This window comes from Pleuronectes platessa, chromosome 18, assembly GCF_947347685.1.
Source record: "Pleuronectes platessa chromosome 18, fPlePla1.1, whole genome shotgun sequence".
Classification (NCBI taxonomy): Eukaryota; Metazoa; Chordata; class Actinopteri; order Pleuronectiformes; family Pleuronectidae; genus Pleuronectes; species Pleuronectes platessa.
In genome coordinates this window covers 17,052,062-17,178,979 of record NC_070643.1, presented here as the reverse complement: position 1 = coordinate 17,178,979, position 126,918 = coordinate 17,052,062, and the positions used below count along the sequence as shown (strand labels likewise).

The window sequence follows — 126,918 nt, the reverse complement described above, 5'->3', positions numbered from 1 at the left end:
CCGGGCGCCGTGCATGGCTGCTCACTTCTCTGTGTGTCCTGCTGTGTTCACCAGATGGGTCAAAAGCAGAGGACAAATTTCCCCCCATTTGCATGAGTGTGTGTGGGATTAATAAATGTATCTTATCTTAGCTGTGTGTGGTTTGGCCTGTCACACATGAAGGAAGTAACATGAAAACACAAATCTCTGGAGCATCCAGGTGAGGGGGGGGTACAACAGGTCATAACGTATAGATAACGCAGCAGAGATCATGTGTTTTCCTTTACAGCACATCGACAAAATCTCTCTTCGCATCTTTGTCTGTGTCTTCTGCCTTTTGTTTATCCTGAGATCTTTGTTTTCTTCTCTTCTTCCACGTGTTGGAAACGTCACACTCGCCCCGAGGTGAAGTCTCTGCAGGAACACTTGCTGCTCTCTCACATCAGCTTCTCAGTCGGACATTGCGTTCTCACGTGCAGCCTCGCCGTGTGTCAGGAGATTATCTGGAGTTCAGTACGTGTCATCTGTGTGGTCAAAGTTGATTGATATATATCACTTGTCCAGATAGAATCGAATTAGACACTGCACTTCCTTGGGCTCTAAACAATAACAAACTTGCCAAGTGTGAAGCTGATAGGATGAGAGCTTCTCCAGATATGTGAGCCACATACAGACAGAGATTTCGATGTGTTATATAATTGAACACGGTTCAGGGGCTTTGCAAGAGAGGGTGTGAAAAAATATGCAGTGCAGAGGTCTGGATGTATACGCACACTGAGAGACGGCGTGGTAAATAGATGGCTCGGGGCTTTTTCAGGCTAAAACAAGATAGTGTGTGAAATAAAAAAAGAAAAATCTGCCGCTCCGAAGTCTGGAGGAACACGGAGATAGCGGTAAATCCATCTGACACGAGCGGCGTCTCTGTGTGCATGCTGAAGACGTGTTTACATAAGCCTGTTTATGAATGAGCAGGGAGGATGCATGTGTGGTCCACGGGCTGCGAAAAGGAGGAGCAGCCTCTTTCTCTCCGTGTAGCAAGTGTGCCAGGCTCAGAATCAGCTTAATGGCAATTACTCCTCCCTCCATTCAACCGGGCACATGCTACCACTCTTCCTTATGACTCCAGGCAATAGGAGGAAGAGACTTTTACAGCCGCTGACCTGGGATCCGTCTTTCCATATGAACAGAAGTCCCTCTGCCACGGCACACTCCTCGAGTCAAACCTCTCTTTCTTTTTAAGAAAATATGGAATAAGGGCCGAGGAAATGAATTTTATGGCCCCGTCTTCTGTCCCTCTGCTTATTGACAAAGGCACGACAACCCCCCCTCCTCCTCAATGACTCCTAGTCACCCGTTACCTAGAGAGAGGAAGGGAAAATGTATTTTACGGCCTTTGGTCCTGTCTGTCTCCTCAAACGCCCCCCTGCCTCCCATCTGAAGTGGCACACTCTCCTTCTCATTACTTAACACAAAGATTGGAGATGAATTTTACTGCCCGTGCCCTTTCTTCTCCCCCCGGCACAACCCTATAGTTCCTCATCTGCATCGCTCTTGTTGTTTCTCTCCTTTGCCGCCTTAAAGAAGGGGAAAATCAATTTTACAGCATCTTCTCCTCCGGTAAAGTGGCAGACTGCAGAGTTTACTTGTTTCTTCTCTTTCTAGTTCACAAAACAAGAGGGTCCAGGAATCAATTTCTGCCCTCTGCTTCCATTTTACAGCCCCCCCGGCGTTCCCCCGCTCAAAAGGATCGGCACACTTCATCCTCCTGCTCCTGCCGCACCGTCGCCTCTGAAAGCCTGACCATGCATTAGCATACAGGTGGTGTCCATTGTCCCCTCCTGGGACACACTCCTGCTCCGGGGACGGCCCATGTGTCCACTTTGAACGCCTGCCAGCGGGGGCGTTGTGAAAAGGCCGAGGGTATTAAAAGGTCACTTAAGATAACTGGCCCTTCTGTTGCCCCACCTCCTCCCACACCTCCCGTAGATAAGGTGAAGTCATTAGTCTGTGGCCGAGCCGCCCCTCCCCATGCAGATCTGTGGCCCTATGAGGGTTCACTGAGTTTATCTGACTGATCCTGGCACAGCACAACGTTAGACATTGGAGTTTAAAATGTGAGCACTCACATTCGACCTTTTCTGTTCTTATTTACAAAGACACATTATTATGATTATTGGGCGTTAGTTTCATTTGCTTCACTCAAACAGGGCATTTTCCATCAGTCCGGTCACAGAGAGCACTGGCTTCCAAATATCCTCCCCCCAAGATGTGCACTCTCACCACAACTTCTCTTACATGACTACACACATATCTGCCGCCCAGATGCTACCACCCCCCCCCCCCCCCGCTCTCCCCTGCCTCCTCCCTCCTCCACGCTCCACTTGTGGCTGCTGCTCCTGCACCCTATTCATTAACAGCTTTTTAATGCTCCCAGATGGGATGACTGTAATTTATGGTGGCCTCAGTGTGTTTACGCTTGTGTGTGTTTGTGTGTGCATGTGTGTATGGGTAGGTGTGTTTCTCCATAAAATCTATGCATAGCAAGCAGATTTGTTTATATGTGTAACTGATTAGAACCCCGCTGAAAAGAACAAAGACCGTTATCTTAATTAGACTGCACCTAGGATTATTTGGATCCATTTCCCGCACAGCGTTTGCACTCGCTCATGAGCAAACTGTGAGCATATGCAAATATGTTTGTGCTGATTTCCCCTCTGCGTCCTCAGCTTGACTCAGGCGGGAGCACGTATCGCTGGAGGGCAGAGGGAGGACAGCCATTGAGGCACATTTTTTCCGGTTTTTACTTTGCTCACTCGATGTGGGTTTTGACTGCAGATCTGACCTCAGCTGGAGCCGTACAATCTTTCCATTCCGTTTTTTCCCTCCGCTCTACACCACTGTGCACTCGGTGCTGCAGAATTAAGATGTCATGAGCTTGTGTGGGAAGTCCCCACGTCCACGCAAACATTAACATGTGTGCGCGGTGTGTGCCCTGTGCGTGTGTTTACGTGTAATTGTTTGTGTGCACACGTGCGCGTGCATCCGACTGATGTTTCCCTGCCTCAAACCTCAGCTCACGGATGCTGGCACGCTCACTCCCCCAGATTGTGCAGTATCGATTCCCAGCTTCTCTCCTGGAGGGTGAGGAAGGGTGGAGGTGGTGGAGGATGGTGGTGGTGGTGCTGGTGGCGGCGGCGGTGGTGGTGGTGGGTGGGGGTTACAGAGGTTACAGCAGATTTGTTGGCCGCCTGCTTTGCCAAGGAAAGCCTGTTTCCTAGGAATGGGGAGACAAACACACAACATTCGTACAAACATGACACACGGACGCTTCTCTTTGTCTAAACACACTGCGCAAGCCCACCCACATTTGGTTACAGTGTAACGTCCACACACCCACACACCCACTCAGAGTGATACAGACAGAGACATGACAATCTGCTGCGTTCAGAGGGAACTTTCCCCTCCTCGACTCGTTGACCATGCTGCATTTCCTCTCTCCTCTGCCACTCCGACGGAACTACACACACACACGTTAAAAATAATCCTTGCGAGGGCCAGTCAGCACATGGGCCCCGCTCTGAAAACACAGGGTGCCCACATCGCCTGTTAGCAGCACCGGTTCTATTTGCGGAGACGTGTGTGTGTTGGGCAACAGGCAGGCTCCGGCAGTGGGAATGGGGCGGCCTCACAATGTGGCAAAGCATTGTGGGAAGGCATCTCTGGGAGGTTTTTCGGGGTCCAACGGTTGCACCTTTGAGCACTTATTCCTAATTACTCCGTTTGCGTTCGCCGTCGCTAATGGTTCGCAGACGCGACACACACATGTGCAGACGGGGAGAAGAGGCCGAGATGATGGAGTGCCACATGGGGACACACTGCACACCGATATCCTGCCCGCTCGAAGCTGCCGAGCAAGGAAAACAGATGGAAACGAGCAGCAGCACACTCCAGCAGACGTGTAAATATACGGGTACACACACACGGACAGATGTGCACACAGGTTCAAGGATACGAACACAAAGGCACAAAGGCTGCAGGGAAAACAAACACAGACGGGGGGGAATTTTTGGTAGCGTTCACACTCTCTTCAGCACGCATGGACGGGCTGTCACATCCAAACACTAATTCAAACACACACACATGCGTACAGGCCAAGTATGTCCTCATCGGCAGCCTGCGTAGATAAGTATACGTGTGTGTGCGAGTGTGTCCTCCGCGAGTCGACCACAATGCACAGCTGGCAGGGAGAGAGGGACCCGAGTGTGTCAGTGTGGTCAGGTCAGGGGCCCCGTCTCTCTCTCTCTCCTCTTTCTCCACCGTCCGACGTCTCCCTCCTCTCGTCCTCCTCTCGTCCTCCTCTCGTCCTCCTCTCGTCCTCCCTTGTTTTCGAGCGTCGCCTTCCTCTCTCTCTCTCTCGGTCACATCTTGGCAGGTTGGTCTGTCTGTCCAGACGCCGGCCCTTCCCAGGTTTCTCCCCAACGCAAATACACAAACACAGGCAGAAGGAAGTTTAAGAGAAAAAAACTCTGAGAATTCCAAGAACTGCCGAGACACATGTTTTTAGAAATGAGGAGAAGTATGTTTTTTTGACAATGCTAAACACATATTGCAGATATTTTCATTCAGCATTTTTTGCGATGTGAACAGTTTCTCCCAGCGATGTTAACACGCTCTCACATATCGCACAACCTGCCCTGCGCTTGGACATGACTGTCGTGTGAGTCCTGACCACATTGGAAATGTTAAAACAAAACAGTCGCGGTGTAATACCAAACACAAACGACCACAAAAAGGCAGAAAACCATCGTATTTAAATACAATCATGGGGTCAGGACTGGGCGGCTTGGTTTATCTTCGACAACAAAGACCTGTGGGTGTCTCTAAGAGGCTGAACACAAACTGATTCATCACTGGAGAGTCCGGGTTCAGTTCTCTCAGGGAAAATACTGGAATTCTGGACATATTTTAAGAATGAGGCATCAGCTAAAAGCTTTTTTTGGGAGCAATTGAATCTCTACTTTTTGCCCCGAGGGGGGGGGGGAAACCAGGTTGTTATTTATCCTTTAAAACTTTATTGATGTGACACATTAAAAGTTCTAAACAGGGAGTCGGCCAAAGTGAAATCGATGGAAAACAGTGTCCCGAAAAGCGACTCACTTCATCGGTCAATTCATCAACTTTGATCTGAGTGGTGTGAGGTGACAGTCGCCGGCAGCAGGACACGAATACCCGACAGTTTAGAAATGATGCATCGGGATCTGCTCTGTGGAGGCTTCACTGTTTTGTGTCTAATTTCACGATGGTTTCAAATTTCCACCAGCGAAGCAGATCGTTGCAGAAGTGACATTTGAAAATGAAAAGTAAAACTTATCGGTACGATCAGCAGATAAATCATCTGCTCTCGTGTAATGAATACAAGGAGAGTGTGTGTGTGTGTGTGTGTAGCGCTATGTGTATGTATGATTAAAACGTTCCTCTGATGACGGGTGTGTGTGAACGGCCCGGGGCAGAACAAACACACCTGAGCACATTCAGCTCCACGATAACAATCTCTCCATCAAAACCCTGCTCCCTGTTTCTTAAAAAGAGCACAGAGGAAACGTGTGATGAGGAGCTCCCTGGATCAAATACAATTATCCCGAAGCTCAGAGCTGCACAAAGCCACTGAGAGACACTAACTGTCATGTGTGCACTACAGGAATGATTTATTTGCACCCATGCGTGGATCAGGGGGGCTTGCCAGGAAAGTCTTCATATCTGGACTGAAGAGTTTAAAAGACTTTGGGAACTGAAGGATTTGCTTGTGTATGGGAAAGGGAACGGGGGGGGGGGGGATGGACGGGGGGGGGGGGACTTGTATTAGAGCTGTCGCTGGATTCACAGACAGTAAAACGATGTGGTCAAATCTGCAAGAACACAGAAAAATGTCCCACATGGAAACAAAGTGTCCCCAGTAACAATGAGGCCTGGATGTCAACATCTATTTCCCGCGCTACACTCAAACAACCCCCCCCCCCCCCCCCCCCCCCCCCCCGCCGACGTTGCCATCGCGGCCAACGAGCAAATCTTCGTGGAAACTCAGAAAAACCAAACGGAGGATTAGAATAACCGCGTATTGTTTTTTCTCCCTGCCAACATTTGCGCTGATGATCCCCGATGCAACGAGCACAACAATGCCATCAAACCCATCTCCGTGACTGGTCCTGACAGCCAAAGGTTTCTCCCCCCCCCCCCCCGTCTCCCTCCAGATGTCAAGTGTGCCCTCCAGCTTGTTTACCGCTCATAAGAAATCCAATCGCAAATCAAATCAGACCAAAACAAGTGAAGCCATATCGGGCTCATCTTTGCGGTTGCAGCCCGGGTGCTCCACTTCTGCTTTATTTGCTTTGGCTAATGGAGAATGAAAATCACAGATGTGTCGAATGTCTTTTCAGAAATCTGGAAACACCACGAGGACAGCTGCAGAGCTGCAGAGCTGCGACAGGGAGGTTCGGAGGAATATTTAATGACACATGCCCGGTGGTGATACTGGTTTCCCTCTGATGGGTTGACTCGTCTCTGCAGTGACTTCAGCTCCCGAGGCTGCTTTTACAGAAACCATAGAGAAGAACACTGCGGTAATAACACACACACGGAGCCAATAAAATCACGACTGCGTTTCAGAGAGTGAGCTCCATCCCACAGGAAGGAAGGTTTTCCTCTGTGGCTGAATTAATGAAGTAGGACGTCTGAACAACGACCTGCACCGCGGAGAACATATTGAGCTGTTAGAGTCCGGATTCTTCACACGCATTCTTTCAGCGTTGGGGGGTTAAGAGTTAAGCGTTTTATGAAACATGTGTATTCACTGGGGAATTCTGAGGCCGTTACACACAGTGACACCTCAACAGCACATGACCTCACTCAGTCAACGGACTGCTACAGGTCAGTGAGGTGCAACAGGCCACGCTCAGGCAAACGCCCAGTAACCACAGCAGCCGTTCATCCATCATTCATCATCCAACCAACCATCCATCCATTGGTAAATATAAAGCTGTTGACTTCAGCTTATTAGCTAAATTAAGCTAACTGAAGAAAATGAGGACATTAGCTGTAGCTAATAAGGCAGGAAACAGATAAAATACGTTTTTGTGCTTTGTCCAAGATAAAATATAATTTGTTCAATTTGTACAACAATGTTTTTTAACAGCTTGTGGTGACGCTGGGAAGGAACCAGGCTAGATGTTTCCTGGCTAAGTTTAGCTTGAGTTTTAGCTGTAGCTCCATATTAACGCACAGACATGAAAATAGTAAATTAACTGAAGTTGTCTTTTAAACTATATTTCCTGAGCTTATTTTCAGTACCAAAGAAAAGATATTTGTATTTCAGCAGAATCCTTTTGTCAGACCAGAGATAATTTCAATGGATTTCAACAAATTTGGCAGAGCTGTAAGTGGAGTTAAAGGAAAATTCACATAATGGGAGATTTGATATAGACATGAATTCATTTTAAAGCAAAAAACAAACGAAACAAAGAAGAAGAAGATGATTCCAGCGATTCTCTCTTCTGAGATCTTCTGTTTAAAATCTAAAAACTCGAAATAAAAACTGAATCTCTCTCTATCCGTGAGCGAGTCACACTCCAAGCGACACTTTAAGTCGTCAAGCAGAATCCGAGGGTGATACTGCAGCAGTGAAAAATTATTGTTAATGTTAATGAGGGCAGTGTACACTTACTACCCACACTGCCTCGGCCTCGAGGGCCATCAGCAATACGCCGCTGTGACCCAGTTTAAATCAACAGCTGACCCACTTCTTCCGCTTGACCTGCTGCAACAGGACGGAGCGCGAGGGGCCGATGGCGTCGCCCCCCCCCCCCCCCGTCCGAACTGGTGATTCCATGTTAATGCACAATAAGGCAGACAAGGTGAAAATAAATATAAAAGGTTGTGTTCCAGTGAAGTGAGAGCACAGCACGGACTGGGTAAATGTTTTCACTGTAGTATGTGAAGCCAACACAAACAGAGGATAGAGATAAGAAGACCTCGGATTTCTCTTAATGAATGTGGGTGATAATATTTATGGTACGAGTGTAGAGATCAAGATAATATCGCGTTTAGGGTTTTACTCAGGAAATGGAATCTTCAGGTTTTGGCATGATAAGTTTTTCACTACAACTAATTCAGACTTTGGTTTGGAAAAATGTATTTAATTATATAATCATAGTCATTGTTTCAAGTTGTAGGTATGTGAACATGTTCCAAATGAAAGTTACAAGAATCATTCTCATTGTCTTGGTTTCGCTGATGGAGAATCAATACTTTAAAGAATAGTGTTAAATTGGATGAATTATTGACAATAATAAGAAATCAAAGAGTGGCCTGATTCATTCATTTAACCAGTGATGACATGTGTGTTGTTCCCTGATTTTATATTTGCTTGCTCTAACCTTTCATTCTCTCAATCTTTTGTATTCGGCCATTAAATAAGTCATTCCACTTTCTTCTCCCTTCAGTATGTAGATGGGATAAAAGATTGGAATAAAGACAAATCTAAAAATCAAACTGTATTCACAATCATAATGGTTTTTGTTTGACCTCTTTATCTGTGTGAGCACTGATAAACCTCGCCACTGTTTTCCTGCCCTACTTTGAGTACACAGCTGCAATTCACCCTCAATACACCACTGTTAAGTGCTAATTAGAGTCAACAATAACGTGCTCAAGGGCACTTCAGCAGCAGTTACTGGAATAACATTGAGCAATTTTGATCGGTGTATGTTTTTGCTTATTAAACTTTCCGAGCAGGGCCACGACTGAAACCAGTTATCTTCCAGTCCGTGCCATCGTAACCTCCGCTCCCCGCACGGTAATCAAACAAAGCTGCTTTTAAAACATACATGGAAAGACTTGATATATTAGAAGTGATTCTGAAATGTTTTTTCAATTCCCTGCGATAAAGGACACTTTGTTTATACTCCTCTGCGATCCATGCTGTCTCAGACAACATGTCAGATCCTGCAGAGATTTTTTGCACAACATCTGGATCCAGTTATGCCGAACGCCTGGATATCTAAAAACTATCTGCACGTGTGATAGACAGCCGCTGCAAGCCACGCATGTCTGTGCATTGTCTGGGCGACTGACGTGCAGCTGAGAGTCGTCTGACGAGGACACAACCTCCACAGAGATGGATATCTAGATCTCACTGTGCGGTGCGTAGAAGTGTTAAATGCAAAGTCATAAATCTGCCGTGACACCTCTGCTGCTGATGAGAATATTGCTTTCAGATGTTTTGGGACGGATCAGAAGAAGTACTTTCGCGCAGGAATGTGCAGATACGGGGACAGATTGGTGTAAGAAAAGAAAACAGGAACAGAAAATAAAGGAAAAAGTGAGGAATTGAAGATTGTATCGAGAGCGCTGTTAGCATTCAAACAACCGTCGGTGGAAACTCTGAGGCTGGGATTAGGGTTCTCTGAAGAAACATGCAGATGTCTCTAGGGTTCTTCGCGGAGAGCAGCGATACGGGTTTAACTGTATCAGGTTGCTGGAGAGAAACTGAAGAAAGAAAAACACATAAGTGTTAAAGGAATTGACATTTAAGAAAAACATGCCTCATCATTGTCTTGACAGAAAATGATGAAGTCGCTCTAATATCTTCCCAGTAACTGAAGCCACTCCAGGAGCTTATTGTAATGAGTGGAAATGGAGTTTTTTTTGTTTATTCTGTAAAAAAACAAACATTGTCCTTGTTTACTTACATGTGAACATTATTTTCAGTTTGGGGGGTTGAGTGCAGGGATATTTTATTGAATGGAAAACTAATATAATTTTATATTTATACTCAAAATCACATCTGAGTTGCATAAAAAATAAAAACAAAAGTCCAACATTTATTTAATAACATGCATTTCGTACTTTAGCTTAGTGGAAAGACTGAAAACATGGAAAAGTTGATCTCGCCCAATCAAAATCTTAAAAACTCACCAATGATACATATATGTTGTATGTTTAATCTGTGCAAAAAGTAAAGTTTCAAGTTGTCGTAATCCTCATTATTTATACTGCAGTTTTTGCACAGATTAAACAAATGCATTAACAGTAATTATAAGTCAGAGTGAGGCTAGGTGTTTCCACTTGTTTCTAGTCTTTATGCTAAGCTAAGCTAACCAACCGATTGCTAATGAGAGTGATGTCTAAATCACAATCGATAGATTTAAAGTTTTCAACCCGTTAGCGATTATGTTCCATTTGGTCTCAGCACATGCTGCCTACATATAACTATGCGATGCTTGTCCATGTGGGTGTGTGTGTGTGTGTGTATACATATAAGTACAGTGTGTGTGCCTGGTGTGTGTTGGTGAGATGTGATGACTGTCCCGTGCAGTCGGTTGTTGTGTGTGTGTTGCGTGCTGCTGCAGAGTTTATGTTATTCTGTCCCTCCTCTCTCCCTCGTTTACTGGCTATTCTGGGAAAATCCAAATTACAGTGTTTCAGTGTGTGGTTGGCTTGTGTGGTTCCAAATTTGTACTTAACCCTCCTGCTCCGTCCCTCCGCCTTCCACAGCCTCCCCCCCATCTCCCTATATACCTCCCTCACACTCCAATGACACTAATCCCTCTGTGTCTTTGCTTTCGTTAATGGAATGTTTGAAATGGTTTAATTCGGTTGAACATCATTTGATTTGAATCCACACGGGACCTTAAATATCAGGATGACATGTTCGAAAGTCACATGAGTTCCTTCAAACTCTTCTTTGTCTTTTTTCCCTCTTTTCACTCTCACTCTGACTTTCTCTCCTCTCCTTCTCCTCCTCCCTCCACATTTCTTGTTTTCTCTCCTTGTTGTTTTGTCCCGCTGCCTGTTGCTGTGCGGATGGAAGTCCTGAAAACATCCATGTCTCCTCTAAAAACATGTCCTCCCTGCGGCTTTGCTCGCCGCTCGGTTTCTTCGCTTCCTGTCTCCCCCACTCGCCCGCCTGTAATTACCGTCTTAACCTATAGGATCTGCCCCCCCCCCCCCCCCCCCCCTCCTCCATTCACAAAACGGGTATTTTTATCCGAGTCTGAGCGACAGACTTTTTCTCCCCCCCCTTTTTTTCTTTATTATACATCATGTCTATTTGTGTAAGGATTTATGCAAATGCTCATTTAGTGGGTCTCTTTGCTTACATAATTGCTCAGCTCTATTCCTGATACCTGTTAAATCTATTCTGTCCCCTCGGAGTGACCCTGCACACGCACGCCAGGCCGTGAGCTATCGGACGTGTAATGGGCACAGTCGCCGGATTAAAATGACAAAATTAAAATTAAAACTCCACAGACACTGCACCTCTGTAATGGCTCATTGCGTCGGCTTAGTAATGTGCCCCCGGCGGCTTTTTGACAGCGGTTATAATCACAGCTGAATATTTCTTCCCTTTTTCGAAAGTTCACTTCTTTTTAATTTGCCCCGAAATGCCACAACGCACCGAGCGTGCTTCCACTTCCCTCTGATGCAGATCTGCAAAGCAATTTGTTATTTCTCTCTCACAGATGTGGGAAACGTTTAAAAATAAAAGCCCGAATGAGAGTGCGAGAGTTGTCAAACTGAGTCGCCACCGCTTCTGATTTATCTTTCACTCGTTCCGCAATCGCGTCTTCATCTCGTGTGTCAGAACCAGACCTGCTCGCTCCCAGCCGACTCCTCCACCGCTCCTGTTTTGCATTTGGCACAGAGGGTGTGTTAATGCAGCCAGACACATGCCTTAATGCGTGAAGCTGCGATTCGAGCCATTGCACTTTGATATGGAGCACTCTGGATGGGCTCAGTACAGATTATGCTATGATGACCACCTCCGCTGAAGTGCATCACGTCAAAAGGCTTTAACCACAAATAGTACGCTGAATGTGTCGGACGTGTTCTCGAGGTCGCGGGCTATTTTGGGATTATTGCTTTTCACTGCAGATTAATGAACTTCTTGATGAGGGAAAGATCTCATTAAATCTTTGGGACAAATCTGGTTTAATATCTCTCTCGGCGCAAATCTGTTATTTCTGCTCCCTTGCTTTTCAGCCGGCGAGCAAACAGCAACCGGGTCATTAACCATCTCCGGTGACCAGCTGCCTCGCTCCATCCCTGTCCTTCCATGGCCTGTGCGGCCTCAGCCCATGTCTTCCTGTGTCGCCTGGCTACTGTTGACCACTTTTGACTGTTTTCTGCTTGTGCGTTCTTCCCCAGTGGAAAGAAAACACATGACCACGATGAGTGCTCCTCTAATCCTGCGGAGGAGAGAGGGGAGAGGCTGCTCCGAGGCCGAGCCCTGTTGGTATGACCGGACGCTGGGTGACATTCTCAGCAGCATCTCCTCCGGCTGTTGCATGACGGCGACGGCGGTTTTCCTTCTCTTCCACCTCATTCCCTCCCTTTCTGGGTAAACAAAAAAGAAGGGAATCCGTCGCATGGTTACACACAATAAATAAACAAATCTGCATAATTACGTCAGCAGTGTTTTGCTGAACCGCAGAGAGAGAGAGAGTTTTGTGAGTCAAGCAGCGATGTGTGCTCTCATCCCGGGTGGCACCCAGCGCTGCTCATAGTTAAGAAAAAAGGTGCTGTCATCATCAAATGCGGGTTTTTGTCCTCTGGGGAGCTTTTTGGGTTTTCATGCAGTGATGGGAAAACATTTGGGGTCACGAATGCTCGCTGGAGGTGTGCTGGTTTAGGCTGTGTGTGATCAAGCAGCCTGGGAACAACCGGAGAGACGAGAGCTTCTGTTTCGACTGATGGCTCATCTCAGATCAGCAGATGAGGAGCCGGTGAGGGAAGCGAGCGAAACCGTCTTTTATCCACCTTGAAACAGCCCAACTTCAATCCTGTTACTCTTTTGTTCTTTTCTTCTTCTAACTTTGATTCTTCTTCTTTTTTTCTCCACCCTCCGAAAATCTCAGCAGTCTCGCTCAGACTCCCTCTTCCATCCCAGGCCTTTCTCTTCTACACCTTTAAACCTATCTGCTTCTTGTTAAAGTTTGTCCACGCCATCTCCTTTGCCTTTCCACACTTCCATCACTGCCTTTCTCTCCCTCTTTCCCACCTTCTTCCCCTGCTTTGGTTTTTGTGAAAGGGGGCTTTATCAGCGGGCCTGAATGGTGCAGGTCCACTGGAAGCAGCGGACAATGGGCCCATCATCAGAGGGAAGCAGAGCCTATGAAAGAGGAACAAAGGCCCTGAGCCCAAGAGGGGCCCCACTCTGCACCTCACACCACCACAGCAACAGCCTCCACTGGCCCTGCTCACTGTGTGTGTGAGCGCTTGGGGGGGGGGGGGGGGGGGGGGGGGGAACGTGTGTGTTCTTGCCTGTATAAGAAGGCAGGTGCTGCCCCTTGGGATTTCTACATTATGGATCTGCCCCACTCAAAAGCTGTGGCTTTCAGCTATCATTCTTAAACAGGCTGCATTCTCCTGATGCACCCTGCATCCAGAATCGTCCAAATCTATCTCCCTGCACGTCCTGCCTGTGCACTCTCCCCACTATGCACCGTGCACTTGTGTCTGTGAGCATCTGGGATGATAGCTATAACATGACAATGTGTGCAGCCGTCATGAATATGCATTCTCACTTACGTGCTGTCTCCTCAGGGGAGCTGGAGACTCTTTAAACGGAAACGTGTTTGCACAGGGAAAGTTGTTTTTCTGAGCCAAGTGCGAGACAAGTCCTGTCTGTCGAGCAGGTTCCTCAGCTCAAAGTGACTGGACAGGACAGAGTTGACAAAATACTGTGTCTGCATGTGTCAGCGCTGTTGACGCGGTGAAGTCTCTTATGTTGTGAAACCTTTCAGGAAACAAACAGCTTCTCCCAAATGTCAGACTGAACTTTGATAGCTGACTTTTAAGCCAACGAGGACAAAGTGCTGCTGGAGAAATCATGTCAACAAATCCATCACCACTAAATTCCAGTAAACTCCTCCTGTTTAGACTGGAACAAGGCTTGTGTGGGCCCATTTCTGTCTAATAAAATGATTAAGAGTTCGTATCAGTAACAGAGAATCAACTCAGGCTGACCTGCAGCTCTGTAGCGTTGTGGGACTATGAATGGTTATGTGATTATTCCTGAAATATGATATTAATAACAGTGATATCTAATTTCTACCGCTACAGCATTCATACTAAAGTTATTTGTCATGCTGCCTTTACTTATGAAAATAGATTTGTCCATTTCTGGACCGTCACTGCCCACACATGTCAAAGCAAAGGATACATGCTGGTTGGTTGTCAAGCAATACATCCACTAGAGGGCAGCGCAGAGCCGAGAGTTTCTGATAACAACAAACATCGCAACAGTTAACGTTAAAGTAAACGTTTGTCTTCATATAGACGCCTGTAGTTTTCTTACCAACAACCACCGGCTTAAACGACAAAGTTCCTTAACAAGTTGTGCGATTGTTCCACGTTTGTCTTAAGGTTATCTCGCTTGCACACTAGGCTACACTGCCCTCCTGCACTTCTCTGTGGTACTGCGAAGTTTTGTCTGTTTCGTCCGTATCCGAAAAACATTCAGAAGACAAGTGAGCCTTAAGATGCTTCTCGTGGATTTGAACTGGGAAAAAAACAATTCGACGTTTTCTGCTAGAACTCATAACGCTGAGATTCCATTAGTAGTTGGGATAGCTTGGTATCCCTTGGTGCAGATTCTGTCTTTAAACTGTGAAGATGTGGTCAAATAACAGTTTATTATTATGTGAACCAAAACCCCAACATGCTGTAAGTTTTTGAATATAGATAATATTATGATATTAGGTTTATCATTCATGCCTTTCTAACATCTGCAGCTCCAAAGGTTCATTATATACTTATATGGATTTCTCGGAGCTCATAACCGATAGAATTTCACTGTGAATTTATCCAATAACCACGGCTCCTGCTGCCACTGCAGTGAGTGATTATTCTTCTGGCTCTGTTAATACACTGCAATCAGATTTAATATTTGAGGCGGGTTAAGGTCATATTCATCAGTTGACCTTAATGGGTTCAGCTGATCGGAGCTCTCATTAATGTCTATTATGCAAGTTGAGACCTCTCGTGACCTTGTGTGAATTGTCGACTTCATCCAGAGGCTCAGAGTCTTCCTGGGGTCACTTGGAGACTCTCTCTCTCTCAGAATAACACAGTGAAATGTGCAAATGATGTGCATATGCAGTTTTGTGTGAGTGCTTGATTGCCTGTGCGTGCAACCTGCACCACACGTATTAGTTTCCCAGCTCCGCATTTCAAAACGTCCAAATGAGCCCGGAAGTTGCGGCGTGACGGCGAAAAGCTCGGAAGCCCAACCCCGACCACAGGTCTTTCTATTCCTGAAAACAGACAGGATACGTGGAGCATATTATTCCGCCCCCAGAACAGGAAACGTGCAATCGACCTCTGACCCCAGACCATTTCGAATCATTATCTCCGAGCTTAAGAGCAGGGGCTAATCCTCGCTGTGTTTACCACACAACTGGCACAACATCTGGATGGTCTGTTTGCAGCCTCCCCTGGACCTCGTGGCGGGCCGATGCATATGGATGCCCACCGGGATGATGTGTCCTCATTTGGATTTCCACCAATAGGCTTCAAGGAGGCATTAGTGCACATACAGTAAGCTACGGTCATCTTAAGAGATATGAGGGGCTCAGCCCAGTCTGGTGCTCTAAATCACCACATAGCCATTGGCAAATTTCACTGTTCCACCGAGAAATCGTATTAATGTGGGATTAGTTGTTGTCCAGTGGGGAAGCGAGTTCCAGTGGTGCTGGTGATCTGCTATTAATGGACTGGTGATCTCTCTGTTCAGCAGAGGCAGTTGACTGGAGCACTGGGTGAAAGGCACGTCAGGAGCAGAGAAACTAACAAGTGAGATTTGAAAAAGTGTCCTGTCGAGAAATAGATTTGCGTGTGCTCATGAAACAGGCAGCGCTGGAAGCTTGGTGAAGTTGTGACGTCTTGTGGGTCAACGGACACAACATGGTGGCTTCTCTTCAACTCGCTGCGTTCCCAGTATGAGCAGTGAGAAGTAAAATGTGGTTGTAGCTGCGCAAAGTCCGCTCACCAGACTTTAAGTGATAGCTGGCCTTTGCTTTCTTGTTGAGAGTTGGATGAGAAGGTCGATACCATACTCGTATCTGAACGTTAAATACAAGGCTACCACTTGCAGTTGGTTTGCTTAGCTTGGCACAGAAGCCATAATGTGAAACTGTGATGGAAGCAGCAGGACCTTTATAAATACTGGTACAACTGAGATCTAAAGCTACGGGGACCAGAGCGCCTGTCCTCCTCTTGATGGGTCATGAATATTGTTTTGTAGTCAAAGCCAATCGTATTGCCTTTGAACGAGATGGAGATGGGAAGTCAAATTAATACGCTTGTGTCCATGTGGTCTCAGTCATGAAAAGCCTCTAGTTGAAGGAGAATTGGTTTTAAAGTTATTTCTTAACATCATGTTTAGGAGCAATAAATAAATAGAATCCAAAAAGAGGATTGAACTCCAACTGGGATGGAAAAACACTGATCATGAAATTGGAGCTATCGGAAATTTTCCGCTGACTAGATTGCAAAATGCCGCGACAGTGAGTCGTCTCAATGTGAAGTGATATCATGTGCGTGATCTTGTAAACACAACAAACCCCACATGACAAACCCTGCTGACCCTATGACACATTCACCTCCAACAGACAAACAATCTATGACAGGGCGCAGGCAAGGAGGGGCAAATGTTATGTAAGGCTTAAACACAGTTGTAGTGACACCCGCTAACTCTAATTAAGATTTAATTACATGAACGCAACAGGGCTAATAATTTGACTGAATATCAGCTGAAAGTCGGGGGGGTTATTTATTTTCTGTTTCTCGGAGGTGTGCCTTGAGCTGAGCAGGGATTGCGTAACAGCGCTGCCAGGACAGGTGAACCATGTAACTATGTTCTGACTTGTTTTCCTTCTGTTGAATAAGTTCTGCCCTGAGCATGTTTCCACACGCACACACACAGACACACACACACAGACACACACACATGCACAACGGCACTCAGCTCCCTCAGACGAGTCCTCGCTGACACAGACCCACCAAACGCGTCATTCTCTTTTTTACTCATCCTGCATCTGCCTCACTTACCATTGCAATCACCTCCCATAGATTTTCATGCATCGCCCAGTGAGTGTTTTACCTCCATTTGAAACCACTCAGTGCAATCAATGCTCTTTCATAACACACCAACGATGGCATAAGAGGGCTTAGCCTTCTGCATGTCTGGTTAGATGTCCCGACTGTTTACTTCCCTCGTACGGGTCATTTGATTATGGATACAAGGCCAGCTAAGGTCTTTTAACTACTCTACACATCTAGGTTTCCATTTGAAACCCTCGTTAATAGGGTGTATCTGAGGACATGAGCATTAGCAGTGCAGGGATAAACTGAGGTTGTGCCTCCGAGTCATTCCCGTGTGTCACTACTGGGACCTCGCGTCCATTCTGGGACCTCGGTGCCACATGGGGAATGAGGTTTGTTCCGGGTCATTTAAAGAGGAAGTGAACAGGGAGGCTCAATGTTTTGTGTGAGCTGCGTCTTTTATTGAAATCGCATTGAAACAGTACGGAGGAGAAAATACTTGGAAATCATTATCATCCTTCATAAAAAACGAAATAAGATGATCCCATTAGAGAATGCCAGCTCTGTAATTAAAAGTGCAAAGTAGCATTTTAACACAAATTCATCATTAAAATTGCTTTTCAAGATGACAGTTTTCCATTGTTCGGGGAAGAGTTGCCTCAATTTGAACCATTTCAATAAGACACACGCTGGCATCACCTCCTCCATGAACTGAGATTCAAGATTCTTATCATCGCACTCTTATAACAATGTATGACAATGTGAAAAACAGTAGTTAGGTAAGTATAAAAGATATAAAAAGTGATAAGATACATCTACAGAATAGAGTAAAATGAATATTTACTAAATAAATATACAGTGATAAAATACTGAGCCATTATGACAACAAATGATATGTAATTAAATGAAGGTGTGGCGATTAATGTTAATTTAAATCAATATTTTGAAAGCACAGTCACAATAAAGCATTATGGGTAACGAGTGGTTAGATATACAGAAAGAGAATCCATTGAGCGTGAAGGAGACAAATATCTGGTGCAGCTGTATCAATGCTCACTGGAGGGGATTGGGAATACGACCCATTTTAACGACTATTAATATGGATCTGACACTAAAACACGCTGGGACCTGCAGCCAAGCACAGGAACCGGGCCAGGAAAGCAGTTTTTTCTAATAAGCTGGTTGATCAGTGTGTGTGTGTGTGTGTGTGTGTGTGTGCATGGAGCGTTCAAAATGACAGTATAACACACTCCAATGAACTTGCACTGTGATATGTTGCATTAATCCACAGCAGCTCATTGTTTTGGGGTCTCTGGCCTGTAACTTCACTGTTTTCATTCTCTCTTACAAATCACAAAGTGCAGGTTGTGGCTGCAGGCAGATGTTTGCATGGAAAAAAGCTCAGATAAACCGGCTGTTTGTTTGTGAGTCCACAAGACTCTGAACTACAGGAGCATGCTTCTCAGGAAAGTGTTTACCTTCAGATCTGGTGAATCAGGATTTTTATTGCTGCACCAAATTGGACATGCTCATAAATCTCAGTCCCCCTAAAGAAGCCGGATCCATGAATTCCCCTGATCTGAATCCGGATCATGCCCCACACAACATCTCATGGAAATTGATCGAGCACTTTTTGTGTCATGTCGCCAACAAACAAATAAACAAACGCAAACAAATACACAACCTCAGGCAGGGGTCAAAGTTCACAGAAGTTAAAATAAGCATGAAGCTAAATTTCCCAATTAAAGAGGAGGTTGAAGAACATCCGTCTTCAGAAAGTGTAGATCAGTAGGATATCAGTTACAGGGTTGGATCATACCATGTGAAAGTTAAATGTCAGGCATGATTTGATAGTTTCTTCTTTTAAATTTACGCTCTCTGCTGCACAGTGGCTGTGTTTGGTTGGATATACAATAAAATCCACATGTGGTAGATATAAAGGCAGATCAGACGCAGGTGAAGCTTCTTAATAGCTGGACCTCTGCTGGTTTCCTACCAACAGTCAAGCTGCGTTCATGTCACGTTGGCAGCTGGGGAAGAATTTTTATTTTTTTTAAGTACGCAACAAGGCCTGTAAACACGGCAAACCCTGCAAACAGTTTACACTCAGTCCAGATGTTGGCAGTCCGACTTTATACTGTGAAGAAAGCATAAGCCCAACCGATGAAAGGACTGTTAATTTTACGGCTGATTAATAAAGAAAAAAGAAAAATCCAGTTTGAGCATTTCCAACACTTCACGAGTTCCTGCGATGAGATGTCCCAGTCTGTGTTAACGTCCCATCTATCATCGGGGGCTGTTAACACTTTGCGGGCCGCTGGTGTCATGTGGCACTCACACAAGTCTCATGTGCTGCCAATGTGGCTTCAGCCCGATGAGATTATTTATGCTCGGGAATGAGAAATAGCTTTGTGTTGAAGTCAACGCACAACTGTCAGGGAAACACAATGAAAACAAGGACAATTCATAAACACTGAAGTCACGACTGTTTTCATGACGTGGGCTCTCGTGTTTCGGTTTCAGTTGGAATGTGTATTTTTAACGTCAAACAACACGTCCGTCTGACTTTGCATCAAAGTCTGTGAAAAGAAAAACCAGAAAAAAAAACTGAAACTGAAAGACATTTGCAAAATTAGTTTGTCAATATGACATTTGGGAAAACATTCCCCGAGGGGACGTGAGTCACGATACCTTGTGACATCCGAGGCAGTCAGCCGGAGTAAGTGGATCTGACACAAGCTCGCACAAGGTACAAAATAGAGTTTGAAGTATATAAGATTGACTTTGAATCAGGGATGAATTAGTTTCACAGAGGAAATGTGTCATGCAGCCGAAGACTTCTCAGGAAACAGACATGTGTGATACGTGATCTGATGGAGGTTCACATCTGAAACTTATCTGTGAACTTATAACACATCATGAGACATCAGACAGATTTTATTTGGTCACACTATTATTGTGGCTCACGGGATGAACCCAACACTTTGAGTCCAGACTGAAATATCTATCTATCTATCTATCTATCTATCTATCTATCTATCTATCTATCTATCTATCTATCCATCTATCTATCTATCTATCTATCTATAAATCTATCTACCTACCTACCTACCTACCTACCTACCTATCTATCTATCTATCTATCTATCTATCTATCTATCTATCTATCTATCTATCTATCTATCTATCTATCTATCTATCTATCTATCTATCTATCTATCTATCTATCTATCTATCTATCTATTTACCTACCTACCTACCTATCTATCTGTCTATCTATCTATCTATCTATTTCTCTCTCTCTCTCTCTCTTTCTCTCTCTCCCTCCATCCATCCCTCCCTCCCTCCCCCCCTCGTTCCCTCTCTCTCTACATCCATCCATCCCTCCCTCCCTCCACCCATCTCTCTCTCCTTCCCTCCCTCCCTCCATTCAACATCCATCTATCCTTCCCTCATTCCCTCCCTCCCTCCCTCCCTCGTTCCCTCCCTCCCTCCCTCGTTCCCTCTCTCTCTACATCCATCCATCCCTCCCTCCATCCATCTCTCTCTCTCCCTCCCTCAATTCAACATCCATCTATCCTTCCCTCCTTCCCTCCTTCCCTCCTTCCCTCCTTCCCTCCCCCCTCCCCCCCTCCCTCCCTCCCTCCATCCCTCCCTCCATCCCTCCCTCCACCCATCATCTATAATGCTTATCCTTTACAGGCTACAGGGGACTGGAACCAATGCATTGAAATATCTCCTCAGCTATTGGATAAAATGTCATAAAATCAGACTCAAACCTCTGTGACGCTCAGAGGATGAATCCTATTGGTTTTGGTGAGAGACTTTCTCTCTGGTATCACCATGACTGGCACCAGCTTAGCATTTGGCTTAGCAACTGGACTGGCATGAAATCCGCACCTGACATCGTTGCCCCATCATCAGGCAGAAATTTTGATTTGTGCAATACTTTGATGACTCGCGATTGGTCGAGCACGTGTATTGGTCTGACTTAGAGACCGCAGCTCCACTTCCTAATGACGTCATCGGTGGAGACGGGTCATTCATCTTTATTACACAGTCTCAGATGCTAATGCACTCATCGTTTTTCATAGAGTGATGCTATCAGACTTTAGCTCATAGCACTGATGCTAATCACACCCTCACAGAGCTGCTAGCACGTCTGCAGACTCTGACTTGATTTGGTAATTTATGGACGTTTATGCTGGATTTAATTTGGTAAAACAAAGTGTGTAATTGACATCAAACCCGTTGGCAACTCCCATCTAATGTACATACTCTCTGGTGTTATCTGTGAGTGGTGAAGCTCCAGAATGTGTTTTTTGATAGCATTAGGAGCCGCTATCAGCTCTTTTCAAATTTAAAAGAGCAATTTATAGACGCAGATCAGAGAGAGAAAAAATCCAAGTTCCGGCTTGTAAAAGTTATTCTCTTCTTTAGGGCCGGGTGTCCTTTTTAAAAATGTGCTTACAGAGTACACAAGATTTCTTTCTTTCCTGTACGTCTTTATGGGATTATTTATTTCCTGTGATAGTTATTTGTGTAAATCTGCAACATACTGAATCCTTCGTCCCCACTAAGACACTTTCTTTTAGGAGACAAGCATTAGCTGTTCCTGGGCTTAAGTTCTGATCCAGTGCCCAAAGTGTGGGCACATGTACATAGATGCACAAACACAAACACACACACACACACACCGCATATGGTCCATGCCTGTTTATGTGAGTAGGTCCCCAGCTGTTGAGTGCTGTGCAGATGTGGCAACCAGAAATGAGGGATTACAGCTAAATCTGGAGGGAAAGAGGAAGAGAAGGAGAGTCGGGGGGGTGGGGGTGGGGAGGATGATTGGGCGAATAGTGCAGAGACCGGAGCGATTGACTAAAATGAAGACAGTGGGTTAAGAGGGGTTAGAGGAAATGCAACCGGATGATAGAAAGATTAGACACCGACGACGAGAGTGCCGGGCGAGACGTCTGAGAAAATTAGAGAATATGAGGAAAAGCGAAAGAAAGCGGGAAGGAATAAGATGGTAGAGAAGAGAGGCGTGTTTTTTTTAACAAGCTAAAGCTGGAGGGAAGAAGAAAAAAAAAAAGAGAAGAGAGACTTCTGTTTGAAAAACCCCAATCCCGTTGTGGGAATTGCTGAGGCTGTCACACAGTCCGTTTCTCTTTCCCACCATTTGATTACAAATTCACTGATTTCTTCGACTCCACACAGAGTCTGAGGAGAAGGCTGCAGAACTGCAGGCGAGAGGAAGCTGCAGCTAAAGCATCCTAAGACTCACATTCATTAAAGCGCTCACACTTGGGAAAAAGGGCCAGGATGTTGTTTTTTGTTGTGCGAACAGCTTTCAGCAGAGCTCACATGTGTTTTTCTATAATTCATAAGAGCGGTTAGCCTCCTTAAATGGAGAGAACAGAATGGTTTACATTAGGAGATTAAGGCGGGTTGCACAAGTGTGAATCCACTTATCTGTTTTTCAATGTAAACATGTGGTGAGCACCTCGATTTGGGGGAATGACATCTTTGTAGTTGTGCAGTGTGACTTGCTCTTCCACCATTTCTTCTTAGCCCGGGGTTACAGTCAAATCGTGCCCTCTTTAATATTCACCATGTTTTCACACACACGCTGTTGCTGCCGGTACTAGAGGCGGCCGCAGATGGCAAATGTGGTCTGCTTGATATTCCGCGATAACTTTCCTCCACTTGTCAACACATTAGCCGACTGATCTGCAGAGGATTGGCAGGAGCCCAAATTAATGTGCGCAAAAGCAAAGCCCTCTAGGAAGCTTAACTCCTTTCTAATTAAAATGCACATTCACATTTTCCTGCCTCTTAACAACATGTCCAAGAAAGTCTGTCTCATCAAACCCCTAAATTAGTGGGCTGACATTTTAAAATCGGAAGTTTTATTCAGGGTCGTTGCAATGTGGATATTCAGTCAGTTAGAATCTGCATTGTTCTCTCTGTCAGATTTCACATCCAGGTCTGATTGAGATCATTTGTTGAAGGGAATAAATATAATGGTGAAATATATGGTACATTTACTCAAGTGCTGCCCTTAAAGGAATAATTTCACATTATTTGGAAGATTTAACACATTTCTTAGATCAGAATATTGATAAAAATCCATTTCTCTGAGCGACATGGTAAACTGATGATTCAGAACTCTGCAGGCCGAGTGCTGACCAGGACCAGAAAAAAAAGAAACAGTCGGCTTACAAATGAAAATGAAGAACACAGATTCACACAGGGAGGGGTACACAAGTATAAGGAGAGAGGATTGGTTAGTGCTTTCAGGGGAAGTTGCAGATAAGAAAAAACCCTAATCCTCAGAAAAGACACAAAGGTCACGACCTCAGTGTCCTCAGTCATGAGTGCTGAACTGAACGATGAATCAGAGAGAGAGAGAGAGAGAGAGAGAGAAACATGGGAAGTGTGAAAACAACCTTATGTTTGTCAGAGGAGCAAAACATCAACAGGACCGGAATGATCTCCGGTTAAGATTAGGATAAAGTTAGATTCTCTGTGCAAAACAAAAAATAGTTGACCTTATAATACGGTCGAGAAATAAATGTCGCTGCCGTCGGTCAGCTCATCCTTTCAACTCTTACATAAGATACAATTTTCTATCAAGCTATTTTTATTTTGTTTCCTTGTGGCCGCCGCAGATGTTCTTATTAAATCCTGATTTATTTTACTTAATTTTTCCCCCACTGGTTCCTCCTGCTGATGTTAATACTGAATGTCCCTGCCCGGCCTCACTGGCACCAATTTTAACCACGATCCAAACCAGGGTTGTCATGATGTCACGCTAAACTTCCCTGAATGAGTTTTGGGGGAGATATTAAATTTCGGTTCCACTGAACTTCAGCAGCTTAACCCATAATTCGGTTCTGCTTAGATGAGCAAATACAGCTAAATCTGTCCAGACTGCACAGACCACATCTATTATATAAATCAACTCTGTGTTGCCGAATTCAATCTTTATCTTATGGGCAGATAGACTTCGTAAATCTCTTGCATAATGTTTTTCACATGTCCCGTCGCTGTTTGTTTCATTCTGCTTCACCAGCACAATCCCGGAGGGGAAGAAAGCTTTGGCGACACCTATGGGAGGAGAGCAGAACATTTGTTTACACATCTCCTAGTGAAATATTCTATCTACTATTTGACAGCATGTAACCTAGTAGAGATGTTTCCCATGCTACCATGTTTTTGTCTTGGAGGGAGAGAGAATATTTAATAAAGTGCAGTTGAGAAATCCATGAAAAAAGTTTGGAAGCAGAGTTCCCACAACAGGTCAGAGATAATGCAAAGAGAAAGACTTAAAATGAGCAAAGGCAAAACAGGGCTTGTCTCTGCAGGCGACTCTGGATTTCAAGCTTTCCAAGAAATATATATATAACACAAATACAATCTGAGTGAGGATTGTGAAGTGAGGAGCATTTAGTGTCAATCGTGACATCTGTTTTCAAGCAATTGTCATAAATTGTATAACTTCTGCCATGAAGGGTTGCACAGGTTGGTCATCAATCAGAGGGTGGGTGGTTCCGCTCCTCCTGCCTCGGAGTATTCGCTATTGAGCAATCCCTGATTTGAGGGCACGTGAAGGCAAAGAAGATGCCTCTGGACAAAAACACCTCACATTTCTTTGGGGATTATTCTTCCAAAAGTAAATCACAAAAGAAAAAGAAACAAACAGGTTTTGATTTTAATATAATTTTCCTGCCAGAGGCATTTTTTAAAATTCCCAACCTGGAATTGGAAGTTCCCGAGGAGCACTCGAAGGCAGCACTCGTCTCTGTGATTGTCTCGTTGATGTCGTGAGCTGTAACAAGTTCTCAGAGGAGAAAGCATCTGTCTCATTGTTTGGGCCAGACGGTGCGGCTTGTCAGGGGAATTCTTCTCAGCGGCGCCGGGCCTGCTCATGCTGCAGATGGCTTATCTCACAGTGAATGATTCAGAAAATGATAATATGTCTCCAAACGTAGAAGAGGTCATCTCCTTTGCCTAATGGAATGTCTTCCTCGGTTAGAGCGTTGGACGAGGCACTTGGATATCTCTCTCCCGGTGGAATCCGTGGTGTCGGCGGCCCGGGGAGCGGTACCGGCAACTCTCCGGTGCCACCATTTGAATAACAAGCAGACCAATTAATGATTCATTTAGGCACAAGCAGAACGTGAACTTCCCCAGACAGGGAGTTTTAGGTATAATGTTGTTTAATCCCTTGCATAACATCCTCACTGCCAAAAGCTCGGCAGGCCCCATTTGCTGCAGGAAAAAAACAAATTTAAAAAGCCTGTTTAAGTTGTCAACTCAGGCCCGGGAGCAGAAGCTAAAACCCTTCCACTGTTTCCCGGTGTCAGAACACTGAAACGTTTAAGTGCAAGTCCAAACCTATAAGTTGGCAGAGGGACTGTAAGCCAAGACCTAATGTAATGCTCAGCAATTATCAGACTGTCGGCTAAATGCACAAATGTCAGAGAGAATCAGGAGCTGCTGCCTCACACAGGAGCCAAACAGCTGTGAAACAGACATTAATGGACGTTATCACTTCACTGGTGAAGTGCGACTCACATTATGTCAAGTTAGTCGTCAATCACGTAAGAATACATTTAATTAACTCCGAAAGTTTCTTGGCGCTAGCCCTCTACATACACACACACACACACACACACACACACACACACACACACACACACACACACACTCACACACACCGGGGTCTGGAAGTGAAAAACCTCCGGCCAACAGCCGAATCACCTCGACCGTTCTTTGAGACTTCAGGCCTGATCATCAAAGACATCAAAGACTTAATCTTATCTGGCCCCTGTGTCCCCTCCTGACGTGGACTCTAGTGCATCTGAGACCCGTGTCCCTCCCTGTTGTCAGCTTCTCTCTGTTCCGCCTTCAGAGATCAGAAGGAAGCTGACAGGGGCCAAGGGAAAGCAGAGCAACGTGGGGAGACAGATTTGTGGAGACATGAATGGCTCGCAGGTGTTTTCTCTTCTCTTTCTTTGGGGGGGAAAAGAGAAGGATAGAATATGTGATGTGGGGCAGCGACTTTACCCCCCGAGCTGTCATTAGGTTTTAAGGCGGAGGAGGTGTTTGTGACTCCGAAGCGAGGGCCTTGAGGATGGGGCCGTGTAAGAAAGGCTGATAGTTTTACTCTGAGAATATGTGCAGCACGATAACTGTCTGTTTGCATGTCTGCTCACAACCGACGTGTCTAAGAGTGGAGTGTGAGAGAAGGAGGGAGAGAGAGAGAGGGCTGCTTTCGAGTAGTGTTCAGGAAAAACAAACAACAGTTGCAGGGCGAGTGAAGGTGAAGGAGTCGGTGTTGAGATAAAGAAAGGGCAGACGGAGGAAGGGAAAAAGAAAAAAACTGTGCAGAGAAACACTTTGTCGTGCAAATAATAAATAAACACACACAATTAAATTTGCAAAAACATTTTATTGGCATCGTTTTTAATCATTCTTGGTTCAATTTACATTTTTTTTTAAATTTTTTTTATTCATTCTTGTTTGAAGGTAAACACATTTTTCTCGTGGTTGTCTCCAACGTCAGTAAATGCTTTTCATCCGCTTCCCCCCCCCACCCCCCCCCTCCCGTGAACTAACATTACAGCAGAGCACATCCTCTCATACACACTTGCATATTCAGATCCTACAGACGACTCCTCGACGGGTCCAAAATGTCTAAATGCCACATACTTGAAAAAGCGCGGAACAAACACATTCTACATACATACGCACACGACTGTGCACACATATGTTTTTTTATTTTTTCTTGCCTGCACTCCTACTCACACACACACACACCCATACACACTTGTGCACACACACACACACACACACACACACGCACATTCCACAACCGGCATGTGTTATAAATGTACATTACAATGCAGACTCCTTCGTTTCACAAGAGCAGCACTCGAGTTAACGCCGCCCCCCCCCGTCACCAATCGTCTGTCTGGTGCGTTCACAGTTGGGTTGTGACATGGACTTCAGCAACATGATGTGGTTTGCAGTATCTGTTACATGAGAGTAGTGTAACTGAGTGTATGTCCCCCACTGATTAGTCCAAACCAATAACCCTCCTCTCTGCGTCAGGCTGAATTACATCCGACTATTTATCTACACAAGCAAAAACTGCTGCAGTAAAAATTCAACCGTTTAAAAAATAAAATAAAATAATAAAAAAATGGCACGAGAGCTTCTTGAGCAAAGGCCTACAAATGCACACTAATAAATTAGGAATATAAATAATATATTTGAATGTTAAAATAAATACATTTGTAAAAGGAAATCAATTTATGAAAGCACAACATTGTAATCTGATTACTGCCAGCCTACATTGTCCTGTATTACAATATAAAAAAGTGAAACTATTTGCACATTCACACGTGTTTGTTTTTTTGTTTTTTTTGCTTTGTTTTTTATTCCCCATTATATTATTATAAAATGGCGGCAGCGTTACTTTGAGACTCAAAGCACTATCTCTCCTCAGGCACCTGCCGCACGCTGGCGACTGTATGGGATCGTTTTCAATGGTGACCGCCACTGCTGTAATGGCCATCAGCACCAACTATGGCCGGTGTGGAAAAGGACTCGATGGGGGGGGGGGGGGGGGGGGGGGGTTATTGATGGTTGTCTGCGGATTGAAAGGGAACTTGCTACCTAGAGAGGTTTTTTAAGGATTGTAAATTAGCGGCGCGTTCTGGCTGCGAGGAGGAAAACGTCTGACATCGGGAGAATCTACGGCGAGTGCTGAGGGTCAAATGCGTCCGAAAACAAAACACACGTCTAACACAGCTACCACGTCGAGGTGCCGTCGAATCACTGGTCCAGGGTCTGCATTTTTCTCGGGGGTTGTGTGAAGGCAGGAAACACAGACCAAGGACTAGTTCTCGGAGGGTACTCGCTATCTTCTAAGAAATGCAGGCTTTGCATCGGCACCTATCACAAAGCCGGGGGTGTTTCTGGCGTCTGGAGAAAATGGATTCTTGAAAGGCCGGTGGAAAGTCTCTCCCTTTCCCCATTCTTATTTTAAGAAACACCTCGGGCTCTTATTACCGACACCTCCCTCGCTCCGGTGTGAAAACATTCCTCTGTGTCCGGGACAGTGGCGGCAGTTCTCATCACTCACTGATTATATGAATATCCTGCAAAGTCCAGGTGAGATCAGCACAGTTCCACCGAGTCCAGCTCGCTCCTCGCCCCACATCAAAGCGGAGTGGTCCCGAGGTCCGAGGCCCAAAAGATCCACCGCAAAGTCAGCTCCAGTTCCATGTGCCACCTTCTGAAACTCCTCAGGTGGTTTGATATCCACGCTACATTAAGAGAGTAGTGTCGTCTACATCCAACTCATTACAAGTCAAATTCCTCTCCCTCGCCTGTCGGGCACAACGGCAGCTCAGAAGTCCTGTTTCTGAATCTCCACTGTTGTGCCACCTGCATGGAAAATGCTGCTGTACTCACATGATAATAACGTCCAACAACACACAGAGAGTAAATATGACAGCAACAAAAAAAAGGCCTCTCCTGTCTCCTCTGAGTTCCGCAAAAAGTTAAATTCAAGGGTTGATTTTTTTCATTTCGATTGTGGTTCTGTTCTAGATTCACGTCTGTGGTTCCGTGGAAAACTCGCGGTGTAGAGGTGGATACAAAGCCCTTCGGACAAGGCTGTGCGTGAGGCGTCACTCCGCGCGACGCTAGGACAAGAGCGCGGACGACAGGAGCAGCATCGCCATCGTGAGGAGAAGGCGGTCACGTGATTGGCTGCTGCCGCTGACGCTTTTCTCCAGCTTGGGAACTTCGGGATTGAATTCATCTGCAGTGAAAGAAAGAGAGAGAGAGAGAGAGAGAGAGAGAGAGAGACACAGATGGAGGGAAAAAAAACAAGAAGAAAGTGAGAAAATGAAGTGAGCATGAAAGTGCCAGACAGAAGGAAACCAACCATTACTCCATTATTAATTCATCAATCTCAGAGGCAGTGTGTGATGCATGCAAATCCTCTTTTAACATATGCAGAGAAAGAGACATGATGCAATTATCAACAAACCACCAATTACCATCAGCACTGCCACATATGGCCATTTCCCCCCCGCGGGAAGGGAAATTATAAATGTTACTCCCCCCCCCCCCCCCCCCACCCCATGTACTCCTCTATTCACACCAGCAATGTTTTTATCCTAGAGGGATTTCAATCAAACCAAATTACTACTGCGGCCGTGCCATTGATTAGACACAACAGAACATTAGCTGTGAGGGGGGGGAAGATGGAGAAAGAGCCGCGAGGACACATTTAGTAACATTGGGTGGATTAAAGCGAGTCATTATGTTCTGTGTGGACGTAATGTTTCCCATTATATCTAGAGGGTTATTACTCGCCAAAATAAAACACAAAAACAACCACTCTTAGCTTTGCTGCTTACAAATACATCAGAGTTTCTAGGACAGGCCGGGCCGACTGCAGCGAGACGTTAAGAGCAAAACCTGTTTTCCTTCCTCCATCAAGTAATCGAACTAAGTGCAGAAGAAAGCTGCAATTTTCCTTCTGATGCCAGACACTCACAAAAGAGGGATGGAAGTGAAAGGCTCGGATGATGGAGGAGGTTTAAGCCTCGAGATGCGACACAGTGATTTAAAAAAAATTGTGTTTTTAGGAAATGGTTTCGTTTTAACATCTTAAAATGACACCGGAGAGAGGAGAAAATACTTGAAAATACTTTTCAAGTACAGGAAAGGATATATATCTCCTGAGAAAAACTTTTACTTCAATGTTTTCATTGGGAATCCTGAATTGAACGGGGTCTTGCATGTTCTCCCAGCTCCTCCTGGCTCTGTCAACCTCCAGTTCTCTTTCTGAAGTGACCCTGGCAACATACTGAAACCCACCGAACAGAAAAAGTGCTGCAGGAATGAATGGGTGAATACAACTTGTACTGTGAAGAGCTTTGAGTGGTCGATGGCGCCAGAAAAGTGCTACATAATTACTGCGCATTTATTTAAATACAGTCCATTTAGAGTCCAAAGACATGCAGATTGTGTTAATTGGAGACTTTAAATTGTCACTCCCTTGGCCGGTGCTTGGTGTACCCCCCCCCCCCCTCCCTCTCGCCCACTGGCAGTTCAGACCCTCACAGGATAAACGTTATATTATATATGAATTAATGGATTTTATTAAAACTCTAGTCAACATTTTGTCAACAACAAAATCACTGGGATGTTTTTATTCTTCGGCCCTTTATTTGTGAGCTGCTGCCGTGGAGGATGCACCACCACCGTTCAGCCACCAGGCTTACACATCAAAATAATGCAGCAGGTTGTTTATAAGATTCTATTTCAATATGAAGTTAAAGCCTTGTTTATGATTTGCTAAGTATAATGAGACTAAGCGGCGACAAGAAGATACAAGGAAATATAAAAATGTAAATTGTTAAAATGCTACTGTTTCATTGTACATTGACACAAAAAGAAATTTAATTGAAATATTGCAACATGTGTGACAGTGTACATCTTGTCTAACAACCAATAAAAAATACATGTAAAAAAAAAAAAAAAGAAGATACAAGGAAGGAGACAAAAGACAACAGACAGAGACAGCAACCACATGACAGCTGATGTTTGGCGAATGTACGGAATTTTGTTTTCCTCCGTCTCGGGAGTGAACCGTCTGGTCCGTCTGGTTGGTGCTGGTCGCGTGAGACTGGAGCGTCACTGTCGCTCTTAAGGAACACGAGGCGTCTGCCTGTCAGCCGTCACACGACACTGACATTCACACCGGCCCGGTGACCTCGAACAGAAAACACTGAGTGAAGGCAGCAGGGATGATACGAAGCAGCACTGACTCACGTGGCACCTACAGGTCAATCGGTGCATTTCTCCAAGATGTTAAATGTACAGACTCTGACCAGACTCTGTCCCTGCAGAGGAAGCTGCCTCTTCTTTATCTTTGCACAAACAACTCCACAGCTCCGTGCACAGACTCTTCCACACTTGTTTTTGTCAGTGCCAACAGCTTTGACAATCACGAAGCTGCACAATATGCACCTCTTCAAAGCCCTTGTTATTTAGGGGAGGCTGCCCTTGCAACATGAATATGGAGGACGTCAGGCGCCTCAGGCCATAACAAGCTATCAAAAGGTCCTCGCTACCACACTTAACATCACAACACAATCGTGGGAGACGGCAATCAATTTCCGAACACACTCTGTATGGCGCACAACAACAGGCGAGCATGCTAGGGCAGCCCTCCTGTCCACGGTGAAACCGCCCAAGGCGTTTACAGTGAGATAAAAAAAAAACACCGGCGCTAGACAGTCGATGAGAGGGGGAAGAGTGTCTGGTCGGATAAACACTTGGGCCAACCCGCGCCGCAATGATGGCCGACTCTGCAGTGAGGTGTAAACAACACGAGGAGAAGGACCCATCATGTACCATTACAGCTCCACAGGTCAGTGGGAGAGATGGGAGGATTTTCAGGCAGCTTACTTTCCGTCCCTTAATGCCGGGGGATCGATAACGTAATGCCAGAGCAAACCTTTTCACCGCCCGTCCATGACCATCGAGCACGAGGCGGGAATGAGACGATGCTCTCAGTTACAGTGGGAGATTTGCACTGGAGTGGTTTAGGAAACATGCAGGGCGAAGTCACAAGTCACTGGTATTTTATTCCATAACAACCTGAGGAGATAAAGCCCAGTGTGTCTAGAAAGGAACATCCACTGGTAAAAATAATCAGTAGAAAGCACTGATGTTAAGTTTAAAATAAGAAAAATCTTGAATAAAATATAGCTTAATATATTTTAAATCATAACTCAAACACAATACTATATACATAACAACTGGGAGAATGCAAGTGTGGGAGCCAGAGTGAGCTTTGTTCTGAATCTAGTGACTGACGAAGCTGGTTTTAACAATACGAGGCTACGAGACTGGTTCAACGCCCACATCTACAATATGTTCAGAAACGTAAATAGATCAATACTCAGTGGTGCTGACTTCCACCAGTAAGAGAAACAGTTCATCAGAACTGGTCAATCGGGTCAAAAATCAAGATCCCATGGATATGTCACCTTCTATTGAGTGGTTCAAACAAAACAGAATGAAATAAACTCCCTCATCTCAAAAAATAACTTAAACATTAACACAATTTATTGAATTGAGTGAAAATGTAGATTAGCAGAGACTAGAAATCTGTTTTATTGTGGAAACTGTTTAGTTTCTCCAAAATATTTAAGTTCTTGACCTTATGTGAAGTGCTGTACTATTAATATTGAATTAGAAATTAAATAATAATCAGCACCCAGTATCTTTTAGATTTTTTGGGGCATTTTGCCTTTATTGCTGGAGCATTGTCTAGATGGGGAAGACATGCAGCAAAGGGCCGAGTCAGAATCGAACCTGTGGCCGCTACAGGACGGCTCCAGCCTCTGTGTGCACTTCAGCTCCTGTGGTCACTGATTATGTCGGCTGCACATATTGAAATAATATTACCTAGTCTTTATGTTTTCTAGTCGAATTATGACGGTTTCTGATAAAATCTTCTCATAACAAGGCACCAATCATGCTAATGTCTGTTTCTGCATCTTAAATCTGCTTCCAGTTGTGTTTGCTGGTCCGATGCCTGATTTATGTTTCAAAGCTTCAACCTGAACACGGCTGCAGCAGACATTCAATATAGGAGGCCGGTGTCTGACGGGCGAATATGTCACAGATGGAAAAACGTGCAGTAGACTAAGCTTTGCTGCAGGAAACAATCAAGCCATGATTAATTCAAGCAGGAAGCAGCAGGACACATTCTGATCCATATTAGTGGATATACGCTGTGAGCAGTTTGCTAGAAGATGCTCAACCGTAACTAATCTCTGCTTCTCGTAATTTATGTTGAACATAGCTAGAAGCACAATAGAGTTGTGTAGTAAAAAGCCAATAAAAAAAACAAAGAGACAAGTCAAGTCACACTTAAACCTTGACTCCAGTTTATTATGACACCCGGTGGCAGCCGACATGTTTTCGAGCCGCCTGTCCCTCCCACTCTTGTGAACTCGATATCTTCAGAACCCCAAAAAGGGAAGTTCTTCCAGTTTGATACAAACCTTCAGTTGGACTCGAGGATGAAGTGGTTAGATTTAAGTGGACAAAAGGTCAAAGGTTAAGGCTGCTGTAGCCTTCCAATTCACAACCATATTCACTTCCCAGGAGCTCTGATGATTTACAATTAAGTGCACATGTTCACATCTTCTGGCCTCTCGAACATGATATCTCAAATCTGCCTTTAGGGAATTTCTCCAAAGTTTGGCTTGAAGATGAACTGATTAGATCTCAAAATGTCAAAGGTCACGTTGAGCTCCAATGCATCTGTATGTAGACTCCAGGAGAAGAATATCTGAGGACATTTAGGCTGAAAACATGTGTTTTGGTGTAAATGATGCTATCTCAAGTCGAATTTGAATTTCGGGGCTTAAGTACACGTGGATGTCAATGTTTCCCAGTTACTTCAATTTTATTGGTTTTGGCCGTCACACCGTTTACCCCTGAAACTCCAAAATAGTTTTGTGGAATCGAACACTTCACCCACCCCTCCATCAGCATAGAGGTGGGTAAATAATGACTGAATTTTCCTTATTGCGTGAGCTATCCATTTAACTCAGTGAGAGAACGTGTAGGAATCATCCTCAACGCTGTGTTAAAGTAAAATGTGACGTAGGTGCAAAGCTAATAATAAAGTTACGAGGATGACAGCGAGTCCAAACATGCACGGAGAGAGAGAGAGAGAGAGAGAGAGAGAGAGAGAGAGAGAGAGAGAGAGAGAGAGAGAGAGAGAGAGAGATGGGAAGCTTTGTTGATGCTCAGCCAGTCTGTGGGCTGGTCTGGTCCTGAGGGTGAGTCAGAGAGTGGGTGTCCAGCGGTCAGTGGGGCCATCAGGTTCTTTGTGTGTGTGTGTGTGTGTGTCTGTGTGAGAGAATGTGTGTGCGTCCTGATTTTGTTATCCCTCCAAATGTATTCAGCAAAATGCATCACAGCGCTAGAGGCTATGCTTCTTTTATGATTCCCTGCCTGTGTGTGTGGTTTTTAAGTTCTACGTAAGCTCCAGCCCGAGTTACTGCTGAGCAACTCGCCCACCACCGAGCTCCTCTTTCTTCCTCTGCCTCCTCTCTCCCCTCTTCTCTGCCCCCACTCTCACTTTTATATCGGTTTTCCGGCCCGTCTCTCCTCTCTCTCTCTCGGCCTTATCTGTCCCTCTTTCTGTCAGACTGTCTCCCGCCGCATTTCTCTTTCACGGCCCCCTTCCTCTCTTTTATCTCTCCGACTCTCTTTATCTCACTTTCTCTATCTCGTCCTGAACTACGTCTGCCCCCCCCCCCCCCCCCATTTCAGTCCCTCTCTTCTATTTTCTCACTTTCCTGCTCTCTCTCTCTCTCTCTCCCTCGCTCCCTCCCCTCTGACTCGGCTGGTCTCAGTTTCCATCTCAGACAGGTCACAGTCTCTTAGCCCTCGTCACACGCTGCCTGCAGCTCCCGCAAACAAGCGTGCTAAATGATTCCCGGCAAGAGGCTTTTGTTTGAGATGAGGACGGAGGAGGAGAAAGAGAAATGGAGGGTTTACATAACCACTCAGCTGCACAATTGACTCTCTGGCTGACATGCTTTCTCCTTAGGTAAACACGGGCCATTCATTCCTGAAAAGACCTCTGCTGACCTTGTGGCGTGTGTGTGGCGGAGCAGGAATGTATGTGTGTGTGTGTGTAAGTGTGCTGCACTTTGGAGAAGATTGCATTTAAAAGGATCATTCTGGTGTGTTATCGGTTATCTACTTAGTTGGACTGTAGTTTTGCATCCTCCTTATCACTAATGAGACCTTACTCACCTCAGGTTAATATCTGAGATCAGGGATGGTAGTTACATCACTAACGTCTGATGGGTAATAAGAGATGTTAGATAAAGGTCTTAAAAAACCCCACAGGATGTTAAAGAGAAAACAAAGGTGAACAACACGCAGCTGATCCTGATAGTTTACAGACCATAGTCTTGGTTTGACTGCCTCACCGTGTGCAGCTCATTAAAAACAGCTAGAAAATGCATTTCCTGCTGAAAGTACAGCGTGAATGCTGAGATGCTGAAATGCTTTTTGCTGAATTAAGCAGAAAACGCATGATGTGACATTGTCAGAGCGCCGGGATGATGATGATGATGTGTTCACCACGTCCTGGTGTGACGTGTGTGTCCCCACTCTACGTCCCCACTTGAATTAAATAATGCAACTCAAAGAGGGAAACACTGAAGTTTATGATGAAACCGACTAAACTGTATAATAATAACGTTGGTATCAGAACCAAAACTGCTTTAGAGTAAATATGAAAATAGGACCCAAGTTGTAATAAACTGAAATTAGACTTTAATGTTGCACAAGGGATGTTTTATCTATTGTGTTTGGTTCATTTGAGGATGTAAGTGTCTGTCTGTGTTGCTGCATCACTACATTTGCAGTGTTCATGATCCTCCTCCTTATTGCACAACTCCCAGAGCAGAAAATAAAGGCTCTGCTCATCAATCAGCTATGGCCCGAGGATTTTCTTTTTTTTCCGGTCATACAAAAAATAGAAACTAACAAATGGTTGGTTCCCTTCCACAATGATTGGTGCACAAATCAAGCTTTGCAGCCGCAGCCAAATATTGACCAGCATCCGGGAATTGGCGGCGGCTCCTTTTCAGCAACACAGAAACAAATGTCCAGTCACTCACCGAGGTTGTGTATTTTGATGTTCGGCCTGACCGTGTAGTCGGGAGAAGTCTGACTGGAGTCGTCATCTGCCTGGGAGACTGAGAGACGCATCACATACACACACAGGAAGACAGAGAGAGAGAGAGAGAGAGAGAGAGAGAGAGAGAGAGAGAGAGAGAGAGATGGAAAAAAAACGATGAGGGGGAAATAAAAGCAAAGGAGATAAAGAAGTCAGCGAAAACCCCCATTTAAATAACAATGTATATTTCAGGCACAGTTAAATAATGTACAGTTATAGCAGAACACAGGAGTGAGTGTGACCCTGCCACAGAGAGTCTGGATTGTGAAACCAGGCCTCCAGCTGGAGATAGAAACCATTGTTTCATTTACTGTTCGTCTAGTCGAGCGCTGCCACATTACACATGAATGAATGACGCGTGGGTTTGCTGATGGGCATGTGTCTCCGCCTTGGGGAACTAGATATGTCTGCCTGTGATTCCGCTGCAGAGTGAGACGACATTCAAAGAGATTTTACATTGTCAGCAATTCATTTTTTTTTACATTGTCAGCAATTCATTTGTTTGTTTTGACTGTTAGGGCCAATTTTAGACATGAATACTAGAGAATATACATCAAATTGAGAATTCCGGAGTTCGTCTTCCTCGAAATTTTGAGATCGAAAAGTTTCTCCACTTTCTTTAACTTTTAAACACTTTGGTTAATTCCTCAGATAATAATTCAGGACATCAGTCATCTTTAGGGGACTGATATTCATGAGTGTGTGCAATTTGATGCACATCCAGATGAAAAAAAGTCTGGATCCAGTGAATGTAAATGTGGTTTCTTGAGGAGCCTCAGGATGCGGACTGAGTGATGAAGAGCATGTGTCATGAATATTCACATCTCTTTCTTATCTTGTGAGGTTCGAGGTGCGAGACGCGCGGAGAGAGAATGAAAAAGTTTTTTCCGGGGGCGGGAAGAAATCAACAGCGCGCCTGACGGCAAGCTGTTAAACTGACCTCGCCGGGCAGAGGCTGGGAACGGGTAAACCGACTGAATGCACACGCAGCCATTCATGCGCGAACACGTGCACGCGTTGAATCTACAGCTGACAAAGTAGCACAGACACATACACACATGGTCAAGCTCGAACACACACACACACACACACACACACACAGATTTGAACACAAACACACACGAAAGCAAAACGTGGCAGACACGTCAATAGATTAGCCGTGACACTGGCATGGGGGGGGGGGGGGGGTTGTTGGTGTTAAGGTGATGTGTACACAGGGGCTGACACTAGCCTAAGTGTGGGATGTATTAGTGCTGACAAGGTCAGAGGAGAGGGGGAGGCTTTCAGCGCCGATCAAAGGGCTGCAGGGGAGAGAGCCGGCTACCAGGGTAAAAATAACACACACTCTATACAGAGCAGCAGGCATCAGGAGAGCCAGAACAAGTGGAGAGGAGATAGACAGCGAGGGAGGAGGAGGAGGGGGGGGGGGGGGGGGGGGGTCAAGAGAGCAGAGGAAGAGGAGGATGGAGAGTGACAGAGGGAGAGATAAAGGGAAGGTGGGCCGAAAGGAGCTGCATCAGTCGAGCTCTACCTGTTGTTTGTCTTTTTTTCTACGTCTTCACGAGAACGTGTCATTCACAGAGAGAGATAGAGCATTACTGTAATAGAGCTGAGACAGAGCAACATTAAGGCCTCACGCTCAAAGCACCGCTGCTAGGGGAGAAGGTGCCAGAGAGAGAGAGAGAGAGAGAGAGAGAGAGAGAGAGAGAGAGAGAGAGAGAGAGAGAGAGAGAGAGAGAGAGAGAGACTGTCAGATCTTGGTTCTTTCTCTCTCTACCTCTTTGTCTTTGTTTCTCTGTGTGTTTTGTGCGTTTGGGAGACACATAGAGAGCTGGGGGGGGGGGGGGGGTGGGGATAAAGTGGCACAGAAAGAAGAGGAAATTGTATTAAATGAGTGGGGGGGGGGGGGGGGGGGGGGAGCAGAGTTATCAGGTCTCACCGGTGGAGCAGCAGACGTAGACCCTCAGTCTCAGGCAGCTGTGGCCATGGTGGTGGGTGGGCGTGGCTGCAACACAACACACACACACACACACACACACACAGAGACACACACAGATTAACCTTGTGACCTCTGCAGGAAACTACGCCATGGACGATCAGCTGTTTAAAGTGCAGCGCTGCAAATCAGCAACAGCCTGTCCTCAGCTGAACTCTCAGAATCCATTAGAAACACTCACACTCTGACAAAGTGGGTGACAGCAGCTGAGGAGACATTCCCCTCCTAATAATCTCAGATATAAAGGCCCAGTGTGCAGGAATCAGCTATTTATGTTCAAAATAATGTTCATAGTCATGTTTTCATTAGTGTATAGTTGCCTGTAATTCAGAATTCACTTGTTTGCTACTTTAGAATGAGGATTATAAAGATTTAAATACAATTAGAAGAGGTTCTTTTTTACAACAACAGGAAAATATCCAGAAGACTCAGCAGAGCAGTGACGTCTGCGGTTTACAGAGCACCGACACTGGCATTAGTATTTATCACCAAAACTTTTTTGAAATTTCATTGTGACTCAGACATTTGTGTTCTCACATACAGCCCTTCTGCAATATTTCAGGAAAATGTCCAAACTTCAGGGCGTCTTCGGACAGGGAGGGGGTGAAAGGAGAGGTATTATATACCAATGAATCCTACACACTGAGCCTTTAAATCATTAAATGTGCAGCACACTCTTCTATGCATCATCCCAACTGGCTGACTCACAGATGTAGTAGTACTCCTGGCCCACGGTGAACTCGTAGCCCAGCGAGAAGGCGCTGTAGCGCTGGAACTTCTCAGAGAACTTGATGGGTGCGTGAGGCGCGTGGGGCCGGTTGCACTCCCAGCGCTTGAAGCCCAGCTGGGGGTCACAGGTGCGGTAGCCGCGGTAGCTGACCATGTAGAGGATGTACTGCTCGGCTGTGACGCGCTCCAGCGTCCCTCGCTGGCTGCTGTTGTAGTGTGGGCAGTAGATGTCCAGGTAGTCGTTGACGCTGACCTGCACCGTGAAGCCCTCCCTTCGTAGCCTGGTTTCAAATACACAGAAAAGAGAGAGAATTAAGTAGGTGGAACAAAATAAATAAGGATAGTAAGGGATGCAAATAATCAAGTGTTTTATTCAAAGGAATATGTTTTTTTCAATCAGTTTCATCATCAGCATGAGATTAGTTCAGCCACCAGAGTAAAGGAAATAACTACGTCTGCAACTTGTCAATTCAACACCTGATAAACAAACAGGGTGTAATATACAAACTAAGCTGAAGAGATGTTCAGATGTAAACCTTCAGCAGCTTTCGAACTGGAATCTATCTCCAGTTTCAGCTCTCTCACAACAGTGTGTTGTGATGATTGGACCAAGAAGAGAATCTCACTTCCAGCAAGTGAGTTCAAATCAGAAATATGAGTTTTAATGCAGACAGACGTCACACACAGGAATCCACAGGCCCAAAAAAAAGTATATTATTTTCACATACAAGGGAGGGCTTCATGAGGAGTGAATGCTGGAAAGTACAGAGATGACTGTGTCTCAATTCAGGGAGGCGCTGGAAGGAGGTGGTCTTCAAATGAGGCCTGCTCCACAGAGAAGGTTTCACTGCCCCTTGGTTTTGTACTATTACTCGTTTAGTTTGGTTGAAACATGGCACTGAAGCATTGGATGTCTCGCCACTTGCCTCCTTTGAAACTCGTCATCAAGTCTCAATAAAAAAGACCCCCCCCATTAGAGCCTTAGCTTCTCTGCGCTGGAAAGACTCCACTACATTTAAAGCCTTTGAAACGGGACGGCACAGTTTCACCGCTGTGACACAGTCGGTCTTCAGCTGCCGCCTCAGAAGGAAGCCGCCCCTGAATGGAGACACGGCTCATCTGGCAGCGAGCGCTGGGTGAGCAGGTGTATTTAAACTGGGTGAGCGATGAAGGGCAGGTGTGGGAGAGAGAAGTGGAGGGAAGCTGAACAATGGGAGGAAGTGAAGCCAGAGAGTGAGTGAAAAACAAAAAATAAAACCGGAAGTAGGAGTCAGTCAGTCCTGATGGATCATCACATGTATATTCAAATTAAAATATATCTTTATGATTGGAAAAACAGTTATTCCATCAGTATAATATCAACATGGACATAAGTTACAAATTAAACTGTATTTACTTTATAATGCTGCTAAAAAAAAGGTGCAAGTCTTCACCTAATCTAGCTGCCTGTGAAAAAGGTCATAAATTACTAAAACACACATATTGACCAGCTGATCGATGACGTGACCTTTTCACCTCGACCGAAATCACAACAGCAACACAACGAGGCCAGAGAGCTGTAATCCTTCTTCTTCAAGAGATAAACTCCTGCACCTTCACCCCCCCCCTCATATAAAAAACACACACAGTCTCACTGGAGCCCGCGGCGCTGAGAGCGATAATCTGCACTCTTGTCCCCCCCCCCCCCCCCCCGAGCCCGGGTCACTGAGGCGGAAGGAGAACCTGTCAGTGGCGATGTATGCCAGGGGCCCGAAGGGGAAGTGGGCCTACACAGGGGCGCACATGATGATGGACCAAGCCAAAACCCCCCCCCCCCACACACACACACTTCCCCCTCCTGGAAAACCACCAGTGATGGACGAGGAGGCCGTGAGTATTAACAGGTACAGGCCAAGTTGAGTGTGTGAGTGTTTTGTGTGTGTGTGTGTGTGTGTGTGTTTGTGTGTGGGTGTGTGTGTGTTTGTGTGTGTGTGTGTGTGAGTGTTTGTGTGTGTGTGTGTGTGTGTGTGTGTGTGTGTGTGTGTGTGTGTGTGTGTGTGTGTGTGTGACGTACATGAGGGCACAGTATAACCCTGAGACGATGATGTGGTATGATTTCCCTTTCCAGCCCCCCCCGCTGTGATCCTCACTGTTTTTAATACTGAGTATACTTATTATGTTCATTACACAATCAGTAATTAGACAAAGTAGAAGTCATTAGAAGGGCTCCTGCAGGTGAGCTGATGAGATGGGAATTGTCCTTGGCCGCAGTGATGCGTAACCTGCACCAACCGGCTGTAATGACTCGTATGCACCAGTAGGTGGAGGTATTGTGCTGTATTAAGTTTAAGGAGCAAATCTCCCTCCTCTTTTCCTCTGCACTCATTTTTGTTCCCCCTCTTCCTGGTTGTCTCTCCTCTCTTACACATTTTTTTCTGTTACACACATACAAAGGGGTACACACACACACTCACAAACACCCCTCACTGTGTACACACTGTGCCAGCACACACACACGTATACACACAGCTCACGCAAACGTATACGTAACAATACGTTACTGGGTCAGGCCTCCAGAGGGATTACTATTCAATTACAAAATGAGGATCATAAATGTCATAACACCTCTCCGGCTTTCTCGCTCTCTCCACCTCTCTCTCTCTCAGTCTCGCCATCTTTATCGCTGCAGCGTTACAACTGCTCCCTTTTCTGGATCCTCTCCTCCGCTCCCCTCCTCCTTTTCATCTGCACCTCTTCCCTTCATTTACACACATGCTGAGGCAGATGAATATCAGTTCTCTTAACCAGGGTCTCTTTTTTTCTGGGCCATCAATCTTATCGGCGCTCTCTATCCCTGCTGCTCAGATGTGAGATGACAGACTTTTGTCTTGCAGTGTTGCGAGAAGAGACAACACAGCCACCGCTTCAAAGGGACTATATTTAGAGGGGGGGGGGGGGGGGTTGGTTGGTGGTAGGGAAGGGGAGGAAGTTTGAGATCGGGGAGGAGAGGTAGGGCTAGATAAAGAGGTACAATGGCTGTGGAATGGTAAATAGATAGGAGATGAAATATGAAAACGTGCGATGAGGAGAAGCCTGGATGTGGAAAGTTGAGAAATGAGAAATGGGTGAGAAGATGTGCTACGCAAGGAAGCAGGGTGTGTGTGTCTGTGTGTGTGTGTGCGTGTTGTATAATTTATGGAAGAAATGCACTGAGACAGTAAAACAAATGCAGCTAATCCACCATCACTGCATTTGTTCCCAAGATTTATTGGCTGCTGAGACAGGAACATGTAACAGTGAACATGTACACGAGGCCTCTGTAATGGGCAATCATGGATTATTTGGTGCATCCACGTGCCTTGAATGTAAAAGCAGGGAATGAGTGCAGGCCTGCAACAATTATATATATATTCTTCAGGTTTATTTATTCATCAGTGAGTCAAAAGGATGTTTTTTCAGACATGACCTGCGGGTAAAGTCCAGAGAACCAGTTACTTTTCACACTTGCCTTTCCCACACAGAGGGTCTCTGCACAGACACGTTCACAACAGCAACAAATCCTCTTCACTATTCAGGCGGGAGGTGGAGCCGCCGGGAGCAGGAGGCGGAGACAGGAAGTGACGTATTAACTCCGCTGCGGAGATCATGTGATTGTTTTTGACAACACACAGACACCAGCGTGGGCTCTTATCAACACAATCTCCCTGGACATCTTCGTCTGAGTGTTACTACGTGTGTGACACTCACTCACTATGATCCCCTGCCCGGTTCTCTTATCGCCTTCTCCTTCATTTCTGCAGAATTATTTTGCTATAGGAGGAGACAGGAGAAAAGTCTGGAGCTTCTCACTCTGACATTTGAGTTCACATCCTCTGGAGAAGAAGAGTATCTGCAGAGGGTCAGTGAATGTCTGAACGCAGCTTGAGATGTGAAGAAAGGTAGCTCACAGCTCACAGCTCACACTTGCTTCTTGTATTGAATCCACTGTCCAAAAATCTACTAAATTCAATTCTACTACATTTTACATTTTAATAAAGAATCACAATTGGACACATGTTCATGTCCGTCATGTTAAATTCCTTGGACTGGTTAATTCAGATTAATAGGAGACTATTGTCAGTAGGTGTGAATGTGAATGGTTGTTTGTCTCTGTGTGTTGACCCTGTGATACACTGTGTGACCTGTCCCGGGTGTACACCTCCTCACGCCCAATGACTGCTTGGGTTGGCTCCAGCTTACTCCCTCTATCCTCTATAGATTATGTATGGGTGGAAATAACCTAAATAATAAGGTAAATGTCAGCGCTAGGGGAAGCAGGAGAGAGAATTTTAGTCTGCAGGAAAAAGAGGAGGTAAGATGGTGCAGGGGGAAAGACGACTAATAGGGTGGAGTGAGAAGAACAGGCTGGCAGGGTGAGAAGAGGCGGGGGGTCCCGCTAGGTGTATACTGTTATATAAGCAGTCCACTTAGTGGGACAAGACAGAAGGGTTGCAGGCCAGAGAGGAACGGAAGGAGAGAGGATGAGAAGAGAAAACAGAGGAAGAGGGTGAGAGGAGATTTAATAAGTGACGGAGGAGGGGAGGAGGGGAGGAGAGGAGAATGCACTGAATGATGACAATGAAGAAAGGGATGGAAGAGGAGGCAGAGGGCGAGACAGAGACATAGTGCTCCCCCAGGGATGAACACATGTGTGGTAAGAGTGCATAAAAAAAAAGACTGATGGCTCTCGTTCTCCTGTTGTCTCTCTATTCCTGCAGCCTCCGACTCGCGCCCCCCCCCCTTTCCGCCGTGCATTGTCTCCGTGGTGGTTTTTTTCGCTGTCTCATCATCATTTTCCCTATGAGTGGGAGTGCACAGCTAGTTAGCAGAGGCTGCACAAGCTGTCGAAGGCTGCCAGGGGAGGCCGAGAGAAAGAGGGGGAGAGAGGGAGAGCGAGTGAGGGAGACGGAGACAAAGATAGCACCGCTGCACCTTTCACATCAGCGCTAAAAAGAGTCTGTGGAGAATACCGCCGGTATCAATAAATAACAATGGCAACGTAGCACTACAGCTAAAAACACTTAGAAACATGCAGCGGACAGAAACAGAGCGTTTTCTACATAATCTATAAAAAGTAAAAACATCATGATGCAGTCGTTTGAAACCAGGAAAATGATAAAGTTTCCCTCACTTTGCTCATGACTAAAATGAAACCGAACCCATATCCTTTGTAGAATAAGAATCCATGTTCTGGATAATAGGTTCTGTTTGCTTTAAAGTGAAATCAGACACATGGGCTGACTTATAAGGAAAAATAAAACCAGTACAACTGTATTTGTTTCATTTTTTTCCCCTCCCGACATGAATGGGTGTGAGGAGTGTGAATCCACAGAGGTATCCCTCAGTCTGAAGTCAGTGCTGTTTCTTCTGCTGTGGCTTCGCCTCACGTTACTGCCACAGGCTCCAACTGTTCTCCAGAAAAAAATCCATTAAAAGCAGCTGAGAGAGACAAGTGGTTGCTTTTTGACGAACATCGTCCAAATCCCAGAAATAACTTGTGACTGTGGAGAACGAGACACTTGTGGCTTTCAGCTCTTCGTGGATCTGATGTGAATCTATATATCAGCAGCTGTCCGTGGCTCACTGTTACAGAATAACATCAGTGGGAAATGAAAATGTTATCTTCTGACGTTCTCTGCTTTATTTGAGCGGATTTTTCTTTCTCCGGATTTAATTTCTTGCAAAGATTTCCTGAGCTTTTCTTCCCCCGCTTGGTTTATGTGCTCAAATATCTACAAAGCAATTTTGAACAGAGCTTTTCAGTGTCAAAAATAGCAGCGCGGAGTCAGGATAATTTAATTGAAAGAATCGACTTCTGCATAAATGCTCTTGTCGCTGCTCAGACTCTCTCTCTCCCTACACCCACAGTAAGTAATCTCGGTCTAATTGACGGCACGATGTTGTTTTTATTGTGCGTGTGCATTGTTTATTATTTTTTCTTCCTCAATGGCTCAGACGAAAACATAATTTGTTGAACTTTTAATCGAATTACAGTCTTGTACAGGTACCTCGGTCGCCGGGTTTGTATTGTTGTCTCTCATTAGAGATGAGGTCAGCATGGCTTTGTCATTGATGCCCCTTAAAAAAAACACTCTCTCTGGGGTAATCAACATCAGCCTCATCAGGACGATAAGCCAGCGATGCGTGAAATGGCGTGAGTTAGAATGCTATTTACCAATCGTCTGTTTACCATCGACAAGACTCATCCTCTCCGGTCCCCTGGCAGGGGACAAGCTAAGCTACGCTGTTTTTTCTCTTTACCTCAGCACCTAAACTCATTACTCGTGGATGCACGCATGCACACAAAAGACAACGGCATCCATTACACACACACACACACACACACGCACACACACAAACACACTATCTCCTGCGAGTCGCCACTGATTGAGTTAACGCCGCAATCAACGGTCCGATTTACAGCATTTCGATCCAAAATGGAGGATCGAGGGTGAAACAAGTGCTGAGCCAGTTTGATTGAAGAGGCCGACACTGCAACTCTCCTCTATCGCTATTACACCACCGGGACTCATCCACCGGTTTCCTCCACCACCTCTGTCCTCCCTGGCCGCAGACAAATTGAAGAGGATTACCTTTTTCATATTTACCCATTTCTCTATAAACCTCTCCACGGTTTATCCTCCAGACCTTCCACCTTTACTCCCATCACTTGAAAACTTCTGCCATGTTTCTTCCCCTTGCTTTTATGAATGTGGGAAATGCTTTGCAACCGCGTTTTTACATTAACGCACATCTGCACCTTGAATCCGTCCCTTGAATCCACAGCTCGTCTCCTGACCCCTGCATCACCCACAGAGTACACTCTACTGCTGATGCAATTACAAGTCTTGCTTAAGGACACCTTGAGGCAATCACCTTCTCGAACCAATCACGGTAAAGGCTGGTTATCAATTCAAACCAATCACAGGTCAGCCTCTCTGTGGCCTGCAGTGAGGACTCAGTGTGTTTCCTGCAGCCTCTGCTCAATGCACAGAATATGAAGCCGAGGCTCATCAAACTTTAACACAAAGATAACAACCGATGTTTTCTAATGAATATTGATCTTCTTTATGTGCGTTAAGATTAAATGCTGAATAATTACCGAGTACACAAACTCCACTGTGCTGCAGAGAAACACCAAATGAATGAATCACTTTCATTCATTCGCTAATTAATACATTTTTGTTGATGTTGCCCGGTCGTGGCATTTACACGGCGGCATCAATGAGTTCAAACAACCTCATGAGTGAAACACTAAATGATCGCTGCTGTAGTTTCAACATGAAGAAAGTTGAAAGAGATATTTCTGGGATTTCCTAAAAACGCAATCTCCTCCCCCCCCCCCCCCTCAGTAGGAGGTCACAGAGCAGTTTTCGGCTGAAGAACAGCTTCCAGCAGCTTGTGGGGCCAATTCCTGCCGACACAGGGGCTGCGAAATGGAGCTTTCACTTAATGGATGGTCTCTCTGCTGGCTGTTCCACCCTGCTCGCTGTTCCCCCCCCCGCGGTCTGGTCGCCCGGTGTCTTTGTCTCTCGCAGCCTCGCTCCCAGCGTCTCTTTAGTAAAGTGGGCGGCGCTGGAGGGAGCTGCTCCAGAAATATAAAGCACCAACCAACTTAATGGAGGCAAATGTCCCTTTGTGACAAACATGCAGTGTCACATATCGACTCGGGATTTCTGGTCGCACCACTGGATTTATTAGCCGGTGGAGGAAAGGATGCAGGGATGAGTCAGGAGCCAGGAGGAGCCATTCAGGAGGAAAAAATGAAAATGTCTGGTACAAGGGCTGCCTGTCAGCTACTCTGATGGATCCCTTTGTTTACGGAACACCAGAATGTGGTGAGAGATCCCGATCACTGTTCCTCACAGCCCCAGGGAAGATCTTCAGATGGCTTTGTCTAACCAGCCGACCAAATAAACTCAATTTACAGTGACGCACAACAGGGAAAAACTTCACACACTTCAGAAGCTTCTCTGCAAATGTCAGATTTTGGTGCAGATAAAAGCTGTTACACTACTTCTCACATGACTCACTGTTTTTTTCTTTGAGTTTCTTTGGACTTTGAGCTCTTTAACAATGCAGACTTAGAGAAAAGAGAAAAACTGACAACAGAAACATTTAAAAGTCATTCAATAAAACAAGTCACAAAGATAAAACCTACCCCTTTGGTTGAACTGCTCACATTTGCATCGTTGTAAAGAAACAAATCCACCGTGAGAAGTCAAGCAGAAACTTGATCGTCACGCTCGGTGGTCGTGTGTATATGAGTAGTGGCGGGGAGGGAAACAAAATGGATCACGATCGGCATAATGACGCCATTTCCACAGCTCTGACCTATGATTAAATCTCCAGCAAAGCATTATGGGTTTGCCGCCGGCGCGTTCGGAAAGAAACATGAACAGGCGTAAATTTCCCTGATTAATCTATGTGACTTAAGCTGCTCTTTACTTCCTAGACATCCACAGAGGAAGTTTAAATATCAAACAGAAATATGGATGACACAGTTGAATATTAAACGGTGGCTCTCCTCCAACTAGACTCTTTGCATAAAATAAATATAAGAGAGGCCACTGGGCATCTTTTCTACTTTTTATTACAGTGGGATCTTTCCAAGGGGCCTCTTGGGAACGTTTCTCTGGATATAATTGGCCCCTCGGCTTAGGGCTTTGCATCGGTGAGGCAACTCAGACTGGCAGCACGATGACTTACACTGTAGTGAGCACTCAAATCCCGCTATGAACACTCCCAGTTTTAATGAGCCGGGTTTAGTTTAATGCAACTGAGATTTAAAAAAAAATATCAAAGCTGTGGTCTCTGCGATGTCCCCAAAAAATCTGGTGATAATTAAAATGTCAGATTGGAAGAAGAGAAATTGGGAATTTCAGTCCATGAGGTCTCAAGAGGTGATGCCTGTCCCCTGAATACTCATCCGAACCGGTTGTTGTATCCTGCGACACGCCACGATAACACGAGTCCGTCTCTCTCAAGGTGACGCTGTAATTGTACCTCACTATTAAAGGCTTGATCACCCACATCTGCTCTCCGCACGAGCCCACTCCTCAGTTAATGACGCTAACATTGAACCTTCTGCCGCTCGCTCGCCACTTGTCGGCTTCGCGGAGCCGTGCTGTCGAATAACGAGGCGCACGACTCATTCTCCCGCGTCGCCTGTTCTCCCACAAAGGTCACACATCGGTAAGTGGAGATGACTGTCCAACCCTGAGCAAAGTAATTGTGTGTTTTTATGTTTATGTTCAGGTGAGGAGGCAGTGTAATCAAAACAATTAGTTTAATATGGTCTCAGGTTGTTGAATGTGGCAGAATGATTGTGTATTTATGTATTCATCTTACCTTAAGTTAAATAGGAATCCTATCTTGTAATTTAGTGGAGGAAATAATGTAGGTGATCTGAATGAACTGAATGGACGATAATAGTAGATGATGATTTAAAGAGATTTCCCACTCCAACAGTTTATTACACTCTGTAAAACTTCTAAACTCCTAAAAATGAAATATTCAAAAGGTTTGTCGTGTCTCCAAAATCAACATCCTCCTTCTTTCTGTGACTGGGATCTATGAATATGCTAATCAGACCCCGCCCATAGTCTCCGTCTCCCCACCCTCACAGGTCACCTGCAGGCAAGGAGCCTTTTGAGCTCCGCCCACAAGCCAGATTGCTTACTGACAGCCTGTTGCTTATTTCACACTAAACATGTCCTTTATCCATCTCCACTCTTGGCATGTAGGAAGTGCAGTTTCTAATTTGGTGAGATTTGGACAAGAGATATTCAGTATTTATAAAAAACACTTAAAACAGAAGATCAGCTCTGTGTAGCAGCGGCGGCTGGAACCCAATCACGACAACTTATTCTCCAGTTTTTGGTTCTGCTTCACTGACCTTTGAATAAACAGGTAAACAGCTCTTTGTGCAGCAGCTTCACAGTTCCAGCATCACATCTTTATTTTTGCTGCAGCTCAATTACTGCAGATAACTTTTTCACAGTCTCAGAAATAAAAAGCTTCGACCAGCGTCACCACAGGCCGAACAAACAGCCCGCTCCCATTCCAACGCCCAGCAGCTTAGCTTCACGCGTCCAAAGAATAAAGTGAAAAAAACGCCACATGTGAGAAAATATGAGTAAAATATGACGCAAGGGTGAAACCGCAGAGAGGCTCGTGAACTTCTAGGCCACAGCAGCGCCTCTGTTATCTTTACAAAGTGCAATATGCAAAGCTTTGAAGCTCAGTGTGCGAGGGACCCGGCTCCTCTCACAGGAAGTCAACCGCAGTAGGGTGTTCACTTTCAAAAAAATTAATAGAAAAAAAGAACTCTGTCTTTAAGCCACGACTCGTGGCTGGCACACGGAGGAGGGGAACAAAGAGCAGGAGAGAGAGGGAGTCGGGGAGAGGTGGAAGAGAAAGAAAGAAAGGAAGAAAGATGAAGGAAAGTAGTTCTGGGTCAGATTAACACTGGATGATATTCAGGCAGTGCCAGCCCAAAGGATGCCAAGAAGAATAATCTGCTCTTTTATCTGCGAGCCATGGCAACTGCATGGTCTCATGTAGGTACGTAACCCCCCCACTAGAGACCACCACACACACACACGCACACACACACACACACACACACACACACACACACACACACACACACACACACACAGGCACACACGCATGTACCCACACATTTTTTAAAACCATAAACGAAATCTCTAAGCAAAGCGACCCTACTCCCTGATTGCAAGGGGCCTAACATAATTAACTTAAACAAATAAACATCCTCGTATGATATCATTTAGTGTTTGATATCCCCGGTAACACAACGAACATTAAGACCCACAATATTAAGACCCACAAACACTTCCTCACAGGGCCCCCCCATAAATAATTCACCCATTTTCTTAAAATAACCCACAGCCCCCTTTTTAAAATATATTCTCCTTTCTTTTGTGCAAACAAGCCTCCAGCTCGCACAGCAGAGTGGTCATGGAGTAATTATTTACACGTTCTGGCAGAGAGCGCTGATAAGAGCCCGTACAGGAGGAGGGAGGAGGGAGGAGGGAGGAGGGAGGAGGGAGGAGGCAGGAGGCAGGAGGGAGGAGGGAGGAGGAGGAGGGGACTCTGCTCAGGTGCAGCATGTCAATCTGCGTCCCATTAGCAGGTGATGCCAGCCGGCGTTTTCAAAGGCATTAAGCTCGTTTCTCTTCCGAATAATTGACAGCGCGTGTTTTTCCGTGTTCCCCTCCATTCTTCTCCGTCTCCTCTGCGTCACCTGCACAGTTCCTCCACTTCTTTTGTTCTTTCCCCCCCCCCTCCATCCACCTTCCATCTCTCTGGCCTTTTGTGTCTTCTTATACACCTTCCTCGCCTGCCGCTCTATCTCACCTCTCCCTTCCATCACTCTTCTTCTCCCAAGGCTATGAATTGTGAAGGTTGCCGCCGGTACATATAGGCATGTAAGCGAGGAGATAAAGAGAGGAGCATTCTGAAAGCAGTTTGGTGTGAGACATCCCCGGAGAGGCGATGCATCTCTCAGCATGTTTACTTCTTCGGGACAGTTTTCTAACAGCACAGCTGCTGCTTGGTGATGCACGCAGACAGGGGAGAAGGGGCGGGGACTGGGAGGACTGGGTGCAGGAGGCTGGGATGCCACGGCTTCCTGTTAAATCACCTCCGGTAGATGGAGAGATGTGAGTGGACGATGGAGAGCCTTGAATACTGAGCAGGATCAGGTGAGGCTCCACAGAGATGGAGCTGGAACCGAGCGAGGGATGGGAGCGAGGTTCTTACACCGCACAATAACACTCCTGCTCTCTCAATAGTCACAATACTCCCCCCCCCCCCCCCCCCCCCCCCCACCCTTTCTGGAACAACTTTGTGATGAGGCACAATACATTATCCTGAGGAATCAAATTCAATCACCCCTCCCCGGCCCACCCACACACACACACACACACACACTTGCTTCCCTTCAGTGCAGTGCAGCATCTGGCCTTGGCCACTAATGAATGCCGCCTCATGCCATCTCCTAATGGAATTGCCTTGTCTTGGAGTTCACTGCTGTGACACCGGCTCAGCGGCGGCACAGAGAGATTACTGGAAAGATTAAAAGACAGAATGAACCGGCGGCTGCGTGTGACAGGCAGCCAGGCGCCAATATCACACATTAGATAATTGGCGTAAAAAAGGGAAAAAAAGAAATCATCCCCCGTGTTTTCACTGTGGTTCTTTCCACTGGGGTCTGGAGATGGTGGGCAGCTGATCCACCTCTGCAGTGTAAACTGTTTGAAGAGGCTGGAACAAAGCCTGCGTGGTGCACGTCATGTCTGTGTGAAAACGTTGCATCTGTGGAGCCAGTGATGAGCGTGAATCCAATTGCATGGATAACAATTCGTCACGCAGCTGGTTAGATTTGGGGACGATGCAGCGTCAACACACACACACACACACACACACACACACAGACATGATCAGTCAGTCACAAATTCACCCAGAGACAAACACACACACACACACACTTTCTCTCCCCACTCCATAACAAACACCCTCTCACTCCACTGCACACTCACGCGTTATCTCCCTCTCTCTCTCATTGTGCCATCTCTCCCTCCTTTTATTTTCCCCCTCACTTTGCTTCGCTCTGCACTATCTCTCCGGCCATCTCCGATCCTCACTTATCTCTGCCTCCGTCTCTTCCCCTCTCAGCGCAGCCCAGCGAAGGGCTTGTGCCCTTTCATAATTCATGGAGTTGTTCTTATGGCTCAGGCAGCCATGTCGGATGTGAATCTGTGCGCCTCAAAGGCTCAGGCAGGAGGGTTAGTGCTCGGGCCGCTGTGCTCAGGTACCGCACCAGACTGTGTCCACACGCTCAATCACACACGGGTCACGTGGCCGATGCAGATTTTACTGCTTTTGTTTCAACGTGCACACACAACATCACTGTGCAGGGAAATCAAACTTGTGGTGTTTTTATGTTGCCGAAAACCCTGCGGGGCTAAAATGGAATATTAGATAAAGATATGATGTTGTGATTTCAACCAATCAATCCAACGTTATCTTTACAGCACCTTTCAAACTCGTAAAAATACAAATCAAACTTTGATGCTTGAGACCGATAGAAAGGGGAACAATAAAATAGAAGTTGACGCAAGATAATAATATAAATATAAAGTACTACATAAAATAAATTGTAGTAAGATAGTAAAAGGTCAATAAAGTTAAGCACAGGGAAAATAAATAATAATGATCAACTCTAAAATTTTACTAAAAGATTTGAATGTGTGTGGCGTTATTGTTTTCTCAGTTTTATTAGGTCATAAAAGTTTAATTAAAAATAAAGAATACGAGTCTTAATCTGTTTTAAACATATAAAGAGTTTGACGATTCATTTGAGTTTTGCTTGTTCCACATCTGATTGTATTTTCATGCTTTTTATATATCGTGATCTGCATAATGTCTTGTTCTTTTGTGAATCAAACATATTATATATGAGAGTCATATTCCAACAAAGCCACATAAGCGCTGAACATCTGTGTAGTTGCCAAAGTGGAACACATACTGTTATCAAGAAAAGAAAAAAAAATACACAGATTGGTCACATAGAGAAACACCACGGTGCACATGCTGCTCTCGAGGTAGAATGATGGATTTGATTGGTCACTTGGGGCGGTTTGGTTCTCGTCATTTCAAATGTGGCAAGAAAACAAAGGTTTCGTCTCTGCTCAACAGGCAACTGAATTTGTACGTGCATGTAGGATGTATACTAGACACACACAGACACACACACACACACACACACACACATTTGCCTGTGCACAATCCCATTAAATACACAGGTCCCTCCACTGCTAAGCACTCACAGCTGGGCTTTTCTTTCTCCACGCCGCCAGCCCAGATGAGTGACAGCTTTATGGACACAAAAACACACTCACAGAAGCGCATACACTTAACACACACACACACTCTCACACCAACAATCACACACACAGACAGACACACACACACACAGAACCCACGCCAACAGAATGAAAAGGAGACTCGTTAGCTGCTTTAATCGATGTTAATCACTGCAGGCTCGCCTCACTGTCAAGACTGCGACAACGTCTGTCTGAGGAAGAAGGGAAGGGAAAGAAAGAAGGGAAGGGAAAGAGAAAGACGAGCAGAACGGACAGAGGGGGGGGGGGACGCACACACAGCCTGGGAGGAGCAGGGCGGGGAGAGTGTAAAAATGTGAAATGGTATCCAAAAATATACACTGCCCATGGAGCGGTGGACCCATTGCAGTTTTGATGTACTTTATCTTGTTTTTCAAGGTCTGTTTCTTGGGCCCGCGCGGCGGAGCCTCGGCGGGAGATGTGGTCGGGCCGGGCCTCACGCCGACAGGGTTTAATTTCAGCCGAGGGGCCGGGAGGACGGGAGAGGGAGAGGCCGCGGAGAGGGAGGATGCAAAGAGGTAGCTGGGCAGAGAGATAGAGAACGAGGATCGGGAAAAGAGGAGATGAAGGAATATAGAGCAGGAGATAAGAATTGAGTCGAATGGAGGAAGTGTGCCCTGGCATGCAGATAGTGGAGAGGTGAAATGCTTTAAGGGAAGGCTGAAGAAAGGGATGCAGGAGCGGGGGGGGGGGGGTCGGCAAAAGAGGGAAAATTGAAAGATGAGAGGAGAGATTATTAAGAAAAGATGTGTAGTGCATAAATACCTCGTGACAAAGGGAAGGAATCTGCTGAAAGCACCGCGAATGTGGAGAATGGAAAAAGAGAAAACAGTGTTTTGAAGTTGTGGGGGGGGGGGGGGGGAGACCAAGGTGAAGAGACACCGGCGAGGGAGGGAGGGAGGGAGGGAGTCAGACGGCAGATTGGGGGCAGAAAGCAACAGACAGATAGTGTTTATCAATATGTAATACAAATGTGGGTGTTACGAAATGGGCTTTGGCCTTCACGGGTTTAACCAAAACTTTAGTGCAAAGCTCAGCCGGCGTGCAGGCAGCCGGCGGGAGCACAGGCTGAATAGTAATGTCAGCGAGTGGTGATTAGAATTTCAGATAGAGACGAGCGAGCTGCTTTGCCATGATGCCTGGGCCTAATGCGGCCGGGCCTGTGTAGCGAGGCATTCAGGAGCGCTGACTGTGACCTTACAGGAGTAGAGATAGAAGTGCCTAACTGCCTTATGTACCTGTGTGTGTGTGTGTGTGTGTGTGTGTGTGTGTATGCATTCATATGTACTGAAGCGTGACAGAGAAAGATGATGTGACCGTATTAAAAATGCAGAAAATCTAACTGTAAACACACGCTGCTTAGAGTGGTAAAGCAAACACAGGGTTAATTGACCTCGTGCACACACACACACTTCACATCATATTAAGTCCAAAGAGACAGAGACAAACACACACAGACACACACAAACACACACACTTCCCATGCTGTTTCTGTGAAGTGTGTCCGTCTGTCTGAAATTGACGGCTGTCAGTACGGAGGGAGCAGCGGGAGGAGGAGAGGAGGGAGAGGTGAGCGTAAGTCAGGGTAGCGATGACAGGGAGGAGCAGATGGAGGGGCAGAGATCAGGAGAGGAGGAAGAGAGAGGGAGGAGAGTGAAAGAAAGACAAAAGAAAGGGAGAAGACAGGGGTAGAAAAAGAGAGAGGGAGAGAGAGATAAGAGGAGGATAACCCCCTCCCTCGCCCCCCCCCCCCACCCCTGTCAGTCTTTATGATCGTCTACTCCTCGTCTCCTCTCTATCAGCGACTCGGTAACCTTCAGCACAGGACCCAACTGGAGATGATGAATTGAGACGGAGAGCAGAGAGAGGACGGAGATTAGCAAACATGGGCAGATGATGAAAAATGACAAACAGAGAAAGGGTGAGAGGGAAGAAAGGGGTTGAGGGAGAGAGAGAGAGGGAGAGAGAAAGAGGGGAAGAAGGGAGGAGAAGTTCGAGGAGGAGAAAGTGAAAAGTGGACGGAGGAAAGGTGACATTGGGGGGAGGAGGAGTGTAGAGGAGAACAAGCCGCTGGCTTTTAGCTGGAGGACGGCCACAGGATGACATTAGAGGAACGCACTTTGGCTGCTCCTGCTGGGAGGTTCTGCACACACACACACACACACACACACACACACACACACACACACACACACACACACACACACACACAACCACACCCACACTCAAGTACGTAAGCGCTCACAAACACACAAGGACGGGCGGATAAACAGACACATGGATGGACAGCTCTGTACACACACACACACACACACACACACAGACACACACACGCACAGGTAAAAATAAGCGCCTAACTGGTGCTGCATACTTATGCCTCCTAACCAGTGGGGAGGCCGCCCCACCTCCTCTCCACCTCCGTCTAGTTTGTGCACTGGCCTGATAACCTTCATGGCAACTGGGCTGAACACACACTCGGGTGGTGGCGGCTCTGCCTACCTGCAAAAACAATGATAACTTCCTCTGGGGGCTGTGGTGGTGGTGGGGGGGGCTTCGCTGCCAGTCCGTAAAAATACTGATACAATTATTCGCACCCAAACATTTAACGTTTTGTTAATGTTGTAATTTCAGCCAATGAACTGATTATCACGGTGAAACAGATCTGAGGCTCGGTGTTAATTTTCACGACGAGCCGGATATTACCTATTGCCTGTGTTGGACAGATAAATCAGCTCCATAGCATATATGACTGATCCTGGCCTTTAATTAAATATCAGGTGTGGGCCAGTCACGATTATACAATAAACTATAAGGACTATAAAACCTGCCGTGACATTTAGTTCATTTCTATTCATTCATTTAGACTTTTAATTCATTTGGTGGATTTACTCTTCATTTAAAAGCACTGAGGTCTCTCAGACTTTTCAGTGGTTCTGGTGATTTCATTAGTGAATGATTGTTAGGTAGACGCGGGGGGGGGGGGGGGGGGGGGGGGGAGTGGATCACCATCATTACCTGTATTTCAAAAAACAACTCATTTTCAACTTGAATAAAACTTTTGTGCTCATTCCACAGCTGGAGTTAGAATCATATTCATCCACAGAAAGTGTTTAAACACCATAAATTCAGAATGAATGAGAAACAACTATCAACTGATTCAATTTGAATACAAGTGAAATGATATTGACTTCAATTACATTTGAACAGTGTATTTTTCCGTGTACACAACCTCAGTGTGTCAACAATATTAGCTGTTGTTCCGTTGTCGTTGGAACTCGTAGAGACCAAGACGGCAGCCAGACTGAAATTAGAGCTGATTAATTGATTAGTCAACTTGACAGAAAATTAATTGGAAACAATTGAGGTGATTGGAGTCGTTGATCAAACAAAGAGCCTGACAAGCTGAACCAGGGAATGTTTTACTAAGGACCTGCTACTCCTTCCTCTGTCTTACACCATTGAGAAATTGAATTGGTTTGTAAAAAAACATTGATGGATTCATATAATAGTTCATAATATTTAATAGGTTAATAGATAATTAAAATGATTATTAGTTGCTGCCTGAAATCCAACCAGTGGTCATTCAACCCTTGAAATCTGGACTCGAATAATAGAATATGAACATATGGGTTTCAAGAATCAAAGACGACGAGTACAACCTGTACTGGTGCAGCGATGGTGTTGCAAGGGCGGTGGAGGGAGGAAAAACAAACTAATGAAAGGAAGGCTGACTCATTCACTGATGAAAGGAGCATAACACTCCTTCTCTGAATTGCCCCCATTTTCACATGAGCCACACACACACACACACACACACACACACACACACACACACACACACACACACGCGTATCCCTCCGACCCCCATTGTCGTTGTGCGTTTCCCATTAAGGCTCATTTATGTTGCATCTCAGGACATAAATAAACACGTCCGTTTTGAAGGATGCACGTCATTTGTTACTTTTTCATACGTCCTTGTATAAAAACACAAAGGACGTATGTTTCCATACGTCCTTTGTTATAGCTATAGCTATACATCCCCCTGACGACAACAAACATGGCAAAGGTGGAGGAGGTTCTAATGATCTGTTTTTCTAATAACCTCTCAAAGGCTCTCCTGAAGAAGTTCTGCCCATTTTTGCCAATTTCTTCCACGTGTTCTACGCCCGCTCGCGTGAACTATCGCCTACACTGCCCCCTGCAGTTTGCGGTGGTATTGCATTGCTTCTTCTGTTTTGTTCATATTCATAAACGTTCAGGAGACGTACACAAAATGAAACGCAGAGGACGGCCAGAGGAAGCATAAATCAGCCTTAACCTGTCCCAGCTCTTATCCCAATTATGACACACAATTCTACACATAGCCCTAAAATCAAGTCTTAACCCTTAGTCTCGATCCTCACAATGCACACAGCCCCACAACAAACACACAAAACGACTCAGCGCCCTTTACCTCTCCCTCAGAGCGAGGCATAAATGAGTGGAGTGACAGACACAGAGAGCCGATGGGCCCCGTCCCCAGAGAGGGGAAACGCACTCATCCGTACTGATCTTAAAACAACAACCTCACTCCTTCCTTCTCTCCCTCTCCAGCTTCTTCATCTCTCCATCCATCCCTTTTCACCCTGACTCTCAACCCCCCTCCTTCCCTTTCTCCCTCTCTCCCTCTCCAGCTTCTTCATCCCTCCATCCATCCCTTTTCACCCTGACTCTCAACCTCCCTCTGGCCTCTCCCCCTGTAGCCTCCTCACGTATATCTCTCACAAGCCTCCTCTTCACTTCCTCATCCCTCGTTCGTTTCCACTCGCCACTCCTTCTACATGGTCCCTTTTCGTTTGAGTGTTTTTGTTGTTATGATTGCTCTCTGTTTGTTCCTGTTCTCTCTAATGCTGCAAGCCGACATCAGTTCTCGGCTCCTCATCAGTAAACGCTGCTCGTTCAAACATTCATCTCCCGCTCTCCTTCATTTGATCACATTTTCATGTCGCACTTAATGTCTCATAAATATCCAAGCTGCGTCTCTGACCCTCTTCTGGTTTCTAGTAAAATCCCCTTCTCTTTTCTGCCCTCTCATATTTCCTCCACCTTCTCCAGTCTTTACACGAGCCGAGCGACTGAAAGAAAATGTCATATTTCCATGCAGATTATAAATCAAACACTGTGTCTGTGGTTTATGTAAAATAACAAAAGTAGATTTTCATTTCACTCCTGCAGATATTTTGGGGTATATATATATATGTTTTATCTTGCCTTTAAAATAAAAAAATCTCCATCCACCAGACGTTTGCTTTACAAAGTATGTTGTTTTAGTGATTTAGAAAAGCAGAGGCAAAAGTTTGATTTGCCAAATATTTGCATTGGTTTGGTCAGGGTGCTAATAAAAACTATATTTACTTTAAGGATACTGAATCTTGTATGTCATTATGCATGATGCAGTTACTTGCTGTTCTAAATGCAGTTGAAAGCTCAGAGAACTTCTATGCGGACGATGAACCCTAATATTTTCATACTGGTTGAGCTCAAACCCTGATTTGATATTATAACAATTTAGGCCACATTTACTACCTCCACCAAGGAGACTTGAGGAAAATATTCATTAATATTTTTTATTATTCATCACTTTCTTAAACATTTTCACTGTTTTCCGAGAAAACGTTGCGGAACTGTTGATGGAAAATTGAGATTATTAATACATAATCTGCATTGTGTTGTTGTTTTACAAACCTTCATTGAAATGAAAGGGACTGTGGTCTACTTTCTACCATTATACTTGATAAATTATGGCAGTGGTGTATGTGACATCAATGATTAATGTTTACATTAGTATCTTTATATTTAAATCTGATGTTATCTGTATCATAATGAGAACGGACTTGAGAACGTTATCTCTGTATTAATGTGCAGCTGCTCACACGTTGGGTCTGATCATGTTTGGAAATGAGCCTCGATGGTTTCACCTGTCACCGCTGGACCGATAACTTCAGCCACCGACATGATGAACTGCTTCACAGTCGTAAATCCTGGAGGTCAGCTTAAAAAATTATGCTATGATATGCTTTTACTGCACCGCTTACAATAAACGTCTCCTGTATGAAATATAAATGAGGTGGATCTTCAGTGTTGCTATGGCGATGCAGATTGAAATCCCCTTTTGGATCAAATAAAAACGATCAGAGGTCAAACAAATAGATAATTTAAATTAAAAATTGTGCCACAAGTACACCCACTAAACAGCAGCAGCACCAAATCCATTCTTTTTACTGAATTAAAACTGAACAGTGGTGATTCATCCTGGAGAAAAAACAACTTTAAACCGTGAACACCGGGAGGCAGCTAATCAATCACAGTCATCACCAAGAAATAGTTGTTAGTTGATTGGTCAAGGAGCTCCAGCCGAGTCAATCTGACTCATTCTGGAGCAGTAGTCATCAGGGTTTGAGATGAATGTTTGTGAAGTAGAACGTTCCCCTCGAAGACGCTTATTCACGAGGGTTTATGATTCAAATATCTTCAATTTAAAACTATTACTTATTGTTCAGCTCCGGCTCTACCTACTGTATCCTGCAATCATTCTTTTCTCTCTCTCTCTCTGTCTCTCTCTCTCTCTCTTTCTCTTTACCTCCTCCCTCACTCACGCTGCCCCATTCCACTTAAGAATCAATTTGGGACAGAGGTTCTCTGCCGGTGCCCTTAGCTTTCATTGTTTTTCCCGTGCACATATAAAATGGTGCGCAGGCAATCTGCACGCGCCCGGGTTCCCATCTCCACTGCAGCTGAGTGAGAGAGCTGCTCTCCGCTCCACGACACCGCTGAGACGCCACTGACGCAGTCCAGCGTTTGACAAATGAGCCGGCAAATTGACTTCTCCGAGCATTCCCAACAACAAAGGCAAAAACAAAACAAATCTCGCTTAACTAAATGCCGGATGAAATGGCGCAATAGAGCGCGCAGGCTATTACAAATGATTCCACTCGTGCACTCCATCTCGACGCTCGCACCATCTTCGTCTCTTAATCTCCTCTTCTTTTCTTTCCTCTCCCTCTCTCTCTCTTGCCCTCCTTCCTTCCTCCACACATTTATTTTTTCCTGTTTTCTGGTGGTTTGTGCCCCAGACGCACATTGACCCACGCGCTCCGGACCCAGTTGGGGGCCTTGTTCCTCTGCATCGCTCCACTGCACATGACTGACGTTCCCTTTACGGGAGGAGGAGGAGGAGGAGGAGGAGGAGGAGGAGGAGGAAAGAAAGGAGTAAGTCAGTCAGTGGAAAACATAGCAGCCCCCGAGTTCAGGGAAGGAGGGAGACAGAGCTGAATGTGATTCATGATCAATGGTGCTTCTCCAATTACATTCCAATTAAAGGCGAGTCTCAAGCAGGGCTCTCACCGCAGAGGAGCTCCTGACAGGCCTGTATGCTGTCCTCATAACAATGGCCGTCTACTCAGGGACCAGCTCTCTCCCTCACACATCACCAACTCCTGACGTGCACACACTTTCTTTATCCATCCATCCATCCATCCGCAAACATTTATGTGCCTGCAGACCAAAAAAGAAAAAAATGCCCCAGCCACTGAAATGAATGTGGCTTTATTACAGTCAGATTAAGAGCAGTTCAAAGGGCTAATGCCCACTATTACATCAATGCTGGTTTAACACCGTCTTACACTCAACAGTCAATAAAGAGCCAGGGAGATGGAGGGAGAGCAGTGGAGCAGAACCAGTGGGGATAAAGACAGCGACGGGAACGAGGGAGGAAGGAGAAATAAAAAAGAAATGTTAGAGGGAGGAGTGAAGCGTGACTAACGTGGACCACAGCATTAAGCTTCGAATGATTCCAATTACACTCGTGTGATTGATTAGATTGTTGCACTGGTTAGATTAAGGCTGGCAGAATATAAATCACAATGAGAGTGTGAGTGTGGATCTAAACAACAAAGGCAGCAGCTGGACGTGGAGAAGGAGACACATCCAGTACAAGGGAAACAACACAGAGAGCTGAGAGAGAAGACACGTCAACAATCAGTCTGTGCACCGGGGGAAGAGAAGGCTGTGATACAGAGATGTGGAGTTGTGGAGCTGTGGAGCTGTGGAGCTGTGGAGATGTGGAGATGTGGAGCTGTGGAGATGTGGAGATGTGGAGATGTGGAGATGTGGAGATGTGGAGCTGTGGAGATGTGGAGATGTGGAGTTGTGAAGCTGTGGAGCTGTGGAGATGTGGAGCTGTGGAGATGTGAAGCTGTAGAGATGTGGAGCTGTGGAGATGTGGAGATGTGAAGCTGTAGAGATGTGGAGATGTGGAGATGTGGAGCTGTGGAGATGTGGAGCTGTGGAGATGTGGAGCTGTGAAGATATGGAGCTGTGGAGATGTGGAGATGTAAAGCTGTGGGGATGTGAAGCTGTGGAGATGTGGAGCTGTGAAGCTGTGGAGATGTGGAGCTGTGGAGCTGTGGAGATGTGGAGATGTGAAGCTGTGGAGATGTAAAGCTGTGGAGATGTGGAGCTGTGGATATATGAAGCTGTGAAGCTGTGGAGCTGTGGAGATGTGGAGTTGTGAAGATATGGAGCTGAGGAGATGTGGAGATGTGGAGATGTGGAGATGTGGAGATGTGGAGCTGTGAAGATATGGAGCTGTGTTTCTGAGTAATAACGTGTTTTTAACGTGTCACACACTGTCAGGTGCTAATAATCACGTTGTTCAGATTTTCAGGTTTGGTTAACGGACAGATCCTGATACGAGGAAACTCAAAGTTCCTGTGAACGTCAAATATGAAACTGAGAAATCTGGCAGTTGTAGAGAAAATGAAATGAACTAGTTCAACCACACCTCATGTTAAATGTGGATGAAAAGTAGTAAATATATCTCCACGAAAATGAACTTTCACAGAAGTTAATGATCTGTCCAAAAAACCAAGAGGATACTCCCTACCCTGTCCAGTGCCCCTGAGCAAGGCAGCATACTCCCCCAACATCTGCTCCCCGGGCGCCGCACATGGTCGCTCACTGCTCTGTGTGTCCTGCACCAGATGGGTCAAAAGCATGAGTGTGCCTGTGCATGTCTGTGCATGTGTTTGGGACAAATAAATGCATCTTAATCTTAATCTTAATCTTAATCAGTTTTTGTTTTGATGATTGTTTGATTGATCAGTGACAGTCGAGTCAATCAAATGTCATAAAGTAAAAAGAAGAGTTACAATCTAGAGCCTGGCAAAACATCAGTTGGATTTGTCAATTTCAGCTTTTCACAGACAAAACCATGTAGAAAATATGTTCATTTGTGTTTATATTATGAGAAATAATACAGATTTTCTTCTATTGACTTTCAAAAAGATCTTAATTGAAGTTCTATCTATATATTTGGTTGAATTAGCATTTTAACTTTGTTTATAATGAAGTTTATGATTGAATTATAAAATATTAAGCCTCAATTACATTTTATTGACATAATTAATATTTTACTCTCCTTTATCGGTATCAGCATCAGCCTCCGAGAATCTATATTGTATGACAGGAGGTGAAAATAACATTTTTTAAATAGCTTTAACATTTGTTCAATCATCAAAAATCTATAGTCATCAATACAGTTGCTGATTGTTTTCTTGCAATTTATACATTTTATTGCTTAAGCTCGTCTTTCATTGAAAAAAATCGACATAATTTTAGTAGCAGCGGTGAAGTTAGATTATAATTTTGTCACCTTTAGCTGGAGATTAATATGATTTTAAATGAGGGAGGTGTCGTAATAGCACACACGCTGTAATTTTGCACTTGGACTGATTCTGAGGATTTAATGTTTCGGCCGGCTTCACGACTGAGCCGGTGATTAATATCAAAATTGTCGGGCTTCTCATTGATTTAATGATGAAACCTGAAACCTATAATCATTCACAACCAAGATGGACGTCTGGGTCGTCGTCACCCTCCGCTGCCTCGCTCTCGGGAAACAGCGACGTGGCAGAACGGCACAGCCGACTGGAATTGGACATATCGGCCCAGTTAATTATCCCGTGCTACATGGGACGATGCATTATTAACGTGTGTGAGCAACATGACTCGGTGTCCTCCGGCCCACTGGGGCGTTTGGCTCAACCGGCTCCGTCGATGCTGATGAGAAACATGGGCTGAGGCGGCGTTGGGGAGGAGATGGCAGCCGGTTGCAGCCGGTTGGTTTGCAGTTTGAGGGCCCCGTATTGATTCACCAGGAAAGTTAGGAGACTGCTGACGAGCCCCGGTGTGAAACCAGTTCGATCCGTCTCCTCTCCTGTGGCCCCTGGGCGCCCTCACGCTGGGCGAGGGGCCGTGAACCGCCCAGACTCGCGGGTCGAGAGCGAGCCGGACATGTTCCAGTCTGTCGAGCCTCACACTTCACAGAACAGGTGTCAATCTCCACTCACCCCGACAAACAGCAGGCAACAGTCCCCCCCCCCCGACCTGTGTGATGATAATAACCTGTAGCTCCGTCTCAGCAGATAAGTGCATTGATCTGGGATTATTAGACACATCTTGTGCGGCACATGCATGAGCAGCCAGACGTGCTGGAGCTGCCCCTGTCGTTACGGGACTCCACCTCCAGACGAATGGGCGCCACATGTGGCAACCTAATTCACGAATTAAGAACCAGCCCACTTAATATGGTAATTGTGTCCTTTTAAATGAATAATCCATCACTTCCTGTCGGCGTGCGTGAGTTAAAGCAGTGTCCGTGTAGCCTGGAATAACGACTTAAAACAGTATTAATTTTACATCTGCCTCTTTGCTTTGCTTGTTTCCTGCAGGTGCCTCTTCATTCCTTCGCTCTCCTTAAATTAAATTAAATCCAATTGCCTTGAACACAAATCGCTCGGTGGGCATGACGTACGTTTCGTGTGAACACAAACAAAACAAATTGAGCACGGAGACAATACGTGTGAGAGCGACACACAGAGAATACGAAGCGGAATTAAAAGCTGTAATCCTTTAAATGTGCACAGGACAATTAGAGAGGGAAGAGTTTTGACGAGCAGGTGCTGTGTTTTTTTTTTCTTCCTACCCTCCCTGCTGTTCTGAGGGTTACGACAGGTGGTGACAGGCTCTTCCTTGCATCCCAGTGTCACTCTCCAGAGGGGCTGGGAATTACCGTAAAACCTGTGTTCCCCCATTCAGTGCACAGCCCGTGTTCTACCAGGCGAGGGCCAAATCAGCCTCTCTGACAGAGACAAACAAATATACGCCCACGTTCTAACGGCTACATGTAAATACGGTGACACTAACCCCCGGCGACTCGGCGTGCAGAACAATGGAGGCGTACATAAACATGGCGGCCTCTTCAATTGACATATTCTGGTGCATCCCACAATGCAATTTGCACCCCACGCACTCCATTCTTTGCAAATAATTACCTGTTGTACCGAGGCTGTCAATGTGTGTGCGTGCATGCATGTGTGTGTGTGTGTGTGTGTCTGTGTGTGTGTTGTAATAACTAAACTCCCGGCAGCACAGAGAGACGTGTGAGCTCACTTTAGGCATAATGCTGAAAGCAGCAAAAAAAAAAAAAAAGAAAAAAAAAGAAGCTGCACACATAATGGGGGCAGATGGACATTTTGAGTCATATGCAATACTGCAATCTGTTCCACTTGCTTGCAGCGTGCACAGCAGTCACTCTCCACAGACAAAGCTGCTAAGTACATTACATTGCATTGTAGTGACTCCCTTCTAACAAGGAGCAGATCTCCTCTTACAACCGAGGAGAGAGTGAAGCTTCAGAAACTACACCGAGCGGAGTTTGCTTTTTTATTCAACTAACGGTTTGAGAGTATTGATTTTTTTTCTTTGTTGGTCCATGTAGTGTTTCCCCGTGTGTGTCTCCAACTTGGCTGCGTGTAGATTAATTGGAGGCGCTGCTTTTACCCGACTCCATCCCTCGTTTCTCTCATCGGCCCGATGCCGGATGCTGTATCTTCATATTCAGCCGTCCACATATATCTTGGATATTCCACGTGCACGACCCGGGAGATGCTCCATCAGCACGTACCCCAAATGTCGTGCTGCTGTTTTATTTAACCCTCCTGCCAGACACAACATTAATAAGACAAGAGTCAGACTGCATTCACACTCCCATTATTCAATTATTGATTTCCCTTCCTTTTAAATGCGTCCGTCAAAAGACATTTATATATTTTTTCTCTGCAGACATACAGGGCACAGGAAGTGTGCGTTTGTGTGTTATGTGTTTGTAATTGAGTCGGTGGCGTTTTGAATGGTTTAATAAAGTTTGCCATCAAGTTGCATTATGGGCAATGTAGGACCCAGTTGTTTTGCCTATTGAGTTTGATGGTAAATATATCAATGCTCATTTCTTCAACTATAGCAGCTGTGTTTTAATTTGAAGGGTTTATCTCCGGAATACAAATTGGAGATGACCTCATCCAGTCCAACCTCAGTTCCTCCATCACCGTGTGACACATGCTGCTGCCACAGCCGAGGACCAGGCCTGATTGGCTGCAACCTGCCTCCATCAGAGAACAGGAGCCTACCTCCTCAGGATACTGAACTGTTTCCATGTTATTCCCAGAACTGTTTGCCTCAATGCTAAGTGGGGCCCTTTCCACCCGCCATGAAAAATTAACCAAATACCCGGATCATTTATCATAATTTATACCGTCAGACAGCTGCGGCGAATACAGATGTTGCGTTTGAACATCTTCATTTGCTGGAGTGTAGTTCTGCGGCATCTGTGATCTGTGATGACGAGTAAATGGATCAATTAAGTCTTTGTACGGCGAGTCTGCACGCACAGACACGCACAGACACACACACACACACACACACGCTCTGCAGTTAAATATATTCTGTTCCAGTTGAACAGGCTTTCAGGCAAAAGCAGGTGATGCAACGTGTCCGTCTGACAGGTTCAGTGTGGTGCACAGCTTGTGTGCATGTATGGTACAGAATGGCCTATAAACTGTCAACTGGTGGCAGGGCGGCGTGTGAGGCCGACAACATGTGCTGTTGATTTTTTCCCCGAGCCACCTTCAACTTGCCGAGGCGCGGTGCAGTTTTGAAGGCAGGGCTGAAAGAGGGCAGAGAAACGCAATTACTGGCAAATAGAGACTCCCCGCTACTGCAAATTTATCCAGGGTCCAGAAATTATTCCTCACAAGGCTGCGAGAGGTGTGTGTGTGTGTTTCTGTGTGTGTGTTTCTGTGTGTGTGTGTGTGTGTGTGTGAGTGTGTGTCTCACATGGTGTGAATCATTGTGGCAGTGCCATTAAAGCTTATCAAACTCCAATGGAGCTGCCAAGCTGTGGTCGGCTCTCTCCTCTCCCCCCCTTCCAGGGCGTCTCTGAGTGGCTGTGACTGCCGGCTGTTGCCCACTCACGCTCTCCCGCTGACCCTCCTCGCTGGGCGTCGGGCAGAATGGCAAAAAGCCTCTGGCAGCTTGATTCTCTAGCCTTTACGGACAAGTCAGTCTAATCCAATCCTACCCAATTCAGCGCTAATAACAGCTGGATAGGGTGACCGGGTCGCAGGCTGTGATAATGGCGCCGGTACATTTTGTACCACGTCCTCCTGCCATCTCCTGAAACCTTGTGCCCTTCTTTTTCTTTTTTCTTTTTTACCAACTGTTTTCTGACTGCCGCAGCTTTTCCTCGAGCTCGAGTTCAGAGGCACCGCTTTCCTTTTTAACACTCGCCAGAGAGTGACTTGTAATGACTCGTGGCAATTGTGACAATCCTTTCAGTTTCAGGCGATGTCCACCTTCGACTGTTTTGTGCTCCGTGACAGTTTTTCTCTCAAGGAAAGAACAATAGGAATGAAACTGCAAAGAGGTGTGCAGGCAGTCGAGGGATTCACTAGTTACCAATGCATTTCTGCTGTTGAGCATTTTCCACTGACGGATATTAATCAACTGTCACTTCCCTCTGTCTTGTGATTGATTAGAAGCCGCCTCTTATTTCCCTCAAGCACCCAGGGATACCGGAAACATCCATTCTATACTCGCAGTAGCATCATTTTAATTTAAACTGCATTTACAAATCCTACATCGTTATCTGACTTAATAATTTGGTGATTGCTACAGATCCTACAAGTTCATCCTGAAACACAGACACAGATTCACCTCGTCCACAAAGTACAACAGGAGACTGGTATGTGTCTCAGTGGCTCTGGAGCAGAAACACATCAACAGCATCTCATGTCAAAGCACAGAGCTCTGTCATATCTACAGTCAATACTCACTGTAATTACCGGGAATCCAAAACCTGGGCACATTTTTCCAGACACTCACTCGTAACTCTAACAAGAAGATACTTTTAGACCATTTGGAATCTCTTTCTCAGCTTTTTTCGTGTAAAATTTTAATTAAAAGTGTAAAACTAAGATGTCAGCAAGGGAAAAGGCAAGTGTACCATGTGCAAGATGTCAGTTTCGAGATGTGGCACTACTCACATTCAATTTTACAAAGTACAGCTGCACATTAAAAGCTAGTTTAAAGAAGTAATTGTTGTGTATTCCAAGATTGATTGATTTACATGTTTTCTTTTTCAGTTATGACTTTAAACTAGATCCTAAACGAAGGTCTATGTTATTTATCCTAAGGCTAAGTAGCATACAGCTCTTAAATTACGTTTCATACTTTTCGGGGGGGTTATTTCATCTGGTATCGGGTTGGTTTTCGATATCGGAATCGATATAAGGAGGAAAAATTGTGTCAGAACATCTCTAGTGTAAAATATTCATGAAAGCAAAATGCAGTTTTGTTTATAAGTCACCTATCAAAAAGGTAATGAATATTATGTGAAAATTAATTAAGTTTATATTTAAACGTTGCTTTGAACATTTTGTGAGTATATATCGATTTCAGCCTGTAATGACAACCAATGGCCATGAGGTGTTTCACAGCCTGTGTTTCAATCACAGGTGGGAGATGTGCAGGGAGCGCGGTTGCCAGTTCTGCTAATGGAAGCTGAAACCTGCCCGGCGTATTTCTCCAAGTGCTGAAAAATTGTTTTGTTCAGGTGCAAAACAATCCTGCTTCCATCTGTTCTCGATAGATTTCACATTGATTTTTCATTCCGAACAAATCCCAAACAGCTGCAAGACATGTGCACAAAGCCATTCCTTTGAAAAGATTTTATGTATATCGTTTTTATCAGAGAGATAAAGTATCGTAAAGAAATAACTAAATTTGGTTTTAGCAGCGCTCACAATCAATACAGGGGGATCGTTAGAGACAGAATGGAAGTCCAATGTCTATTTTTTTATTGTTCAAAATAAAGTTGAAGCTTCATCTCTTTCTCTCAGGACTTGGACTTTCTAATAGATTTTCAAGGAAACTGTTCAATCCGACAACAAAAGCTTCTCATCCCTCACACATCTACATTCTGCAACCCTCAACAAGACAAAAGCGATAAAAGAAAATCAAAGAATAGATCCAAATCGCTGATAAAATATTTTTCCAATTAAGTTTCCTAATCCCAGCAGTCTGAGCTGTAATACGTCTATTTCTACCGGGAGAATTCCCCCGGTGGCCTCGGCTCCTTCTTGGTTACTGTACTGTACCACCTCCAAAGAACATAAGCCGTTTAACAGTCTTTCAAAAGACTAAATTCCCTCTTTCATTAGTGAACCTGCTCACTCAGCCACCATCACTCTGACTGGGGAGTCAACATGATGCGTCCCCCCTGGCTCATCACACACATTCATCAGATGTCTGCCAAAAGTCTGCGTACGTACGAGATGTGCTCCATGCATTATTAATTATTGAGTGTGTGTGTGTGTGTGTGTGTGTGTGTGTGTGTGTGTGTGTGTGTGTGTGTGTGTGTGTGTGTGTGTGTGTGTGGTGTTTTTCCTCGTGTGCAGAATCAAGATCATTCTGCTCACGTTCATCGATGGTGAAGTCCATCCATCTTTATTGATAACCAGTTATATTTGTATTTTGCTGAATTTGTATAATTATTTCTCACTGTATTGGAAGTAGACATGCAGCTGATGGACAAGTACAAGTTGCAAAGTGCAAGTCGTTAACTATTCGTGGACGAACCGTGATAAATAATGAATAACGCCGTAAAACCAAGATCGTTTTTAGACTTGAACTCTGGGAAATGTACAGAAAATTGGGTCGTTAACATTCAGGTGAGGGGGTGGAACCGCGTGGAGCTTGAAGGAGGCAGGACGTGACATATTAATCCAAAATGATTTCCTCGCTTGAGAATTTTCCACATTGCTTCGCCAAAAGCTGTTAATTCTCATTTTCTTTTCAACTTCAACACCTTAGTCTGCATCTTGAAGTTTGGCGCCTCTTTTCCATCCAGAGATATTTCTATTCTGGAGTCTGTGGCGTGTTAGGAACATACATTTCAGGACATTTTCCTGCTGAGATCTCACACGGGCTCACTCTGACATTTTCCAAGGCAGCTGGCAGGGAAAATGTCCAGAGCAGCTGACTGGGATATTTGCTTTCTAACATACAGTCCCTCTGGAAATTTTCAGGAAAATGTCAGGATTTAAGTACATCTCCGAAAACAGCAGTGAAGAACAGTCTAGTATTGCTTACAACCAAATGTCTTTATAACGTTTTTGTTGCAGCATTCCAAAGAATCCAAGCTAAAGGAATAAATAAGAAGATGTATATTTGAAATCTTGACAAAGGCGGGTTTGTTTCTTTTAGTTTCCACTGGTGGAAACAGGAAGTTGTCGGGGGCGGAATTTAGATCAGAGCATCAATCGATTCCATCGCTCCTCTGATTAATTAATTTTTTTTCTCTCATTCATTACTTTAAGAGCCACTAGCTGCTTCCACTGTGTCTCCATCATTAATTAAAGAAGAATGAATATCTCAACCATCTACGACAGCGCGGGTTCAAATCCGGCTCCAATTAAACCATAAATGCAAATCCCATACTCAATATTACAGCCAGGTATTCAATCACAATAATCAATATCTCTAAATGGGGGAATTAATACAATGTTAGTGCTTGATTGGCAACATCATGGTAAAGACACGGCCCCTTGAAGCGGAGTCTTCTCTGAGCAGCAAGTGTGTACGAGCTAATTTTTCATATTACCTTGACTGTCAGCATCAGGCCATACATGCCACACGTCACTGACGGGGTCATGCATTTTTCATAAGGTTGTACATGTATTTTAATGAGCGGGGCTGCTGAGGTGTGCCGCATCCGCGTGAAGGAAAGCCTTCAACCCTCCCTCTCACTCGGCGCGTTGCTCGCAGCCTGTCACTCAACCACTCCAAGGCCTCCAACTGCCTGTCTCTCCCGGTATCCTCCAATATCAATCACACCGAAATCTTTGCATATTTTCGCGGAATAATTAAGAGGAGATTGCAACGTGGCGCAGACGATCAATCTGCAAATCAGCAGACCAGATTAAATCCAAATTCCGACTCTGGTTCGCAGATGGCAAACTAAACTGACGGAGACGCGTTTGGATGGCGAGCTGGATACCCCCCCCCCCCCCCCCCCGCCGTGTGGAGGAGCCCATGTCAGTGCCTGTGTGTAATTTGAAATTAATGGGACGCTAAAACTTTTAATTCAAAATCCCAGCCTTGGGGACAAACACATTTGCATACAAATGAACACAATTTCCTGTTTGTTCGGTATGCAAATACAAAAGAAGGAACTTACGGAGGCGCTGCCGGAGTCAAACAAGGCGCCGCGACTCTCGCCCAAGTGCAGAAGGCGCAGGCACCCAACCGAGCACTTCAAACACGGCTCTGTTTGAGATATCAGACTTTGGTATAGGGCTGAGCCAAGACCATCCTGAAGGACTGCACGGTCTTGGGGGGACTCAGGGTAACCTTTCTTTTCCTCATCTCATTTACACCTGGAAATAACAAGTGAGGTGAGTCTTCCTGCAAACACTGCAGGCAATTAAACGCCGCTGATCTGAGGTGGAGGAAGGAGCGAGAGACGCCCGTCCCAGGGGCGGAACGCGGCTGGAATGCAAAAGAGCAAAAAAAAAAAAAATGGAATCCTTTCAGTGTAATTAACGAATTACACCACTTCTAGACCTTTCTGTGGGAAACGGTGTGAGAGCTCAGAGAGAAATATTAGTATTAATTACAGGTTTTTACCACACAAAAGGGCTGAGATAAGCTTTTCTGAATAATGCAAAGAATTCAAGGAATCTGTCCTCTGTGGTTTTTCAATAGAGGTTGCGGAGACGCTCTGAATGCCAATGACACTCAGGATATGAGGCTTCGATCTGATAGCGCACAATTCATCACTGTAAACATTAAGTAGACAGAGAATGGAGGGGACTTGTTTGCATTAACATAAATGACTGGCGTGCGGGATGAGGAACAACCCTCCAGCTTGTTAATTCCAGCGTCCAGGGCCATGTGCTTGCCAGGTTGGATTTGGTTCAGACGCTAAACAGTGCACTTAATGCCACAGTGTGTTATGTCTGCGTCGCACTGGACGTGGTTAACTGAAGCAGGCATTACTCATTTGCCGATACACATTCCAGTCTCGGGCCAGGATCAGATTTTCTTTCCCGGGGATATCTGGTCACAGAGACGGTCTCACACAGCCGCACAACCGCGCGCTAAATAGCCGGATTTGTAATTAAGTCTCGGGTCATAACTGAAATGACCCCAGACATCGGGCGATGTTGAAAAAACAAACCCATTTCCCAATGAATTCTCATTAGTAGGCGCTGCGGCAGCTCCCCATGTACAATTCTCCCTTGGAACTCTGAAGGTGACACAGCAGTTACAGTGGACTTTGATGGGGCACTGGGGAGCCGTACTTCATATCACAGGACTGCTTCCTCTGCAGAGTAAAAGGTTTCAACAATCAGCAGCTGCAGCCTTCTGGGAGGGAGGAAGGAGAATCTTCCCTCTCTGGCGGGGGCAGGTGTTTTTTTTCCCCCGTCGTGTTTTTTTACACACGGCCGATTGGTAGATAGGCGCCGCTTCTCCGCCGGTAAACGAAAGATAAACCCTCCTCCAGATCATTCCTGCTTGCCTCAGATATTATCCAGTCCCTAAATCATTAATTAATGGAGTTTGCATCAACAGTAAATTTCTCCGGAGCCTCTGTCACCACCGCCCCGGTGTCTCACAGCGCTACTAAATCTGCGGGTTAAGGAGTCTTGGGCGCCGAGGTTTTGAGGACACTGCAGAGAAGTAAGGAACAGCTCCAACGTGTCATCGGCTTATTAAAAGTGAAAAACCAAATGTGCCTGCAGATATGTGGAACGTGCTCGACCGACGGGTCAGACGCGATCCAGGAGCCTTTCGATCCTCCGGCCCCGGGATGGAAGCCGGTGTCCACGCTGCTGGGCCTCTAGTTACCAACCGGCCTGATCACATTTCGTATTCACTCGCCGACTGTGGCGCTGATTAAATCTGTATTTAATTGGATCAGATCTGGTCGTGATGGAGCACTCCCCCCCGCGTTCAACCCACGGTCCTCTGTCAAGTGAGAGGGGGAAAAAATACTGTGGGGGAATTAGGAGCGGGAAATGAATACCAATGATAGGCTGAGCTAATAGTCCGAGCAGGAGGGACCGGACCACACCCGCAGGGCTGTACGGTGAGGAATCAGAGATACCGGCTTTTCTGTCTGTGCATACGTCCATGTGTGTATGTGTGTGTGTTGGGAGGGGGGGGGGGGTGCACAGGCCCCTTTCTTCCTTGATTAGTTAGTCATTGTCTTATTCAGGTCACACAAATACTTTTCTGTTTGATTAGCTCCTTTTATAAAAGCACATTAGGGATAATAACTCGACAGCGTTCCAAAACTCGCCCCCAATCAAAAACGATAATCAATTTGTCACGATTACTCTACATGTGTTTAGAGGGAGAGAGAGAAAAAACAACACGAAGCGGAACAAGCAAATTTGGCATAATTTCTCAACAGCCAATCTTCACAATTATTCCTCGACAATCTGAGTGGAGCTGTGCCGGGTGTGCATGCGTGCGCTGGACGATGTAAAGTATCCTCACGGTGCTTTAATGATCCTTAATGAGCTATAGAGCAAAGAGTAAACAAGAAATGACTCAAATGTGAACCTTACTGCATCAGGATTTGTGCATGGGTGTTATAATTGGCCCCTCTGCGTAAGAATTGTGGCCCCTTAACGGCCCCCCGGATTCAGAAAAATCCTAGACCCGCCACTGTTCCAGGGTCATCATATAAACCGCTGGACATTTAACCCGTTGGTGTCTCAACCTGTTTACACAGATCACTCTTGTATTTACAGGCAGTGGCCCAAAGTCCCAGGGAAGCAGGGTTACACACACAGTAAAAACCAGGCCGCTATCACTGGCCATCAAACAGCCTCATATGTATGATTAAAAGTTTATCGCCTTGCTCAAGGGCGCCTTGAAGGTAAACGTTGAAAGATGGTGAAACGTCTCAATTTCAAGGCTTCGCACGCTGAGGTGTCGACGCCGTTACCAGACGAGAACCTCGGTGATGGATCGTTCTGCCAAGTTATTTTTAAAAAGATAAATTCTTTGAACTTTTAATGCTAATATTGAGAAAAGTTTTCTACGAGAGAAAATGTAGCTAGGACAAAATAACTGTGGTTATGGTATAAGATTAAAGATGTGTAGGACCCACACTCTGAGCGTTGGTGATGGATGATGACAGATTTGTGTCTTTATGACATTACAATACCGACTACGTTCATTTTTCTCCTAAAAAAGTATTGATTTTAAATCCTTAATTTCCACCGTGTTTGATAATCATCCTGATGATCCTGTGGGCTGCTCAGGAGGTTTGAGAACGCCTCTGTCACCCTAAGAGAACCTGGAGAACATCTTAACCAACCAAGACCGAGGTTCGAGGCCAATTGCCCCGTTTGCCATCGTCCGAGCTCAGAGTGACTGTTGGAGAAACTCTTGCACCGACTGTTTCATCACATCAGTCAGTGGTGCTGCCATGACTCCACCACTATCTTCTCCACAGAGTTTCGTCTCACCGACCTCCTTTACCACGGCTCGTCTCTGTCGAGGCCCTGAACACTGAGCGGAGGTCCCTGATTAAAGGTGTCATTCCACCGGGTGACCTTGGAGGTCAAAGGAATCCTGGGTAAATTACCTTGCACAAGGACAGACCTATATTGAACGCCTGAGAATGAACCACAAGGTTGATTGAAAAATGGATTTGCATACAAGGCTCTGAGCGAGGGGGGGGGGGGGGGGGCAGCAGAGCCTGGCTCCCCCGCTCAGGAGGACGAGGCAGCGCTGGAGTTTCGGAGCGCTCCCCCCCCCCCCCCCCAACCCCCCTCCTCTATATAAATACAATAATAACAGAAACAATAATAACAGAAACCTAAATAACCAAAAGAAACCAGTGCCGGGTGTTTGGAACGAACTGGGCTCTGCTCATAAATAATACATGTGATGATAGATTGCTGATGAACTGTCTAATGAAGAGGAGGCAGGGGAGGTGCAGGGGGGGGGGGGGGGGGGGAAGCAAGGTTTTTGCTGACGAACAGCAATTTATTTTTTTATAGATTTAAAAACTGGGAGCTCGCACACACACACACACACACACTCAGCTCGATGCAGGAATGCTAATGTCCCTGGCATTTTTTTGAAACTGCTGTTATCTTCCTGGCACTGCACATTAGCTGGAGATATGGTTTCCTTGGCACTAATTCACCCCCACACTGCAGGGGCCAGAGTTTGGATTCAAACCTTAATGGAAGCTCTAATTTGGGCAAAAGTTCATTCCCGTTTAAGGGTATTAAAATCGGATAATTAAGGATTACAACCTGTTTTATGAATCGCAAAATAACAAAGTCAGGGTGCGGAGGCAGATATTAGGAAATCGCAACAAACGCTAGAACAAGTTTCTTTCAGCAGAGACAGGATTTATGTTGACAGAAACGAGAAGAAGGGAGCTTGATGTTCCAATTTACATTACTCCAGATCAAATAGAACAAAAAAAATAACAAGCGGAGATGTGAATTTGATTACACACTCTCTCTCTCTCTCTTCTCCAAGCACAACCCAGGGTCTTTAACGACAGTGGAGGCTCCCAGGGAATAAGCCTCCTGGTATTAGATCAATTTCCACAGGAGGAATCCATCTTCTACAGTCGCCGAGTGTCACACTTGCTTTTCCCATCATAAACAACGACCCCGGGCTGTATATGTTACTCTCTTCTCTACATCATTTAACTCTTAACAATGTACTCTCCTGTTGTTCTCCACTGCCACTGTACGCCCATACCCACTCTGCATCTCTCTGTCATTGGCTATATGAGGAATTCCACCTTGGTTTCCCATGATTCCTCCGCTCTTTGGTTCCCGTGTCGTTGACGGGCCTGTTCCTCGGCGCTGTCACTGACTGTCGCCTGTGACACGGGCTTCCACAGAACGACAGCGTGCAAGTTTCTCCCCTTGCATCATGTGGTAAATGAGCATCACCTCCTTCCTCTCTCTCTCACACTCCTGGATTTCCTTCTTCTGCTGTACATACACACACGCACACACACACACACACACACACACACACACACACACACACACAAACCTCTAATTCCCGCTGCAGATCCCTGCACTGACAGGTGCTGGGAGGTATTTCAGTCCTGACACAGCAACAACTCAAAAATCAGTGAGTGTGTAAGTGCATAGAAATAAAGATAGATAGATAGATAGATAGAAAGATAGATAGATAGATAGATAGATAGATAGATAGATAGATAGATAGATAGATAGTTATATAGATAGATAGATAGATAGATAGATAGATAGATAGATAGATAGATAGATAGATAGATAGATAGATAGATAGATAGTTATATAGATAGATAGATAGATAGATAGATAGATAGATAGATAGATAGATGAATGGATAGATGGATAGATAGATAGATAGATAGATAGATAGATAGATAGATAGATCTTAATCAGTACATCTCTCGCTCCAGGCATGATCTTGAGAAATAATAAATGGATGGATGGATGGATGGATAGATATATAGATAGATAGATAGATAGATAGATATATAGATAGATAGATAGATAGATAGATAGATAGATAGATAGATAGATAGATGGATAGATAGATTGATTGATAGATAGATGTATCTTAATCAGTACATCTCTCGTTCCAGGCATGATCTTGAGAAGTAATAAATATGTTATTTCCAGTTGTTTCATGTTCCTCACACTCTATCAGGTAATGAATGTATGTATCTGTACATCCAGTGTGTAGAGTGGAGCTGAGCCGGTGTTTCCACTCTGTCTGCTGGTTGTACAGCTGCGCCTCCAGGCTGCTTGTTCTCATACAGTACGCATGAGCAGCAGAGGAAAGGTTGAGGTCTTTAAAGATACTCCACTTCCTGACACACCATTAATATTCTCCATACGCTCTTCCTCCCCTCTACATACGAAACCCCCCCCCCCCCCCCCTTCCATCTCCTCCTCCTCCCGTATCCCTCCTTTACGTGTCTTTACTACCTTATATCTCCTTCCTGCGTCTCCTTTTTTTGAAACGCTTCCCTTCCCCCCATCCTTACTTTTCTTCCTCTTCTTCTTCCTGTGGTTACACTTTCTCTTCCACTTCCTCCTGGGAAGTGGCACAGAATCCCTTTAAGTGCTGCAAAAGCAAATCTATTTATCATAACCATCTATCTCTTACTGTACATACACGTTATACTTTACTGAAACACACAGATTCACACACAGACTGCAGAGAAAAGGGGAAAAGCTTCTCTCATGTGTACTTACACACTGTACTAGAAAGACAAGTGCACGTGCAGCGAGTGAAGGATTTCTAAATAATGATATGTGATTCACTCTCTCAACAGCGATAGAGAGATAAATTAAAGGGAGGTAAACGGGTGCCAGGGCCCTCTCTCCTCCCACGCACAGCCATGCAGTTGAGCCGACCGGTCTGCCGGGACTTCCCATTGACTCGGCACAAGGTGAGAATGGAGCAGGGACAGACTGCTGAGCGAAAACACTTCAAAACGACACGGCAGAGACGGAGAGAGAGAGAGTGGGGGGGGGGGGGGGGTCGAACGCCGCGGACACAGAGGAAACACAGGAGGCGAGGGAGAGACTGACCGAAAGAGACAGAGAGGGCCAGGACAAGGAGACACAATCATTACTGTGCCTTCACCTGCAATCAATAAAACAAGCATGTATGCACAGACACAAACACACACACAAATAACCAGAACAAAGAGATATGGACACAACTTAAAGGACACATAATGACACACACACACACACAGACACACACACATGGTGAGGGAACACAGCAGGACATTGATATTCTACACACCCACACACAGCATGGTAAGGATCTGGGCTCGTCTCAGTGTGTCTCCCAGTTACTACGCCGGTCTAGACACACATATTAATACGTGTTGGTTGGTTAAAATCGATCTCTGTCCACATGAGCATTTCGGCCCAGAATTAGTAACTATAGTTAAACCTCCACCAAAGTCCATCAGTCCCCTTATGACACCACATCTGAACTCACTAGATCTTTATTTAGATCTGCACCAAATTTCTTAAATATAAAAAACACACGTTTTTCCATCAAGATCAATGAATCTCTGCAAATCATCTCATAATGAAAATTCAGGATTCACCCCCTTTTCTGGATCTGCAAAGAATTTGAATGGGTTCTTCCTTGTGTCATGTCTCGCCCCCCCCCCCCCTCCACATGACTTCATGGATATTACTAGAGTAGATTTTGCAAAATCCTGCTGAAAAAAAAACCTCAAAGAACATAAAAAATAAACACTGAATAAATAATCATGAAACTACCTTGTGGAGGTAATAATACCCGTCTATACTAACACACCTGAAAATCCATATGGTCTTCTAGGTCTTGTTCCTGTCGGGCGAGTCGATAGGAACCGTTCAGGAAGAGAGTGTGAGTGATCCATACTACAACACAAGTTCTGAGTTTTCAAACTAAATCAGGGACACTAGCGTTTCCATACTAGGCGATCAAAAATTCCCTAAACAAAGCAAAAGTGATGCGCTTCAAAAGCAAACTGTAGCTGTGTGGATGTAGCCTGCAGCGCTGAACAAGTTGTTACCATGAGAAAACATTTTCTGACATCTACAGAAATCAAAAGTACATACAAAGTACGCAGGACGCCCACAGCTACTGAAAAGCAGCTGAACAAAGCGAAGAAACAACTTTACAAGAAAAACACTGCAGCAGATATATCGTAGCCAGGGGAGAATCTCCAGCGTCTTAACAGGGGAGCTCGGCAAACAGGTAGAGTTCTGACGCTCGGGAGTTTTCCTCTATAATCATTCATAATAAAGCGTTCAAAATTTAGTGATAACACGCAGGGCATGCCACCCCTTCTCGTGCCTCTTCAAATCCCCCCCCCCCCAGCTGTAACACATGCAAATAACAGGCTGCACCGTGGGGATGTGTCTCAAAGGAGCAGCACACACTGATCCAGGGGGAAAAGGCAAGGGGAGAGGAAGTTGTCCGTATTAATCAATGAGCGAAAAAACCAGGAAGCCCCCCCCAAAAAAATGCACGTATGAGTAGACAGACATGATTATGCATGTGCCGTAGCTCATGTATTAACCATCACTGAATTTACACATCAAGGCAGCAAATGAATTCCAAATAGATTTTTGATCCAGACCAACACGAGACCTGATTAAATGATGAGGTTGAAGATATGGCAACACGCACGGGGGGGGGGGGGGGGGGCTCCAGGGTGCTGTGCGACTCTGATCTGATGACTTTTTATCACGTACTCAGGGCTGGAGCCCGGGCGTGCCATTGTGACAATGACCCCTTTAAAACATAAAATGTTCCATCACTGCAACCTCCCTGCACCCACTTGTTCGCCATAAAACCAAGGGCAAAATCAAAGCTGTCAGCAGGCGGCTCGTTCGTGCACTTTACGAGCTGTGTGGCGTATTTGTAACAATCACTTTGTGAGTTAGCCCAACTGCAAAATGAATCTACATATGATTTTTGACATTTTAAAGGTTAGTGAGCTCAGGATGTTTGTAGCTGAGCAGCAGTCGAGCATTAACCGAAAGATAAATCGTGTTCTTCTTTGATAACAAAATTGAAGATTTCTCATTGCCGGTGAAAGGTTGTTTTTTTCTCGGTGAGTCATGTTCAATGTCGACAGAAGCTGAGCAGCTCTCTCACTGTGATGTCTAACCAGTGTGGCATCTCGCACAACACAAAGGAAAATATCACAATTGCACCTTGTTCCCAAGATGTTGGGTTAAATTTACCTACATATAATACTGAGGAGGAAATGTGAGGTTTCCTGTAAATAAGAAATACACAATATATTGTTCTAAATGTCTTTTTTTAACGATGAACTATGAAGTTGACTGCAAGTAAAAATACTGATAACACATTTGTCAGGGCCACAGACAAGGGCTGATGAAAGAGGGGGTTTTTTGACCTTATTCCATTTTTCATCAATCTGATTTTACAACATCTGATTTCTTTATTTTATAATAAAAAGAATATTGAAGAAATTAGTTAAATATCTATCATAACACGTCCATATAATTACCTCTACTTGACCTTTGTCTGTCAGCAGGAACATGCAAACACTACAGATGAGATTTATGATGACACTTGTGGGAAGTGTGGTTTATGAGACAAGAAGAACCCATTAACCTTTGAGGCAGATTCGATTAAGGGGGAGATTCCCCTTTTTAAACATTGCATTTTTCCACATAAGAGTCAATTTCTGAAGAGAAAGAGGCTTTGATATAGATATCTCATCTCATGTGTGCTTGCCGACTGCCCCTCCAGTAAAATATATTTTGTTGAACTCACAACACAGTTTATTGCTCCCATTGGATGGAAAAGTATTAATGGGCCAGTTGACCCCCTCCTAGTCACTGTGTAATAGCTTGTGTGCACAGGCCATAATGTACAGTATACAGCAACAGTTACATGCCCTCTCCAAAATAGTGTTTTATTTCATAACCTCAGCTCACCCAGCAGAGTTTTTATATCTGCAAATGTAAAAATCCAAGCAGCACAGCCCTCCAGCTTCCTCGCAAGAATATAACTTCTTTTTCAGTAGGTAGCTTCCCATCCAATCCAATTACATCTCACTTTCAAGCTCTAAAGACTTTGCTATCATATTTGTAATAGAACAGTTTCGCTTGAAGATGTACTGATTTAAATGCTCACTCTAACAATATAAGAGGGATACATTAAGCCACCGGAGGTGGAGGCCGCTGCTGCTGAAGGGCCAAATTACTTTCAGTCATTCTGGATGCACAGAACACTTGAGAGAGATTTCAATTTTCTTCAAATATTCTCATTACAGACACGACGACTGCCAAAGGGTCTCAGACCTTCATATAATTACATCTTCAATAGGAAAAATCTCAATTATAACATAATACCTAATTATTGAGCAGCCCATATTTGAAATTGCCCTCGCATGAAAGGGAAAATGGAGCCATATCGTCCACTAAGCTGAGAGGACAGTTTCCACTTCTCGTAACACCGCTGTTGTTAAGCACCCAAGAGCATTAGAGGGAAGACCTGTCACGGCTTAGGACCTGCAGGGGATGAACAGAGAACAAGATATGACAGAGCACAAACCTGTGTCCTCACTTGCTGCCTTTTTTATGAAGGGACACTGATAACTCTGAGGCCGCCTGTCGCTGCAACACACCGCCTCAATTGCCCACACCTCTGAAGTGGCCTCTGCTTCGATAGCACACCAAATTATTTTCGACCAACTGCTGTGGCTGCCTTATCGTTTTCTAGGCCTGTGCGCGGCAGCAACGCCCATTCCCCGAATAATCGGACTTCAACCAGTGACCCTCCACCCATCAACAGCTCTGATCTTTTTCCTACATGGCAGCCATTTCCATCAAAGCAGCAATGTAATTTCCCAGTGGGTGACGGGCACACTCCCAGTGTAATGTGCTGTGGAACTACCATTCAGAAGTTGGAAAGCCTTCTTTGTAGAAAGCATTTGCATTGAAATCATTAAGTCTGAAATTGGTTCTACCTGTCTGGGATCAGGACTATCTCCTGTGGGTTCCCCCCCGCCAGTTAAGAGCAGTTTTTATAACCTTGGAGCGCGAGGAATCCAAATGGGTTTTGACGGCATATGAGGAGCCTAACTATGATTTTTTTGGACTCCAATGAAAGCAGCGCTCTCCCTTGCCTGGGGTTGCTCTTGGACGAGTCCCGTGGCACCGTCCCATCAGAGCCCATGAACAGGTTATGATGGTCAGCCAAACCAGCCAATGCCTCACCATGATGAGGCAGAGCAGGCTTGGGGTGCTGTGGACCTCCAGAGGTGACAAGGAGGGATAACAAAATCAAAACTCCTAGATTGGAGATTTTACTGGGACAGGGTAGAAAGTTTATATTTCCCTTTGGTTCATAACTGTTGAATTCCAGGTTGATTAAAAACCTCCTCCTGTGGATTTATCTGTATCCCCCCCAACCACCTTTTAATTCATCTCATGCTCACTGTACTGTGAACAGGAGTTATCTGAAATGAACTTGTATCCTCTGAGTTTGGAGAATCCTTGACAACATATAACACACAACCCTGAACCTTACATCACAAAACACTGATCTAGTTTTTAAAGTAGTCTCTTTAAAATGTCATGCAGATGAATCGTGAGACATTTGGCAAAAACAGGCGTAAACTGAATCTGTAAGGAGAACATAAACTAAAAGTATGCTCCAATGATAAACTCTCACTTTAAACAAGAGACGTTCAGAACTCGATATCGATTGCCGATGGTATCGAAGTCGGTGTCAGGAAGGGAAAAATGGTGTCAAAACATCTCTCTAATATTCTGTAGGGATTAACTTCACTTTATTTGGTGCAAGAAACATTTCTAAATACATTTTCTTCTCTTGTTTATATTTTTCTGAGGAGTGAATTCGATTTTGTTCAGGTCTCTGGCTTACTCTCAAGCCCCTGTGTGTGTGTGTGTGTGTGTGTGTGTGTAGCATGAACCCCGGAGCTGTGACTGACAACCCTGTGATAATCAATTCTCAAGCATGCTGTTCCAAGGCATTACTCGATGTGAGCTTCCCGAGCCGAGCTCCGAAACACTTCACGGCAATTTACGGACACTGTGAAATCAAATTAAAAATGCATTTGGACATTGATCACCTGATGCACCCAGATTGATTGCTGCTCAGAAAGCGAGGCTGCTGTGTTTTTGTTCAGCCAGGGTCCACTCACCTCCACAGACCATATAAATGCATCGATCCGCACACCCACTCTTGGATCCGTGCAAACCATTAAATATCCTTTCAGTGTTTCTCCCTCCATTTACGCTCCTCATAGCAGATTTGAATTTGGCTAAAAATGGACAGCGGGCCACTCAGCAGACCGACGTGCTTCGAGGACAACACTGCACATCAGCATAATGAGGCCAGGTGATAATTCAATCAAGTTAACGCTCTGTCCAACGGCCGCTGTTCTGCAAACAAATCTTCTGGATTTCTTTCATTAGCGACGGGATGAAGATGCTTTTCATTCCAAAAACATCTCACTTTTCAATCACTCATTTCCAAATCTCATTCAACGCAGGAAGCAAAAAAAAAAAAAGATAAACGCAATCTAATGCTGTTGGAGACGCTTGTTTGGCACAATGACTATGAAAGAACGAACTGAGCGCCGGTGAATGAGACGCATTTGTATGCAAAATTGGCGAAGCAGCCCAGAGACGGACGGACACGCACGTAATCAGGAAGCAAATCTGCGTGTCTGCTGTGCGTTGTGTTGTGTTGCCTGGGGCAGAGGGCCAGGTGAGAGGCGGTTGCTATTGTCTCTGAGCACTGGTCCACGTCAATGACCCGGCCTATGTCCACATTAGCACGGATCATCTCCCGTGAGAATCATCTCCTCTGGAAAAAACAGCGGCTACAGCAAATTCGGCCAAATGACCTAACTTCCACATCCGGTAAAAGCCCGTGCTCTCTCTCAACCCTCCTGACTTTTGTTCAACTCAATCAATCTTTTCCCTCGCTTCCTTCTCCTGAAAGACTGACCCACTTTCCACCTTCACGCCCACCTCTTCCCTACAGTTATATTCTTCACTTTGCATTCTTCTCTTCCATCTATTTTCTGATTTATCCTTCCCCATCACCTTCTCCATCACTCACTCTCTATTTTCGTCGTTTCCCAGCAAAGATTGCCTTTACTGTGACTAAACTGCTTCCCTGCAGGGCGCCGCGGTTCTACTCGGCTCTGCAGGGAACCACCTCCGAGTCTAGCTGGGCCTGCACACACCCACGCAGACCAGCCCGGCGGTTAATGAGCCTGTTGAGTACGACTGCAACCCGACTCAACATTGATCACCGGGGCCGCCATACCTCCAAACTCTCCGGGAAGCTATTTGTCGAGGTGATAATTTATTTCCTGTGCCCGGGATTGGGTTGTTATTTCTTCATGTGGTCCAAGCGCCTGACAGACACTATTTCACGTCAAACCCAGGGTCATACTGTGTGGCGTTAAACATACGAAGATGTATCTCAACGAGGATCCGACACAAACAGCAAAAGAGAACTTCTATCACGCCGTAGCGGGCGAACGTGATTGGCCGAGAGATGTGTGAGGATTTTCAAACTAAATCTCCTTCCCTCGAATGCGCGAAACGTTTTTGCTCCGGTGTCCAGCTAAGTTCTGAGCATTGTGTAGGTTAGGAAAGAGGATGGAGAGTGAATGAAAGCCGTGCTGTTGTTCTGATCACGCGGACACGGGGCGCCCAATTATGGAGATGCTGCCCGTCTAACCAGCGAGGCCAAACACCTGATGGGAAGAGGTGGCAGGGAGCATTGGACGCTGCTTGTAGGTAGGCGAGGCTGCTGCAGTGCACCGCTGCTCCCGCGTGCTCTCAAGATGTTCCGCATCTCCCCCCCTCTAATTGGCAGATGGCCTCAGACGCGAGATGATTTAATGGCCTGCGTGTGTTTTTTCCTGCCTCAGTCAGCCATTAGCAGGGACATCTGTAACGAGTTGGCCGGGCGCACCGCTGAGGCAGGAAGCTGAGAGCAACACTTTCTAATGGGGGGATAGTGCAGTGATGACGGACTTGGGCGGTAATCAAAGCACTCCGAGCTATTTCTTTGGGTAATAATAATCGAGGTAACTCATTTTGAAATGGTCCGAGGCCGAGGCAAATGCCATAACAAATGGTCTGATGTTGTTTACCCTCAGAAAAAGTGCAGAAAATCAAACTGCAGTGGTACTGGCTATCAACTGGGTGACCGTCCCCTTTTGACATTCAACACCAGAGGAAGACATCACCGGCTGAGCGTTATCATTGAAAGACATTTTCATGGTTTTTCGCACAAACAGCTTTGCTTCCAAGTGATCCCATCGCTTGCAGCTGGGCCGTTACCATCTGCGCTGAATGCCGGGCTCAAGGGTAAAGCATTAGAGCCTCAACGAGAGTGTGGCCCTATAGGCCTCTGGTCCCCGGCTCTGTCCATGCATTCGTCTCTCACTGCTCCCTCCTGAGCTCGTCTCTATAACCAGCGCCGGACAAAGGGAAGGAGCTGCCTCACTGAACAAGCTGGGCCCTCAGCTTGTTCTCTATGCGTGTGGACAGAGAGGTGGAGAAGTGGCCCAGAGCATAAGGCCCTTTAAAGCTTGATGGCCATCAGTATTCTTGCAATAGCCTCCGAGGATTTGTCTGCTACCTGCAAACTGGGTCAATTTTTGCATTATTTTAGAGATTTGTATCCCACTGTGGAGAAAGGAGAGGTTCTAAACACGCAGGCATGTAGACCCACACCTGCACTTTGTCTCGCTCTATGTCCCCCCCCTCCCCTCTCCGCCACTATCTCTCTCTCTCTCTCACTGACACACACACACACACACACACACACACACACACACACACACACACAGAGTATTCTGAATTCATTAACATGAGCACATATTTGTCACTTTAACAAATAAATGTCAATTCAAAGCTACAAAATGTGCTAACAGTGTAATGAATGACAACATTAAACAGTGATGCCCATGCTGGGGATATAATTTAAGGACACACACATACACACATACACACACGCATATATACAAAGACTAATTAAAACTGATAGATAGGACTAATACTGATGATGACATTCAAAAAAACCTGTGCACTATTAAAGCGCTTTAACACAACTCAGCCTCAGTTAATATCCCCCTTCTCTATTCATGTCACACTGACAGGATTAACTGCAGTCATAAATCTACAATCTTTTTGAATGTGCCATTCAAACATTAACATTAATGAGGAGGTGTCAGTGCTGCGGCAGCCTCTTGACTGTTTCCATCCGTTTTTAAAGCAGTTTCCTCTCGGTTTGACTCGAGGAAACCTTCAAATATTTGAATTATCCCACATCTGCATACCTTCAAATAACTTTAATTTAATTTCTAATTCCAATCATCTACTATATGTGATCTCGCAGCTGAGAGCTTGGGAGGAGAGTGAGGGACCAGGAGCAGATGGAGGGCGGCAATGAGATGAAGAAAAAAGGGAATTGAGGGGGACAAGCCCGGCTGGTGGGACACAGGCAGAAGAAATAAGAGAAGGAGGAAAATAACCAAGTGGGAGATAGAGAGAGGCGATAGGAGAGACCCGCATCTGAGGTGAATACAAATGGACGGAGGAGGAACACAGATAGAGGAGAGGGAGGAGGGGTCGGGGGGGCGAAGGGGGAGGTTGTGTGAAGAAGAGAGGAGATAAAAGAATGTGAGAAAGATGGATTCACTGTCGCCCTAATGAGAAGACAAAGGCAGTAGAATTCACATCGATCTCTGCCCCACAGCAGGCCGGCTTTAAACCTCACAGGTAGAGAGACGTGGGAGAGCCGGGGGAAGCTTACCTGAGGCAAGCAACCTGACTGTGGTCGGCAGAATCCGAGTGCAAGGGGAGGCCCACTGTGTGTGTGTCTGTGTGTGTGTGTGTGTGTGTGTGCATACATTAATTCCTGTGTTTGTATGTGTGTGGGCCAGCATACTTATTTATAGTGAGTGCACATGCTCATGCAGATTTATGGAAGTTTGAGCTGTGTGTATGAATTATGTAGACTCTCTGTGGTGCACGGCAGCAGGTAGGATGATCGACAACACAGGAGCGAAAGTGTCTAGATGGAGAGATGACTGCTTAAATGAGTCATTATTGTGAAGCAGGAGATGGACTAAATGTGAGATAGAAATCAAATATTTATACAGTAACCACTCTGCATGCAGGGTGGAGCGGGGGGAGCGGTGTAGAAACAGTTTCCACCTGGAGATGCATTACTGAACTCGGCCGAGGGTAAACTGGGGTAACACAACGGATGTGACGTTGTAAAAGTTAATGTAAAAATCATGTAAGGAGCCATGTTGAACCACCCCCCCCCCCCCCCACACACACACACACTTCAAACACACACATACATGCACATCAACACGTATGCGTAGAATGCATTAGCAAGTAATTGAAACATCGGAGTTCCTATTAATCTCATTAGACCAAAATCGGCTGTAATTCAGCCAGAGGGCAGTCTTGAGGCAATAATTATTTACTTCTGCTTCTTGACAAGAAAACTCAACTTTGGCAAATGTGTTATCGATTTTATGTCTGAATTGAAATGATAAAATACCAACATCCCTCTGCTTTTCTGACACAGAGCATTACCACGCTCTTATCATGCTAGCATTCTCATAACGTATGTTGATTTGTCAGTTCAGGATTTCCGACTGCGACCTCGTTGGCACTCGGATTCTTAGGAAAGTAAATTAAGTTGAATAATCGATCGTCATGTCCGACAGCAAAATGTATATCTGGCTAAATATTGTATATATTTCATATACCATTTATAATTACAACACCAACAGAAGTATGGATTATTTTTTTAACCATATCATTTTTACGTTTTCTGGCTACAGCTTTGTTCGACCTCTTGAGCGCTCCCTAAACATCCCAGAAGTTGCGAGATTGAAATTTCTCCCTCGAATAGAAATGTTTTAATTGAAGCTAGTAAGCTTGTGCTACAACACGGTAATAATGTTAGCTATAGCGTTTCTATCGTAACATAACTTCAGCTATTTTGCCTTTTAGACCATTGTTCTATTGGTTTGTGATCATGTGTTTTGGTTAGATGACGGTGTACAAAGCTAAAATTAACAAGGTTGAACTATTGAAAATCATTCACACTGAAAGGCAGAGGGGGCGTCTTTCCTCACTTTCACACACATATAGAAACTGTTAAGAAATTAGCAGATTAAAAAAGTCGAAATGTCACCACACCAACATCTGACACACGCCCGTCAACAAACCAATCAATGTCAAGCGTCCGATCTCTAAATTAAAATGTGAAACAAAAACTACGCAGATCAAATGTGAACAATGTAAGACATGAACCTTGGTTCTGACTTCCAGGTGTGAAGACGCACTTTGCCATTTTGTGTTCACACTAATGGATCCACATGATTCTCAGGTTAATTACATGAACAGTTAGACAGAGTTTGTTCATGTTCATCCTCACAAATAGATTGGAGCTACTCTCACAATACTATTACATAAATTTACCAACTAATTTCTCTCCCATCAGATATTATTTTGGGGCAAAATACCAGCAGTTCCAGCAAGAAAAGAGCTGGAATGGATATTTGCTCCATCTCGTGGTCGATGTGGAAGTCTGGGAGATGGGGGGGGATTTTTACCTAGGGGGGTGGGTACCCTGAAATACCGGACAACAAAGACAATGGAGGTTTTGAGATGCAAAGAAGAGAGAATTCAATATCTTCCCACACAGGCTCTCCGCTTGATTATATGATGCCTCCTTAAAAACTGTCGAAAAATAATAAGTGGATCATTATTTGTACACAACAAATGCATTTGAGTCTGTAAACAAAAAGAGCACGTTGGATTCTCTTCTAAACAAGTTACCATCAGCAGCGGTGCGCATTGACAAAGAGAAAACACAAGTTGATGAGCCGAACGCACGGGCTGCGTAAAGGCTGCAGACCCCCCCCCCCCACACACACACACACACACACACACACACACACACACACACTCACAGTATGTTGGAGCTGTTCCAGTACACCGCATGCCGGTCGCTGGCTCTCGACAGGTGCAAGTTTGTGAGCGCCAGCGTGGTGAGGCTGAGGAAAACCGTTGCGAGAGCCATAATCCCGCCGCTGCTCGTCCAGCCCTGGTGCGCCTCTCGTCCCTCCTGCGTCCCCCGCTCCTTCTGTACCGGCGACGCGTCCGATCACAACATCCCAGCGGTGACAGGAGAAAAGAAAAAACGCCTTTCTCAACTTGGCTTGGATCAGGGTGACTTCGGTGGGATTACGTGTTCCTCAACTCAAACCCCATCGCGACCATTCGGGGGATGTCTCCTCCTCACTTCACTTGTGCCAAAACAGATAAATCTCTGCGCGCACTTTCAAGTCACTCCTGCTTTTGTTTGGCAAGTCCGCTGTCGTTAAAGAAGAACACTGCCCGGGGGGCTAGAGGTGATAAGGCAACGCAGGCGGCCACATTCAAAGCTGACAGCTGAGGTCGGTGTTTTCTCGTCTTTACGCAGCGTCAAAGTCGCATCCAGGACGCAGGATCTCCGTGGAAAGGTCTGTGTGTGTGCCGCTCCTCTCGTCCTCATCCTCCTCATCACCATCCTCATCCTCAGCAGCACAGCAGCGGCAGCAGCAGCATCCACACACACCGCGCACACCACGCCACAAACCCGCCCTCTGATGGCCGAGATGCACTCACATGTCCATCTATTCTGCTGCCCCGCCCCCTCACAGCATGCACTGTGCGCGCGTGTACGTGTGAGTGTGTGCGTGTGAGTGTGTGTGTGTGTGTGTGCGTGTGTGTGTGTGTGTGTGTGTGTTTAATCACTGTCTGCAGACGACGTTTACATCTTGATTAAGAGAACGTGAAGCATCAGTCAGACTAAAGAGTTAGGATTTGGGTTTAAAACTAAACTAAGAAATGTAGCTTATAAATTTCAGTTTATGGTTGTATAGAGTTTGTTGGAAATCAGTTATCGTAACATGTCAGATTTTTTTTTTCATCAAGATCCATGAATTATTCACTGAGAAATCACCTTATCTAACAATGTTAAAGAAAAGCCTCCTGGATCCGCACCAACATTTAATGGGCTCTTTCTTGGGTCATGACCCCACCGCTCATTTCTCTCACAATTCCATAGAAATCCGTTTGCGTAATCCTTCCAACTACCGCACAAACATGACCTCCTTGGAAGAGTCAACAAAATATATACAGGGCTGTGTTTTTTATATATAAGAAGGCCTGTATGTGAGGTTCAAGGTTCTTACCTCGGTATGAAGCTGGGAAAACACCAAAAGACTCAAATCCACAGCGGCTGTGAAATGACTCATTATCACACATTCAATCATTATCATAGCTAATTACACACACTGTTCAAATTTCTGCCAACAACCGGGAAAAGATGGAAAGGTGTTTGATACAAAGCGGTGACGAATTAAAGGGGAAAGCAACATGATGCTGGTGGAGTGCACGCTGTCATACTGGAAACCCACAGGCCCAACCTGAGACTGTGAAAGACGTCAAGCTGTGATTGGTCGGGGTCCAACATTTTGCCAACCACGTCTCTGCGTGCACAAAATAAAGAGTCGGTCCAAAGTGTCATAGGCGTCGAGCTCCGCTGTCAATCATGATGTTGTTGCATCGTGTGACTAATTTCTTGCACATGCATCAGTGTGATAAGAACTAAAATGGCAGAAACCTTATTTTCACGTTGTTATCATCTCAAGAGATTTTCATTCTGGCTCATGTCCCATCCACTAACACGGAGGAGGCAGATTTTGATAAGCCACTAGGGGGCGATAAAGATGCTGTTGCTTCACTATCGGAGCTGGGTGGATGGAGGGATCGATGAATGGACTTAATAATAATTTAACTTTTTCCCTCCAATGCATCACCTGACCGTGGCATTTACCTGAAACACATTACACACGAAGGTGTGAGCGCGATTTATTTCTGTCGAAATCATATTTTTAGGTCAGTGGTGTGAAAGAGTTTTGAAAAATAAAAATGATATTGGATTCACAACACAACATAGGTTACGGGTTAAGGTTAGAATTATGATTAATATTTAGAAATTAATACAGTTTGCTGAAGGCCACCGCAGCCCGGTATAATAATGATTATCATGTGTGTGTGTGCGTGTGTGTGTGTGTGTGTGTGTGCGTGTGTGTGTGTTTTACAATGAACCAAGTGTATGACAATTTGGAGACTTTAATTAACCTGTTTAATTTGGCCGCTGGTGGTTTAACCACACTATCTAGCCTACCGGCAGCGCGCAGTATTAATGGCTCCGTTAATTCCAAATATTAGGCATTAGCCTCGGTTTGATTAACTCTGCCAATTTCCTATCTCATAATAATGTCCTATTTGGAGAGGATATCATGATGTTCACACCCAGCTGACGTGGCTATAGATGCTGCTGGTGAAAGTTAAGCGTCGCCATCCGAACATTAATATGAACGACCCGCAGAGATGAATGAACGTTCATTAAACTTCCAGCCGAGTCGCTGAAGGTCAAATTCCCACTTGTTTGAATGAGGAGAAGTGGCTGGAGTCAGTTGTGGATCTGCTGTCGACCTGCTCCTCTCCCCGCTCTCATTCATACACACAGTCTGTCTGCTCTGCTCTCATTTGCCCTCACTCACTTTCTGCTCCTCTGTTGTTTTTGTCAGTGATGACGCCTCTCCCGAGTACCCTCCAGGCATGTTGCCGTAGTGACTGGAGTAAAGGGGCGGATGAGAGAACAAGCACCATCACCCTCCCCACGACACACACACACACACAGACACACAACTCTCCCTCTCACTGTCCCACCACCCCTGTATCTGTGCGGCTCCACCGGATCGCTCACCTCCGCTCATTCTGCCATTTGTCATCCTCTTTGTCGCCCTCACACTCACGAGGAGCACGCTTCCCCCTTTTCTTCCTAAACTGATGATCCCTGACTTCCTGTTGCACACGCCAGCCACACAGCGCCAGATGACGGCGAGATGAAAATATAGACGGTGACATTTAATATGTTTCCGAGACCCGTCTCAAACAGCAGCGGCACAGATGCATATTTATGATGTGCTTTGTGTGTATGAGTGTGTTTTGAACGGGCGACCGAGTGGAGCGTCCCAGTGTCATGAGTTATTGAACACATTTGTTCTTTCGACTTTGCACCATGTGGTTTGTGTGTGCGGTTTGCCTCTGCAGCTGCACAGTTTGTGTGTTTTTTCTCCACTTCACAGTAGAGTAACAGTAACTGGGGCTCATTACCTCGACCCTGACATTTTTTTATTTTTGGTGTTTTCTTCTTGATTAATTCATGAACAGCAGCTATGGGCATATTGATTATTCTGATAATTTGCTATCATCAATCAGCCTCTACACTTTCATATAGCCTTGTTGGCTCGATATTGATTTCCTTAGTGACTTCATTGCCAGTGTGAGCAATATTCCAGTAGAAAATGTGCTGGTCGCTCCCTCAGTGGGATTCCTTTATTTTTTCCAGCTGGCTCTCTCTATCTGAGCTATCTCTAATTTCCTCCACCGCATCTCGTCCTCGCTTCCCTCTACGTCTCATTCTGGACTTATCTCCGCTTTGAAGTAAACGGATAAAAATTAGGTCGTCTCAAATTGAGTTTAACGTCCGGATGGTAAACAACGATTAACTTGATCAATCAGCTAATCTAGCGAAATGTCAGACATTGAATATTAAGCAACTGGGACGAAAACAACAACAGAAGAATCCTTTGTAAGCTCGGGGAGACACAGACAAATAAAAAATCTGAGCGTGACAGTTAGAGTGTGGAAAAATGTGTCTCTGGCCGGCTGCCTGCGCTCGGCGCTGCGTTGGCAGGCCGTGCAGACACTGTCACCTCCCAACCTCCGTCCTCCTCCTTCCTTTATTCCTTTCTATTCGATGCGGATGTGCTTTTTGCAGTCCCTTAACTCTACGGGAGGGAGGTATGGATACAAAAAAAATGAGAGTGTGAGAGAAAACAAAGGAAGAAATATAGAAAGCCTGGGGGGGGGGGATAATTCGAGGTTGGCGGCAGGGAGAAACAGCAGTGCAGGAATCAAGGGAGAGGTAGATGAGGTTAAAGAAGACTCACTGTTACTATACACTGGGAAATTGAGGGATGTGTGTGTGTGCAGGGGGGAGATGTAGACGGGGATATGGAGGCATTAGTTAAATGGAAGAAAGGCCAACTGTGTTTTTTGGTAATGGCGTGGTGCTGAGGAACGGCCAGGCCCTAATCTCCAGGTGGGCCTCCATCATCTTGTCCCCTCAAGTGCAACGCTTAACCTGCCTTGCTTCGGTAAGTACCCAGCTGTGCAAATGGCTAATGCGATTGTGAAGATATAAACCCAGGATAATGGCATCTGCCAAGCAATCAAGAACGATGTTCCTCAGCGTCGGGCTGTGATGAAAAAGGTAGAACTGGGGAACGGAGGGCTGAGCCTTCAGGGAAGGGAGCGACGTGTTGGTAAATGGTCGTAAAAGGACGGAGGGTTCGGAGGAGATGTACTGTGAAGGCAATCGGTTTAGAGGAGCAGATAGCAGGATAATGTTGGGAGAGAACCGGCATTGGATTAAGGGCACAATACTTCTTAATAAATCAAAACATGGAGACCTGGTAAGAAGCTCAGCAGAGTGCAAATACCTCACAAGCCCCAACAGTCCCCTTAGATTCAATCGAGCTGCACCACATTACACACACTCCTATAGTTACTAAATATGCCAGATTTTTTTTTTTTTTCATTAAGATTCATGTATTATTCAAAAGGAATTAGTGGAAATGTCAATAAACTGATATAATCTGCTCCTGTGAAGGACAAATGTTGTGTGGACTTTCTTTGTGTTGTACTTGTTTTAGAATCACAGAGTTTAGTCATGGACTTTGGGTTCATTAATTCCAGTTCTACTTTGAAATTATTTTCCTTGTGTGTCCTTAATCGATTTACTTCCTTATTATGGTTTTACTGCCTCCCTTTTATTATTCTTGTCCTTCTGTTCAATGCTGTCTCAATTTACTGCAATGGTCTGAAAGTTTATCCATCAGAAAGAGAAGCTGCAAACGAACAGCACCAGTTTGATTCATACTGGGACCCCCTCTTTTGGTCTGGACCACGGTTTCAAGGCACCGGTCACACTTGTTGTTTTGGTTCTAGAACTCACATGGCTGTAATCTGATATTATCCCCAGATACACTATTGAGAACAGCTCTGCACAGAAGAAGGAATGTAAGAATTCATCTGCCATCACTTCCACCGAAAGCACTTTAAGAAGGAGAAGGATTTTTCCCGGCAGACATTTTGACACGACACAGTAGGAGAAGCACAGGCGTTACTGATAACATTAACAATGGCTCCGCTCGGCTCTAGTACTACACGAGCGTGTGGAAAGTGAGCCAGCATGCAAAACACCAGGACCCTGAAAACCGAGGCAGATTAATGGGATTCAGCCGTCACTCATTTTATTATCTACACCTGTGATTTCCCTACTGTGACATGTCAAAATGTGTCTGATATGAAAAAGGGCCTTTCAATGGACGGATTACAGAACAAGAAGCTGCTCATAAAGCCACCTGACTGCGATCAGCCCAGTGCACACGACGGCCTCCGCTCCGAAGTCCAGCAGGCAGAGCGCGGGTTGAAGAGGTGGAGGGGTGTCGAATGATGGAAAATTATGTTTTGACAGGAGGCAGCAGGGCACGGGGCGCGCCGAGAATAGATGCACTTCCAATGGCATGAAATATTGAGGAGAGGAGAGAGGAAAACAAGAGACGGGCAGCATGTGTCTGATGAGCAAACAAAAAAGAGGAGAAAATGATTAGCATGACTGTTGCAGGGAGGAGGATTATTTTCCAAGTAGAAGAAGGAGGAGACGACTCACACCAGCAATGTTTCCAGTGTTCAGATCCTGCAAACAATGACCAGACAATGAGATTATGTCTTTATAAGTAATCCAAAAAACAAAGGAAGTCAGATTTCTTATTTTCGCTTTGTTGTTTTTGTACTAGAGGTGAATATGAGATGCCACTACAAAGACACAATATGCAAACGGAAATGGGAGGTGAGGCTTCAGTCGCAGATTTTCATGATCACAGAACAGAATTACTCCGTTGATCCTTTGTTCACATAACAAATCATGAATACATCTTTGAAAACAATGACTTTAATATTGAATCCCGAACAGAACCAGGTACAACTCAGTGAACTGATCTGTTGGTTTGATCTGCGTGAAAAACAATCTGCTGCCAATATATAACACAGAATAACCCATTAATATGAGCTCGGCCATTAATAACAGATTCATATCAACCGTTTATTGTGGATGGATGGACAGATGGACAGGGAGACCGATCTGTGGATGGACAGATTAATAGATGGATGGATAAATAGGTAAATAATGTACAGATGGATGGATGGATGGATATATACTTAGGAGTTGAGGATGAATAAATATAATTAATGTAAACTCCTGTTGTTGTTGTTTGGTCCTCTGCAGCTGCGTCTTTTAAACCATCATAGAACACCATGTCTTCAAAATGCCAACACAGCCCTGACAACTCCAAGCAGGAACATATTGACAGAGCTGATCTCCTGCTGAGAGCTACAAGGGTCGTAAAAACAAGAGAAGGAAAACCAGGCCGACAGGTGGTGATGTTTATCTCACACTTTCCCTATCTGGTTAAAAAGGTTTTTATTTCCGTCCGCGCTGGGGGCCTGTTCTTAGTGAAGCTCAGGGAATTGGTTCTGTACAACAAATCAAACAACAGCTGAGTCAATAACCGGGCTTAAAAATCAGCAGCCACGACTGACCGGGCGGGATGAGCATCGATCGGGGGGGAAGCAATTAAGTAAACCTGGCAATGTGTTCATAAAGAAACATTCCCTCTCTTCCTCTCTGTGCGTCCTCGTGGCTGTAAGTAAAGGTAGTGGCACTGGAACCCTGTGATGGTCAGTAATTGGCTGATAGGAGGGCGGCATCGGCAAAACACGGCTTCTCTCAGCGCCGCCGTGCACACGCAGCCGGACTGGCAGGAACTTCACTCTGCATCTCGTCCCTGCGCTCGCTCGCCGCTCTAATGCGAATCCATGGAGGCTGGAGTGAAACTGCACTGACAGAGAGAACTGACTGACAGAGAGAATCACAGTCAAAAGGCAGCGTTAGTCACTGACGACGCAAGACTCCGGGTCGGCCGCCTCCTGCGTGTACAGGCCCCATGATGTACAAGAAGTACAGTTGTTATTATTAGCATAGAAATGACTCTGGAAGTGTCATAACGGCATGTACAGCACATGAGGCTGGAACACAGATCGATGTCCGACCACTTGGCCCTCTCAGCCACGTCCCCACTCGTCTCTATAAAGAGACTCAGCCCCGTGTTGTCAAACGATGATAATCCTGACCCCGCTCACCTCCTCCGTCCATCCTTCATCCGGAAATATTCAGCCACGCTAAACCCGCTGCGTCCTCACATCGACAGCCATTTTACGCCTCCTGTGTAAATGTTAGGTCGAAAGTTCACTTTGAAATAATGGAGCATGTGACCTTTTTCCTCGGCGAGCAGAAGATATTGCTCCGGAGGAATCGGAGCGTTTTGAGCGGGGCGCTCCGCAGAGCCCCAGAGGGAGAAGGAGAAATGTCACAATCACTACTGGAGCAAGGCCTGGCGTGGACATCAACCTTTCCCTCTGTGTGTGTGTGTGTGTGTGTGGAGGAGTGCTTTGAGGAGAGTTAACAACGAGGAACCCTACAGCCGTCGGAATAACGTTTAAAATTCTGGAATGCGAAAACATAGAGCGATGATAGAGGTTCAATTGTTTGCATATTGCCAGGCAGAGGTTCGAGGTTTAAGGTCGATGGTTTCTTTATTATCCCCGGGGGCCAATGAGGTTGTCTAGCCAGCGATAATGATCAAACCCCCTGCATCAATAATACAAATCAATCACAGTGACATTTTTTTAAAGGCAGATGGCCGCAGGGATGAATTACTTTTTTAATATGTCAATTCTGCATCATGGCAGATTGACATAGGTTGGAGGCTAGTTTCCTGTGGGGCTGTAAACTGACCTGCTGCACTCATCTGACCTCAGTAGAAAATCAGAAGGCTGATGATTATTTGTATTGTTTATTTTAAATTGTACTCGTATTTTTTTGGGGTTTAAGTTTTGGGCTTTCGGAAAACAAACATGGCCAACATATAATATTAAGAATAGTACATTGTATTCAGTTTCTGTTAATCATCCTGGTCCCCTCTGTGTCCCCCCCCCCCCCCCCAGAGGCTCCCAACCTCTAGTTTGGGAACCACTGATTTACAGTGTACAAAAGAGCAGAGACTATGACTCAGCCAGTGCTCTAGTGCAGTGCTGTGGACTGCTGTTTTCACCAAATGATCTATATGAACCTACTGTAGCTCAGCCCTGATTATCTCACACATTCATTATGCATGCTATCATTCTGCCCTATCCTCCTTTTCCTTTTAATGGTATTGTTCAGCCTGCACACTCGCACACTCTGCAGCAGCGCAACGCTTGTGGTCGCAGCTTATTTTCTTTTCTCCAACATGCAAGACATCTGAAAGTGTTGAAAATACCTCTTTTACACCTAAATTACCGGATATATGCAGGTTTTTTAAACATGGGTAAATCCTTTTCTTTAACCATGACTAGTAGCCTCTGTCTTTTGTTCCTCGTGAGTCATGTTCAGGAACCAACGCATCGGAAGCCTTGCTGAAAATCACTGTTGCAATGCTTCTCAAGAGGCAAAAAACAGTATTTACATTAATGTTCATGGATGTTTACGCCCAGAAGTTCAGCCCATGTTGACACGTTGCGCTGGAAAAGGTGTAGCATCAGCATGTAGACTGCCACAATTAAGTAGAGGAAGATATTAGCATGTTTACCCGGGTGTCCTATCACTGCCAATCCAAGCCAGAGCCCTTTGAGTTAATGTGGATTGAATCCATTCCCATTGCAGAGCCAGACGTTAGCGGGTGTCAGTGCTTGGACCGGTGTGGAGGGGCCAAACAAAAGACAATATACTCCGTTGTATCTGAATCCACTGAGAGCATCAGTTTGACTTTATGAAACAATTAAGAAACAAGTGATGGACCCGACATCCACGCTGTCAATCAGCTGGATCTTTTAGATCAGCAGTGGCTGAGTATCTCACCACAGAGAGACCACCTGCAACTGCTCCATGAGTTTCTAAGTTAATTCGACAAAAATTTTAAATAACTTAACTAAATTTTTCAAATAAATTTAGCTCAATTTTTCACATTAATTCAAATATTTAAGTCAATTTAACTCAGGTATTGAGTCACTGCAGGAGTGGAGTTGTTTGTTTACGGCTCAGCATCAAAGGATTCCATGTATTTCCGCATTACAGAACATCATGTTTTAATGGTGTGTAATCAAACTCTGACGCCACGCCAGGTCACACCTTGTGACGGAAAATCGATCTTTGAGTTGGATTGTATCTCCGTCTTGTTATGATGACATTCGTGAAGTTGATCTGATGTAAGCCCTGGGACAAGTACCTCAAAGTAAAAATACGTACATTTTCACCACTTTCAAATTTTCTGCAAATTTTTGTAAAAAAGTGAGCATGTTAAAGCCCTCAAAAAGCCAATTCATTTGCCTTAATCAATTTCAATAGGGCACCTGTCAGTGCCTGTCAGTGCTCGGGCCCTAACTAAGACAATAACTAAGAAAGCATTCCTATTTTATGTTTTTGGTGTTGTCTCTCTAACACGTTGCACCGTGGTGTGAACTCCATCTGGTATTTTATGCAAGTTCAAATAAAAACAAGGAAGTATTTGTTACTACATTCCAACCATTGTCGTGGTAAATCTGTGCACAGAAGCTTTGTGAATGGTCTGTGTTTATCTCCTTAAATCAGATCAATGGCTGTTTCAAGGTTTTTGTCTTCTCGGTGGAAAATGAAACCCTGTTCAACTGTTGACGAGGAAAAACCCTCGTGGTTGTCTCGCATCCGTAGAGTAAAGTATCACAGCCACACATGGCAAGACGCCCAGATGGCCCGAGTCACATGCTCAGGATTTCAATCATGAGTCCAACTGATGCTCGGGTCATTCATCCCTTTGGCTTTGGACCAATCCCAGCTAGTCATGCCCGGGCAAGCCATCACGAGGTCACTGTGTCAGGCCGGACCATCTTGCACAACCCTCCCGCCTGCCGGGACGAAAGAGCTGACTGACCTAATTAGCTGTTTGAATAATTGCCATACTTCCTGGCATGGGGCTGATTGGGATGTATATATTGTGTGTGTGTGTGTGTAACAGAGGAGGTGACAGTGAGAACAGAGGGTCAATTGCGGGGCTAAATTGAAACATTTCATTACCTTGCTATAGACCAATGACTTTAAATAAAGATGAACAACATGACAGCTCCCAAAAGTAAAGCTGAAACATCTGGATCCCCCACAAGGGGGCGATCTATCAACTGGCAGCTGGCTTCTGTAAAGGTAATAAACCTCCATGTTAGTGGATGGGACATGGACCAAAGTGACCATATCCAAATCCATGCCTGTTACCCATAGATTGTGTATAAAGATGGATGTTGCATCTCCTCTTCCTCCCACTATCCAGAAAGGAAGGCAAAATATCTCGGATACAAACACTGTACCATAAGAAATGGCTCCTGAACATACATGAAAAAATATTTTTAGTAGATACCTTGACTTTCAGTTTGGTCCATATCCCATCCGTTAAATGGAGGAGGTGGGATTTATGGCCTATACTGCAACCAGCCACCAGGTGGCGATTGAGATGCTTTGGCTTCACTTTGGAGCGCAGTCATCTTATCTGTTTTTTCTGTATGTCCTGACCCAAATATCGCATTGTAATATAAAAAGAAAAAAAAATTCAAGAGCTTTTCAAGTTCAATTTTTAAGAGCTTTTATCAGAAAATACTTTTTTCATTTCAATTTTATTTGCATGACATTAAATTCACAGCATACGTTACCTCAAGGCCCTTTACAGAATAAGGTTGAGACCTGAGAACATAATGGAACAACACGTAACAGTGAGAGAGGAATCAACAGGCGACAGTGAAGAGAAATGAGGAGAGAAACTTCATTTCAACAGGAGGAAACCTCTCACCAGCCTCAAACATAGAGAAAGGTTATGATCTAAAAACGCTCCTCAACACAATGTTGTGGTTTTCTCACACTGATAGATGTTGTTTTTCTTCTGTATTGTCAAAACGGCAGGACACTCCAACTCCATTAAATCAATTTCACTTCAATAAATCTCCATTAAAAGCTCATCTGAGGGACCATGGACCACAAAGCCCCCCCCCCCCCCCCCCCCCCCATCTTCTGCTAGATGGTAATGCAACATGTTTCCGGACTGAAATATAGCTTTTACTGTGTTGTGTGTTTCCACTTTGTATTAAACACAAAGTGTGTAACTTTGGCCAATCGGGGGCCGTCAATCAAAACGATGACAAAAGACCCAGTTTGATGACGTCATGAATCAACCTGGGAAAATCATTTTCCAACAATAATAATAATACTATCAATTAATATGAAACGTGTTATGAATTTTTATTTTCCAAGCTTTTTTGAAGAACACAACATGCTTTAGGAGCAATTTTCAGAAAATAGACTTAAATAGGCATTTTACCAAAGCAGGAATTGTGGATGGATCTTCGACATACAATTGGTCCCTCACTGTAAACTCCCCTTTATATTTAAACACAGTTTTTAAGACGTTTTAATGAGGAGTTGTATCTTTAGATGCTTGGTCAGTGTTTGGACAATCGATAGGCACATTACCTCGCAGCAGACCGCAGAGTTTGATGAATTAAATCGCGTGTCAGTGCAGTAATTCCTGCTGGGTTTAATTAGCGAGCTGTTCCTCCGTCTAGCTTTTAGCTTGGACAGAAGCGAAGCCTGTGACATGAAATAAATTGAGAGTAGTGCTTTGAGACTAATAACTTCTGCGTTCACACGGTCCACCTTCATCCGTCAGAGGCTGTAAACACATTCAAACAATGTAGTGATAAAGGTGTTGCTCCAGAGGACAACACACGGAACGTCCAGGACGCGAGTCGCCAGAAATATTAGGACGTTTCTCACGTTTGTTCCTGTTGACAGCTTTTCCCCACTAAGAGTCACAAAGCAATATCTTCCTCTGTTTAAATCCCTCCGGCCTCACCTGGCTCTTCTCCCTCTCTTTTTTCCCCGTGAACGTCAGTATGAGCCACGGGGGAATCAGCTGATGCTCGGGCGAGTGATGCCAGCGAGCCACACAGTCCGCTCTGCACTCGTACAAAGGCCAAGTGCAGCGCCTCAGAGGAGTATTGTTAGTCAGTCGTCCAGCGAGGCGTAATGAGCCGGGCAATCAGTGTTACTTGTTCATAGCCCAGTGACACACAGCTGATACTGTCTTGTATGGAGTTCAGATGAATGGCGACCATTTTAGAAGACTAAGCCCCCCCACCCTCCGCTCCTTGTCCTCTCAGATTGGCTGATAATTGACAGGGGGGGGGACACTGGTCCAGAAGCCGTCATCTACTTTATTGTTCTACTTTCGTCTGCACTTTTACTGAGTTATTCGCGCCCTGATGATTTCTCCATATGGTAATTGATCTCGCCACTCAAACCCGGGAGAGGAGTGGAGAGAAGAAGTGAGGGGGGGGGGGGGGGAGTGAACGACTGAGTGGGATTCAAAACCCCGGAGAGGCTCGGAGAGAAAGTTGTTTAGCTACATTAATGTTGAACTTTGCAGAGAGAGAGGGAGAGAGATGGACGGAAAGAGGGAAAAAGGGAAAGAGGGAAAGAGGGGAAAGAGGGAAAGAGAGGTGGAGAAGGTAATGGCCTTCTCTCGATTGAGGACGCCTCATTACTCGTGGTTATGTGAATTGCATCAAAGCAGCTTATTATGATCATCAGTGCTCGATAGTGGAGACGGAGGTGATCCACTCCTGGGCCGAGGGCACAGCCGTGGTGTGCTATTGATTTGGCTGTTAAGAGGTGCTTGTGTTACAAAGGGCACGCATCTCAGTCTTCCATTAAGATAATTACGCTTTCTGTTGCCTTTCGTGCACCTCTCTGGCCCATTGAATGAATACATTTGCAGATAATTAAGTTGCTCTTTATGGGTTATTTTTTTGCCGAACTCGAGAAACTCGGCAGCCATGTGCCATGTGCCATGTGCAGGGTTTGGCAGGTGCAACGAGGGGAGGGAAATAAATACTTTCTCGGCGGAGGAATGAAACTGACTGAATCCCAAACAGCAGGCTGCAGGGAGATATCATAACTGTTCCATAAAATTACAAATTGGCCCTTCAGATGTTGAAATCTGTGAGAGGGGGGACAGTTTTGTTTTGCGCGTGAACTTAATTAGTCGCTGAAAAGTTGCTCTGGCATGAAGGAGAGCCGTCTGCAATACTGAATGCAACCAGTGTCACGTCACATAAAGCGTTAAACCCCCCCCCCCCCCCCCGCGCGCAACTTGACACGGTGCCCTCTGAACACACACACCGCTCGTGGTCGTCTCCCTCTCTTTTTATTCGACACGCCGAGGGCCTTCTCAGAGGACCTGTTTTGTAGAGAACCATTTGGTATTAGCATTTTCGAAAGGGCAACCGAGTCAGCGCGTCAGAAAACAGGGAAAGGTCACCAGGTTTCTTGCCGCTTAAAACCTCCACACTCTATCAAGTTCTGGCCTTGCTGCCACGGACCGGCTCGTGCCAAATTGAAAGATTGCCTATTCCCCCCCCCCCCCCCCCCGGTGACATTAAGGGGGTCATTTAGCACTGCAGCTTGGTAAACTCTGATCGGGCTAAACAAGGCCTCTCCCCCCGGAACCGGAGCAGACACAGGAGTCGGTGGAATGTGGGAGCGGGATCTCAGGTGGTTCGGGGTCTGGCTGCGACATGACTGGCAGTGAACCTCTGAGGGAAGAACCAGCATGCTGGTTTGGGAAAGGGCTGAGAGCACGGGAGGGTGGTTGCAGGGGGATTCCTCCATGAATGTCTGTCTGGCTTCCAGTGAAACCGGCGGTGTGCTCCTGGTGCACGCTGTGTGGCAAAGCAAGCGAGGGGCCCCCACGAAGCCTGGTTCCAGCAGGGGGGGGGGGGGAGATGTGCTTACACGGTTGAGTTAGCTAAGCCAGCAGAACCAGAGGGGAGGGAGAGGGTGGCATCGGGGGGAGCTCCAGGGAGCAGCGAGGGTCTTGGCGGTGGATAAAAGTGTTGCCTCGCAGGCAGCGATATCTCTGTGTACCCTGGGGTTGACCTTGGCAGGCCTGCGCTCCCCCCCCCCCTGTCTGCTTTAATAGAGATGTACTGGTTAGGATGGGCAGCAAGGTAACTGGTGCAGGTTTATCATTCAAAGTCTGTTTAGCACCAAACTAATGTGAAAACACATAGTTAAAAATAAAACGCTGATATTGTCTCAGGTAGTTTGACATTTACATCCACAAATTAAATATACATCCACTTATTCCAAAGAGACTTTATGTTAGTTTTGATTAACCGTGATTCAACTGCACCAATACAATGGAGTGCACTTTACACATATGAAGATGAATGAAACACTAATGTATGTGTTTATTTTATACGTACACTATCAATTGTTTTTTGCAGAGACAATAAACCAATTCATGATATAGTAGGAGGAGTAAATGTTCCTGTGACCTGTGTCCGATACAAACAATAGCTAACATACACACTATAATGAATTTAATTATGATATATGAGACAATAAGCTGGTATGTGCACTGTAATATGAAGTCGTTATTTACACTCAAGAAAGAAATGAGTTAAAAACCTTTATCATGAACTATGAGGTTAAATTTACTGCCTACGTTGCAGTTTTATGTATTTTGTCAACTATTGATCAGATTCTGATGATCGATGATTGGTTGTTTAGTCGCTGTCAATCAAATCTGCTCCAACCACATTCTCACAGTTCTGATGAAGAAGATCAGAGGAACTGAACTCTGATTAAATCAAAACTGAATACGTACTCATAATATATATATTTCTCTGAATGTTATTAATGCTGACATTTTTTGTTGTTTTTCTAAATATCCATTTATTGTGGAACTTCTCACTAAAATGTAATCATCCTTCTGTGTACGTCAACATATGCAAACAAACTAATTCATTATTGTGGAGTTTCTCGACACCTCCCTGCTCGCTGGCTGATACCCCGTGTGTCCCACCACCTGGTGCCTCAGCTGCTGGGGTCTTCTCAGCGGCGACACGGTCCAGACTAACGGAAAGTGGCGTCCTCACCGATTTTATTTGCCTTAAATCAAATCTCCCCATTAGCGGTAAGAGTGGCGCCCGCAAGCACGACGCACAGTGACTTTGGTAAATCTCACTCATGTCATTTTCATTTCCTCCTCTCGCCGGCTCCCTCATTGGCTCCTGTCAGCCTGTAAACGAAGACTGAACGTGTCTCTCCACCTGCTCCTTCCATCGTCTGCGTGTTATCATCTCCCCAACACTCTCTCTCTCTCTCTCTCGCTCTCACTCATCGCCTCCTTTCTCTCCCCTCCCCTGCGTCCCTCGTCACCTGTCCCCTCATCACCTGTCCTTTCCCTCCCTCGGTCTCCTTCCCTCCATTTTCTCTCCCCTTGTCCTTTCTTTTATTTTGCCTGAGCGGCATTTGGCGAGCGGGGTAAATAAATCACTAAGCAGCTCTGGAGAAGATAACGAGGCAACGGGGGATAGTGTGCACTCTGCAGATGTGTGCAGATGCTTCGCCCGGGGCCACGTGGAAGAGGACCATGCAACTTGATATATATATATATACACACACACCAGATACGTGCTATATACGCCCCTAAGAAAAAACACATGGACTCTAATCAGATGCTGTGAATAAACACAGTTTCCGTGCTGGAGGCCTGATATTTTGCTGTCCTGTCTTTGCTGTAGCCTGGGTAAGCATTCGGAGGGGCAGAGAAAGGGTGGGATACAAATCTGCCGTTTTCTAGCCTTTCCCTTTCGTGCTGTCTAAATTTACCACTCGTCCAGATTCATTCATCGTCTCCCAACAGGGAGCCAGGCGAGCCGGGAGGGGGGGGGGGGGTTAAGAGACGGTGAGAATAAGCCCAGGGTGACATTTCCCTCCTCGTGATTTCACACGCGGCGGATACAGAGGCAATCACCAACACGCAAAGGCCCAATTACACTTTTCTGAAAAGGAGAAGAAAGAGACAAAATTGTGACATTAGGGTAATGAAGGGAAAACTTGGCTAATGAGAGAGAGAGGGAGCCAGGCGGAGACGGAGGGAGAGAGTTGACTTCAGTGGCGGCGTGGTGACAGACAAAGGAGCACAGTTCAAGAACGGTGACAGACTCAGAAGAGGACTTTTAACTTGCAATTAAATCCCTGCTTTCGAAAAGCAAAAAAAAACAGATTATTCCAGCTCTGAGAGAAAGAAGACTAGCTTTTCATCATCTGGAGGGAGGAGAAAAAAAAACAGTTAAGTGGAGGAGATGAGGAGGGGAGGATGAGGAGCGAGGAGGGGGGGGGCAGAGAGATGTCCTCTCACCAAACCACACTAATAAGCAACACAACACAGAGAGCCGAGGAACACAGGGACAAACACAGCCACTGTCCAAACACTGACCACATGTTGGGCAAGGAGAGGAAATAAAGGAGTGAGAGAATATTATCACAGTGCATTATACAACACGCAGTCTGCTGTGATTTCATTATACTTCTATAATTAATGTTGGTGTGGGTCTCCAAAATGAAAGGGATGTAATTATTGCAGAAAAATTTGCCAGGGTGTGGGTTGTGCACGTGTGTAGCTCAGACATTCATGAGTGTGCGTGTGTGTATGTGTGTGTGTGTGTATGTGCATGTGTGTGTGCTGCATGTAGAAGTTTATGACATTGAGGAGTCTTCTTGCTGCTGATTGGGCAGGTGAAGTGCTACAGTACATTAGGATTTGCTCAGCTAAATGCTTCATGGCATCGAGACAATGGCTTATTTATTAACACTCCTGCCAACCACTGGCAAAGCAAACGGAAGCTCCATTAAGGCGAATAAATTAGGATTAACACAGAAATGCGGCACATTTTGATTTTAATTAAATGTGTTGATTATTTATTTCCACAGTGGTTGCGGGGGGGCGGGGATCAGACAGCTCAGTGCTTGGTGACACAACCTGAAGGAGATTGGCTCAGGTAGTCGTCCGTGCCATCAGAGCGTGACACACATTGGGCACTTTCACATTTTATGAGAAGCTGATGCGGCGGCCATTAGCTCTGATAGGAGTTCACGGAGCTCCCCGGTCCCGCAGCCGGATTTTAAACACGTTTACGATGCCTGCAATGCGACAGAGGGAGCCGAGTCAACACGGCCCTTCCATTCCATTCTTTTAAAGTTACGCTTGGCGAGGTTTTATGAGCTCCTACACAAATCATATTAGATGAGTTGCCACCGAGTCATTTCTTTTATATTACTGCACCTCATCACGTCCACGAGGAGGAGAGAAGGCAAGAAATACAGCAGGGCCCCCCCCCCCCCCCCCCCCCCGCATGAGGCACCGCACCACGCAGCTAAATGACAGAGAGGCGGCGGCGGGGTGACACACGTCGTGTCATCGATGTCACGGCGCCGCGTCCCGCTGTCTTGTACAGTATAATCTAACCAGCCTGGGTGTTACACAGGCTTTTTATGCCGTGCCAATATGGATTCTTGGAGCGGCTGAGCGATGACAAGACGGACTAAGTCATGGACATGATGCAGGCAGATGCACAAACAGACACACATTACCCCCCCCCCCCCTGCACACAGTTATATCCACTGAATTATGGATTCTCTGCTGAACAGGCCCCATTATGTAGTTGTGTGGTTTACTTGCATGGCAACTGTGTGTAAAATTTACTTTGTCACTGTACTTTACTTTCTACTACAATACTTGTTTACAAAGCATGTAAGTTTCATGATCACATATTGATCCACATTGATCCAATTAGTACGGTGGCCCTGAGAGCTCAACGAACAGCAACTTAAGAAAACACATGCAAGTTGACAAAACACAAGCAAAGTAAGAAAACATCTTCATCAATTTCCCAACACAACACAACACATTACAGAAACGCGCTGCAAATAGACAAACGCCCTGCAAATAGACAAACGCGCAGCAAATAGACAAACGCGCTGCAAATAGACAAACGCCCTGCAAATAGACAAACGCGCAGCAAATAGACAAACGAGCAGCAAGTAGAGGAGAAAACACAACGGAAGTGTTTCCAGAGGACAGCTAAAAGCGATGGACACTGCTGCCACAAAAACGTCCAATACACCATGCAAATTCGGTTCCACACAGGGTTCGGCCAACCGCGGCTCTGGAGCCGAACGCGGCTGTACAGTTCAGTGTTGTGCATTTGTGTTTTCTCCTCTTCTTGCTGCGCGTTTGTCTATTTGCTGCGCGTTTGTCTATTTGCAGCGCGTTTGTCTATTTGCAGGGCGTTTGTCTATTTGCAGGGCGTTTGTCTATTTGCTGCGCATTTCTGTAATGTGTTGTGTTGTGTTGGGAAATTGATGAAGATGTTTTATTACTTTGTTTGTGTTTTGTCAACTTGCATGTGTTTTCTTAAGTTGCTGTTCGTTGAGCTCTCAGGGCCACCGTAAATTAGGGTATAGCAACAATATTAGAGTCCACCTGATAAATACTTTTCTTGTATTCAACAAAATATACAGTGGGCAAAGTTAATGATGTTGGTACTACTACTACTTAAAAGCGAGTACTTACTTACTTTTTAAAGTAAAAAAAGTTAAATTGGAACATTTTAGTCAATTTTTTTGTACATTTACCTCAGTAAAATGTTTGAGTACTTCCTCCATTACTGATTAAATGATTCAGAGATAATTTGCAGTGCAGCTTCAATTAAAGTTGACAGCGAAAAATCTTTTAAGTTATTCTACAACTTGGCCAAATTTTGGGGAATTAATGAACAGCCCGAGAGAATGAAAACAGGGGCTTTTTTTTAATTACATCTACGACTTTGATTACGAACGCGTGGATTTGGAAATTATAAACAGATTTTCCAGAAATAATTTAAACACACCAGAATTCAGAGAAAAGTCCATCTCTTTAGAGGAGAGAAAGGATTCACTCTGTTAATACCACGTTTCAACATTTCCTTTCAACACCGATTTCCCCCCAGCTACATATAAATATAGACAAAAGCATAAAAACCAAAATGAGGAGATGATTAAGGGTGAGTGTGCTCAATGGCAATCGTAAAAATCCAATCCATGAAATAATGAAAGTAAAAAGTGAAGAAAAGGCTCATAGGAGGAGGAGGACGGATTCACCATGAAGGGAAATTAAAATATCTAATCAAACATAGCGATAAATAAATAAAACAATACTAACTAAAGTAAAAATCAGAGCATCTGCTGAAAGGATGGTCTCATATTTCTGGATGGTGCTGTGAGGAGACAGCCGAGACCCAGACTGTGTGTGTGTGTGTGTGTGTGTGTGTGTGTGTGTGTGTGTGTATGTGTGTGTGTGTGTGTGTGTGTGTGTGTGTGTGTGAGGTCGCCAGAAAGAAAGACATTTTAGAGTCGGACCGACAGAAGGAGTCATCTCAAACACCCCGAGCCTGAAGAGACGAGTGACATTATACTGAAATGACCGGAACCGAGACAATCACCCTCAGTGAAGAAAGTCTGTCGGCCACATCCACAGCCCTAACAGGTGTTGTCCCCTCAGGTTAGCATCGTTTAGGTAAGTTGTCTTTCTTTATTGTTTCTCCTCCTTTTACGGGAGAAGTTCTTCTTTTTTTTTTTTTTTTTTTTTTAATATTTTTATTAGGAGGTAAGGCACAGTAGGACAGAAATCAATGTCAAATTTACATTGGGTATCATAAAATCTCAGCACGACAATCAGCAATACACAAAGACATTGATACCACAAAAACATTGCGCATCCTGATCAAGAGTAGTATATACAGTCTTCCTCCTAGGAAGTTTTTCTTATTTTATGGACCACATGAACGTGGTCCAGCAAACAACACATTACACAACTCAATGAAAACAACAACAATAATGATAGATAGATAACTGGAAATTATATTAAGTAACAATTAAGTATTAAAGCTGCACAGTATAAACAAAAAAAAGGAAAGAAAAAATAAAATATACATAAATAAAAAAATATATATATATAAATAAAATAAATAAATAAATGAATGAATAAAAAGGAAGAAGAAAGAGAGAAAAGAGAGAGAGGGGGGGGTTCAGGGAGAAGTTCTTCTAAATGTTAAATTTAAATCCTCGTCGTGACTTTCACCAGTATAGATGTGTTTTTAAAACAAAACGCTTGGAACCTGACAAACTCAAACTGCAGCCTGGTGGAGGTAGGCTGCTCATTGCGTAATTACACAAACCCTTTGTTGTGCATTAGTTCCCCCTCCACGCATGAACCCAGTAGGAGTGAAACTGTGGCCTCAGCAGCACTTTACTTTGAGTGGTATAAATACACCTATATGTCCATTGTCTTCTCGGATAGACACAAGAATGAATCAGCGCTCCATTAGACTTTCATGAGGGAGCACAGGGACAACCCACACCTCTTGTTTCCTGTACGTTACTTCTCCGGTCACGAAGGTGTTCGAGGGTGCTCGGCAAACAAGGATGTATGGCACATACCCACACTGATGCATTATCATAAAGAAGAGCACCTACAGTTACTTATCATGGCAGAAGAGCAGTGTGAGGGGCCGAGCCAGGCAAAGAGGGACGCCCGATGGGTTTGTAAACACCTTGGATTTGGAGGCTGTTTGAATTGAGCCCGTTTGAGCGAGGGGCCAAATTAGGTTTTAATTCTGTGCAATGAGACTCGAATATCAAGTCAGGTTGACGGAGGCCGGCGCCGAAATTAACAAAATAATGAGATTTCAACAAAGAGAGAGAGAGAGAGAGAGAGAGAGAGAGAGAGAGAGAGAGAGAGAGAGAGAGAGAGAGAGAGAGAGAGAGAGAGAGAGAGAGAGAGAGAGAGAGAGAGAGAGGTCAAAAGAAGGGGATGGAAGGGACGGGTGAAGGAGGAAGCAGCGAGGTAGATGAAGAAAGCAGACAAGAAAGCAAGAAAGAAGATAGATAGCAGGATGGATAAATAGATGGATGGAGAGAAAGATAGATAGATGGATGGATGGAAGGACAGACACTTGTACGGACTGACAGGCAAAGGGATGGACAAGAGTTGATAGACAGAGAGAAAGATAGAAGGAAAGACAAACAAATGTGCAGGTGGACAGATGGATGGATCGATTGATAGATGGATAGATAGACAGGGTGGTTGGACTGACAGACAGATGGATAGATGGACAGAGAAATGGATGGAGGGATGAAAGGATGGCAGGTGTAGGAACAAAGTAACAGCCAGACAGAGAGAGAGACAGACAGGAAAGAAAGAAAAAAAGAAAGAAAGAAGGAAAGAAAGAAGGAAAGAAAGAAGGAAAGAAAGAAAGAAAGAAAGGAAAAGACAGATAGATCGATGGATAAATAGATGGATGGAGGGACAGATGGATATGGATGGACTGACGGACAGCCGAGTAGACAGACGGAAAAATGGATGGATGGATTGATGGACAGGCAGGCGAGGGGACAAACCAGCGAATGGACAGACAGAGAGACAGACAGGAAAGAAGGAAAGAGAGATGTTACAGGAGAAGGGGGATGAGGGGAACGAGGAGGTAAAAGCCGTGAAAGAAAAGGGCAGGAAGGGAGCCGTAAACCACATTTATAAACACGTCTCTATAGTAACCGACTGGTAATTCCACTGGCGGGAGCGCGGGGGGCGGAGGACAGGGGGGGGGGGGACAAACTGGGCCACCATTTACCAGCACCACTAGAATCAGGCTACTCGTTACAGGAGAGAGAGAGAGAGACGGAGCAGGAGAACGAGGCCGGACACGACGATTTAAAAGAAATAAAAAGCGACTCGGAGGTTGTTTATGAACAAGAGGATAAATCCCAGTCGTCTGTAAACAGGAGCAGGAAGCAGGTCGTGATCCCCGGGGCTCTGTGGCTCTCTGATTGGCCTGTTTAGTTTTCACCCTGCTGCGGGAGTGATTCCATGCCTTCCCATTTTTATTTCTCCCCCCCCCCCCCCCACACACACACCCACCTCTGAGCGGCTTTCAGGGTGCTCCGAGCCGCGCTGTGTGAAATAACCAGCGCTTGCAGCTCGCCGTCACTCCGGCAGGCAGGTGATAATGTCGGCAGAGTAAAGACAAAGAGAGGTGAGGGTGAACATGGAGCGTAGAGGTCATTCTCCCTGTATCAGTACGTGCTTCACATACGGTGCAGAGCAGCAGCACTCTCCTTTTCCTATGTGCAATTACCCTTTAGCTGTGTGATTGCTATGTGATTATACTGTGTGTGTGTGTGAGTTTGTGTGTGTGTGCAAATGTACGAGTGTGTCTCTCGCTGTTGTTCTTTCATCGCTGTGGCTCTGATAGCTGAGCCGTGATGTTTTCTAATGTACTGTAACAAACAGCCATTCTCTATTAATGTACGACTGCTTTCTCCTCCCCTGTGGCTTTGTCTTTGTCTCCCTGCAACACATATGCACACACACACACACACACAACACACACACACACAGCCAAACACACACACACACACACACACTGCACACAGCTCATGTCAGAAAGCATGGGTGGGAAGGCTCACTTCCAGGAGTGAGTGTCAATAATGTGTCTGTATGAAATCCACCCTCAGCAGCACTGACATGCATTCAGCAGGGCATTGCGTCTGGAGGGTGTGATCTACTGTTTCATCAAGTTGTCATCCAAGACACTCAGACCGCCAGACACATCTTTTTTTAATCTGCATTCAAATTTATGGCAGTTTCCATTAACCGGGAGAATTTGACACCGAGGGCTGAGACGCTGCTCCTTTATTTTCAATCTCTCTCTCCGCAAAAAAAACTGGAGTGAAGACAATCTGGGTAGAGCCCTGCCCCCCGCTGCCCCCTTCCCTCCCTCCCTCCCCCCCTCTTCCCTTGCTCCCTCTGTCTTTCCTGACAGGACTGCAGATAAGACAGCGGCGAACAACAATAAGACCACGGTCTTGAGGAGCCCGCGGTGAAACCAGGGACCAAAGGGGGAGCCCTCCCCGGGAACAACCGGAGGGGGAGCAGATAAATAACGGAGCATGCTTGACTCCATCGGACGCCACGCAGGCTGGAGGATTAATCAGGAGCCGCGGCGGCCGCTCCTCGGTGGCTGCAGACCGGCTGAGGCCTCTCTGCTCCTCTGTGGCCGTGACCCTCGACCCCCCCGCGCCACATTCATGCACGGACACACATTGTCAACAGCGGGGACGGAGATGAATGAACGCAAGCTGCACAAACACACGCGTGCACAGTGGTACCAGTCGGCCCAACAGCATTAGTCTCGCCGCATGACTGTCCTTGTGAATGATGGCAGCGGCACACGGCCTCAGGTGAGAGTTATCTCGCCACTTTACAAACTCCGCGGTGCTGTAATGTGACACCAGCATGGCTAATAACATGCAATTCCCCCCCCCCCCTCCCTTCTTCCCAGCTCCACGTGTCCCTCACTCTCACTTTCCCACTTTGGCTCGCTCCCACACTCGTTTAATTGCTCCCCTCCCTTTCCTTTCGCTGTTCTCGTTCTCTTTTCTGCTCCCTGTGTTTTGTTATCTTTTCTTCTCTCCCCCCCAACCCCCCCCCCCCCTTCTGTGATTTCTGTATACAGTACACTTAATATATTCCGCAGGGAACCCTGGAGGCAACATGCGGAGAAACAAAAATGCCAAGACTGTATCACACGAGACGCGTATAGATGTACAGCACTTCAGTTGCACAGTGTTCAGCGCACATGCTGCCGTAGAGGACGTGTGGGAATAGTGCCTGCAACAAAGCATCTGCACTGTAAATGCCAGTGTAAAAAAATATACATTATGCAGAAAGAAGAGAAGAGAGTTAAAAAACAAGGGAAATGTAATGTCCTGAGCAGAAAACACTGTTAAATCAAAAGAAGTGTGGGGTGCAATGCCGGTGCATAATTAAAACAGTCTCACGAGGCTGATCAACCAAATAAATGACTGGTTTGTGTTAAGGTCACCGACTTTATTCATTATTTATCCTTGCATATACATTTCCAATAATGCAGTGAGTATTAGCGGTGTTTCCTCTCCGTATCTTGGCTGCCTGTTGAGAATTCGGATTATGCAAAGCAAATTCATAACACGTTACCAGCAGGAACCAATAAAGCACTGGAGCTGAAAACAGAAAAGAAAGAGGAGGCGGACGACCGACTCGTGAACCCCGAATGAGAAATCGTTGCAGCCGACAGTGAAAGCTTGTCCCTTCTATCATCGATAAGGAAACACGGGGGGGGGGAGGGGGAACAGATGTAGGCCCCTCGGAGCTGAACCCAGTCAGTGCTGGGCCCCCGTTCATCTGGCTCCTGCACTGGGGCCCAGCTGCCAGGGTTTGCCTGTCTGTCCAGGGAGGGCCCTGCACTGCCACCGGTGCATTTGGGCTAATCCAGCTAATCCTGCCTCTCCCCACGGACGCCTCATGTCTCCTGGTTTCCCTTCTTTGATTCAAAGTCGTAGGAGGAGAAAAAAAATACACACCACCTGTCTTGTCCACGTTTCTCTTGTGCACTTCTTCTCCACACACAGGTCCAGTGGGAGAAGCAGGAGGAAGCTTGCCATGCTGCCATCCTGCTCCCTAATCCAGCTGGAGATGCAGGTTCTTCCAAGGTGGACCATTGGACGGCGCCTGTTGCCAATCCCCGTCCTGCAGGGACCAACCATGTGTGATGAGTAATGAAGACGGAGCAGAGAGGAGGTTCCCTGCTCCAGCACTGCACACTTATTGATAAACACAACAAACTGAGACAATGGCAGTACAGCGGAGTTACCACTACACTCTCATGTGCAGCCCACGTATTCACAGCCTGGGATTTTTTTTTCTTCCTCTGTTAAATAAAGAAAAACGGTCCTTGAGGACTAACCACGGGGGCAAGTGATTACTGGAGACACTCAGGCACAGATATGTTTCATATAAACCAACACCACAGAAATGTCATGTCCGCCATGGGAGTAATTGCCTGTTTGTGTGGCTTCACCCATTTTATTTGTCTAGATCAATGCTTACAAATATAGACGAGCTCGTGTTCGCCGTGCGTTCTGACAGATGAATTTAATGAGGAGTTCTCTGTCATCATTCAAGGATCAAAGTGCAAAATCTAATTTCGTTCACACTACGAAAACTGTAAATCCAATCAATAGCATTTTGTCTCCCGCGGTATTGTGCTGTTGTGTTTTTTTTTTTTTTATGTTTGCATACATTAGCGTCAATCAGCGAACTCTAAGAGCCTCGATGTGTATTTGTGGAGGCTTTTAAATGTGTCTGTCATCGCAAATTAAGTATATTTGCCGGCGTACGTGGGGTTTTGTGTGTGTGGGCTTGTGAGGGGACAGTGCGTGGAGCCGTGGGTGTTCTGCATGAGATGTCATTCAAGTAGCTTCGCTGTAAAGTGCTGCGAGTGCTGCGCGGCGGAGATAAGCGTAAAGATCTGATTTCACTTCTCAGTGTGCCTGCCGCTCGGGCTAATTTTCATAATTAATTAAAAAGCCGGTAAACATTACATCACGCTGCTGATAAGGTTCCCTGTTGTTCTCCTTTTCTTCCCATTAAGCGCGAATTATCAGTGTGCAATGCATTTCCCCCCTTGTTATCTCACTATTGAACTTCAATGGAGTGATAGTTTGGACTCTAAACCGCGGTGAACTCCCAGCGTGGCCCCTGTCAACCTGTCAATCCCTGTGACGAGACTGAAGTCGCCACCAAAGACTTGAGAACACGTCTTATATACACGGTAGATATACGCTGAACAATTATACAGATAAGTCAACTTGTTTTCCATCAGGACTAATATTCCTTCAAAAGAAAATGTACTCTTAAACTTTTAAAGGCTTCTAATTGGTTCAAATTCTTCATTACAATAGTTAAAATGATAAAAAAAAAAGACCTGTGGAAGATATTTTCATGATTTGTGTAATGTTCAAGAGAAATCCACAATTTTATTCAAGGTAACAGGATCATATCAACAGCCGGTGTGCATCAGGACATCAGACACAATCCATCATGTGTGGCACTCATCCATCAAACAGTTCAGTAAGCAAGGTAAACCCGGTCGGTTTCTAACCTCTGATCCACAGACGCCATGAACACGGTCCAAATCCTCCAAAGCCTGGCCCGTGTCACCCAGTGGATAAACTTTATACAGCCCACAGTAAACAAGAGACAACGGTATAGATAAAAAGGTGGATAAACAAATGCACAAATTGCTGTTATAACGATTATTCTTGAATAATGCTAATAAAAAGGAAGATTTTCATTGGTGAACAACTCCCACGATCCCACGCTGCTTCACAACCCCATCATAAGAGGTATTTTAGTGCTGTTTTGATTAAGAGACCCCTAGCGTCTTAAGTTATATATTGTATAATTCAATTTTAATCTTCCCCCGAGAAATATTTTCAGAAATGATGTGTTATTCTTGGTTTCCTTCTCGTCTCTTCATTGACGAGCAGGAGGAGGAGCAACCCCCACCCCCCCACCCCCCCCCCCACACACACACACACGTCCTGCCAGACACAGATGGACCGAAGAGGAGAGGAGGAGGATTTCATGTTTTTTTATATCTTAATTACCTTTTTTATCCAAGTAACTCCCACTGCGATCCAGAGTCTTCTTTACAACCCAAGTCAGCAGCCTCACTAAGAGACCCACAATAAAACAAATAAAGTAAACTATTTATAATAAGTGACATGCAATCTAAGCAAAAGGAAGCGGGGGGGAGGGAGAGGGGGGGGGGAGGGGGGGCAGGAAAGGCAGGGGGAAGAGGGATGTGAGGGAGGTTTCAAAGTGATGTGCTAGCAGCTGCCTGCTGTGAACAAGCCCCCTCAGCATCCAGGTCCTCATTGGTTAGGATGACTTCGAGTGGCACCACGGGCCCTTCACTCCACTCCACCACCGTCCTCCATCTCCGTCTTCTCCCTATTAATCTTTCACTCGTATTCCTTCTCTTTCTTCCCCTTCCTCCCACTTCCCTCTCTCTCTCTCTTCTTTGCGGTTCTCCTCAGCTTCCTCTCCGGAGTCTTTTCTCCTCGCACGACACTCTTCTTCCCTCCCCTCATCAGCCAAGCATCCTCTTCTCATCCTCCCTTCCCTTCTCTCCTCGCGTCTGTGTCTCTCTCGTTCCGTGGGCATCAGAGGGCTGGATATCAATCTAGCATTAATATACTAATGTCCACACATGTATCATCACGTATCTCCCTTGCCCCTCTCCCTGTACAGTAGATCTGTGGATGCCTCTCCCTGTCTGAAGCTCCCCCGCTCTGCTCGGGCTGTCAGCATCACCCGCCCGTAGCAGCTGCAGTGTTTGCTTTGGGCTCCCTGTGAATAATCAAGGTCTCCCACGTCTGTCTCCTCGCCGCCCTGCGTGTGGAGTGTCACCATCAGGATTACGGCCTCGTAATGAAGAGCAGAGGGAGAGCCGCCCGACCCCGACGTGGGGTTAGAACACTGCTCCGGCGGATTAACGCAGCACATAAGTGTTTGGTTGCACCGCAGTGCGTGATGTGACAAACTCCTTCCCAGGGAAATGTTCTCTGCAGGTTTCGGCGAATTGAGCATTGAACACAGCGGGCCTGAGTAAGATTGGCACATCAGGCAAAACACATGAAAGTCTGAATGGTTATGTTGATCTGGGCTCTTGTTTTAATGCAGAAGAAGGCTTTACTGCGTCATGAAATCCAGCGTCATCTAATTGTTTATAGGCCATATGCTCAGGATACTACTTCATCCATTAGAAGGAACCCCTACCGAGAAACCGGCTGGGGAAATAAAATCTGCTAATTCCCCCAAGACGTCCCTCACACGTACCTACAGGAGACAAAGAAGATGGCGTGTCGCGTCGGAGAGAAAACTCCTGAGCCCCGGAAGTCAGGTGTAACCCTAATAACTAAGGAGCCACACGGCGCGGAGTAACCGTCCACTTTAATTGCACATCTCCCCACAGTAATTGACGGAATAATTAAGACTCAGAGGAGTCACCGAAACCATCTGTGCAGGTAAAGAGAGGAGGTCCAAGAGGGGCGACCGAGGAGAGGAGCCAACGAGAAACATGAAGAGAGGGAGTGAGCTCGAGGGATAAGACAGAGGGCAGGACTGGGGGAGGGAGGGAGGGAGGGGGAGAGAGAGAGAGAGAGAGAGAGAGAGTGAGTAAGAGTGAAAATGCGAGCGGTGGAGAAGAGGGGGATGAAGGGAAAGAGCAGTGGAAGATGAACTCATTAGTTTCACAGTTATTCGTCATGGAGAAGCTGCCTCTGCCAAATCCAACTTCTGCCAAACAGATTTACCCGAGACACCAAAAGCTGGGGGAACTTTCCCTGTGAGTGAAAGTGTGTGTGTGTGTGTGTCATCACATAAGTGTGTGTGTATTCTTCCAGGAACCAAGTACAAATAATTTGTGACAGTCCTTAATTAGATTTTTCACATATAGCAGTACTTTACTTGAGTATTTATTTTTTACTTTATATCTGTACTTTCTACTCCTTATATTTACAAATTACATTACTTTTGTTTTTATGCATAACTCATTCATTTTGCACCATTAGGGAGAGGTTGTCCAAAATGGTAACAACAGGCAAGAAAGTATAGAGTCAGCCATCATTGCTGATAACACATTCCCATCACTGGCCTTGTTACTTCATTCAGTACATGGTCCTTGACTTTTACACTTTGAGGGCATTGCAAAGCTTGTACTTTTTCTTGAGGCTTAAGTATCTTTGCTTCTACTTGTGTACATTTGCCACCTACGCACTCACTTAAGTACATAACAAGTGTGTGTGTGTGTCTTTGTTTACTTACTGTACATGCACGTGTGTGTTGCCGGTACAGTTACTTATCGGTGCATCAGTGTGATCGTTCACTTTAGAGGACAAACACGGGGACGCAGCCGACAGCGAGGGAACACCAACAAGAGATATGAAGGGACTAAAGACGAGGGGGGGGGGGTAAAGACACCGGCATTACTCTTCAGAAGCCTCCTCCTCTGTGCAAACATTTATTCTTTGTCTCACAGAGATACACACGGACCATCTGGTGCAGCTACTGGCTACAAACGTGACGGCGTTCTCTTTGTGTGCGTTGGTATGACAGACTGTTGTCAGGCAGCGGATCAGCAGCAGACGTGACTCACACGGTGACTGGCCGGCGAGGGAAGATGAAACCCAGTAGATGAGCTCTGCCACGCGGCCCTGATGGTTCTCTGTTGTTCTTCTCCTCTAAAGGGCCGACACCTCTGTTCTTCTGTGGCTGCGTTCGAACCGTCAGTGTCTGAGATTGACAAGTTGAACACTAACGAGTGAGATTGGATTGGTGGTTGCAAAACAGAACTGACTGAAATGAGAGAGAGCAGGGAAACAAACTTAGTTCCACCAGCTGATGAATAATACCTCAGCTGTATTTAGTCCTATTTTCAGAAGGGAACTCTACTGGTTGGAAGCTTCCACAACAGGTAGAGCAGCGGGAGGCACCACATGAAATATAAATTCCATTGTGGAAATCACAGGTTTTTGTTTACAGCCCAAATCGCCAAAAGTGCTCAAATTAGTCGGCGTCCTCTACGTGTACCCCCCCCCCCCCCCCCCCATTTTCCTCCTGAATTATTTGTATTGTTCCACTTTTGTGTCCAGAGACGCTCATGGTGAGTTCTCCTGCTGTATTCTAACACGGGCCTGACAGGAAACATTTCTGGAAAATTACTGGAGCAAATAATTTTTGTTTCCAAAGGCCCTTTGGAAGATTTTAGTAAAATTGTTCAGATTACAATGCCTTTCTGATAACATACAGACAAAAGATGGTGACTTCAATTTGTACACCCCATCTGAGGAGCCTAACATGAAGCAACATCACGCTTTAAATGAATTACTTTACGTGTGTAGAACCCACAAACCAGGTGACGACAAATATGGTGGAACAACAACCAATCTGTGTGTAAAGTGAGGATGTCACTCTCTTATCTGTGAGGCTGCTGGCTGTCTCGTTCAGATCCGACACACTTTACAAGAATCAAGTCTTCAAACCAATTTGATCGTGAGTAACTGGAAACTTCAGGTAGGATGAAGCTGTCACTCATCGTGGAAACAGTCTTTGAACCGAGTTTAGCACAGACTCAGAGTGACATCTTCATTTAGCTGTGGTGTCAACGTCCTGTTTACAAACGAGAGATTGAGATATTTCAAACAGAGAATTTTAAATTTCTATTGTTTTGCTTGCCGAGTTTGATACGAATCCTAATCAAAGTTGTTTTTCTTTTATTAAAGTAACGTTCATCCAGTTTTTGGTGGGACACAATAAAGCTCATCCAATTTGTGCCACTTTTTACATAATCCAAATGGTTCTGTTGTAAAATAATCAATTTTTTGGCACAGAAATCAAATCATTGTGAGTATTATTCGGATCCAGAGCTCGTAATCCTCATTTCAGTTTTATGAGACTGCCTTGTGCTGTGTCCTCTCTCTCTCTCCCTGTTTCTCTGCCTCCTGACTTCTCTCTTTCAGCGATCCCGATTTGCCGGGTCTGGGGAAAGACGACATTAACCCATAATAAAAGGCAGGAAGAGGGAATCAACAGGGGAGGAAACACATTCCAAGAGGACGGGTGGGGAGGTAGTCAACAGGCCTCGGCTCCCACAACATCAAGGACGTCCCAGGAGGAAAAGAAGAGGAAGGGAGCCAGGTCCACGGGGGCCTGCAGGGAGGGCCAGAATACATTACTGTCACCGTCGGTGCAGCTCCCCAGACTCACAGAGCTAGAAAATAGCATGGAGAGCGAGGGGAGCGCGGAACACAACCCATTCTATAGAAGTACAAAGTGCTGCTGCTGTCAGCGCGGCTGTGAACGATGAGCGGGATGAGCGACGCGGGCGTATTCATGTGTGAATGTGAGCGATACAATAACAGCCCGCGTTCACACTGATGAATTAATGGTTTAATATTTTAATAGCTCTCATTTACGAGTGGCTGCCTCATTTCTACAGCATGAAAAATGCAAGTGGAGAATGTGACGAGCGGCGGTTTGACAGAGACACACAGATGAACTCTCTTCTGCTCACGAGAGTTTATCATGACCACGCCCCCCCCCCCCCCCCCCACATGCACAGCACATATAACTTTAAAATGACATGTTATTAACAGGGCAGGAAGCTTTTTTTGCAAAGGTTCATCTGCTCCAATATTTTAAAAGCAGAAATACTAAACACATTTCATTATTGGCTCCTAGGCCCTCGGCTTGTGTCCACTCTGCCCGTGCAGTAATCCGTCATTAGACCCTTGAGCAGAATGTAGAATCCATATGAGCCTTGGTGGGGCTTAAAGGAATAGTTAAAACATTTGGGGTTAGATAATAGCATTTTCATATCTGTGTGTTAAATATAAGGATTAATGGTTGGAAGGAATATTTACTGAGGCTGCTTCCACACCACATGGTTTTAGTTTTAAAACGTCCATAATGTCCATTAAAACTCAGAAGTTTGGAAATCCTGCTGGTCCTGATTATCTTTTTAAAACGATGGGGCTGAGACGTTTGGGAACGATGACACGTCACCAGTGTTTGCTTCTTCTGATTGGTTCTTATCACGGTCATGTCTTTTTCAGGTGTGTTGGTGCAGATGAGGATTATTACTGAGACATTTCATATTATTTAGAATATAGGACACGATGTTGAATATCCCTCGTACGCTTGAACGTCTTCTACACAATAAGCGGAGATTGTATTTTCAAAATGAAAGCGTTTAAGCCTTGAAGTCTCTGCTGGTTGCTTGGCAAACACAGGGCGAGCAGATAACACCAGAGATTTGTATGACACATCTTCCAAATCCTTGTCACGAAGAACCGACACTATCCAAAATGAGCTTGGAGTGTCACATGAGTATTAATTGGAGAGGGAATAACTGAAATCTACAAGTTGTGACTCCACAGTATAAATGTCCTTCGTGCAAACTTGACTTTAACGCACTGATGAAGGTGACGCTCTGATGGAGAATATATTCTTACAATAGTTTTTTCCTCTCAGCAGGTATTGCAAGATATCACACACATATATATAATCACATTACAAACTCATTTTAAAGCTGAAAAGATGAAAGAGCTGCATCAACGTCCGCGTCCTTGTGCAGCGAACGTTAACGTGCGAAAAAATGAATATAAAACTTGAGATGAATAGGATCAGTGTCTTGATGCTGCTCTTTTCAAACATTAGCTCTCTCCGACAGTCCCTGCCCTCTTCAGGTTATTAAATTGCCCATTAAGGGCATCAATCTCTTTTGATAATTACGAGCTGCCGGGGAAGATCTTCCTTTGATTCAACAATTACGTGTCTCGGAGACAGTTGAAGTGTAAAAAATGTGTTTTCTCGTCCATGTGCCTGATTCTCTCTGGCCCAGTTTCCCTCTGCCGGCTCGTCCAAGATCTAAAAAGCTACGGCGACAGACACCAGGAGCTGCAGCGTCTTTTTTAAGCAACTCTCAGAATGTGTATTGAAGGAGGGAGCCAGGAAAGAGGGAAGAGGAGTGAACAAGAATAAAAGGAGGATGTCGATACAGAGACACAAAAACTAAGTGTCTCCATGAAAGATGGAGGGAGCAGAGGGAGGGAGGGAAGGGAGGGAGAGGAGAGCCGGTCGTGCGACACACTGGGAGCAGGGAGCAGTGACTGTGAAACTGCTTAAATAAACACTGCGAAGGAGCAAGAGGTGGAGGAAGTGAGGGATTGGGCCCCCGAAGGAGAAAAGAGCAAAAGAATAAAAGAGGAAGGAGAGTGGACCCTGGGTATTTTTTTGAACGTACACAAGAAAATGCAGAAAGGCGTTAAGGAGATAGACACTAAAGGTTAAGAAAATAAAAGTGAGGCAGATGTGTCAAAAAAAAAAAGAAGCAAAAACAGATGAAATCCCGGATTATCAACCAGACTGTGGAATTGGACTCGGGGGTGGAGCGATTTTTGAAAGATGGAGGCAATGGAGGTGAAATGCGGTTAGTATGAAAGGTGGCAAAATAGAGGGGGGGAAGATTGCGAGTGACTGAGGGGAGTGAATCGATGGAAACAGAAGCGATGACTGCCGGAGGGGAAAAAATGCCTCAGGGAGCGCTTCAGCCCTAACTCCCATAATGCTCCTGTGACAGAAAAACCTTTTACCTTCAATCCGCGACATTTCCATATTCACTCCAGCCGACGTCGGGCCGGGCGGCTGCGTGAGGAGCCCGGTGTCATGGCTCCGCTGGGATTACAACAACCTATTAAAACCAACTGACATTTACCAAAACAAATGGTAGTTTAACAGAGAGCGCTGTAGTTAAGACGGGAGCTTTTTATCCTTCCTAACATCGAGCGAGTCTCTTTGTGCCGAACGGCTTTTTTTCGGCGTGGAGATAATTGGCTTCTGCACTGGCATCTGTAGAGACGTGGTTCTGTATTCTGTGGATTATTAATCTAGATTATATATTATTACAGATGATTTGAAGTATGTTGTTCTACCCCATGCAAATTTCAGAGGATTTTCTTTTTCCAAAAATCCCGGAGTGAAGTTTCAGATGCAGGGTGACATATTTCATCATTTCCAATTAACTGTGGTGCAATCGTCGTGTTGCTCGTAGAGTTAAATTAAATATTACAAAATATTCAGAACAATGGCCTATTTTGAATCACATTTCATATTAATCGTATGAATGTGGATCACCATTTTTGGTAACTAGCCTACATTAAGATACTTTCCTGCCAGTTAGCTGAATAATAGAATGGAAACGTTTGAGTGAGTAACTCTAGAGATTCTCCGAAACATGTCCAGAGAATTTGTGCGAGTGAGCTTATGTTAGAATAGGGCAGGATAACGTCCAGAGAACTCACACCAAGCGAGTGGGTGTGTCGATGATTCCAACACACAGCAAATGCAAAACTAAAAATCTGTATCTCAGAATGAAGATGTCCACGAGATTTGATTATACTCAACACTGATGTCAGCCCTCGCCTTGATGTTCTGAACGTCTTCCTTTCATTGTGAATGCATCTGATCTATAACGTTGTTGATATGTGAAAGGAAAAGTCCAGAAAGAGTCCAGACCCAACTGTCTTCTGGCTTCTGTGTCTGAAACTGACCACGCTGTGTTTGACGCTGGTGCCAAGAGGATATTATCATAAGAAAAAACTAATCTTACTCCTTCCAAAGTTAAAAAATACGCAACAAGTTATTTAAAAGCTCACTAATCAAATATCAGAACTTGTTTGTTTAGTCAATACACGTATTTAAAGAACAAAAACAGCCAGGAGCAGAAACGTCTTGCTATAATCACGAGGCTGCCAGGCAACTGGCGGCGGAGTGCTGGGAGGGAGAGATAAACTGGTCTTTGTCGAGAAATAGTCACAGTGCACCAGTGCCTGTGACATCACACACTGATTTCATTATTCTGTTGTGTTCTGATTAAACTCAGGAGATATAACAAGTTAATTAGTGAGCCTCAGAGATGTCGATGGGTGGATTCTGTTGAACTTCGGTATACCCCCCCCCCCTCCCCCCCGCGCTCCTTGTCTGAATGCTAATCTGAGCTAATCTCTCTCTCTTCGCTTTGACTTCAAACCTAATGTAAACATCAACAGTAGCATCGGTTTCATCGAAACTCACAGGCAACACGAATAAACATAATTTTCCAGAATGTCAAACCATGCCTTTCATTTGTGTTTGCACTGGAGAAAAGAGAGGAGCCTTGTTATTTTTGGAGTATTATTGCCACCATTTAAAGGAAAATGCCTTCGAGATCAATATAATGGGAAATATTTCCATTTGACAGTATGTCTGATAGATTTTACCAAGTTATGTCGTACATTTCAACACAGAAGCTCAATTGTTATAGCAAAATATCATCATCAACAGGTGAGAATGGCACATTTGATTAAAGTGTAAGTAGAGGAATGTATAACAATAGTCGAATAAAGAGCTAATACAGAAACTGGATTAATTGGTAGTTTGTGCAAACCTTAATTATAATTATTCTCACATCTCTTAATTACTAATTCTGTTCTTGTGTTTTCCTCCCACACAAGCCTGTACTGCAGAGCTAAAACACACTGCGTCTCTCACCACCAGAATTTGAGGTATAAATGGAAGATGTTTTCAACATTGTCAGTATTTGAAATGCTATTATTCACCGAGATGCCTGTATACACACATTTATTTCACACTACATTGTCGCACCTGGTGCACTTACCACAACACGTCAACAACAAAACATATGGGTGTTGACGCATTTTTGTTGTGTTGACAGGATGAATGAGAGAATTGAACATACATTCATAATGCATGGGCCTTCTGTGGGGTTCTGGATATGTATGAAGTAGCCATGTGTGCACGGGCGCCGCCGCTCCGGCTCCTGTCTGATGTCTCCGGACCAAAGGTCGGCACCTCAACTGTCACATTTGGTCCGTCACAGGATCTGCTCTGTCTTACAACAATGGTGTGAGGTTCAGGCTCCGCTGACGACACACTCCACCTTCCAGCGTGGGCGGCATGCGAGCCGGGAGGAGAGTGACAGGGCCGGGCTGAGAAAGGGCTGCCAACACGGGGGTCACGGAGCCAAAGGGCCATGAAGGGAGTCGCAGGGATGGAGAGAACACAGGCAGGGTGATGGAGGATAACCTGAGGAGAGGACAACTTCTCCGGGAAGCATTTGCGTCTCTCTCATGCTCTGACTCACACTCTCCTCCACACCTGGGTCTACTTCCTACTCTGCCCCCACACACCCTTTGTTTTCTTACCTCCTCTCTCTCTCTCTCTCTGCTGCTCGCACTATTGCTCTGTTGGCTTCATGCAAGGCTGTCCGTTCCCCTCTCTCACTCTGTGATGGAGGGATGGCCTGTGGAGTGAAGGGGCGATGGAGCGATGGAGGCCTTCAACATGGAGGGGAAGACACTCCCTTTCTTTTGTGTGGCATCTATTGTTGACCCTCACATCCACCCAATTAATAATCTATTGTCTGTCAACCTTCAGAGCATCTCAGGTGATGTGCTTTATTACATTAAAGAGTCAGTTCACCCAAATTAAAAACAGACATATCATCACCTCTGGTAGTTTTGAGCCACGGAGACAGATTTTAGTTTTATCTGCCTGGGTTTGAGATTATGAGCCTTTCTGGAGTTTTATAAATCAGACACCATCTCTGAGAAAACAACTGTATTTTGACTTTTATTTCTGTCCATGATCCATCCACCAACATGGAGGAGGCAGGATTTAGTACATATACTGCAGGTGGCGCTGCGGCTTTCACTGTCCTTTGGTTGCTCGTAGAGGCGGCTGTATTTAAAGAGTGAATATTACGGGGACAACAATATTGTCAGGGTATATATCACTGTTATGTTCAGTGCCAACGATTACTTCCAAAATATTAAATGAACATTATTTCCACATTATGTAAATGAAGAAATTCTAATCAATATCTCATTGTGTCACTGGAAAAAGAAAGAGGCGGAGATGAATGTTTCCTGCATGACAAGATACTTAAGGCGTTAATGAGGGAAACAGATGATTGTACTTTGGGTGAAGGGAGAACTGATACATGCTGAGTCACACTTTAAATACATATTATCGGAAAGCAGGTACTGCAGGTGCATGTTTACCACTGTGCTGTTTTGCAACTGCGTAATTCAAACATTGCCTCTGCAGTGTGTAGCACGCTTCGTTATCTCCTCGCACACATTAATGAGCCAGGTCTGCAGGATTGGACCAATTAGTCTCAGTAATCTGGTCAATTTAGCCATTCTGCTTTCTCCTCAGGGTTTTCAGCTCCTGGAAATCAGGCAAACGGTCTCCCATTCGATGGGAGCATTTAACGGGGCGGGAGGAGGAGGTAGGTGGTGGTGGGCTGAGGGAGAAGTGGGCTGGGGTTGGGGGAGCTATCGGCCGTTCGATATCATAATGGTGCATTACAGCTCGGAAAGCTCCCCATGCGGCGCAGCCAGCTACACCGGAGGTCAGACGGAGTATCATTTAGCTGTGATAGAAGCATCTGTGCTGCGAGCGGCGGACCTCTCTCTCTCGCTCGCTCTCTCTCCCACAGGCATTATCGTTTAATTGCAGGTAGAGCGGATACACAGGGTGAGCAGAGGTTATCCGTAATGCGGAGCGGCGTGGTTATAGCCGTGTATCACCATCGCTCTTCCCCCCCATCAGACGTAGCCAAGTGTCGGCGTATCGATTCTCGGGCCTCATTTACATCCAATGGCCAGCGCGATTATCAACGCTTTAATGAAGATTCTTGAATCCGAGTGTGGATCGGCTTCGACCTCTGCATCACGATATGTGGTCCTCGTGTACCTCCTCCCCGACCCGTGTTCCACTCCGTCTCATTATGTGGTGACATCTGTGCAGCGAGCAAAACTTCAATCGAGCATAATTAGCTCCTACCTATAATTAAGGCACGTCTCATGGCTCCTCGCTATCTGATTGTTTCGCTGTAGTGTGGTATTAACTTTGCAAGGCTCCTGTCTCCTCAGTACGGTGCTCACCTGGACTTAAATGCTTCATGTGTATGTTTTGACTATACTTTATTCAACAGTTTATGCTAATTTACTCTTTCTTCCCCTGTGCACGAAAGGAGAAACAGAGCGTGGAAGCTTAATTTGCAATATTTATTGCCTGAGTAAAGGTATAAAAGTAGACATAATACACCGATATTACGAATAAGATTAAAGTCGCAATTTCAATCGTTTTCCTCAGTGATTGCTCCGACACGTCATCCTTCACTCGGCTGCTTTTAGATGTTCATAAATGACTCTCTTCATCAAAGTATGCTCCGGCAAGGGGAGCAGTTAATTGAGATACACAGTGTTTGTCCTGGTCTGAATACACTAACATCACATCGATCCAGAGGCCTTGTTTATGTCACATTTGACTGAGCATTATCAATTCGGTCCTGGCACTTTGATTGATCACCAATATGCTGTCACGGGTATTGATTGGGGCTATGGTTAGAATAATGCCACCATCCTAAATGGAGTGGTTGAAGGGGAACGTGCTGAGCCGGCCTGATTTGTCTCAAGAGGGTTGCTTCTCCGGCTCGACTCCTTATTTTAGAATGTCTCTGCACACGTCTCTTCCTCTGCACTGCAAATTCTCTCCAGTAAACCTGACTCTTTTTTTTTTAAGCTTCTCGTCTCCCTCTTGGCCTCGGTCTCTCCCTTTCTTACACAAATACACCCTCCCTCTTCTGTGTCTTTGCTCATTATCCCTCCTTCACCCAACTTCTTGACTTGTCATTTTTTTTCCAAAGCCTCTCCCAGATCTCCTCTGTGCATCTGTGAATTGTGTCTCTCCGTTGCTGTGCCCCTGTATAGCCAGACTCTTCACTCCATCCATCTCTGTCTCTCTCAAGCCTCTCCCCACTCCCCTCATCCATCTCTCCTGCTCCCTTATTCATATCCTCTGAGCTTTCACTCCTCTTCTCTTTGTTACGGGATCACAGCAACCAAGTTTCACCTTGACCCTGTGCAGCAAAAACACAAACACACACACACACACACATTACCCTGAAACAACCCAATACATTAGTGTACCTTTTTAGAAAGTTTCGTATTTTGTAGGGCTCTGCACGTGTGACAGTATGCAGACGACATCGATACGTATATCTACAATCTGAACTACACGGATACAAATATTTAAACAATCAGACATTACATGCATGTCTTTGAAACATATATTCATTCACCGGAGCATTAGTGAGGTCGATCACTGATGCAGGGTGTTGAAACAACTTTAGAAGCACAATACTGCGTAAAAAACAGGGATGGGTAATTGTGTTTTCCCTGAGGGGCCACATATATACAGATATTGTGCATTTACTCTTATTCTTCAGGATTTATCATATTGAAAATTCCAAACAGCATTTTATTAGGAATATTAAATAATGTAGGAGTCTCTTAATATACACAACAGGGATGCTTTCATAGCTCAAACCCATTCTGTGTTTCTGTTTTATCTGTGACACAAAGGAATAATAAACCTAAAGCAGTGGTCTGGCTTTTTGGGGAAATAAGCAACTCTAATTCAGAAGATTAATTAGTTTGTATGGTAAGTACGAAGCTAATGCCGTTATATTAAAGGGACAGTCCACACACATTTCCAGCTGGTCAGCTTAGAGCAGAAAGAAACTAGGTAGCCTACAGCTCATGGATAATCTCATTTCTTTAATCTAAAGTTTCCCTTATGCAAGGCTAACCTCTCCACTGGTTCCAGATCCATATATAATGGACATAACAGAGCATTAGTTTGCACTCTGCTG

General features: G+C 45.3%; 1 protein-coding gene across 1 annotated transcript; it reads right to left on the bottom strand.

Annotated features, from left to right (window-relative positions):
* Window positions 1-28,799: 28,799 nt before the first annotated feature.
* On the bottom strand, window positions 28,800-87,652 carry efna3a (ephrin-A3a). Its single transcript, XM_053447199.1, has 5 exons — window positions 87,543-87,652; window positions 38,598-38,899; window positions 37,833-37,898; window positions 35,835-35,912; window positions 28,800-28,918 (listed from the first exon to the last, which is right to left on the bottom strand). The coding sequence occupies exons 1-5, from the start codon at window positions 87,650-87,652 to the stop codon at window positions 28,800-28,802; spliced, it is 675 nt and encodes a 224-aa protein (XP_053303174.1).
* Window positions 87,653-126,918: the final 39,266 nt, after the last annotated feature.

Excerpts from the sequence above, each read along its gene's own strand:
- efna3a (XM_053447199.1), bottom strand. The coding sequence starts at position 87,652 with ATGGCTCTCGCAACGGTTTTCCTCAGCCTCACCACGCTGGCGCTCACA. Across the intron at positions 35,913-37,832 it reads CTACGTCTGCTGCTCCACCG|TCTCCCAGGCAGATGACGAC; the intron begins GTGAGACCTGAT and ends TGCGTCTCTCAG. Across the intron at positions 28,919-35,834 it reads CATCAAAATACACAACCTCG|ATGAATTCAATCCCGAAGTT; the intron begins GTGAGTGACTGG and ends CTTTCACTGCAG.